General features: G+C 42.0%; 1 protein-coding gene across 1 annotated transcript; it reads left to right on the top strand.

Moving 5' to 3' along the window:
* The first annotated feature begins 88,826 nt into the window (after positions 1-88,826).
* Positions 88,827-143,037, top strand: LOC126094926 (juvenile hormone esterase-like). Its single transcript, XM_049909572.1, has 10 exons — positions 88,827-88,913; positions 92,267-92,401; positions 97,114-97,378; positions 108,839-109,024; positions 111,910-112,109; positions 117,245-117,407; positions 119,458-119,627; positions 131,438-131,561; positions 136,938-137,067; positions 142,794-143,037. Exons 1-10 carry the CDS (start codon positions 88,827-88,829, stop codon positions 142,939-142,941), a joined length of 1,608 nt encoding a protein of 535 aa, XP_049765529.1. The 3' UTR covers positions 142,942-143,037.
* Positions 143,038-144,179: the final 1,142 nt, after the last annotated feature.

Below are 144,179 nucleotides of genomic sequence, written 5' to 3'. Positions count from 1 at the left end.
ATAAATCTTCAACTTTTCACACTGGCCTAAATTAATACCCACTTGCAGCTAATGTCATTAATTCCTTTGTGTTTTGAACGAATTTGTTTCCAATGAGACATGCAGTACATAACGTTACATTGTTGTGCAGATAACTGCAGTACAATACCGATACAAAGAGAGATGTAGGGTAGGAAACCAAACAAAATGCAATTACTCTGCAGTGAGTCATCAGAGGTGATGGGTCACTTGTGTTAATTCACCCTTCGTACAGAACGTAAAAACATTATGTATACAAAATTTAAAGTACTCAGAGGAAATAAAAAAGAAACTTCATTTATGTGACAAAAATGTGATAGGTGCACAGTTCCATCACTAGGGCTCCTTCAACAGTTTGGTGTTGGATTTACTTTATGTACTGGCGTAAGCTGTCGCCAGCACACCAGTCGACAAAGATGTAGCAAGAAGATCGATAATAGGCATTGGATCAAATGCGCCTATCAGGAGAGAGGCCAAAGACTGACTTGCAGGCAACATGCCGCCAACGTCCTCTCGATTTCAAGTATTTAGATCACAGTCTCAGTCTCAGTGTCTCAGTTACTAGCTCAGTCACGAGTTCAGTCACTAGCTCAGTCACTATTGTAGTTGGGTGTCTGTCAGTTCATGTCATTGGCCAGTAGAGTGTATAGCGATCGCTGTCGTGTTTATAGCGGGACTTGTACTTCACCTGCAGTGAGGCTAACATGGACTATTACGGACGAGCTTGTACCACAACACATGGACTCACTTTAGATAAGTTGCTTCCTGTTTATGTAAATAAACTGTTACTACATGTGTGCAGTTGTCTTGTAGAAAGAGGATACTGGACACCAACCAACATCCTCTCCCTCGATTCCTGTGTACAAGACTCTGCACCTTAGACCAGGGGCAAACAAGATCGTGAGCTGTGCCCTGGTATGAAAGCCATAGCCTCGCTGCACACTTCCCCTACCGCCACGCCACACTACCTGTGCGCGAGAAGGGGGGAAGCAGGCGAAACTGCGAACGTGCCGAATTTCAACGGCAGTGCAATCGCACTGCATATGACTTCATTTTATATTTCAAGTTTTCCAACAACATAGATCACAAAACGAATTTTGAGTATAATTTGATTAATTTTGAATCGATGAAGGCGCAATGTATTTATATCTGGTACAAACTGTTGGCATATAGACAGACGCAGGATATTTCACAGATTTTCACACTCACCTAATCGCAACTTATTTAGTCCTATAATCGAAAAAAGTCTTTCAAGCAAATATTACGATCGAAATATTGTAGCACTTCTGCGTGAGAACTCCACCTGAGGAAACCAATGAAGACACCCCAAACAGTTTTAACGTAAAATGATTTTTCATTAAAATGAGAATTCACTTCTAGGTCAATCAGTTACATCTATACATGTACAGGGGCACTTTCAACTGATTCGGCAAACGGTCTCAAAAATAGGCAAAAAAAATATTATTATCAGTGACCTCAAAACATTATGAAACGATGTTTGTAATTCTTTCAAGGATGAAATGAATTCTTCATTCAAACTTAGCGTTTTCTTTAATGGCAGTCAGCTTAGGGAACTGGACTTTGTTTGTCGGAATGTGTCTCTTCTACAAATTGATTTTACTTTTAAATGCATCCACATAAAATCGGAAATAAGTTGTTTCTCACCTTGCAATGTCTTACTGTGGGCAGGGTGCATTCAATTCCACTTAAGGATACAGGGTACTTATAAATGGTGGAAAAATCGATTTTTAATGACTTTATTAAATTCTATAGTCTTTCCTGATTACATTGATATATACATTACAGATTTTCAAATGAATAATGACCTATATATAGCAAATTTTAAAGTTACAGTTGTGAATGCCGCCACGCCCCCTATATTTCTGTTACAGAAACCAGTATTACGTACATTGTATATGGTGGTAACAGTGCAGGTTTCTAGTGTCTGTAAATGTTTAGCTTTGCTAGTATTTACTTTTGTTTCGCTGAAGCAGTTTGTTCACGTGTTACAGAATGTTTGTTGCCCAAGTGCTACATATATTTGTGGAAATACGTATCCTTTAGCGTGCAATAAATACGATCTATCCTATGCACCAAGAAAATCAATAAAAGGAAATTCCGTGGTAACCAGTTCACAAACAAAGCAAGCCACACTGTTGAAAGGAACCTATGTATCAGTTCTTTAGGGAAGAAACTCCCACTGCCTTCAGGTGATTCAAATTTTTGTGTTAACAATGACATTGTTTGTAGTGAATTTGTTTTTGTTGATGTGGGTATAATATCTTCTTTGATAAAGGAAGTGGCGAAATGTAAACAACGTGATGGTGTAGGCTGTCTGGAAACAAATGAGCAACAAAGTAGCAGGAAGGGTTTAGCATCAAAATTAGCTGTTATGTTTAGTTCCTGCAATAAATCTACCTCGAAAATGACTTCGAACATCGTGCATAATTCATGTGAATTTGAAGTTAGTGTATACAATGAGTGCAATAGGAAAGGGAAAAAGGCTGCTCAAACATTTTGTGGTTTGATGGACCTTCCTTATCCTCCCAGTAGGTTCATCAAGTACATAAAAATACTTTTAGGTGCCTTGACGGTTGTGTCTAAAGCATCTATGAAACGTTCACTAGAACAAACTGTAAATATTAGTGGAACCAGGGACATTGCTGTTGCACTTGATGGGCCATGGCAACGTCGAGGACTTCGTTTCTTGAATGGTGTTGTAAGTGCTACTTCTCTGGAGAATGGAAAATTTGTTGATGTTGAGGGCTTATCTAAGTACTGCCACACCTGCCATAGTAACACTGAAGCACGTATTGAACATCAGTGTTCTAAGAATTATGATGGTTACAGTGGAGCTATGGTGTGTGATGGAGCTCTAAAAATATTACAGAGGTCGGTGCCCGTTTATAACGTTAGATATACGAAGTATCTAGGCGATGGGGACTCTAAAGCTTTCAATAAAATTAATGAGTTAAATGTTTATGGTGATACCTTGGTAACAAACCTGGAGTGTTGTATACTTGTGCAAAAGAGGATAGGTGCTAGATTGAAAAAGCTACGAAGAGAAATGAAAGGAAAGTTGCTATCTGATGGAAAATCTCTGTCTGGCCTAGGAGGATTGACAGAAACTGAAACAGACCTTCTTCAGAGTTATTATGGACTGGTCATCAGACGATCTGCACCTCTGAATGATGTTACGACAGTGATAAAAGCTGTATGGGCCACCTACTTTCATAAGTTGTCCACAGATAATCACCCTGTTCACGGACTTTGCCCTAAAGGAGATCATTCTTGGTGTGGTTACCAAAAAGCCAAAGAAAGTGGTCAAATATACCATTATGAGCATTCTGTTCCTGAGCCTATTATGAATGAAATAAAACATATTTTTAGAGACCTGAGTGACCCTGTTTTGCTTAGTAAATGTCTTCATGGGGGCACTCAGAATACAAATGAAAGTTTCAAACATTGCATATGGGACAGATTACCCAAGAATGTTTTTGTAGGACTAATTACATTAAAAGTTGGTGTACTAGATGGAATGATAGGAAGGTTGGAAGTCCTGAGAAATTTAGGCATAAAATGTGGCTCTAATATGGGAGATCAATTGCTTGCGTGTGACAGGCGACGGGTGCATGATGCTGAAAGATTCGCTTTTCAAGTTACCAAAGAAGCAACAAGTGCTCAAAGGAATGCCAAGAGGAAGCTTGAAGATGAAGAAATGCTGCAGGCTGAAGACTATGCTTCAGGAATGTTCTGAGGCACACTTTAATTGGACTCGTGTCTTCATTTGCAATTTTCCGCAAGATGTATATTTCCTAAAGTTTATAAAGCATTGCTCTTTTTCTGTAACTTGCAATAGTCCATACGTAAGTAGTAGACCTAAGCTTTATTGCAGAATCAACTAAATTATAGGAAAAAATCTTTATTAGGAAAAAAATTATAAAAATTAAAATATAAAATGTGATATTCTTTTATACTTGTAATACACATAATAGGTGGATTTAAATAGGTGTAGTACCTCAGCCATCATGTCATGTATATCTGGTAAAAATTTGGTAACTTTCAAATGTATAACATTGGATTAAATGATACCTCAATTTGAGGGAGCGTTTTGGAAAAAAATGCACTAATTTCTTTGTATTTTTTTAATATCCATAAGCAGGTTCAAAAATATTCAAAATACTTCTAATTTGTTTAGAAAGTGTGGTGCATTATCTGATGTTGTTGTGGCCTTCAGTGCTGAGACTGGTTTGATGGAGCTCTCCATGCTACTCTATCCTGTGCAAGCTTCTTCATCTCCCAGTACCTACTGCAACCTACATCCTTCTGAATCTGCTTAGTGTATTCATCTCTTGGTCTCCCTCTACGATTTTTACCCTCCACGCTGCCCTGCAATACTAAATTGGTGATGTCTCAGAATATGTCCTCCCAACCGAACCCTTCTTCTAGTCAAGTTGTGCCCCAAGCTCCTATTCTCCCCAATTCTATTCAATACCTCCTCATTAGTTATGTGATCTACCCATCTAATCTTCAGCATTCTTCTGTAGCACTACATTTCGAAAGCTCCTATTCTCTTCTTGTCTCAACTATTTATCGTCCACTTCCCTAGATAAGCAACCACGTTATTATACTTTATGTTTATACTTTTTATATAGACAAATATTTCTACTGTTGATCAAAACTCTTGAAGGCCGAGTCCACTCTAACCGAATTAGCTGACATGGATTTCATTTATGGGGAAGCTTGACGCAGTATTTGAGGAGCAACGAGTAGAGTGAAGCATGTCACATTTGGAAAACTTGCTGTCCGTCTTCGTGAAAGACTCCTACACATTTCCTTTTTTTTTGGAGGTAGACGAGTGAAGTGTTTGGTGTAGAAGACACCGACAGACGGTCCAAAAGAGCTGTTTTCCCGTTTGGTTGAAGCTACAACTATTATTCGTGAGACTGGAGACATCTGATTGTTTTGAGCACGCTAGACAATCTTTAGCATGTAGACGCCAGTTGCGCATTAATGTAAACTAACGGCGTTTTCAGTTACGTCTGTAAAACAGTATTTATCACCTAGCAATGTGAAAACCGTCTCTAAACATCACTAGCTTCAAAATCTTCATGGACTTATAGTGGGAAACCGGCACACATGCAACATTTTTGTCACATAAAGAAGCGTTTCTTTTTATCTCCTCTGAGACTACAAAATTTTGCGTACATAATTTTTTATGACTTCTACTAGTCGATAAACCTGACATTGGCCAGGTTATCATTTTACCAATTTTTTATTAGAAACGAAAAAATGAACTGTAGTTCTAGTGTAGTATGGGAAAATTTTATTTCTGAGGACTTTCGACATTTCAAGATGTATTTATATAACCATTTGGTAATTGCGGTGAGCTGTAAGTTCTGAGGAGGCTTCCATTTCTGCAAGTTTTACGATTGTTTGCCTCTAGGAGCACTACAGTTCATATAGATGCTATCACTGAAATTGTATTGTAGCAAAAATTCGCTTATAACATTGAATCAAGCTGTGAAACATAGGCAAATACTGCAGTACCTTTGTCTTGGACTATTCTGAGATATGTTTTTTTTCTTCGTCTAGCCATGACTTCAATGTTGAGAACATTCGTGCCTTTACGTTCGTACGCTAACAGGTAAACATTATTTGTTTAGTGCAGCGTGTCTACAATAGAGAAACATGACTGACGTGTGACCAAGAAGAACATCTTCCTTTCGCTTATTCTTACTTTATATGTGCTCCTGCAGTAGACTCTGTGTTGTTGTAGTTTATGCAGATTAACGCAGCTAAATGACAGGTAACGACTATTTAAGGGACAAAATAAACTTATGCTTTATTCGCACAACACATATTAATACATTTGACTGCCAAATTATATTACGTTGTCCTATCAACAAACACGGAACATGTATATTCCACAGAGTCTAATGCACTCTGCACATCATATCATGTGCACCACTATGCACGCTGAAAAATGTTTGTTCGCATATCCCCAACATGTGTGAAATGATCCCGGATAGTTTCTGTACGCTGGGCGCACCTGCCTTCGCCTGTCTGCAAAGCGATTTTGTAAAAGTCTCCATATCAATGCCTTTTCACAGCTCTATAAATGGCTATTGTTTTCGCCTACAGCTGTTTACGCTTCGGTGCTGAAAGCTGCAAAAAGCGCTACCAGGTGTTAGGGATTTCCTTAAGTTGGCTCAATTGTAGAAGTGTCCCAGCAGTAAATAATAATGTATTAACACTTCACGCATTATTCTACATTTTTTCACGCTTCTCACGAGGAGACGTCCCCAGAGCTGGGATCCGCTTTTCAAAACCATCTGTACGGCGATGTAGGTCAAGATCCTAGGTATGGCACCTGGTGGGCCCTCGTTTACAAGTAATCGACGAAAAATATTTCGGAATTTTTACTTGGCGCTCAGTACTACTAAAAAGCATGGTGTAATGAATAGGGTAATGCTTTTACATGCAGAGGGTCATGGGTTCGTAGCTCTACTTGCGTTTTAAACTTTTATAAGTTTTAAAATCTCTATCGAAATGAATTTTAGCATTGTTTTGTTCAGTTAATTTGTTTAAATGTTTTAATTTCTTCTCCTCTGTCACATCATTTTAATCATCGGTAGAACTCTTTCATTGTTTCTCATTTTTTTCTTTATATCATTCATTTTCCACTTGGAACTATTCTGAATGTGAATTCAATTATATTTACCTGCTCTAATATTTAAATATCCTAAAATGCTGACCTGTCAGTTAAAAAATAAAAGACGACATAATCTTTTTATATTGACTGTGCAACGGTGTCAAAAATGTATTTTTCATTACAAGATGTGTATTTTTTACGATAATCATCATACAAACATTTAAAACATAGTCTAAATTCCTGTTGCACAACATAACGCAACTGAAGATTTAAACGAAAGGAGGGTTATAAGTAAAACGAAATCCAAGCAATATGTGGAATAGAAATAATGAATGCAGTAACATGGACAAAAAAATAGGATGATAAACCGAAAGAAATTAAATTGAACACAATACGTAAAATAAATTAAAATCACACAAACAAAGATTTCACATGGAGAAAGAATGATAGGAAGAAAAATGAGAACAAATGAAGAAGTTAATATGATGGTTAAAATGACGTGACCAAGGAACAGAAAAAGACATTTATTTTAAACCAATTAATTGAATAAAATGATGGTAAAGTTATTTTGAAAAAAAAATTAAAAATAAAATAAAAACATTTGAAGTAGCTGATGAGATCCCAACCCACGACATTACCGTATCCATTTCAGGACACAACCACTCAATATAGGCCTAACACTTCTTTTTGTTGGATTGAGGGTCACGCAACAAGTCCCGAATTTTGTCAATAACCCGCAAACCTGGGCCCATCAGGGTGAACGGCTGCAGCGTTTGCTACCAGGTATCTTAGCCTACCCTGTACAGACGGTTTCAAAAAGCCGATCCCAGCTCTGGGGACCTCTCCTTGTCTGTGTTGATGATGGCATATCTCTTAAACTTAGTGTCTTACAATAATATATTGGTGTAGGTACATTCAGCGACTTATGTGGATATCGTCTGCGAAATACGTTGCAAATAGATTTTGCAGCAAAGAAATAATAAATTCAAACATTATACATAATTCAGCAGTTTGAACTCTTCTCACTGTTTATGATGTCGTATCTCCTGAATTATGATAGGTGGTTATTACCTCCACAGCGATTGTTGCCTGACAGTAAGGGATATGTGTACCAAGTTTGGTGGAAATCGGCATATTGGTTTATGAGGAATATAGATACACAGAAACATACAAACATCCATTTTTATAATATGTGTGTATGCATGACATAGTAGATACGTTTTACAGCTCTACGGGGCTTATATAAGACGTCAGACTTTACAGAGAGGCGATGACGTCGGGAAGATGTTATGTAATGAAGAAAGATTTGCAAATATATCTGGTGTATAGATACAAGGTAAAACTAAAAGTAGTACCTGTCAACTAGGAAAGGATACAGTTCTCAGGTCGTCTTTGGTTCCAGAAATAAGCGGAATCTGGCAGGAGTTGAAAGAGGAACTGAGGAATTATGAGTCCACTAGCGAGGACGAATTCATGGAAGCCGCGCGGAAGATGCGACTCACATACATGGCAATTATTACTATTTGTGTCTGTAACCCTAGCAATACAAAGACATTTTTCATAACGTGAAATGCTATGGGAGAATACTCTTACGTATTCCACAAAAAATTTTGAAAACGAATTTGATTAATTGGTGTTAACTTTTATTAACAACATACTTTTCAAATAGGTACTGATCTAAAAGTAGCGTCCAGAACCCGAAAAGATCTTTTAGCAAGATCTTAGCAATCTCAACGCATTTGTCGTAATGTGTACACTATGGAAGCGGTACTCCATGAAATTTTTAAAATACATATTTCATTAGTTGTCGTTGATTTTCAAGCACAACACTCTTTCTAAGGATATTTATATATACAAGAAGGGTCCTCAACCTGAAAATATGAATATGACGTTTATTGCGAGGTTTAATATACAGCAGGCTATAAGATTAAACTATTAGGCACGTATTCATTTAACACAGGTTAAGTCCAGTTTTACAGATACTCGACTGCAAAGGTGCCACCGCAGTCGTCCTTTCACTAGCACCTACTGACGTTAACTCTTTGGACACACAGAGTACAGCAACTCTGTTTCCCTTGCTTACGCTACACAGTTTTTTGCCCTAAAATATGTATACATTTTCAAAACGGATACGTCTCGACATTGTAACTTGTGTTATCTTACCACGAAAAAAGCCAAAACATTTTGACATCCGCGATTATGCTAAATCATGCCATTTCTAAAAATGGAACAGATGAACCTATAATTATGGTAGTACGGTGGGAAAAAAGTAATTTTATCTGCATTAATTTAAAAATATTAAACAGTAATTATGGTACCAATCTACATGAGGAAAAATGAACATGTTGCCACAGTTAAAACTTGTCCTTTCAATCTCTAGAGACAGAATAAAACCACAGAAAAGTCACTTTGTAAATTTGTATGTGGATATTCACTGAATACTTAAGAATTCTTATCTATTCTAGTGTGGTCTTCAAATGTGTTTCTATTCAGAGTTGCATATATTATCTCATAACAGTCATAAAGAGGATTAACGGAAATGTTTTAAAGTATGTTTATGAAACATAAAGCAATTCCCTTTACCGTCTGGATTTGACAAGTGTCATTTATGTAATAAATTCGCTTTGAAATATATTACCTCAGACGGTTTCCTATAAAGTAACATCAGACTGATAAGGTTACATGTCCCGGCTCCATGCTGGAAGTAGTTTTTATTTCTCTGTCGTGGATCTGTCTACTATTTGGAACCAGCCTCTACAGAAATCTGAGGAATGGTACTCTGTCGCTATAGCACTCATTTACCAAGAAACTTTCCTGAATAAGTTTAATTATAAATTTACTCGTAGAGCTGAAAGAGGTAACTGTTTTCAATATTTTTTCCATCAAAGAACATGTCACAGACAAAGAGAAAACAGATCGATTCTGAACTGACAGAATAGAGTCATCTGATTGAATGACCATTATTAAGAAAGCTTTGAGCTTCCTAAAGCGCGAACACAGAGGTTTTTATGACAATTTGTTCATTACAGTTTCCATTAGATAAGTCCTGTACTCTATATACGAAAAACATTAGAAAAGTTTAAATAGTACACTATTTACAAACCTAAAAATTTCACAATAACTGATTCCAAATATGATACGCATTATGCGAATTTCCTGTAATGTATTGTCTTTGAAAAAGATGCCCTCCAAACATCATGTCACATTACATCTTTAGCAGTAGCGAATTTCGAAGTATGAAAGACACCTTTTCATCCAAATATTTGCACAGAGAATCATAACAATTTGTTGAAGAATTTCTCACGACATGTGATATTCTGCATTGACCAGCGTAGCTCGTTTCCGGTCGAGGAGCTGGAAGACTTCCAGGTTTCCACTATAATTGCTGACACGTGCGAGTGCGCGGGATCGATAACGTATGTGTGTGTGTGTGTCTGTATCGTTGCTAGACTCGCGGGTACGTGTTTACCTTCCTTGTCCAGAGAGGTCAACTGGCGTATGCCGACTTAACACGGAACGGTGCTGCTCGCCGGGCCAGCTGTGTGCTGGAGGGAATGCTCATGGACTAGATGTGCTATTTGGTCATCTCACTCCAAGTTGTGGCCCACCGGGAGGCTTCTACTAGAAGCCTTTGTTGCAGGTGCATTTCCTTCAGTCGAAACCTGGTGGTTTACTTCGAGAAGCACCTCAAGAAGGAAATGAGCCTGAGTGGATTAACATCTGCACTCGACACGGACAACTTCCTTCTTCTTCTTCTTCTTTTTTGAGTCATCAGTCTACTGACTGGTTTGATGTGGCCTGCTACGAATTCCTCTCCTGTGCTAATCTCTTCATCTCAGAGTAGCACTTGCAACCTACGTCCTCAATTATTTTATGGATGTATTCCAATGTCTGGCTTCCTCTACAGTTTTTGCCTTCTACAGCTCCCTCTAGTACCATGGAAGTCATTCCCTCCTGTCTTAACAAATGTCCTATCCTCCTATCCCTTCTCCTGGTCACTGTTTTCCACATATTCCTTTTCTCTCCGATTCTGCGCAGAACCTCATTCCTCACCTTATCAGTCCACCCAATTTTCAACATTCGTCTATTCTACCACGTCTGAAATGCTTCAGTTTTCTTCTGTTCCGGTTTTCCCACTGTCCATGTTTCAATACCAGACAATGCTGTGCTCCTGACGTGCATTCACAGAAATTTCTTCCTCAAATTAAGGCCTATGTTTGATACTAGCAGACATCTCTTGGCCAGAAATGCCCATTTTCCCAGTGCTAGCATGTTTTTGAGTTCCCCCTTGTACCGTCCGCCATTGGTTATTTTGCTGCCTAGGTAGCAGAATTCCTTAACTTCATCTACTTCATGACCATCAATCCTGATGTGAAGTTTCTCGCTGTTCTCATTTCTGCTACTCTGCATTACTCATGTCTTTCTTCGATTTACTCTCAGTAGTACAGTATTCTGTACTCATTAGACTGTTTATTCCATTCAGCAGATCATGTAATTATTCTTCAGTTTCACTCAGGATAGCATGTCATCAGGAATCATATCACTGAAATCCATTCACCTTGAATTTTAATTCCACTCTGATCCTTTCTTTTATTTTCATAATTGCTTCTTCGATGTACAGATTGAACAGCATGGGCAAAAGGCTACATCCCTGTCTTCATTCTTTTTAATCTGAGCACTTCGTTCTTGGTAGTTCACTCACACCTACCCTCTTGCCTCTTGTACATATTGTGTATTACCCATCTCTCCCTAGACATTACACCTATTTTTCTCAGAATTTCGAACATCTTGCATGATTTTGCATTATAGAACGCTTTTTCCAGATCAATAAGTTCTGTGAACGTGTCTTGATTTTTCTTTAGTCTTGCTTTCCTTATCAAACGAAATGTCAGAATTGCCTCTCTGCTGCCTTTACTTTTCCTAAAGCCAAACTGATCATCATCTCAGAATTCCTCAATTTTATTTTCCATTCTTCTTTATATTATTCTTGTAAGCAACTTGGGTGCATAAGCTTTTAAGCTGATTGTGTGACAGTTCTCGCACTTGTCGACTCTTGCAGTCTTTGGAATTATTTGGATGATATTTTTCTGAAAGTCAGATGGTATGTCGCCAGATTCATACGTTCTACACACCAACGTGAATAGTCGTGTTGTTGCCATTTCCCCCAATTATTTTAGAAATTCCGATGCAATGTTATCTATTCATACTGCCTTATTATATCTTAAGCCCTCCAAAGCTCTCTTAAATTCTGATTCTAATACCGGATCCCCAGTCTCTTCTAAATAGACTCCTGATTCTTCTTCTATCACATCAGACAAATCTTCCCCCTCATAGAGGCCTTAAAATTACTCTTTCCATCTGCCCGCTCTCTCCTCTGCATTTAGCAGTGGAGGTCCTTTTGGCACTCTTACTGTTAACACCCCTGCCTTTAAGTTCACCGAAGGTTGTTTTGACTTTTCTATTTGCTGAGTCAGTCCTTCCAACAATCATTTCCTTTTTCGATTTCTTCACTTTTTTCATGCAGCCATTTCGTCTTAGCTTCTCTGCACTCCCTATTTATTTCATTCCTCAGCGACTTGTATTTCTGTATTCCTGTAATTCCCTGAACAGTTTTGTACTTTCTTCTTTCATTGATCAACTGAAGTATTTATTCTATTACCCATGGTTTCTTCGCAGTTACCTTCTTTGTACCTGTGTTTTTCTGTCCGTTCCTCTTCAACTATACTAACCACTGGACTCTTCACTATTGCTGTACTTACAGACTCAGAGAACTTCAAGTTTATATCGTCATTCCTTAGTACTTCCGTATTTCATTTCCCTGCATATTTATTCTTCCTCGCTAATCTCTTAAACTTCGCCTACACTTCATCACTACTACATAGTGATCTGAGTCTATATCTGCTCCTGGGTACGCCTTACAATCAAGTATCTGATTTTGGAATCTCTGTTTGACCATGATGTAATATAACTGAAATCTTCCCGTATCAGCCGGCCTTTTCCGAGTATACCACCTACAATTATGATTCTTGAACAGAGTATTCGCTATTACTAGCTGAAATTTGTTACAGACTTCAATTAGTCTTTCTCCTCTCTCATTGTACCAAGTCCATATTCTCCTGCAATCTTTTCTTGTACTCCTTCTTCTACAACTGCATCCAAGGCCCCCATGGCTATTAGATTTTACGTACTGTATTATCCTTTCAATATCCTCATATACTTTCTCTAACTCATCATCTTCAGCTTAAGACATCGGCATGTACACCTGAACTATCGTTGTCGGTATTGGTTTGCTGTCGATTCTAATAAGAACAACTGCATCACTGAACTGTTTACAATAACACACTCTCTGTCCTACCTTCCTATTGATAACCAATCCTAGTTCCGTTATACCATTTTCCACTGCTGTTGACATTACCCTATACTCACCTGACCAGAAATACTTGTCTTCTTTCCATTTTATTTCACTGACCGCTACTGTATCTAGACTGAGCCACGGCATTTCCCTTTTCATGTTTTCTAGCTTTCCTACATTTATAAGCACATCTACATAGATATTCCACTGTAAGATGGGTGGCGGAGGGTACCCAGTGCTATTACTTTTCACTTACAGTCCTGTTCCACTCGCAAATAGAGCGAGGGAGAAACGACTGTCTGTACAACTAAATATGATCTCTAATTTCACATATCTTATCTTCGTGGTCCTTATGGGCGATGTATTTTGCCAGCAGCAGAATCGCATGGCAGTAAGCTTCAATGCTAGTTCTCTAAAATTTCTCAATAGTTTTTCTCGAAAAGAACCCCGCCTTTCCTCCAGGGATTCGCATTTGGGTTCCCGAAGTATCTCCATAACACTTAAGTTTTGTTCGGACCTACCAGTAACAAATCAGGCAACCTGCCTCTGAACTGCTTCGATGTCCTCCTTCAATCTGATCTGGTACGGTTCCCAAACACTCGGACAGTACTCAAGAATAGGTCGCACCAACGTCCTATGTGCTCTCTCCTTTATAGGTGAACCACTCTTTCCCAAAATTCTCCCAATGAACCAAAGTCGACCATTCGCCTTTCCTACCACAGTTCTCACATGCTCGTTCTGCCTCATATCTGTTTGCAACGTTATTCTGATTTAAATGGCTTGTATCCGAACATTACAGATTTGATCTTCCTATTCATCCGCATGAACTTATATTTTTCCACATTTAGGGCAGTAGTAGGGAGTTGGTGGCACGAGGACACTTTTGATATCAAACTGACCACGCTCACCCCCGCCCCTAGATGAAGTCACGTGTTATTCTCAGCCTGCATGTGAGCCCCAACCCCATCCCCGCCCTCTCCCCCTACCATCCTCCCTCTCCCCCAACCTACCCTATTGGGAGGGGAAGGGTGAATTTGAATAGTGGCGAGAATTTCTAATTTTGGTGGGAATTTCTTTGTCCTGGGGCTGTGCTGACGTGCCCATCCTACCCCCCACCCGGGAATTGGCGGAATATTAAAATATGCTGTACCCTTTCTGTGACTCAAACCCTGGTCCTCCTTGACGGAAAGCCAAAGTGCATCCCCCTAACACAATTGTACCACCGGAGGCGATTGGAATTGATGGAAACTAAAAAAGGCGTTGCCCTTTCCGGGACTCTAACCCCGATTCTACTGGATGGAAAGCTCAAGTGCAACCCCCAACACATGGAAACTGTCCAGATGCGGGAGAGGAAGTTTAAGTTAGTGTATTTTATTTATTTTGGTCGGGAAAGTGGCGCAAAGATGGATCCTAATTACGTAATTAATCATAAAGGTCAGGCCCTGTTTACAATCATACGCGTAGCACTACACAAGAAGGGGATAAAATCGCAATACAACTCAAAAACTGACGATGTCATACAGCTGGTGTTACCCTGCTGGGAAAAAATTTCACAATACCACTTGAAACTAGTGACAGACACACTAACTTTACTCTTCACTTAAAGCTAGCGGGGAAAAGGCAGTGGTGTAAGGCACTACCTTTATTCTTTTTGGCAGGGAATGCGTTCAACTGATGAGATGCTGGTCTTGGACAGAGAGGAGTTTAAAAAGTGTATTACCTGTAAGCATACAGTATCTATCGCTGTTTGACGTCAGAGTTCGCTACAGACACCTGCTCGAAAACCACCCTACAGCCCAGCTAATTGCAGCCAATACACGCTGTCACAACTGATGGAAAAAATGCATCACAGTTGTAATTACACTTCGAAAATGTCATGAAAAAAAAACCAGCACTCGTAATCAAAGGGTCATAATGCAAAACGTCTACTGGGGAAACACGTGGTCCTAAAAGACTGCAGAAGAGGTGGTAGTTGAACGTGCATTCTCCTCAATGTACAATCACAAACTGCCAAAAACCGAGGCCCTCTCACCTCGCCTCAAGCCTCACCCCTCCCCCCTACCTCCCTCCATCCTTCTATGGGGAGGACACAGGCTTCTTCAAACGGCCAGCTGCTACCCTGAGCATCTCGCAGTTTTCCTGTGTCCCACTGCCACCCCTCCATGGCCACTGGCCACACTAGACGTTCCGCTACCCTCAGTGGTCGCTCGTGGCATGCGGCCTGCATTGAGGCGGCCGTCTAGACAATGCAAAAGGGAAATTTAGTAGCACGATCCCGCCCATCTGGAGAATGCGCCAGATGCTTTTTCAAAGGTCGGTTGCTTGCGAAACAGGAAGCCACTTCTGCCTAAAGCGAGTGTAGCCTCACACCACAGTGTCTTGAGTACAATGTGGTGCCGGGTGGTCAAGTTATAGTTTTTACATTCAACTGCAGGATAAGATTCACATCTCATTATTTTGCGACATCCAGCGAAGTGCACTGCCACCGATCACAAATGATCAACGGCATGTTGAGTTTCCAGAAACAGCTTCTAATCCTCGGATTAAGTGGACAACAACTGTCAGTGTGTTAAAAACTAGCAATCCTTAGGCACTAATACATCGTATTTAACGTTCTCCACCTAACATTAAAATCTGTTCTCAGTTCTATCCCACAAGCACCTTCGAATCCGCCTAACCGTCTTTTCCCACGCAGTGGTCTCTCCCATCAGCCAAAATCACAGTCAGATGAGACAAGTGTGGCGATGTTTTCACTTTGGGTACAACTATACTGAAACAACCTGAATCACTTCAGACGGGAGGGTCGCTTGGAAAATGCTGGTGCCGAATTCCTGTTTCTACCATCGTCAGTCTGAACTCTGTCTCCGCGTCTACCCATCTCTTCGTCAAGAGAAGTGTACCCGTCATGTTTCTTGTTTTTGCGTTAGTCTTATCCAAGACATTACATTCCTAGCCAGCTGCCACGCTATAGAACAACCAGTGTATTTTTTTTTTAGAGACACAGTTCGATCATCCTGTGGTTACGTTCTGGCTAACAACTGAATGTTATATGGATTTGACAGCAGTTTCTATGTATAAAAATCAGTTATATTTTCGAATATACGCCACGTATTTATTATTCATGACCAAGGACGATCACACTCGATTGACTGCATTATCAATCGTTAACATAGTTGCATTGGACGCTGTGGACGGACATTCGCGAGTACCGTTTGTAACCGAGCAGTCGTCACCGGAATGTTATCGATGACATTTTCCGCCACTCTAACCTGACCCCTGCGGCAGCTGAGGTGATGACACGTTGATAACAGCAATCAGCCCGAGCAGTGGGTTCATACAGTCCTCTGTCATTAAATGTTGTTGGTTCTCATGCACCGAGCAAGTGGATCGATACTGTTCAACTTCCAGATACCCAGAAATACTGCTTATCAGGAAATACGTGCGTGATTACAATCATTTCTTCAGAACTCTCATGAATTAATGTCAAAGCAGAAACCGTTGTTACCTGTAATATTGATAACCTTTAACAATTTCTCATCAGAAGTCTCAATATATCGTCTTGTTACTGTCGCTGAGAGTTGAACACTTGTAGATGCACTTCAGACTGTACTTTTCGCTGAGCTGGTTCCCCTAAGGTCAAAGATCTCCACAAAGTACACTTAAGAAACGTAATGTTTAAAATGGGGACAGCAATCTGTCTGATTGTATTACGCATACTTAGTACTTCTATGAATTATTAATTACTATCAACCTTTTATATGTAGAAAGTGCAATCCAATTTTGTAATATTCAGGTGTTCGGCAGAGGATAAGCACAGGATGGTCGAATTGTCTCTCCAATAGACGTACACTCGTCTGCCTATAGCATGGAGGCTGGTGAGACATGTAATATCTTGTGTAAGAGTAAAGCATCTGACACTCAAATAAAAAAATTTATAATATTCAGATAAACTATATAATATTCAGATAAATTTATGTAATGTTCAGATGTGCGCCAGAAGATGAGCACAGTATGGTTCAATTGTCTCTGTAATACACGTACACTCGTCTGCCTATAGCGTGGAGGCTGGTGAGACACGTAACATCTTACATAAGAGTAGAGCATCCTAGACTCAAATAAAAAATAAGGAAATTAGTGGTACAGTTCTCTTGACAACGAGTTGGCTAGACGCGGAGATAGAATTTAGATAGATAACATAGTAGGTTGGGCAGCCACAGCTATGATATTCATCTTGGGTATTAATAACTACTTCAGCTGTATTTAGTCCTTTATTACTGTACCACTACTGGTTTCGTGTCGCTAAAAGCCACATCTTCAGGTGGCACATGATTAAAACATCAGAGCGAAAAAGCTCGGAATCTTTTTTCCCAACATTCGTTGTCCATCAAAACAATACACCGCTAAAAGGCGGTATGTCATGGATTAAAAACTTCCAGATTCCAATATAGTGGATGGGTCCAAAATAAATCGTATCATAGTTATCGCTTCTCCGATCCATATGGAACCGCGTACACGGGACGCGGCCGCGTGCTACGATTTGTTTCGGACCCATCTACTATACAGGAATCTGGCAATGTTTAATCCATGACATGCCGTCTTTTAGCGGTGTTTTGTTTTGACGGACATCGAATGTTGGGGAAAAAGATTCCGATATTCTCCGCTCTAATGTTTTAATCATATGCCACGTGAAGGTGTGGCTTTTAGCGTCACGGAACCGGTAGTAGTACAGCAATAAAGGACCAAATACAGATGAAGCGGTTATTAATACCCAAGGAGAGTTCAGACAGGCTGTGGAATTCGGCACCGCCATTTTCCAAGCGACCACTCCCACCTTAAGTGATTTAGGTTTTTTTTTTTTTTTCATGAGAGTTGGACTCGTAGTTAAAACGTCGCGACACTCCTCACATCTGACTGCCATGCTGGCTGATGGGCGAGAACGCTGTGTAGGAGAAGATGGGTGGGCGGATTTAACACTGCCTGTGGCCCAGAATGAGGACAATTTTAATTTGCCTGTGGGCTGAGGATGACACGGCGGCCGGTCGGTAACGTTGGGTCTTCATGGTCTGTTCGGAAAGAGTTTAGTTTAGTTTATTAGAGAAAAGGCCTGAATGAGTCTCAGACACGAACAACGAACAAAGCAATCTCTTTCACAGCATTTCAGATGGATGCAGATGTTTCGGTTATTGGCCACGTAGCTAACGTTGGAAACCTGGCACTGCAGCCCCGAAATGTTGGAGAAAGTTTGTCGGACATGTTCACTGTGGGGAAAAATTATCTCATCATCGCTATCAGTGTATTATGCATTTATAACAGCAAGGGACACCATGCCAAGTAGACTACAAAATACGGAAAAATTTTATCAAAGAAGAGTCAAAACTGGCCACGAGTGATGAACAAGTTGGTGCATTTACAGCAGGGATGGCTACGATGTGCTAACTTCCATACTTGCCGCACACGTGACCCGCGTGTGGACAGAGCAGGCTAATGCTCACCTTTGCTCGGTCTTTCTCCGAAGTACCCGGTACAGCACGACATTTCGTTGCGCCTGGCTTTTTCCGGTCGGCCCAACTCTCTTCAGTTCACAGAATCGTGGTGTCCTCCCACATTATCCTTCGGTATTTATTCATGGTATAAAGTACGTTAACAAGTCCAGAGACAATCTAGCTATCTGTTGTCAAAAGCCTTTAAAACTGGATGGGAATGAGAAACGAGAGGGATGAGAATTCTCAGTATCTTTTATGCAGTCACATAATCGACGATTACTGAAAATTTGCTATGAAACGACATTACGCCACCATGCAGAGAGAGTTTAAAGATTTAGTTAAAATTACTGAAAATGTGCTACGAAACGACATTACGGTACGATGCAGAGAGAGTTTAAAGATTTAGTTAACAATGAAAGAGCAGAAAATTACGACGATCGATAGACGTGATTCATTCCTATGTACACCAAGAAGCACAAAAATGCTAAATTTGTTGGCATGAAGCACATGTTGGAATTTGTAATATCAATAAAAAAAATTGTGAATCCTCACACATTATTCCACTGTCAATTGCAAAACTATCAGGCTAAAAGGCTGTAGTCGATGTATAAAACTTTCTCCTGGCCTTTCCTGTACGACTGCTAGAGAAATCGTCAGACGTAAAGTGGCGAACTGCAAGCAGAAGTCGAGGGAGCGCCGAATGTCTGGGCAGTGAAGAGGGCACCACAGTCCGTCACGTGACGTCGTTTACGAGGTCGTCTCTGTTAATGTCAACATTCTCGTTTGAAAGTAATCGATCGTCATTCTTACGCTGCAATGCTAACATTCAAGTTTTATCTAGTTTAACATCTTCCTTTTTTCTGTTAAAATTATTACATTGTTTATAAAGCTCAATAGCCTCTCTATGCACAGGCATATGATAAAGCGATGTTTTCTATATGACACTCCTCTCAGTGAATTTTATTTCATAATCACCATTTCAGTAAGGATTTTCAAATACGGACGATTTATCCGAATGTCCCAGGCGGCAATTCTTCTTGTGTCCAACCAGACGGTTGTCAACACTTCTTTTTGTGATAGCAATATCAAGCAGTCCATAACTACAACGAATTTTATATATACCAGGTCTAGCCAAAGGATGTCGTGTATCTTATGCCGATCTTTAACATTGTTTTATCCTCCTGGTGTGCCTCAAGGTACGTTCCAAACGATACTTGCTCAACACTTTCCCATGCGGCCTATTAGCACGTAAGCTTTAAGGGAAGAGTCCAATTGATTTGAACGAAGAGTATGGAGACTTAATACATATCTGCAAAGTATGTCGGTTAAGTCAAAGGCAAGCCTCGGACGATGTTTCGATCTAAAACCCGCTATTGTTGAATTTATGAAAGAAATTGAGTGCAGGAACGAAAATTTGAACATCCGGAATGGATTGTAAAATTGACATTTAAGTGTGACTCAACTGCTTACTGCTCACAGTAAGACATTACAAGGTGAGAAACAACTTCTTTCTGATTTGATGGGTATGCGTTTAAGAAGAAAGTCGCTTTGTGGAAGGGACAAGTTCTCACAAACACAATCCAGGTCCCACAGACCACTGGCGTCAAAGAATCTGTGAGATATAGAGAATTTATTGTGACCTTGAAATAATTACAAAAATAGTTTTCTGCTATCCAGACAATTCGTCATTTCAGTCGAAAAACTGTGCAAACTGATTTATTTGAAACGTAATTCCCATTTTGAAAACAGATCAGTTTTACGTTAAAATCGCGCAATCACCCACATAAATCCCTCATAGAGTTTCCACATCTCCATAATGGGGTTGCAAATTTGCTAAAATACTTCGATCAACATGTGTGAAAGACCTTTTTCCAGTTATGAGGCTAAATAATTCATCATTATGGGACAGGTACGAAATTCTATGAAATCGTCTGCGTCTGTTAGTATGCCGACGGTTTGTACCAGATAATAATTAAATCAGCTCACCAGGTATATTAAATAATACTGAGTAATTGTTTTCATTTGCTTGTGATGTATGTTGTTGAGAAATGGGAAATATGAAACCAAGTTATATATAGTATGACTGCATTACCATTTAAGTGCCGCCCATTTGCAGTTCCCCTACTCTCCTTCCTCACACTCAGACAGCGTGGGGGATGTGGGGATGTGTGCAGCTAGGCTGAGCCCTATGGCAGCTGTGTAGGGTCATGGCCCACAGGCCGAATTGTTTTTTTTTTCCTTTATTGAATTCCAATTCCCCCCAGAGGGGGTGGGGGGAGGGAGGCTGGCAGCAGCTTAGTACGCTGCTCTTCAACCTACAGAATTTTTAAAACACAAGAAGATAAGAAACAATAAAAGCAGGCGACAAAACAGTGACGCAAATTGTAAAACGGCGGAAAATTGTGGAAAGTTAAAACATAAAACAAATGGTGGGCCATGATAATAAAATACCCAGGAAGCAGACAGGGGAAATAGTAGACAGACAATTAAAAAAACACTACAATAGTCTAGTTTCTGTTCACAAGAGATATAAAAATCACACCCAGAGATAGTATGATGTCCGTTTGAAACACTTCAGAAAAAACGCACAACACTAAACAATCACTGAAAACACTGCACTAAAAAGTCGGCACGAAGATGACATACCACAGGCAAGGGCAGATGGGGGGAGACCTAGACAGATGAGGGGGAAAAAGGGGGGAGGAGAGGAATAACGAAGGGGGGGGAACTGATGAAGGGGGGGGGGCAGGGCAGACACGACAAGGAATGGGGAAAGGCGGAGGAAGGAAATGCAAAAGGACTCGGGGGAGAGAAGGGAGGCACGGAGAGGGTAGGTGGGGAAAAAACAGGATGGAAGGGGGGGAACAGGGAGCCTAGGAAAAGGACAGAGGAAAGGAGGGGGAGGTGAGGTTCAGAGTTGTTAGAAGGGATAAATGGAGGGAGAGAGGGCATCGTCTGGGAGGGGGAGTTGACGGAAGCCACCTTGAGAAAGGAGATGAAGGGCGTAGAGATGGAGGGTACGGGGGACACAACAGTGAAGGCGCAGCAGAGGGCGGGTGTTGGAGAGGAGAGGAGCAACCAGGGGATGAGAGGGATCAAGTCGGCGGGAGGTGTAGAGTGTGCAGATATGTTCGAGGAATAGGAGCAGATGGGGGAAAGGAATCAGGTCGTAAAGGACCTGCATGGGGGATGGGAGGCATATACGGAAGGCAAGGTGGAGTGCATGGTGCTCGAGGATCTGGAGGAAGCGCAACCCTAGGTCAGTCACAATCTCTGTCACTATTCGAGTTGGCGTCTGTCAGTTCAAATCATTGGCAAATAGAGTGTATAGCGATCGGTGTCATTTTTATAGCAGGACTTGTACTTCATCTGCAGTGAGGCTAACATGGACTATTACGGAAGATCTTGTACCACAACACATGGACTCTCTTAAGATAAGTAGCTTCCTGTTTATGTATATAAAGAACCCAGTTACTACATGTGTGCAGTTGTGTTGTAGAAAGAGGATCCCGGCCACCGAACAACCTCCTCTCCCTCGATTCCTATGTACAAGACTCTACACCTGAGACCAAGGGCAGCCAAGAATTCGGATCGCGAGCTGTGCCCTGGTATGAGAGCCATAGCGCTTAGCCTCGCTGCACAATTACCCCACCACCACGTCACAGCCTGAGCACGAGGGGAGAGAAAGCAGGGGAAACAGCGAACGTGCCGAATTTCAACGGCAGTGCAATCGCACTGCTTATGACTAGGTTTTATATTTCACATTTTTCGACAACACATATCACAAAACTAATTTTGAATATAACTTAATTAATTCTATGGCGTTTAAGGCATAATATAATTTTTATCTGGTACAAAATGTCGGCATACGGACAGGTGCAAAAAATTTGACAGATTTTCACATTCACGTAATCGAAACTTATTTAGCTTTGTAATCGAAAAAAGTTTCTCATGCAAATACACTCCTGGAAATTGAAATAAGAACACCGTGAATTTATTGTCCCAGGAAGGGGAAACTTTATTGACACATTCCTGGGGTCAGATACATCACATGATCACACTGACAGAACCACAGGCACATAGACACAGGCAACAGAGCATGCACAATGTCGGCACTAGTACAGTGTATATCCACCTTTCGCAGCAATGCAGGCTGCTATTCTCCCATGGAGACGATCGTAGAGATGCTGGATGTAGTCCTGTGGAACGGCTTGCCATGCCATTTCCACCTGGCGCCTCAGTTGGACCAGCGTTCGTGCTGGACGTGCAGAGCGCGTGAGACGACGCTTCATCGAGTCCCAAACATGCTCAATGGGGGACAGATCCGGAGATCTTGCTGGCCAGGGTAGTTGACTTACACCTTCTAGAGCACGTTGGGTGGCACGGGATACATGCGGACGTGCATTGTCCTGTTGGAACAGCAAGTTCCCTTGCCGGTCTAGGAATGGTAGAACGATGGGTTCGATGACGGTTTGGATGTACTGTGCACTATTCAGTGTCCCCTCGACGATCACCAGTGGTGTACGGCCAGTGTAGGAGATCGCTCCCCACACCATGATGCCGGGTGTTGGCCCTGTGTGCCTCGGTCGTATGCAGTCCTGATTGTGGCGCTCACCTGCACGGTGCCAAACACGCATACGACCATCATTGGCACCAAGGCAGAAGCGACTCTCATCGCTGAAGACGACACGTCTCCATTCGTCCCTCCATTCACGCCTGTCGCGACACCACTGGAGGCGGGCTGCACGATGTTGGGGCGTGAGCGGAAGACGGCCTAACGGTGTGCGGGACCGTAGCCCAGCTTCATGGAGACGGTTGCGAATGGTCCTCGCCGATACCCCAGGAGCAACAGTGTCCCTAATTTGCTGGGAAGTGGCGGTGCGGTCCCCTACGGCACTGCGTAGGATCCTACGGTCTTGGCGTGCATCCGTGCGTCGCTGCGGTCCGGTCCCAGGTCGACGGGCACGTGCACCTTCCGCCGACCACTGGCGACAACATCGATGTACTGTGGAGACCTCACGCCCCACGTGTTGAGCAATTCGGCGGTACGTCCACCCGGCCTCCCACATGCCCACTATACGCCCTCGCTCAAAGTCCGTCAACTGCACATACGGTTCACGTCCACGCTGTCGCGGCAAGCTACCAGTGTTAAAGACTGCGATGGAGCTCCGTATGCCACGGCAAACTGGCTGACACTGACGGCGGCGGTGCACAAGTGCTGCGCAGCTAGCGCCATTCGACGGCCAACACCGCGGTTCCTGGTGTGTCCGCTGTGCGGTGCGTGTGATCATTGCTTGTACAGCCCTCTCGCAGTGTCCGGAGCAAGTATGGTGGGTCTGACACACCGGTGTCAATGTGTTCTTTTTTCCATTTCCAGGAGTGTATTACTATCGACATATTGTAGCACTTGTATGTGGAAACTCTACCTGAGGAAAGCAATGAAGACATCCCAAACAGTTTAAACGTAAAAAGATTTGTCATTAAAATGGTAATTCCCTTGCGGGTCAATCAATTACATCTATACATGCACAGGGGCACTTTCAACTGAAACGGCAAACAGTCTCAAAAATAGGACAAAAAATATGATATTGTAAGTGAGCACAAAACATCTTTGTAATTCTTTCAAGGACGCAACGAATTCTTCAAAATTCGCGTTTTCTTTAATGGCAGTCAGCTTACGGAACTGGACTTTGTCGGTATGTGTCTCTTCTACAACGTGGTTCTATTTTTAAATTCATCCACATAAAATCAGAAATAAGTTGTTTCTCACCTTGCAATGTCTTGCTGGGGCAGAATGCATTCAAGTCCACTGAAAATGCATGATCTGCCAGCCGTTCTGGATGTTCTAATTTTCGTCCCTGCTCTCCCTTTTCCTTCAGAAATTCAACAATAGCTAGTATTAAATCGAAAAATCGTTCCAGGCATGCCCCTGACATAAACAACTTATTGTGCAGCAGTATGTAAAGTCTCCGTATTGTTTGTTCAGTTCCATAGTAACTGTTGCAGGTAACAGTGGAGCAAATTGTGCAACTTGAGAGATTTTACTATTCATGGCCACAATTTCTTCACTTGCTGCATGCCTAGAAATGTAGCACAAAGTGCTGCTTGATCTGCGGAACAATACATCCCGTCTGTCGATTGCTGTAATTTTTTGCTCTTACAGTGTCATATAAAACTTTATGATATTTCTGCAGAGTAGTGTAATATCGTTTCGTAGCAAATTTGGAGTACTCATCGCTTACGCGACTGCATAACAGATATTGAGAATTCTCATCCCTCTCTTCTGTTATTCCCATTCAGTTTTAAAGGATTGTGATGATAAATCGCTAGACTGCTTCTTTTTGTACAAAAAGTCACTGGACCTGTGAACGTTCTTCGTATCATGAAAGAGCAGTGAATGATACACAACCCTGATACTACGATTCTGAAGTGAAGAGAGGTGTGCCGACCGAAAAATCCCACGTCGCAGTGCTGAATGTAATGTCGCGCTGCGCCGAATACTTCCGGAAAGGAACGAGCAAAGTCGTTTTGGTTGGTTCATATGCAACACGTTGATACTGGAATCTGATTTACAATGGAATTGCGTCCTACTGCTAGGAAGGGTAAGCTTTCATTAGTGCTAACATTGTACACTTGTACATTCTAGGCGCTTCAGTCTAGAACCGCGTACCGCTACGGTCGCAGGTTCGAATCCTGCCTCGGGCATGAATGTGTGTGATGTCCTTGGGTTAGTTAGGTTTAAGTAGTTCTAAGTTCTAGGGGACTGATGACCTCAGATGTTAAGTCCCATAGTGCTCAGAGCCTGTTACTTTTTATATAGACAAGTATTTCTACTGATGATCAAAACTCTTGAAGGCCGATTACACTCCAACCGAATTAGCTGACATGGATTTCGTTTATGGAGAAGCAGAACGCAGTAGTTGAGGAGCAACGAGTATAGTGAAGCATGTCACATTTGGAAGACTTGCTGGCCGTCTTAGTGAAACACTCCTATACATTTCCTGTTTTGGAGGGAGACGAGTGAAGTGTTTGGTGTAGAAGACACCGACAGTTGCTCCAGAATAGCTGTTTTGCCCGTTTGGTTGAAGCTACAACTATGATTCGTGAGACGGGAGACACCTGACTGTTTTGAGCACATTAGACAACCTTTAGCACGTAGATGCCAGTTGCGCAGTAATGTAAACATACGGCGTTTTCATTTACGTCTCTAAAACAGTATTTATCACCAAGTAGTGTGTAAACCGTCTCTAAAAATTATTCGGTCAAAATCTTAGTGGACGCATAGCCGGAAAACGGCGCACATGCCACATTTTTGTCACATAAAGAAGCGATTCTTTTTATCTCCTCTGAGACTACAAAATTTTGCATACATAGTTTTTTTATGCCTTATACTAGTTGATAAAACTGGCATTGGCCGGGTATTCATTTTGCGAATTTTCTGTTACAAACGAAATAATGAAGAGTATTTGTAGTGCAGTATCGAAAAATTTCATTTCCATTAACTTTCGACATTTCCAGATATATTTATGTTGCTATTTGGTAGTCGCGGAGACCTGTAAGTCCTGAGGAGGCTTCCAGTTCTGTAAGTCTTACGATTATTTGCCTATAGGAGTACCACAACTCCTATAGATGCTATCACTGAAATTATACTGTAGCAAAAATTCGCAAATAACAGTGAAACAGGCTGTGAAACACAGGGAAATACTGCAGTACCATTGTCTTGGACTGTTCTGAGATATGATTCTTTTTTTCGTCCACGAGCCTCGATCTAGCCATTGTTTCAACTGTTAAAGACATTTGTGCCCATCGCCAACACTGCATGTCTTAGATCGAAAGGTTACCTTTATATCCTTAATCTAACACATAAATACCAGTTGTTTAGTGCAGCGTGTCTACAATAGAGAAACATGTTTGCTCTGTGACCAAGAAGAACATCTTCCTTTCGTTTATTCTTGCCTTATATGTACACCTGCAGTAGGCTCTGTGTTGTTGCAGTTTATGCAGATTAACGCAGCTAAATGACAGGTAACAACTATTTAAGGGATAAAATAAACTTATACTTTGTGGTGTCACCGCCAGACACCACACTTGCTAGGTGGTAGCTTTAAATCGGCCGCGGTCCTTTAGTACATGTCGGACCCGCGTGTCGCCACTGTCAGTAATTGCAGACCGAGCGCCACCACACGGCAGGTCTAGAGAGACGTACTAGCACTCGTCCCCAGTTGTACGACGACTTTGCTAGCGACTACACTGACGAAGCCTTTCTCTCATTTGCCGAGAGACAGTTAGAATAGCCTTCAGCTAAGTCCATGGCTACGACCTAGCAAGGCGCCATTAGCCTTACAGTGCTTGATTTAAAGACTCTCAATTGTATCGTCAAGAGCGATGTACCACAATGATGGAATAAAGTTAAGTATTCGAGGAGCTACGTACTTTTCTTTATAGCATTCATTAAGTATCCTGTTTCCGACCTCACGCCAGCCGGCGTGTGTGTACGCGTGCCTTTCGGTTACCCGTCACTGTGGACTGGCTGTCTTGTCAGTCCACAACAGTTTGGCGACGAGTCTTAAAAGAGGCTTTCGCGTTCGTATTGCTCTGATTTATTTGTGTCATGGCTTCGCCACAATCTCCAGATGTACTGTCCGAATTTTATCGCTTGCAGAATCAGCAGACGCAGGCGTTATTGGATGCCCTTGGACAGCTCGTCCAGGGTCAACGTGCGCTGCAAAACGATGCGGCCGCCGCCGCTTCATCGCTACCGCAGCCACAACATGCAGTTGTACCCCAGTTTCGTCCATTTCACGCGGACGTGGAAAGCTGGACGGAGTGGTCACGCCAATTTGGATTCCATCTCGCCGCCTACGGAATTCAAGGTAATGAGTGGCAGCCCTTTTTGCTTTCATGTGTAGGTGTGTCCACCTACCGTGTGATAGTGAAATTGTTTCCCCGACGCGACGTAGCAACTCTGTCATATGAAGAAATTTTGTCTGCTTTAGATGCCTATTTCAAAGAAACAGTCAATGTCGTTGCAAAAAGGTATACGTTCTTTCGTACAAAACGTACGGCCGGTCAAACTAATCGGGAATGGGTTGCAACTTTGCAAGGCCTTACAAGGGATTGTGCTTTTGAATGTGAATGTGGACTCCCTTATTCAGATACTATGGTGCGTGATGCAATTGCACAGAACGTTTCTGATGTTCGTATACGGGAACAGATTTTGAAACTAGTCAATCCCTCCCTTCAACAAGTGATAGACATATTGGATAGGCAAGACACACTTGACTTTGCTCAGGAATCATTTGAAACTTCGCCAGCTGTGTGTCGCATTAACCGGCCCGCCGGGCGCGCTGCACAGAACTGTAAACAGCCTTCGCGCATGTCCGCACCGCCACGTGTTCTGCGCAAGCAAGCCAAGGCAGTGCTGAAATCATGCCCGCGGTGTGCAACTAGACATTCGCGTGAAAATTGCCCGTCACGCCAAGCTATTTACTTTTTCTGTAATAAGAAAGGACATGTTCAAAGTGTTTGCCAGAAAAAGCTCCGATCGGACAATCGCAACCATACCAGGCCCTTTGCTTCGTGCCGGAATCGAATCAAGGACACTCAGGCTCAGGAACCTTCGCCCATGGACATTCATGTCGTTAATGCCACTCCGCCCAGTGTTTCTCTCTCTAACAGTGACTGTGTTCGTCCCACACAAAGTGTGCGTCGACGTCGACGGAAATCCCGTCACGTCGCAAGTGATTTTGTACCAGTGTCTGTTCAAGTTGCACACAACAGTCGCTCTTGTCGTCAGCTGGACAATAAACTTTTTGTAGATTTGGACTTTGCCGGACAAGAGATACCATTCCAGCTCGATACCGGAGCTGCAGTTTCCTTGCTCAATAAAGACACATACAAACAACTGGGCACACCTCCGTTGCGTGCCGCAAATGTTCAGTTATGTAGTTATTCAGGACGGCTTATCCCTGTGTTAGAACAGTGCAGCCTTCTTGCAACATACAAGGGACAAACAAAACTTGTGTCTTTTTACGTACTTTGTGCTTCTTCGGTGGTGAACTTGTTTGGTTTAGATTTATTTCAGTTGTTTAACTTTTCTATCGTAAATCAGGTCCTATCAGTGAACCAGACTGTGCCTTCAGCCAGTGTTTCTCATCTATGTGAAGAATTTGCAGACATTTTTGCACCGGGCCTTGGTTGCGCTACGAACTATGAAGCACATTTGGAACTGAAAGTAAACGCGCAACCGAAATTTTTCAGAGCGCGCAATGTTCCCCACGCATTGCGTGACGAGGTCGCAAGAACATTAAACGATTTAGAATCACAAGGTGTCATTGAACGTGTGCAGGCTTCTCTCTGGGCCTCACCCTTAGTAATTTTGCAAAAACCTTCCGGAAAACTGAGACTTTGTGTGGACTTCAAGGCAACAGTGAATCCACAATTAGTGACTGCAACTTTTCCTTTGCCCCGCCCGGAAGATCTTTTTGACAAACCGTGCCCGGGAAAATATTTTTCAAAGATGGACCTAGCAGATGCGTACTTGCAAATACCGGTGGACGACGAATCCCAGCGCGTCTTGTTGGTTAACACGCATCTTGGTTTGTACAGATTCAAACGACTGCCATTCGGGTGTGCGTCCGCCCCTGCATTGTTTCAGCAATATTTACAAACTGTTTGTGCGTCGGTCCCTACTGCAGCAAACTATCTGGACGATATTGTGATCTCCGGAAAGACAGCAGAAGACCATTTACGCAATCTACGGACATTATTTCAGGTCTTGCGACAGAATGGTCTTCGCTTGAGGAAGGACAAATGTGTGTTTTTTGCTCGTGACTTACCATATCTGGGACATGTAATCAATGCTCAAGGCATACATCAGAGTCCAGAGCACCTCCGTGCCATACAGGACTTGCCTTCGCCGCAGAATCTGAAGCAGCTACAGAGTGTGTTGGGAAAAATTAACTATTATCATAACTTTCTTCCGCATGCCTCTTCCATTTCAGCTCCGCTTCATCGCTTACGCCATAAAGGTGTTCCGTTCGTCTGGTCGACGGAATGCGAACGCGCCTTTCGCCAATTGAAATCGGCGTTGCTTTCCAATACTTGCCTTACGCCATTCGATCCCCAGAAACCCCTTTTGTTGATGTTAGATGCATCGGATTTCGGGATCGGTGCTGTGCTTGCGCACAAAGATGGTTCGCATGATCGCCCTATTGCCTTGGCGTCCAAATTGCTCTCGTCAGCGCAAAGAAATTATTCCCAGATCGAGAACGAAGCTTTGGCTCTCGTATTTGGTGTTACCAAGTTTCATGATTTCTTGTATGGTCGTCACTTTACCATCATCACAGACCACAAGCCTTTGACATCGCTTTTTCATCCGAACAAGCCTGTACCTCCACGTACAGCGCAGAAATTCATTCGCTGGTCTATTTTCCTCTCGCAGTACCACTACGATATCTTGTATCGGTCCACTGCTAAGCACGGAAACGCCGATGCGTTTCCCGTTTGCCTGTTGCTGAGGATAAAGCATTCGATTCTTCTGAACTTGCTTGCATGTTCATTGATGCGGAAACTGATGACGTGGTCGAATCGTTTCCGATTGATTTTCGTCGTGTAGCTGCAGCCACAGCAGCTGACCCTGTCCTTGCTACCGTTTTGCGTTTTGTTGCTACGCAATGGCCCTTGTCCACGTCTCGGATCGAGGATCCGTTGGTTCGCCAATTTTTTGCTCACAAGGAGGGACTTTTTGTACGACGTGGTGTTTTGCTGTTGCGTTCTGATACTGAACAGTCTAGGGTCGTGGTCCCACGTTCGTTACAGTCCTCTGTCTTAAAGCTTCTCCACCATGGACATGGGGGTATAGTGCGTACGAAACAACTTGCTCGTCAGCACTGTACTTGGTTCGGAATCGATGCTGCGATTACGAATATGTGCTCTTCTTGCATGGCATGTGCCGAACAACAATCTGCACCGCCGCGGAACTTCTTTGCATGGCCAAAAGCCACTTCCCCTTGGCAACGCTTACACATCGAATTTGCTGGTCCATTCTGGAATGCTCGATGGTTGGTTGTTGTCGATTCCTTCAGTAATTTTCCATTTGTTGTCCGGATGTCTTCCACGACGTCGTCTGCCACCATCCAAGCGTTGTCTGCTATCTTTTGCATTGAAGGTCTTCCACAGACTATTGTTTCCGACAATGGCCCACAATTCATGTCCGCAGAATTTCAGTCATTCTGCAAGGCCAATGGTATTCAACATCTGACGTCCGCGCCGTTTTCGCCTCAGTCAAACGGTGCCGCTGAACGATTGGTCCGGACTTTCAAGTCACAGATGTTGAAGTTGAAAGAGTCGCATTCTCGGGAGGACGCGTTGTTGCTCTTTTTGTCTTCGTATCGCTCTCAGCCCCGCGATGGTCGCTCGCCGGCTGAGTTTCTTCATGGTCGTCCTCATCGAACCTTGATGTCTTTGCTGCATCCGCCGCATCAGGTTCCTGTGCAGCGGCAGACTCCTGCTTTTGCTCCAGGCGACGTTGTATTCTATCGCAACTATCGCGGTTCACGGCGTTGGCTCGCAGGGCGCATTCTCCGCTGCCTCGGCCGCGCGATGTATTTGGTTTTGGGGGCCTCTGGTGAGGTGCGTCGGCATCTCAATCAGCTGCGCCTATGTCGTCGCACGGGTTCTGTGGCTCCTCGTCTGCTTTCAGCGACGGTGCCGTCCGGTCAGCGCCCTGGGGACCCATCTACTGGCTCGCCTCATCCACAGGTGTTACCGACGATGCCTTCCATTTTGTCCCATGGGGACGCGCCGCCGCCGCCGCCTGTTCTCCCGCCGGCGCCGCCCGCAGTGGACGCTTCGCTGCCGCCGCCAAGCGCCTCCCTGGGTCAAGCGCCGCCGATCGCTTCCCGTGACCAGCTGTCCTCCGCCATGGAACTCTTGCCCGCTCCGGACCACATGGCGTCATCGCGCGTCGGATACCCGGACGCAATGGAGGTCGACCCTTCGGCCCCCCCTGTCTCTTTACGGGCGCATACACCGCATGTTGACGTGCACCCTGGACTAGGTTTTCAGGCGTTTCCTAGCTCCCCTCGGACCGAATGGCCGGGTGCGGGTGGCACAGCCTCGCCTGTTGTTAGGCTCCCCACCTCATCGCATACGTCAACATGGGGCCCTCCCCACGGCGGGCGGAAGCCTTATAACACGACCGTTCGCCGATTTGCGGGGGAGGAATGTGGTGTCACCGCCAGACACCACACTTGCTAGGTGGTAGCTTTAAATCGGCCGCGGTCCTTTAGTACATGTCGGACCCGCGTGTCGCCACTGTCAGTAATTGCAGACCGAGCGCCACCACACGGCAGGTCTAGAGAGACGTACTAGCACTCATCCCCAGTTGTACGACGACTTTGCTAGCGACTACACTGACGAAGCCTTTCTCTCATTTGCCAAGAGACAGTTAGAATAGCCTTCAGATAAGTCCATGGCTACGACCTAGGAAGGCGCCATTAGCCTTACAGTCCTTGTATTTAAAGACTCTCAATTGTATCGTCAAGAGCGATGTACCACAATGATGGAATAAAGTTAAGTATTCGAGGAGCTACGTACTTTTCTTTATAGCATTCATTAAGTATCCTGTTTCAGACCTCACGCCAGCCGGCGTGTGTGTACGCGTGCCTTTCGGTTACCCGTCACTGTGGACTGGCTGTCTTGTCAGTCCACAACATACTTTATTCGCACAACACCTATTAATACATTTGACTACCAAATTATACTACGTTGCACCATCAACAAACACGGAACATGTATATTCCTCAGAGTCTAATGCACTCTGCACATCATATCCTGTGCGCCACTACGCACGCTGGAAAATGTTTGTTCGCATATCCCCAACATGTGTGAGATGACCCCGCAACGCCTTTTCACAGCTCTATAAATGGCAATTCTTTTAGGATACAGCTGTTTACGCTTCGGTGCTGAAAGCTGTAAAAAGCGCTACCAGGTGTAAAGGGTTTCCCTAAGTTGGCTCAACTGTAGGAGTGTCCTAGTAGTAAAGAATAATGTATTAACACTTCACGCATTATTCTACACTTTTTTCACGCTTCTCACAAGCAGACGTCCCCAGCGCTGGGATCCGCTTTTCGAAACCATCTGTACGGCGATGTAGGTCAAGATGTAGGTATGACACCCAGCAACTATTTATGGTGGTGGGCTCTCGATTATAAGTAATCGTCAAACAAAATCGTAATTTTTCCTTGACGCTCAATACCACAAAAAAAAAAAGGATGGTGTAATGAATAGGGTAACGCTTTCACATGCAGAGGGCCATGGGTTCGTAGCTCTACTTGCGTTTTAAACTTTTTTAATTTTTAAAATCTCTATCGAAATGAATTTTATCATTGTTATTATTCAGTTAATTAGTTTAAATGTTTTTCTATTTCTATTCCTCTGTAACGTCATTTTAATCATAGTACGAATTTTTTCACTGTTTCTCATTTTCTTCTTTATATCATTCTTTTTCCAGTCGGAACTTTGGTGAATGTGAATTCAATTATATTTATATACTACAATATTTGAATATTTGAAAATGTTGACCTATTGGTTAAAAACAAAAGACGAAATAATCTATTTATATTGACTGTAATCATGTGAAAAATGTATTTTTCGTTACAACATGTGCATTTTTAGGATGATAATCATCATACAAAAATTAAAAAGTAGTCTAAATTCCTATTGCACAACATAACGCAACCGAAAATCTAAACGAAAGGAGGTTTACAAGTAAAACGAAATCCAGTAAAAATGAGGAATAGAAGTAAATAATGCAATAACATGGACGGAACAGCAGGATGAAAAAAGGAAAGAAATTAAAACGAAAACAATACGTAAAATTGATTAAAATCACACAAACAAAAATTTCACGTGGAAAAAGAATGACAGGAAGAAAAATGAAAGCAAATGAAGAAGTTAATATGATGGTTAAAATGACGTGACCAAGGAATAGAAAAAGGTATTAATTTTAAACCAATTAACTGAATTAAAATAATGATAAAGTAATTTTGATAAAAATTTAAAAATAAAATAAAAACATTTGAAGTAGCTGATGAGATTCCAGCCCAAGACCTTGTGTACGTCGATGCCTTACCGTAGCCATTTCAGAACGCAACCACTCAATATAATACTTCTTTTTTGTGGTATTGAGAGTCAAACAAAATGTCTGAAATTTTTTTCTTCAATTACTCGCAAACCTGGGTGAATGGCTGCTGTGTGTGATACCTGGCATGTTAACCTACCTCGCTATACAGATGGTTTCCAAAACCCGATCCCAGCGCTGGGGAGCTCTCCTTGTCAGTGTCGATGATGGCATGTCTCTTGGACTGTCGTACAATCATATATTGGTGTAGGCACATTCAGCGACATACATGGATACCGTATGGGAAATACGTTGCGACTAGAGTTTGTCGCAAAGAAATAGTAGATTCAGACATCATGCATAATTCAGCAGTTTTCACTCCTCTCACTGTTTATGATATCGTATCTCCAGACACTGACAGGTAGGTAGTTATTACCTCCACAGCGATTACTTGCTAACAGTAAGGGACATGTGTACCAAGTTTGGTTGAAATCGGTTCTTTAGTTTATGAGGAATATACATACACAGAAACGTAAAAACATCCATTTTTATAATATGTATGTATACGTGACATGGTAGTACCTTTTACAGCTCCACGAGGCTTATATCAGACGTTAGACTTCACAGAGAAGCGATGTCGTCGAAAAAATGTTATGTACTGCAGAAAGATTTTACGATTTACATAAACCATCTGGTTGATGGTATTGATAGCGGCCTGATTCTGTTTGCCGATGATGCTGTAGTCAACAGAAAACTAGTATCACACGAAATTTGTGAACAAATCAATGAGGATTAGCAGAAAATAAATGCGTGGTGTAATGACTGGCAGTTATCTCTCAATATTAGTAAGTGTAACCTACTGTGTATAACAAGGCGAAAATCCCCAATAATGTACGGGTTCAAAATAAATGGCCAGTCTTTGAAAGCGGTAAAGTCCGTCAAGTATCTGGGTGTGACTATTCGAAATGATCTCAAATGGAATGATCAGATTTCACTAGTAACGGGTAAGGCGAACTCTAGACTGCGGTTTATTGGTTGAATCCTGAAGCGATGCAGTCCTTCAACAAAGGAAATAGTTTACAAATCGTTAGTTCGTCCAGTCTTGGAGTATTGTTCGTCTGTATGGGTCTAATTCAAGAGATTGAGAAGGTCCAAAGAAGAGCGGCAAAATTCGTGACTGGTACATTTAGCCATCGCGAGAACGTTACAAATCTCATAGAAAGTTTGAAGTGGGACTCACTTGCAGATAGACGGCGCGCTAAACAGAAGGGGCTGTTCACTAAATTCCGAAATCCGATCTTCACTGAGGATGTAGAGCATATATTATTACCACCAACTTTCAAATCGCGCAATGATCACCATTCAAAGATAAGGGAAATAAGAGCTCGTACTGAAGCGTTCAGACAGTCGTTTTTCCCTCACGCGATCCGCGAGTGGAACAGAGGGGGGGAAATATGATTTTGGCGCGAATTGTGCCCTCCGCCACACACCGCTTGGTGGCTAGCGGAGTATATATGTAAATATGTATATGAAGAAAGATTTGCAAATATGTCTAGTGTATTGATACAAATTCAAATTAAAAGTTGTAGTTGTCAACGAGGAAAGGATGCAGTCAACCGGCTCCAGAAATCAGTGGAGTTTGGTAGCAATACAAACGCACTTTCCATAACGTGAAATGCCGGGGGAGGGGGGGTACTTTACGCCCTCCACAAAAAGTTAATGAAAACGCATTTGATTAATTGCTAACTTTAAATAACAATGTACTTTTCAAATAGGTATTGATCTAAAAGTAGCGTCCATAACCTGAAAAGCACACTCTTAGCAATATCAAAGCTTTTCCTTAATGTATACTCGAGGGTAGCGATACTTTATGAAATTTTTAAAACAATTTCATTAACTGTCGATTTTCAATCAAAACGTTGTTTTTAAGGATATGTACATATTTAAGAAGGGTCCTCAAACTGAAAATATGAATATGACATTTGTTGCGAGAGTTAGTATACAATGAGTAACCTCCCCACAAAAATTTTGTATGATAATAATTAAATGTAGATGGAGCCAAGTGTTACCTCCCCGTGAAATTAAAAATATGAAAATGAAAAGAATTGAATAGAATTGCGAATAGTGCCAAATGTTAGCTTCCCACAGTAATAAAACTCAATGATAATAAAAATGTACAAAAATGTTAAGTCCCCACAAAATTAAAGTTAAGGTGAACCTGATAAATTTTATAAGGCCAGCTGCGCTGACCTTAGGCCCTGTGCAATAATTAATTTGATAAATTGATTCTGGGAGGAAAAGCATAGGAAATATTGTTTCAATTGGTTTTCAGAAATTACTGCAACCAGTCGCCTTTTATGTAGATGTATTTTATTTAACCATGACCGGTTTCGAGCTGCCTAGCAACTCATCATCAGATGGTATATACATTTAGTGCTTTTTTGTACCCATTGTGTGGGTGGTTGAGTATCTGTGGAGATAAATCTTTCTGCAGGTATATATATCTCTTTTAGGACGTATTTTTGAAACCATTGTGTCTTGTTTTTCACAATTACACAAGTTAAAACTTTCACTAGATGTATATTACTTTTATGAGGCACTGTTGGAAACATATATCTTGTTTTTCGTAAACATCGCTGAACACACTTAGCCACAGATACGAATACAGGATTTACACATATTCGTATCTGTGGCTAAGTGTGTTCAGCGATGTTTACGAAAAACAAGATATATGTTTCCAACAGTGCCTCATAAAAGTAATATACATCTAGTGAAAGTTTTAACTTGTGTAATTGTGAAAAACAAGACACAATGGTTTCAAAAATACGTCCTAAAAGAGATATATATACCTGCAGAAAGATTTATCTCCACAGATACTCAACCACCCACACAATGGGTACAAAAAAGCACTAAATGTATATACCATCTGATGATGAGTTGCTAGGCAGCTCGAAACCGGTCATGGTTAAATAAAATACATCTACATAAAAGGCGACTGGTTGCAGTAATTTCTGAAAACCTTTTCACACCACAGTCGCAGTGTTCCACATCCACAATGGATAAAAGTCTTATTGTTTCAATTGTAATGATTTTTTTTAAAAAAACGATTGCTTTGAAAACAAAATTATTATTGGGGCAATTCTTGAACAAATTAATTACAATTAACATACATTACATTATCAGATGTGCGCAATGCTGCTTCATTACCTTATTTAACAATATACCTCGTCCCGAACCTTGACCAGAGACCCATGTCGACGCCGGCCGACTCCTCACACACGACTCCGACTCGCAACTGCTAACTCGCAACTGAACTACATGCTCTCGCGACTCGCTACGTACAACTACTGCGTCCAACTCGGAACTGCACACTCGCGCGGTTAAGCGCAGACTAGCAACGATAGATAAATAACTCTCTGGTCAGAGATTCTGTCATGCCTCGCCATCGCTGGTTGAAACGTACGCGTTTCATAACCCTCCACTGGGGGGGGGGGGGGGGGGCAAAAATTTGGCAGCGATGGTGAGTCATTTGGACTTGCCATGAGCAACAAATTTTTACAATTACAGCATATATACAGATATAGAACATGAAGTAAATATGGTGCACATGCACCAAGTACAAAACATATTAGGCAATGACAAAATGTGAGTACAAAACATATTAACAAATGACATAAGTGCAGACGCACTGAAAAACTCTTTAGCATTTTCACAACAAATAAACATAATGGCAAAAAATCATGTTGACAAGTGACATAAGTGCACATGCACTGCAGTTCAGAACATATCAGCAAATCAAAATGTACATACAATGAGTAGTAATCATGTTATGAAATGACTAAAGTGCACACGCACTGAAAAACTCTTTAGCATTTTCACAACAAATAAACACAATGGCAAAAAAAAATCATGTTGACAAGTAACATAAGTGCACATGCACTGCAGTTCGAAAGAAAATGTATAGGCCATGAATACAAATGATGTTAGCAAAAAATGATTTTCACTATGTTACAAGAATTAGGATAGGAAAAGGAAGGATTGCATCATGGTTGTAGCACTTTAGGTTGCACGCAGCTGCACTGAAAGTCCATATATTTCCACAGAAGTACAACACCAAGTAAGACAATCTGAAGTTCTTTTCCCAGAAGTATTTATCAGCGTACCCAAGACACTGAAATGTCGTAGTAATATTCCATGTTATCATTTTGGCAGTACATCAGGTACACCAAACAGTGCGACCATAATAACGTTTCCATCGCTCACGGTGGTGGACAGCATGTCGTGTCAACACCACGCTCTTACAAGGCACACCAACGTAGAATTAGTGCAAAAACCAAATATAGTGCTCCATGATCAAGAGGATATACAGGACAAATGGATAGTACAGTAATTCAGGGTAGTTAGGTCAGAAAGTGAACGACATTAAGTCATATACTAGTCTTCATTGGAAATTACATTAGTAGTTTGCGGCATTCATAGCCCAGTTATTGAACATTTCTGTACCATGTATGTAGTATTACAGAAAAATGTTCATTAATTGATTTACAGACAACATTGTCATTGGTCATTTCAATACCATAATCAGTAGCGTTCATTTCCCAGTTACAAAGCATAACCAGTATCATTCATTTCCTTGTTACAAAGCATAATTAGTAGCATTCATTTCCTAATTACAAAGCATTATTAATCATTGGTCATTTAAATACAGTAATCATCTCAATACAGTAATCAGTAGCATTCTTTTCCCAGTTACAAAGCATAATTAGTAGCATTCATTTCCTTGTTACAAAGCACAATTAGTAGCATTCATTTCCTAGTTACAAGGCATTATTAATCATTGGTCATTTAAATTCAGTAATCATCTCAATACAGTAATCAGTAGCATTCTTTTCCCAGTTACAAAGCATAATCAGTAGCATTCATTTCCTTGTTACAAAGCATAATTAGTGGCATTCATTTCCTAGTTACAAAGCATTATTAATCATTGGTCATTTAAATACCATAATCAGTAGCATTCATTATTCAAGTGACATATTATTCATAGCTGATCAGCATTACTCAGAACTCTCTTAAACTGGTATCATTATTTGGGACTGGTAATACATTTTTTTTGTCAGCAATGCATTGCTTTGGGTAATTATAGGGGAAAGCAAGAAAAAAATTGCTTCTGGGTTGTTGCTGTACATGAAAATGTGTAACGTCATTCATCATGAGTCCGCTGTTGCAAGATTATGAAACAAGTAGAGTATATGTAATCACATTCATAAATGATATAGATTTAATGAACAACTGCTTATAGCACATTAATCTCATAAATAATTTCTCCTGTGAATATATATAAAAATGAATTATTAAACTGAAAGAAGAAACGCATATTATGCTGAAAAGTAGTGAACTTCGAATTAACAGGTAGTGAAATGTGTATAAAATGTGTTCCATAGCTGTCCTTTCCAAAACCTTCTGTCATTATACTATGCAATATAACACCTGCTGTCAAAGCAAACTGCAACAAATACTTAAATAACTACATAGCATAAATACATAACTTCAACAATATCCTCATCTGTAAAGAAAAAACTTCATTATCCATCACTTCATTATCAGAACTCCATTATTATCATCACCTGTAAAGAAAAACTTCATTATCCATAGTAGCATATTCTTCATCATTATTCATCAGCATTCATTATCATCTGCAAAAAAATCACTTCATTACTCATTACATGACTATTCCTTCTCTCTAGCATATTTCATCACTAAAACTAAGATGTGTAGTTCTGTCTGACAGCTTGCATCAATCGCCTTGTATTCTGAAAGTAAAAATTAGTTAAGACTGCTATTCTACAATGTGTATAGTATATTCTTCTTAATGCTTGTCAATTCTGATCCATTTACTCTTCCTCATAAGGTTTTTGCATCTTCTTTTGTTTATTCCGTAGGTGAAATTCCCATTTCTGTTTAATTTATTTCCTTTACACGTTATTTCTTTCTGAAATTGATGAACAAAGATTAATGTCTTGCATTTACATCATATACTCACTAAATAATGACTGGTTTATGGTAACATAATTAAGCGTACAGCATACCATGACAGAAAACGTAATATGAAAAAAGAGAAAAAAAATAGACAGTGTTCAAATGCAAAAATGTACACAGAATATCACAATGCAGCAGCAAAAAATGTAAAACAGTCACGATCTTGAGATTTCATAGGGCAAAAATGTCAAAGTCAACTGGTGTGTGTTATATCTTAATTATTTCACAGTGCATATGAAAACAATCGTACATACATAAAAAAAAATGATGACAAGAAATGTGACCTTCTTTGAGTTCACCTTGTATGTTGTGTAGTTAGTAGAGGCGAGAAAAGATTTTAATGGAGAGAGAATTTAATAAAATTAATATGCCACTAGTTAAAATTGCATAATTATTCATAAGATACGTAAGTTTCTCTGAAAAAAAAAAATGTGTACAGTCTGATATGCAACGACAAGAAGAGCGACCTGCTAACCTTACCTTGCCGGGCACTTGCCAAGAAGAAATACGATAATCATCAGTAAGTAGTCACATAAATATAATTGTAGAAATAGTCATAAAATGTGTAAATTCATCTGGAAAAATATGCACGGTCTGATGTGTAACGACAAGAAAAGCGACCTGCTAACCTTACCTTGCCAGGCACTTGCCAAGAAAAAATACGATAATCATCAATAAGTAGTCACATAAATATAATTGCATAAGTGGTCATAAAATGTGTAAGTTCGTCTGGAAAAATATGCACGGTCTGATGTGTGACGCCAAGAAGAGCGACCTGCTAGCCTTACCTTGCTGGGCACTTGCCAAGAAAAAAATGCGATAATCATCAGTAGGTGTTCATGTGACTATAATTGCACAAGCGGTCATAAAAAAAATTAGGAAATGGCATTACACTGTGATAAATCATAAAGTATCTTCACTCAATAAAGGGTTTGATGTTGGAGACGTGGTGGTTTCCTTTGGATTTTCTGGTTCTCAAAGTTTCGACGTGTACAACATTGGGGTGAGGAATGCTGCGAATCCGATATGGACCTGCGTATAGAAGTTCAAATTTACTGCACCTAACTTTAATTTTGTTGGATAAATAGTGTGTACGTACTAATATCTTTTGCCCAATGTGAAAGTCACGGTGTATACAAACCTGTTTTTGTTGTCTTCTCCGGCGCTCTGCGGCACGTTTCATGTTCTTCAGCGCAATGTCAATTATTTCGTGGTGTCGTCATCGACGAGATGTAGGAAAGTTTACTAATTCTGTAATTTTGTTAGGTGGTTCAACATTTTTCAGTATAACAGACGGAGATAGCATAGTGGATTCGTTTGGTATGGAATTAATTACATCCTGGAATGAGAGTATGTATGTGTCCCAATCAATATTTTTTTTATGGCAGTAAGTTCTACACAGTTTACCAATTTCTTTCATTAATCGTTCACAAGGGTTCGAAGAAGCATGGTACCTGGATATATACACTCCTGGAAATGGAAAAAAGAACACATTGACACCGGTGTGTCAGACCCACCATACTTGCTCCGGACACTGCGAGAGGGCTGTACAAGCAATGATCACACGCACGGCACAGCGGACACACTAGGCACCGCGGTGTTGGCCGTCGAATGGCGCTAGCTGCGCAGCACTTGTGCACCGCCGCCGTCAGTGTCAGCCAGTTTGCCGTGGCATACGGAGCTCCATCGCAGTCTTTAACACTGGTAGCATGCCGCGACAGCGTGGACGTGAACCGTATGTGCAGTTGACGGACTTTGAGCGAGGGCGTATAGTGGGCATGTAGTGGGCATGCGGGAGGCCGGGTGGACGTACCGCCGAATTGCTCAACACGTGGGGCGTGAGGTCTCCACAGTACATCGATGTTGTCGCCAGTGGTCGGCGGAAGGTGCACGTGCCCGTCGACCTGGGACCGGACCGCAGCGACGCACGGATGCACGCCAAGACCGTAGGATCCTACGCAGTGCCGTAGGCGACCGCACCGCCACTTCCCAGCAAATTAGGGACACTGTTGCTCCTGGGGTATCGGCGAGGACCATTCGCAACCGTCTCCATGAAGCGGGGCTACGGTCCCGCACACCGTTAGGCCGTCTTCCGCTCACGCCCCAACATCGTGCAGCCCGCCTCCAGTGGTGTCGCGACAGGCGTGAATGGAGGGACGAATGGAGACGTGTCGTCTTCAGCGATGAGAGTCGCTTCTGCCTTGGTGCCAATGATGGTCGTATGCGTGTTTGGCGCCGTGCAGGTGAGCGCCACAATCAGGACTGCATACGACCGAGGCACAAAGAGCCAACACCCGGCATCATGGTGTGGGGAGCGATCTCCTACACTGGCCGTACACCACTGGTACATCCAAACCGTCATCGAACCCATCGTTCTACCATTCCTAGACCGGCAAGGGAACTTGCTGTTCCAACAGGACAATGCACGTCCGCATGTATCCCGTGCCACCCAACATGCTCTAGTAGGTGTAAGTCAACTACCCTGGCCAGCAAGATCTCCGGATCTGTCCCCCATTGAGCATGTTTGGGACTGGATGAAGCGTCGTCTCACGCGGTCTGCACGTCCAGCACGAACGCTGGTCCAACAGAGGCGCCAGGTGGAAATGGCATGGCAAGCCATTCCACAGGACTACATCCAGCATCTCTACGATCGTCTCCATGGGAGAATAGCAGCCTGCATTGCTGCGAAAGGTGGATATACACTGTACTAGTGCCGACATTGTGCATGCTCTGTTGCCTGTGTCTATGTGCCTGTGGTTCTGTCAGTGTGATCATGTGATGTATCTGACCCCAGGAATGTGTCAATAAAGTTTCCCCTTCCTGGGACAATGAATTCACGGTGTTCTTATTTCAATTTCCAGGAGTGTAGATCGGAGTAATGTTTCTAGCTCGTAACATACGTGTCCATACAGCAGATCGAAATTGTGGTCCATTGTCAGAAATTACTTTCAACACATGCCCTACATGAAATAGAAAATGTTTCACAAATGCTTTCGAAACAGTTTTAGCAGTAGATTTGCGTAACGGAGTGAAGGTAACAAATTTTGAAGTGAGTTCAACAGCGACAAAGATGCAACAAAAACCTCTATTAGTTCTAGGAATCGGACCAAAAATGTCTACAGCGGCCATATGTCTCAATTTCACAGGTACAATGGGATATAATGGAGGAATATGTGAAGTTGTGTCTGACTTAGCTTTCTGGCAAATTTTACATGACGCTAAAACTTGTCGAATACGTTTCTCCATGTTCGTAAAATAACAGTTCTGTCTCAGTATAAGAAAACATTTTCTGGCTCCGTAATGTGCGTAACTTAAATGAGTGTACCAGATTAATTTGTTAACAAGTTCGTCAGGAATACATAATAACCAGTTGTTGCTGTCAGGATGAGAGCGGCGAAACAGAATGTCATTGCGTACAGTGTAATGGTTCCTAATCGTAACATTATTCCTATCTTGCCAGAGGTGTTTAATCTCTTTCCACACGTTGTCTTTACTTTGCTCTTGTGCTATGTCCTGTAATGACGACGAAATGAAGTTTTCAAATGCAACTTGTTGAATGTACATGACGCTGAAATTTGCTTTGCAGAATTTGGTTGCGATGTCTTGCTGATTGTTGCTGAGAGAACGAGATTGTGCGTCTGCTACAACATTTTGTGTGCCGGGAATATGAACTATTGTAAAATTAAATTCCTGTAAATAAAGCTTCCATCTGCTTAATCTATCGTGAGTAAATTTAGCTGAAAGTAAAAATTGTATCGCTCTGTGGTCTGTGTATACGGTGGTATGTCTGCCATAAAGAAAGTGCCTAAATCTCGTAAAAGCCCATACAACACATAATGTTTCAAGTTCTGTAACGGAATAATTTCGTTCAGCAGGTGACAGAATGCGACTTGCAAATGCGATGTTTTTAATTACTGTAGAACCATCTTCTTCAATTTCCTGAAAAATGTGTACGCCTAAGGCGGTGTTAGAACTGTCGGTGGCAATGGAAAAATTTCTTGTAAGATCTGGGTGCGATAAAAGTGGTGCATTCAACAAAGCATGTTTCAGGTTCACAAATTCAGAATGTGCTTGCTTATCCCAGGACCAAATAGTGTTTTTTCCTGTCAATTGACATAATCTGGGTGTGTCCAAGGCAGAGTAATGAATAAATTTGCGAAAAAAGTTAATTAAACCCAAAAAGCTGCGTAGTTGTTTCTTTGTCGTAGGAACAGTAATGTCACGTAGAGCTTGAAGTTTTTCCGGGTCAGGCGCAATGCCTTCTGCTGAAATTACGTGTCCAAGAAATTTTATAGAAGTTTTACCAAAGTGCGATTTACTGAGATTAACTGTGAGTCCTTGTGCACGAAAAATTTGGAACAGTCGTTCAAGAATCATATTGTGTTCAGACCAATTAGCTTCTGCGATAAGAATGTCGTCTACGTACGTCGTGATTCTGTCTTTAAGTTCTGTCGAAAGTATTGTGTTCAAACCGCGAATAAAAGCTGCTGAGGAAATTGTTAAGCCGAACGGTAATTTACAAAATTGATAAGTCACCAAAACAGAGAAAAGCTGTATACATTCTGCAGTTCGGATGGAGCTGAATTTTCCAAAATCCCGATTTCAGATCTAATGTAGAATAAACAGCAGTACCGTGAAATTTCTGTAGTAGTTCTTCTAGTGTCTGTGGTCGATCTGTTTCATTAATAATTATGTCATTGATATGACGTGAATCAAGCACGAGGCGAAGTGAGCCATCTTTTTTCTTAACAATATGCAGCGGATTTATGTACGTTTCAATAATTCCTTGGTCAAGCATATCCTGCAACTCTTTTTTAACTTGTTCTCTGTGGATATATGGAATGGGATAATGCTTGGCTTTAAATGTATCATGCTGTTTGACTTGAAATTCATACATAAAACCGGACATAGTACCAGGAATGTTGTCGAAAACTGGAGCTTGCTGTAAAAGAATTTTGTGTAGTTGCGTGCATTCGTCGTCTATATTTGCACTGCTTTGTTTAACTTTATCAGAAATCATCTGCATTACGTCGTAGTCAGCTTCGTCTGGAGTGTTATAGTTATGTACGTACGTATCCGTGAACAATGTGGAGTTAAGTCTATGCCACGTGATACGGAAATGACCTCTGTGCGGTTAATTGTTTGTTCTTCCGCAGATAGTGAGTGCTGAAATTCTAAAGCCAATTGTACATTTTCATCCTTTAGCATTAAATAGGAATTTTGAAAATCAATAACTGCGTCGTGTTGTACCAGAAAATTCGTACCTAAAATAATGTCTGTTGTCAATAAAGGAATAATCCAAAAATTTGAGTGAAATGTGTGACCTGCAATGCAAAATGATAAATATGTCTGTAATTTAACGTCTACTCCTTTACTCGATACTGCTCCTTTTACTTTCGTTTTGCCTAATGGTAATGTAGGATAGGTATTCTCTTTGTTACACTCGTTAAAAGTTTCTTCATTTATTACTGACATAGGTGATCCGGAGTCGATTACTGCTGAAAATTTCGATGAACCAATTTTAATTTCGATGACAGGATGTGAAATAGTTTTTTGTACAACTGGTCTTTCCTGCAAAAGAGTGTCTCTGATATCGTCAAAAGTAATAACATTTTCGTGAACAAGATTCTGCGTGTCAAAATTATTGCTTGCGTTACTGGAAGATGCGACCTGTACAGTATCTAGTCAGATTCTATCTGACGTGTTATTATTTTCAGGAGGATGCTGTGGCATTTCCACTATTTGTACTGTTCTACCACTTCTTCCAGACGTATTACGCTCTGGATGATACTTACTGTCGGGTTCATTCATGAGAATATGTTGTTGCTGATCATTTTGCTGCTGGTAAGACCGACTGTTATTATACGTACGCTGATAATTGTGCTCATTGTTTTTACGTCTGTCGTGATAGTCATTCCTATACGGTGCATTGTGATAGGAATTGAAGTACTGTGTTTTCTGCACGTAGTTATTTCCTTGCTGCCGTGCGTTACTATTTGTTGTACCAGGGACTATACGTTCACGCGGCGAAACATTAAAGTTAGTTTGACCTTGTGCATTATATTGTTGGTTAGGTATTCTAACCAGCTGGTTTTGTTGCAGTTGTTGTGAAAAACCTCTATTGTTACTAAAATGTGGTTCCTGTTCCTGATAATTTTACACATACTGATGATTAAAATTTTCTCTGATATTAAAATTCTTGTGGTTGTCATTTCTTGAGCGTCCAATGAAAAATTGTCACTTTCGGTATATACTTATCTTATCCGGTTTTCTTTAGTCATTTTTCTTAATTCTAGATAGAGCAATAGTTGAAGAGCTGTTTAGATAGATATAAAGGATAGTAGAAGAGAAGCCAGCAGTGCAGAAAACTAAAGATGAAACAGCACTACTACAGCTCGGGGCCCTATGCAAGCTACGGCACATATTCATTAAAGCGTAATGAATCCCCTGAGGTGAATTACGCGCTGCAAATAAACTTCAGCTTTTGTGTTACAGGCAATGGCGGTAAAAATTCAGAAATAAATTGCTGTATCCATACTAATGCCAGTTTCTGCATTATAGGCATTGCTATTGTAAACACAAAAACAAATTGTCGTATACGGTTCAATGCGTATACCTGTGCTCTGTCGTTATTAAATTCCTTAGATTTTCTTACGGATAAAAATTGCTCGTAATCTACGTTCTCGTCACTGAATTTGAGAACACGTTCAGGTTTGTGTGAGAATCTGTTTGTCTGTGTCATTTCGGATTTCAAGTTGCGTAGCTTTTCAGATTTTAAGTCGCGTAGCTTTTCGGATTTTAAGTCGCGTAGTCTTTGTAGATTACCCAAATTATACGCGCTGCGTGAATCTGACAAATGTTCGAAAAGTGGCGTCTGCTGTGATGTGTTACTAACTGAAATATTTTTTATCTTTGTTACCTCTTGCTGTAAACATGACAATTTTCTATGTAAGGTGTTATTAGATGAATCGATCTCATTGATTGTCTGTTGTAGATTTTGAAATTCAGGTGTTTGATTAAATGAAACCGGTGAGGTATCGTCTGACTTGCTGTCATTATTACTTTCAATAACGTCAATACGACTGGCCAATTCATAATATTTTTCAGTCAGTATTTTTACCTGATCATCGGTTTTAGTGTCAGAGGCATTAATCTGTTTTTGTAATTTACGTGTGGTCTCGTTCAATTTTTTAACGTCAGCTTTGATGTCATCGGAATCCTGTGTTAGTTCTAATTGTTCGAGTCTGTCTGTCACTGTCTGAATATCTGCTGTGTGTGTATCCGTTTTTGATTTAAGATCAGAAATTTCATCACGTAATTCGCTATTCAACTGTTCGATGGTATTAATCTTGTCCGATACTGTAGCAATATTGTTGTCTACGTATGTTTTTGCTTTCGCGAACAATTTACGTTTGTCTTCTTGTCTCTGTGCTGTGATTGTTTCCATTACTTGTCGTTTTACTTTATTCTGATCCTGTATAAATTTGCGGAAACGCGTATTACTGTTTTGTAGGTGAAGATTAAAACGTTCGTCAATTTGAGTGTTCTGTTGCTCGAATTTCGCGTCAATCTTTTCATCCATTGTGCGCGAAAGTTCTGCTGTCATTGCTTTAAACTCGTCGCGTAATTGTGTAGCTTTTTCAGAGTATTGTTTACCGACTGTACTAATTTCCTCTCTAAGTGTTTCTGTTGTAGCTGTTTGCATATCCTTTAATTCTTGAGCAACAGATCTAATTTCTTCGCTACTTTTCCTAGCACAAGCCTCAATTTCCTCGCGTAATTGTTCCTTAGTATCATGACATTGTGCGGCAACGGCTCTAATCTGATCACTAAGCTGCCTGGAATTGTTGTCTAATTTTTCATTAAAGTGTTGTTTGAGATTTTCGTTATCTTGTTTGTTCTGTTCTCTAAGTTGTCTGAAATCTTCACTCTGTTGTTTGGAATTGTTATCAAATTTTTCATTAAACTGCTTAGTCATTTGTAGCAACAATGCCATAATGGGATTCGACCCAAAATCAGCATTCCTATTCTCTGTGCTTTTTGATGGTGTACCTGCAATTGTCACGCTTTGTGTGACCATTAGGTCATTCTGTGATTTACAAAAAGGTTTGCTAGTCGAATGTACACTGCCAGTCACTATTTCGGAATTAAATGAATCCGTCGTACTTTCAGTACACTGTCCGTTTTCATTAGAAAAATTTGTCTGTACGTTACTTGAATTTTCCAAACCAGGTGTGTTAAGCTGGGCAGCGCTCATTACAATAGAGCGCCCCGCGTCATCAATTGTCGTCAAATTCACAGAGGAGACAATTGAGTTCGTTTGTTCATCATTAAGATAAAAATCATCCTTAGTGGTTGGAACGCACTGATTGTCAGTGCACGCAGGATTGTCATCATTACACTGCGTGTCACAAGTACTATCGGTGAAGTTGTTTAATTCGGTAATTTCATTCATTATACCTCGCGATACACTATTAATAGTCTTTCGCGGCATTTTTACACCAATCACAATTATTCACAAATGAAATAAGCACAATGCAAAAAGCAACAAACACAAATACAACAGAGCAACGAATTGCCGATGATCTGAGGAAAGAAAGTCACAAAATTAGTAAAAGCGTTGCGCCAAATGCTAATTATATTTTAGTAAATAAGAGCAGATATCTGGCTACTTTTCAGAAGATTCTCAAAGAAATACGATCCTGGTCCGCATGTCGCCAAGTGTAACCTCCCCACAAAAATGATAAAGGAAAATATTTAAATGTGAATGGGAATAGAGCCAAATGTTAGCTTCCCACAGTAATAAAACTCAATGATAATAAAAATGTGCAAAAATGTTAAGTCCCCACAGAATTAACGTTAAGGTGAACCTGATAAATTTTATAAGGCCAGCTGCGCTGACCTTAGGCCCTGTGCAATAATTAATTTGATAAATTGATTCTGGGAGGAAAAGCATAGGAAATATTGTTTCAATTGTAATGATTTTTTTTAAAAAAACGATTGCTTTGAAAACAAAATTATTATTGGGGCAATTCTTGAACAAATTAATTACAATTAACATACATTACATTATCAGATGTGCGCAATGCTGCTTCATTACCTTGACCAGAGACCCATGTCGACGCCGGCCGATTCCTCACACACGACTCGGACTCGCAACTGCTAACTCGCAACTGAACTACATGCTCTCGCGACTCGCTACATACAACTACTGCGCCCAACTCGGAACTGCACACTCGCGCGGTTAAGCGCAGACTAGCAACGATAGATAAATAACTCTCTGGTCAGAGATTCTGTCATGCCTCGCCATCGCTGGTTGAAACGTACGCGTTTCAAACGGCCTATAAAATTAAACTGTTCGGCACGTATTCGTTTAATAAAGGTGAAGTCTAGTTTTAGAGAGACTCGACTGCATAGGTGCCACGGGAGGCGTCCGTTCTCTAGCAGTTCACCCTCTCCGCTACTGACGTTAACCCCTTGGACACCCAGGGTACAACAATTCTGTTTCCCTTCCTTAAGTTACGCATTTTTTGCCCTCAAATATGCATGCACTTTCAAAACGGATAAGTCTCGATATTGTGACTTGAGTTATCTTACCACAGAAAAAGCTAGGACATTTTGAAAGCTGTGATTATGCTAGATCTTGTCATTTCTAAAACTGGAATAGATGAACCGTTAATTAAGCCAGTATGATGGGAAATAAAGTAATTTTATCTGCATTAATTTATAAATGTTAAGCAGTAATTATGGCACCAATCTAAATGAGGAAAAACGAACATGTCGCGACAGTTGAAACTTATCTTTTCAATCAGTAGAAACAGAATAAAACCACAGTAAATGTCACAGTTATAAATTTATATGTGCAAGTCCATTAAATAATTACGAATTCTTATCTATTCTAATGTGGCGTCATATATGTTTCTATTCAGAATTCCTTATATTTTCTAATAACAATCATAAATAGGATTAACAGCAATGGTTTAAAGTATGTATATAAAGCACTTCCCTTTACAGTCTTGATATGGCAAGTCTCATGTATGTAATCAATCCGCTTTGCAATATTTAAGCTTAGTTATATTTTTAGAACTGAAAGACGTGACAATTTTTAATTTCGTTTCCATCAAAGAACATCTCATAGACAAACACCAAACACATCGATTCCGTATTGACAGAATAGAATAATCTGATTGAAAGCACGTTATTAAAAAGGCTTTAATCTTCCTAAAGCGCGAAAAAAGAGGTTTTTGTTTCAAGTTGTTCATTATAGTATTCATTAAATACGTCATTTATTCTCTACACGGAAAATTTAAAAAACCTTAAATAGTACACTATTTACAAACCAAAAAATTTCACCAATACCTGTTTCCAAATATGATATGCATTATGTGACTTTCCTGTATTGTATTGGCTTTGGGAAAGATACACTACAAACAACATGTCACATTACACCTTTAGCAGTAGTGAATTTCAACGTATGAAAGACATATTTTCATCCAAAAATTTCCATGAGAAATCGTAGAAATTTGTTGAAGAATTTCTCACAATAGCTGACATTCTGAACTGACCAACGTAGCTCGTTTCCGGCCGAGGTCCTGGAAGACTCTCTTGTCAGGTTTCCACTGTAATTGCTGACACGTGCGAGTCCTTGGGATCGATAACTTAGGTGTGTGTGTTTGTATCGTTGCTAGACTCGCTGGTACGTGTTTACCTTCCTTGTCCAGAGAGGGTAACCAGTGTACGCCGACTTAAGCGGAGCGGTAGTGCTCACTGAGCCAGCTGTGTGCTGGAGGGATTGCTCGTGGACTAGAAGTCGTACTTGATCATCTCATTTCAAGTGGTGGCTGAGCGGGAGGCTTCTACCAGAGGCCTTTGTTTATGGTGTGTTTCCAGCAGTTTAAGCCTGGTTGTTTACTTTGAGGAGTGCCTGAGGAAGGAAATGAGCCCCAGTGGATTAACATCTGGACGCGACACGGACTGTTTTTTATTTTATTTTATTTATTTATTTATTTTATTTTATTTTTTGAGTCATCAGTCTTCTGACTGGTTTGATGTGGCCCACCAGGGATTCCTCTCCTATGCCAACCACTTCACTGCAGAGTAGCACTTGCAACCTACATCCTCAATTATTTGCTGGATGTATTCCAATCTCTGTCTTCCTCTACTGTTTTTGCCTTCTATAGCTCCCATAATGCCATATAATTTATTCCCTCATGGCCTATCAGATGTCCTATCATCCTATTCCTTCCCCTGGTCCGTGTTTTCCATATATTCATTTCCTCTCCGATTCTGAGAGGAATCTTCTCATTCCTCGCCTTATCAGTCCACCCAATTTCCAAAATTCCTCTATAGTACCACATCTGAAAAGCTTCAATTCTCTTCTGTTCCTTTTTGCCCACAGTCCATGTTTCACTACGATACAATGCTGTGCTCCAAACGTACATTCTCAGAAATTTCTTCCTCAAATTAAGGCTTGTGTTTGATACTAGTAGACTTCTCTTGGCCAGCAATGCCCTATTTGCCAGTACTAATCTGCCTTTGATGTCCATCTTGCTCCATCCGTTATGGCTATTTTGTTGCCTAGGTAGTAGAATTTCTGAACTTCATCTACTCCGTTACCGTCAGTCCTGATATTAAGTATCTCGCTGCTCTCATTTCTACTACTTCTCATTACTTTCTTCTTTCTTCACTTTCAGCAGATCATGTAATTCTTCTTCAGTTGCACTCATGACGACAATATCATCAGCGAATCTTATCATCGATATCCTTTCACCTCGAATTTTAATTCCACTTGTAACCTCCCCCTCACTTATCGACCTTAATGACAGTGAAAAATTAAACCACATGCACCTAATGGAAATTTGGGAAAAGCAATCGTCACCGAACTTAATTTGTCGGTAAAGAGGGAGGAAACGGTCACATCTAAATGAATGGAAAAATGCATATGAAATCGGTGAAAATTAATTTTGAGAAAAGCGTAAAATTAATGAAGAAAGTAAATGCGCGGTTGTTACGTTAACATTTAACTGGCTTTAGTGAGATATTTGAGATTTGGGGAAAATTACGGTCGCCAGTCCTATTGACAAGTACTATAATAACTGAAAATGAAATATTAATGCACATATAATTAGCACTAAAGGCGTGGCAACTGAAGGTTGACATGTTCTGTGTGAAAACTGAATGTTTGTCAGAAGTAATAAATTTCGCTACACTCTGACTTAATTTAGCAAAAGAATGAATAAAACCGGAAAATTGAATGTTAATTTAGTGACTGAGATTAATAGTGAACTTTGTTCCTGAAGCACTACGAAATTCAATAAAATAAGGTTAGTCTTGGGCTACCTCAACAATCATGTCAGAAGCTGCTTGAATCTACGCAATTTAGAAATAAGAGAACTTGAATTAAATGATTATGAACAATCAACAATAGTAAAATTTCGTATGTACCAAACTGAGCTGCAGTCACAGGTAAGCTAAAATATGGTAACAAAATTCGCACTCTTAATTTCTACTTGTGTAATCTAAATATTGCAGCCAGCTATGAATACTTTAACTGAACTTTGAAATTAAAGCAGTGAAATCGAATGATATTACTTTAATGCTGGTGTATGAATTTCAACAGCACTCAGGTTCATTCCAGAAAAGTTAGGGACCCTGCTTGGTAATGCAATTGGGACAATGAGCAACAAAGGTTCATGCTAAGTTTCTGTATTTTTGTGATGCAACAGTTTGAAAAGCTGAGGTCTGCCATACAGTTCTAAAACTTTACGTACCTTTAGTCTTCCTTGTTGGTTGATTGAACGTTTGCAGTCGTCGATTGGGGAGGCGGCGACAGTCACTCATTGTCGGCCGTCGCCGTTGCAGAAGCTGGATGTTGGCGCGCCTTCTTCTCGACACAGCCACCAGGCGAAACGGGCTCTTGATGTGCGCCAGCTAATGCTTCCCGTCCACGACACCGTGTCAGAAACTATCATAGCAAGTCGAGCGCAATTACATGCTGCCAAACCCAGAAAGCGCGGCAACTCGCGGGAGCGTCACACAACACACCTGCTCCACCGCCCTACTCCAGCCAGACTCCCTCTGCCCGCGCTCCATGCGGCAGAGTTAACAAACACTACCAAAGATCCTAAACACTTTGGTTCTCCACACGTCCTATCGATGTAATCGTTCGATAGCATAGTTTTCCCTAGGCAAGGCCCAGCGTAAAAGTACAAATAGTATTTACAAAACAAAACAATTATACATCAACATAAATGCATAAATGTATATACATATATACAAATAGTAAAACAGTTACAATATATAAAGACACAGATGCGTCATATCTTCAGGTTACAAAATGAGGAAAAAATTTATAGTACAATAGATGGAAATAGGAGGACATGAAATTCCGGCGTTACACACTTCTGCACCTTTCTTTTATTTCCATCATTGTTTCTTCTATATACTGATTGAACAGTAGGGACGAAAGACTACATCCCTGTCTTACACCTTGTTTAATTCGAACACTTCGTTATTGGCCGTCCACTCTTATTATTATTTCTTCTTGGCTCTTGTACATATTGTTTATTACCCGTTTCTCCCTATAGCGTACCCCTATCTTGCGCCATTTACCATTGTCGAACGTTTTTTCCAGGTCGGAAAATCGTATTAACGTGTCTTGGTTCTTCTTTAGTTTTGCTTTCACTACCACCAGTGTGAGAATTGCCACTCTGATGCCTATACCTTTCCTAAAGTCAAATTAATCACCATCTGTCACATCCTCAATTCTCTTTTCCATTCTTCTATATATTATTCTTGTAAGCAATTTGGATGCATGAGCTGTTAAGCTGATTGCACGATATTTCACACACTTGTTGGCTCTTGTCTTCGGAATTTTGTTGATGATAGTTTTTAGATAGTCAGATGGTATATCGCCAGATTTATACACTCTACACACCAACATAGTTTTGTAGCCATTTCCCCCAATGATTTTGGAAATTCTGATGGAATGTTATCTATTCCCTCTAGCTTATTTTATCTTAAGTCTCCCAAAGCTCTCTTAAATTCTGATCCTAATGCTGCATCTCCTATCTCTTCTATATCGACTCCTGTTTCATCTTCTAACACATGAGACAAATCTACTACGTCATAGAGGCCTTCACTGTGCTCTTTCCACATGTTCGCTCTCTCCTCTGCATTTAACACTGAAATTCCCGTTGCACTCTTACTGTTATCACCCTTGCTTTTAAGTTCACCGAAGGTTGTTTTGGCTTTCCTACATTCTGAATCAGTCCTTCCAGCTATCATTTCCATTTTCGATTTCTTCACATTTTTCATGTAGCCACATCGTCTTAGCTTCCCTGTAATTCCTATTTATTTCATTCCTCAGTGGCTAGTATTTCTGTATTGCAGAAATTTCCTGAACATTATCGCATTTTTTTCTTTCATTGATCAAGTGAAGTATTTCTTCTATTTCCATGGCTTGTTCGCAGATTTCTTCTTTTTATCTCTGTTTTTCTTTCCAACTTCTTGTTTGCCATTTTGAGTGATGTCTTCAACTGTACTACCTACTGGGCTCTTCTTTATTGCTGTATCTACAGCCTTAGAGAACTTCAATCGTGTCTCGTCATTCCTTAATGCTTCTCTGCGTATTGTTTCTTTCTGACTAATCTTTTAAACTTCAGCCTACTCTTCATGACTACTACATTGTGGTCTGAACCTATATCTGGTCGTAGGTATGCCTTACAATCAAGTATCTGATTTTGGAATCTCTGTCTGACCATGATGTAATCTAACTGAAATCTTCACAGATCACCCGGACTTTTCTAAGGATACCACCTCCTCTTGTGATTCTTGACCAGAGTAAACGGGCTCTTGATGTGCGCCAGCTAAGGCTTCCCGTCCACGACACCGTGTCAGAAACTATCATAGCAAGTCAAGCGCAATTACATGCTGCCAAACCCAGAAAGCGCGGCAACTCGCGGGAGCATCACATAACACACCTGCTCCACCGCCCTACTCCAGCCAGACTCCCTCTGCCCGCACTCCATGTGGCAGAGTTAACAAACACTACCAAAGATCCTAAACACTTTGGTTCTCCACACGACCTATCGATGTAATCGTTCGATAGCATAGTTTTCCCTAGGCAAGGCCCACGTAAAAATACCAATAGTATTTACAAAACAAAACAATTATACATCAACATAAATGCATAAATATATATACATATATACAAATAGTGAAACAGTTACAATATATAAAGACACAGAAGTGTCATATCTTCAGGTAACAAAATGAGGAAAAAATTTATAGTACAATAGATGGAAATAGGAGGATATGAATTTCCGGCATTACACGTGCCCCATATTGTCTGAGGATGTTTGTGTAACCTAAACAGACTCAGAAAATGTCCCAAAAAGAAAAGAAAAACAGCGGAAATGCACATGCTGGAAACTTCCAGAAAATTTAGCATTAGTCTAATTAACCATAAACCAATTTTTAGACCATAAAAATTGAGTGGAGACACTCCTAACCTTATTCCATTCTGTCATCTTACATAAAAGAAAACAGGTTAACAACATATTAAAATTAATAGAAAACATAGAAAATGGTTTAGCAAAATTCCTAACAGTATCAAGAAATGGAATACTATTTACAAAATTAATCAGAGTACGTGGTCTTAAAAATAGGTAGATCAGAATACGCAAATTAATAATTAAATACACAGAATAAACATTTTATATAACCTTTTCGTAATTAATATTCTCGTCGTGAGAGTCTACTTAACGCTAAATAAGAAAATAATATAGACCAGATCGAAAAAAAATATTGACAGCAGAATTCTTTTACATCAGCTGTCCGGGAAGAAAACAACTCCGCCTTCCGTACCCGCAAGTACCAAGAATGCCGAGAGCGGCACAAGAGCCGACAGTGGCTCCGCCTCGCCAGTATTGTTGCGCCCGCCTGTGCGGCGCGCTTGATCTCACTCGCCTGTGTAACGGCATTTCCAGAACGTCCGTTTTACTGAATTCTTTCGGAAAAGCTCACTCCCGAGTAATCTCAAGGAGTCCATTAACACTATCACAGTGGATAACTCAACACTGTCCATCATCACGCACATGTACTAGCCTGAAACTTAAAACAGCATGTAAGTACATTGGCAATGACTAGTAAATCACATATTTATGAGATCTTACAGCTAGTTACAAAATCATATTTACATTCCTTAATCTACTGTGACTCAGCTGAAAACTTAAACTAGCAGCTTGGATTTTTTAATAACTCTTAAATCATTTAGTCAAAATTAATTACTTATTAATTATAACTTCTTTAATGTCCTCTTGGTCAGGCAAAAGCATGGCAATCTAGCAAATCGTTAAATCTTACACTCTATATTTACATACTGTACAAATTACCCATTCTGTGGTATTAATCAATCCTAGGTTGGTACAATTTCAAGTCTACAATGTTCCGTATACCTAATAGTTATTCAGAGCTTGGATACTCTAAGCAATAAGCATTTGTCGACGTATACCAATGACTTTACATGGTCCATTATAAACATACTTAAATTTAGAGATTTCATTGTCTATCTCGCTTGATTTCTCATGAGCTTTTACAAGTACTAAGTCTCCGATTGCAAACTTAGCAAAACGCGCTTTAGTGTCATGACGACGTATGCGAGCATCAGCTTTTAGCTTCATTATTTCTCACAAACGATCTTTTTTCACACCAATACTAATGTCAATCCGAGGAGGTAATTTGATTATCTCTTCCTCTAAACTTTTACTTTTGTCGTCTAACAGGATGTCCTCTGGAGAAAATCCCATAGACTCATGTCTCAAGGTGTTCATAATTCTCTCAAATTCTGCTACATATTTGCCCCATGCCCTGTGGTTGTGGTGGCAATAGGTACGGCAAAGTCGGCCTAGCTCGCGCATATACCTCTCAGCGGGATTTCCAGCCAGACAGTAAGCTGAAATATGGATCACTTCGACCCCCATTACTTGCCATGCCTTCATTCCACAACTTAGAAGTAAATTGTGACCCATTGTCTGATAGTATCGCCTTGGGCTTACCAATATGAACAAAATAATCGTTCACAAGCTTGCTATATACCGCTTTGACTGTAGCTTTCCCGTTCGGGTATAGTTTGATGAACTTGGAAAAAGCTTTTAGCATTACTAAAATGTAGGCAAAGTTTCCTGATGACTTGGGCAAAGGTCCGTACAAGTCCACGCACAGTATTTCAAAGGAGTCGTTAGGCCTTATACTTTGCATAGGGCCACGACTCGTACAGTTGGTAACCTTCACCAGCTGACATAAATCGCAAGTTTTCACTCTGTCAGTAACGCGTTTTAAAATGTTGTTAAAATGCACTACTTCACTCAGATTTTCCGTACATTCCTTTGGTAGTAGTATATTATTTCCGTGACGTATTTGGTGGGCCAGCATACCCGCTAAATATTACTATCTTCACCCTTACGTATGTACAAGATATGATCGTATATCTTGTAATACTTCCTTAAATTCTCTCCTTCTGGACTCCTTTCGTCATATCGGGTTCTCACCATATTTAAACAACCGTCCTCGTTCTGATGACGACGTAGATTCTTACAGATGTTCACTATTAATTTACGTCCCTCAACTTCTTTAAAATAGTATAGTTTGACCACTCCATCTGACTCATCTTTCAATACATCTTGATTAGACTCGGGCAACCAGGATAGCGCATCCGCTACGCAATTGTCGGTCCCTTTTACGTAACAGATGTCATAGTTAAATTGTTGTAAATACAGCGACCACCTAGTCAGTCTTTCGTGAAGTAGTTTACAATCCTTCAGATAAGTGAATAATCACCTTATGGTCCCACAGGTAACCCTTGAACTTCTTGAATCCCCACACGATAGCGAGACACCACTCCTCAGAAATCGTGTAGTTTCGCTCACTTTTTGATAAAGTCCGACTCGCGAACGCTATCGTCCGGTGTTCCTTATCCTCTCCTTCACCAACTTCTTGGAACAGTTCTACCCCCACCCCGTAATTCGACGAATCCGTCCCCAGATGGAAGGATAGCGATAAATCAGGATGAAATAGTATGTTAGATCTTAACAATTCGTCTTTTAATCTCTCGAAAGCGGCCTGACACCCGTCAGTCCACATAAACGGAACATTTTTGCGTAAGAGGTTATTCAAATTTTCATCATTAAACACCTGTCCTTTTAGAAATTTACGGTAAAATCCTGTGAGCCGTAGAAAACTTTTTAATTGTTTCCTAGACTTGGGTGGAGGACGATTCCTTATTGCCTCTAGTTTCTCTGGGTCTTTCGTAATACCAGCAGTGTTAATTACATGCCCTAAAAATTTGAGTTCCTGCTTCACAAATTCGCATTTCTTTATCTTTAGAGTCATTCCGCCACGGCGCAGTGCTCTAAAAACTTCATCTAACAGGTCACAATGATCATGCCAAGTGGCATTGGCCAACAATAGGTCGTCAACACATACAGTTAATCTTGAACTCAAAACCTGGCCTAGCATTTTATCTAGGGCCCTGATGAATACGGACACAGATATATTAAGTCCAAACGGCAGTACTCTATACTGATAACACCTGCCCGCAAACAAGAAGGCGGTGTATGGCCTAGATTCTTCTTCGAGTTCTATTTGCCAGTAACTACACGTCAGATTGAGGCTAGTCGTGAACTTAACGTCATGAAACCGTTGCAAAATCTCCTCCATACTCTCTGGTCTGTCTGTTTCGCGTTGAACGACCCTATTCAACGTGCGTGCGTCAATCACAATACGCACACTACCATCCCGTTTTGCTACAATGAACAAACCGTTATTGTATGGACTCGTACTTCTTTCAATCACTCCCCATTCGATCATCTTATCTATTTCCCTTTGCACTGCTTCCTTTTTGGACAGCAGTATAGCATACGGTCTCACGAAGAATGGTTCGTGCGGAATTACATGTAACTTACATTTATATCCTTCCACAAGTCCCGGTATGTCTGAAAACACACTCTTATTCCTCATTATTACTTCATACAGGCCTCGTCTTTGTTCGTGTGTTACGTTTGACACACCGTCTACAATGCTTTCCAGTTCACTTTCTACTCTATTGTCAATGCCGAGATTCCTCACGTTACAGTAGTTCAAATTCATACCTACGTCAATGGCATCCGGCCAGTTAACAATGTGTATAGGCTGGTATTGCCTATGCACACCATCTCCTGCCTCATCAAAACTAACTACTATTGTTTTATCTTGTGACGTACATGTCAAAGTTTTGCTTTCGCAATTAATCACTGCACGGTACTTTAATAGCCAATCTAACCCGATAATTACTTCCGTAGTTAAGTCTGGCACGACGACAAACTCTTGTTCAAATCGTGCCCCACCTATCTCGAAGTTGACAAAAATATGTTTTGTGACCGGTTTACTGGCCTTCCCAGTAGCATCGATAATTTTCACTCCTGTTACTGGCGTAACAACGATACATCTACATCTACATCTACATTTATACTCCGCAAGCCACCCAACGGTGTGTGGCGGAGGGCACTTTACGTGCCACTCTCATTACCTCCCTTTCCTGTTCCAGTCGCGTATGGTTCGCGGGAAGAACGACTGTCTGAAAGCCTCTGTGCGCGCTCTAATCTCTCTAATTTTACATTCGTGATCTCCTCGGGAGGTAGAAGTAGGGGGAAGCAATATATTCGATACCTCATCCAGAAATGCACCCTCTCGAAACCTGGCGAGCAACCTACACCGCGATGCAGAGCGCCTCTCTTGCAGAGTCTGCCACTTGAGTTTGTTAAACATCTCCGTAACGCTATCACGGTTACCAAATAACTCTGTGACGAAACGCGCCGCTCTTCTTTGGATCTTCTCTATCTCCTCCGTCAACCCGATCTGGTACGGATCCCACACTGATGAGCAATACTCAAGTATAGGTCGAACGAGTGTTTTGTAAGCCACCTCCTTTGTTGATGGACTACGTTTTCTAAGGACTCTCCCAATGAATCTCAACCTGGTACCCGCCTTACCCACAATTAATTTTATATGATCATTCCACTTCAAATCGTTCCGCACGCATACTCCCAGATATTTTACAGAAGTAACTGCTACCAGTGTTTGTTCCGCTATCATATAATCATACAATAAAGGATCCTTCTTTCTATGTATTCGCAATACATAGATACCAGTCTGTCTTTCAGGAACTGAAATATTTTCCCAGATACAGCACTCAGTTCTGCACCGGTGTCATCAACACGTTTAGTTGTAGGCCATGCATATTAACAGACACTACTATCTGTCTACACTTATCTTCGACTGTTTCTTTATTTTCTCGCAATAAATCCTCGTCTATATCCAGGTCATTCCAGAAAAAACTATCCGGCTTTGATCCTAAATCCGGCTTATCTGGCGGCTTTTTCAGCCTCTGTTCACATACAGTTTTAATTTCAACACGTTTACCCTGAGGCTTAGTCTGTAGCTTCGCCTCCAATACCGAAACCTTTTCCTGTAACTCTTCAGCTAGTGAGTGTTGCTTTGCTATCAATTCACTGTCACCTTCGTTAATTCCTCTTTGGTCAGATTGATCTCATCTGCCAATCTACCTGGAGGAATGTGCCCAGTAGTATCTGCAATTACTTCCTCTGGATCTGCGCAACCCACACTGCTACCGTCCGCCCGTATAACGTCAGCTCTAACCTCATACACGCTGTAATCTACGTGCTTTTCTACCAATCGTCTCCGGCTATCACTAAAATTCTCGTAATCTTTCTCCTTAATACTTTCGCAATGTTTAAACTGGAGTTTTGCGTCGGATGGGTCGGCCACTTCAACCACTATAACTTTCGATAAAGTCTGCCGGTCAGGGCCAGAACTTTCCGTTACTACTTCAACATCCAATTCCTGCGGGACGAAACACGGCGAATCTTGCTCGTGCTCCCAATTAACATCAACTATTTCTGGTAAAGTCTGCCAGTTAGGGCCAGAACTTTCTATCACTTCACAAACACTATCTTCCTGCGGGACGAGACGCGGCAAATCCTGCCCGCGCTACCCATAAACACTTCTCCCGTACAGGCCCTATAATCTCTTAGTTCGTCGTATAAGCGACCGAACTGCCTTAACCAGACCTCATCCCTCTCTGCATCCCCTCGCTCGATGAATGACGTGTTGTCCGACATCTGATCTTCTCTCAACAATTGCGAATCATTCTTAAACTCAATCTCCAGTTTCGCTGTGGGTGTTACAGCTGCCACTTTATAATCGATTTCCGGAACACTACTTAAATTGTTCTCACTGACAGTGAATGTATTTTCTACTGCCGTGTCTACAGCTGATCTACTACTTGTGGGCGCACTCCTTTCCCTTAACACTGGCACACTCTCCCACCGTTGATTATTCCATACGGAATTTTCATAACAACGGTACCTGGGTTTTCTCCTGTTATTGGGCCGCCAAAATTTCTCCAAGCCCGGTCGGCCCCTCACCAGCGCGGCTAATGGTTTCCCTGTCTCGTCCCAGCAGATACGTTCCCCGGATGCTGCTGAGGCGGCTGATCACACCCTCTGGCGTTATTACTATTCTGTGACGCCCGTATCACGTTAGTATGATACTGGTTTCCGTCATTCCTGTTATTATTTGCATTGTACCGATTGTTATTATGGTCCAAACCACTATTGTTATTGCTGCCATGGTTGCGGTATGCATTATTCCCATCGTTATCATTGTTGTGGTTGTTGTGGTACCCGTTGTTGTTACCACGGCCTCTACTATCATCGCGATTATTGCGCCAATTGTCCTCGTCCTCAACTTTTTCCAGGAAATCATTGATTGTCTTGTAATTGCTTCCTACGTAGCGTTTTGTATCATCTGGAAGCTTCTTGTAGAGTTCCAGGACTATTTCGGATTCCGTGCGGCGATCACGCAAATATTCCAACTTGCGGATCCAGCCCTCACAAAACTCCTTCATCGAGCCACGCGAATTCGCATCGATTGGCCTCGATACGACAAATTCGCGCCAGACACTTTGTTGTTTTTGCTCTGACCAGTATTCAGCCAGAAACAAATTTTTAAACTCGTCAAATGTCAGGTTCGTAATGTTGAGGTTTAAGGCCCAACGCTTGGCGTCACCAGCCAACACGTCAATAACCACACTAATTTTTCTCTCATTAGTCCATGATCTGGGTAAAACTCTTTCACAATTTTTAATGAAATCCGTCGCATGTATACCGCCTTTTTTCAAGGGGTCGAACCGCTCCTCTTTCGCCAACAGTTCCAAACTATGTGCACAGATGGGCATATAGCTCTATTTTTGGTCAAGTTTCTTTTCTAATTCCGACACTCTCGTAATTACTTGGCAAGGGGTTGTCGCAAGCGTTTCCACTTCCTTCTTTTTCTCTTCGCAGGCATTAGCCTGCTTCCTCACTTTAGTACCTACTTCGGATACTAAAGCGTTTAAAGTTTCCACCTTCTGTTGATCCTCTTTTTTCACTAACTGAATTTGTTCCGTCACCTTATTGTCGATGATCGGAGCAACTGCTTCTCCTACACTATTCTCGATTCTGCTAATTTCTGAATCAAAACGAGTATTTATGCTCGCAATTTCCGCCTGAACGCCTATCATTTCCTGTTTAAGATTACCGATTTCGGTATTAATTACAACAATATCTTCTTTGATTTTATCAACTTTTGTGTTAACAACTCCAACATTGTTGTTACCACGGCCTCTACTACCATTCAGATTTGATTTTCACTTCCGATTCCGAAACATTTTCTAAAGTTTGGAATTCCATTTCTGCTCTTTGTTGCGTTTCGGCGGGCGCGCCTTCATGCTAGCCACCTGCCCCTGAACAATTGGTTCCGCGGTGCGCGTTTCCCACTGTTCGACCGATTGTTCCGTATCCAAGTCTATCAAATATTTGTAATTGTTGCCTTCACTCATTTTAATAATTTTCAATATAAATGCCAAATCTCAAATCTAATTAGGATTCCTCCCACTACTTATTCTCGCTGACGTAACTACCTGTTTGTAACCAGTACTTTGTTACGAGATTTGCACAATGCAAAATTCGTGTCCAGAACAACCTCAAATCCGAAGATTGTCCTGCAACCAGGTCGCCACGTGTAACCTCCCCCTCACTTATCGACCTTAATGACAGTGAAAATTTGAACATCGCGCATCTTAATGGAAATTTGGGAAAAGCAATCGTCACCGAAGTTAATTTGTCGGTAAAGAGGGAGGAATCGGTAACATCAAAATGAAAGGAAAAATGCAAATGAAATTGGTGAAAATTAATTTTGAGAAAAGGGTAAAATGAATAAAGAAAGTAAGTGTGCGGTCTTTACGTTAACAATTAATTGGCGTTAATAAGATGTTTGAGATTTGGGGAAAATTACGGTCGCCAGTCATATGGACAACTACTATAATAACTGAAAATGAAAGATTAATGCCCATATAATTAGCACTAAAAGCGTGGCAACTGAAGGTTGACATGTGCTGTGTGAAAACTGAATGTTTGTCAGAAGTAATAAATTTCGCTACACTCTGATTTAATTTAGCAAAAGAATTAATAAAACCGGAAAACTGAAAGTTAATTTAGTGACTGAGATTAATAGTGAACTTTGTTTCTGAAGCACTCATTTCAAAAGCTGCTTGAATCTACACAATTTAGAAGTAAGAAATATAACTTTGAACTTGAATTAAAAGACTCTGAACAATTAACAATAGTAAAATTTAGTACGTACCAAGCTGAGCTGCAGTCACAGGTAATCTAAACTATGGAAACAAACCTCGCACTCTTAATTTCTGCTTGTGTAATCTAAATATTGCAGCCAGCTATGAATACTTAAATTGAACTTTGAAATTAAAGCAGTGAAATCGAATGATATTACTTTAATGCTGGCGTATGAATTTCAACGGCACTCGGGTTCATTCCAGAAAAGTTAGTGACCCTGCTTGGTAATGCAATTGGGACAATGAGCAACAAAGGTTCATGCTAAGTTGCTGTATTTTTGTGATGCAACAGTTTGAAAAGCTGAGGTCTGCCATACAGTTCTAAAACTTTACGTGCCTTTAGTCTTCCTTGTTGGTTGATTGAACGTTTGCAGTCGTCGATTGGGGAGGCGGCGACAGTCACTCATTGTCGGCCGTCGCTGTTGCAGAAGCTGGATGTTAGCGCGCCTTCTTCTCGACACAGTCACCAGGCGAAACGGGCTCTTGATGTGCGCCAGCTAATGCTTCCCGTCCACGACACCGTGTCAGAAACTATCATAGCAAGTCGAGCGCAATTACATGCTGCCAAACCCAGAAAGCGCGGCAACTCGCGGGAGCGTCACACAACACACCTGCTCCACCGCCCTACTCCAGCCAGACTCCCTCTGCCCGCGCTCCATGCGGCAGAGTTAACAAACACTACCAAAGATCCTAAACACTTTGGTTCTCCACACGTCCTATCGATGTAATCGTTCGATAGCATAGTTTTCCCTAGGCAAGGCCCAGCGTAAAAGTACAAATAGTATTTACAAAACAAAACAATTATACATCAACATAAATGCATAAATGTATATACATATATACAAATAGTAAAACAGTTACAATATATAAAGACACAGATGCGTCATATCTTCAGGTTACAAAATGAGGAAAAAATTTATAGTACAATAGATGGAAATAGGAGGACATGAAATTCCGGCGTTACACACTTCTGCACCTTTCTTTTATTTCCATCATTGTTTCTTCTATATACTGATTGAACAGTAGGGACGAAAGACTACATCCCTGTCTTACACCTTGTTTAATTCGAACACTTCGTTATTGGCCGTCCACTCTTATTATTATTTCTTCTTGGCTCTTGTACATATTGTTTATTACCCGTTTCTCCCTATAGCGTACCCCTATCTTGCGCCATTTACCATTGTCGAACGTTTTTTCCAGGTCGGAAAATCGTATTAACGTGTCTTGGTTCTTCTTTAGTTTTGCTTTCACTACCACCAGTGTGAGAATTGCCACTCTGATGCCTATACCTTTCCTAAAGTCAAATTAATCACCATCTGTCACATCCTCAATTCTCTTTTCCATTCTTCTATATATTATTCTTGTAAGCAATTTGGATGCATGAGCTGTTAAGCTGATTGCACGATATTTCACACACTTGTTGGCTCTTGTCTTCGGAATTTTGTTGATGATAGTTTTTAGATAGTCAGATGGTATATCGCCAGATTTATACACTCTACACACCAACATAGTTTTGTAGCCATTTCCCCCAATGATTTTGGAAATTCTGATGGAATGTTATCTATTCCCTCTAGCTTATTTTATCTTAAGTCTCCCAAAGCTCTCTTAAATTCTGATCCTAATGCTGCATCTCCTATCTCTTCTATATCGACTCCTGTTTCATCTTCTAACACATGAGACAAATCTACTACGTCATAGAGGCCTTCACTGTGCTCTTTCCACATGTTCGCTCTCTCCTCTGCATTTAACACTGAAATTCCCGTTGCACTCTTACTGTTATCACCCTTGCTTTTAAGTTCACCGAAGGTTGTTTTGGCTTTCCTACATTCTGAATCAGTCCTTCCAGCTATCATTTCCATTTTCGATTTCTTCACATTTTTCATGTAGCCACATCGTCTTAGCTTCCCTGTAATTCCTATTTATTTCATTCCTCAGTGGCTAGTATTTCTGTATTGCAGAAATTTCCTGAACATTATCGCATTTTTTTCTTTCATTGATCAAGTGAAGTATTTCTTCTATTTCCATGGCTTGTTCGCAGATTTCTTCTTTTTATCTCTGTTTTTCTTTCCAACTTCTTGTTTGCCATTTTGAGTGATGTCTTCAACTGTACTACCTACTGGGCTCTTCTTTATTGCTGTATCTACAGCCTTAGAGAACTTCAATCGTGTCTCGTCATTCCTTAATGCTTCTCTGCGTATTGTTTCTTTCTGACTAATCTTTTAAACTTCAGCCTACTCTTCATGACTACTACATTGTGGTCTGAACCTATATCTGGTCGTAGGTACGCCTTACAATCAAGTATCTGATTTTGGAATCTCTGTCTGACCATGATGTAATCTAACTGAAATCTTCACAGATCACCCGGACTTTTCTAAGGATACCACCTCCTCTTGTGATTCTTGACCAGAGTATCCGCTATCACTAGCTGAAATTTATTACACAATTCAGTTACTCCTCTCTCTTTCCGTGTCCCAAGTCCATATTCTGCTGTAACCATTTCCTCTACACCTTATCTTACTACTGGTTATCAGATTTTCATCTCCCTTTACGTACTGTTTTATCCTTTCAATGTCCTCATATACGTTCTCTATCTCATCAACTTCCGCATGCGACATCGGCATGTATAGCGGAACTATCGTTATCGTTGTTGGTTTGCTGTCGATTCTGATAAGAACAACCCTATCACTGAACTCTTTACAATAGCACTCTCTCAGTCCTATCTTCCTATTCATAACGAATCCTACTCCCGTTTCACAATTTTCAACTGCTGTTGATATTACCCTATACTAACTTGACCAGAGCCGGCCTGCTGGTCGAGCGGTTCTAGGCGCTACAGTCTGGAACCGCGCGACCAGTACGGTTGCAGGTTCGAATCCTGCCTCGGGCATGGGTGTGTGTGATGTCCTTAGGTTAGTTACATTTAAGTAGTTCTAAGTTCTAGGGGACTGATGACCTCAAAAGTTAAGTCCCATAGTGCTCAGAGCCATTTGAACCATTTTTCACCTGACCAGAAATTCTTGTCTTCTTCCCATTTCACGTCACTGACCCCTACTACATGTAGACTGAGCCTTTGCATTTCCCTGTTCAGGTTTCTAGATTCCCTACTTCTACATCTACAGCTATATAGATTGTCTGGAAGCCACCGTATCGTGCGTGGAGAAGCGAACCCTGTACCACCACGTGTCATTTCCTTTATTGTTCCACTCGCAAATATAGCGAGGGAAAAACGACTGCCTATATGCCTTCGTATGAGCCCTGATTTCTCGTTTCTTATCTTCGTGGTCCTTACACGCAATGTATGTTGGTGGGAGAAAATCGTTGGCAGTTAGCTTCAAATGCCAGTTCTCTAAATTTTATCAGTAGTGTTTCTTCAAATAACATACGGGTTTTCTGTCGGGTGACGTTGTCGACCACGGCCGATATTTCGACAGGAGTACACCCTGCCATTCTCAAGGCAGCAAACGCGTAAGTTATTTGAAAATTCAATTCGCCGGGAAAAGTTAAGGTCTCAATAGTGTTTCTCTAAAAGAACGTCACGTTCCTCCAGGGATTCCCATTCGAGTTTCTGAAGAATCTCCGTAACACTTGCGTGCTACTCGAACCTCCGCTACAGGTGAACCACTCTTTCCTAAAATTCTCGCAATAAACCTAATTCGACAATTCGCCTTCCCTACCACATTTCTCACATGCTCGTTCCACCTCATATCGCTTTGCAACGTTACACTAATTTAAATTACTTGACACTGCCAAGCAGGACACTAGGATTACTATATCCGAACATTACACGTCTGATCTTCCTACTCATCAGCATTAACTTATATTTTTCACGTTTAGTGCTAGCTGACATTCAGCTCACCAAATGGAAATTTTGTCTAAGTCGTCTTGTATCTTCCTATAGTCACTCAACTTCTACACCTTACCGTACACCAGTGCATCATCTGCAAACAATTGCAAATTGCTGTCCACCCTGTCCGCCAAATCAGTCATGTATATAGAGAACAACACTGCTTCTATTACACTTCTCGGGGGCACTTCTGACAATTCCCTTGTATCTGACGGACACTCGCTGTCGAGGACAGTATACTGGGTTCTATTACTTAAGAAGTCTTCGAGCCACTCACATATCTGTGAACTTATTCCGTATGCTCGTATTTCGTTAACAACCTGCACTGAGGCTCTGTGCCAAATGCTTTCCTGAAGTCTAGAAATATGGAATCGGCCGGTTGCCCTTTATCCATAGTTTTCAGTATGTCGTTGAGGAAAGGACAAACTGAGTTTCGCCCGAGCGATGCTTTCTAAAACCATGCAGATTCGTGAAAATAAGGTTCTCAGTGTCAAGAAAGTCTATTATAATGAAACTGCGAATATGTTCAAGGATTCCGCAACAGACCGAAGTGATGAATATTGGTCTTTAATTTTGAAGGTCAGTTCTTTTACTCTTCTTGTATAGTGGAGTCACCTGCGTTTTTGCCAGTCGCTTGGGAGTTTGTGCTGGGCGAGGGATTCACGATAAATGCAAGCTAGGTATGGAGACAAAGCCGTAGAGTACTGTTTGTAAAACCGAACTGGGATTCCATCCGGATCTTTTAGTTTATTTGTTTTCAAATCTTTAAGTTGCTTCCCTACCACGTTCGAGCTTCTTCTGATCCGCAAATATGAGAGGTACGTGATAGAGGTCAAGTTTTTTTAAATGGAATCATGAACATTTTATTCAAGTATACACTCTCAAAGACCTATTAAAAATGTATCACACTGTACCATTTTATCCACGAAACTAGCAGCTATAGTAATGATAAATAATACATAACTTCTCTAATTTAAATATAACTGCATTGCATTTCTCTAACTCAATCATTTACCCTTGTCAGGGCGCGTTTGAAAATTTTACAATTTACCAATAAACATTACATGCAGCAGTACTGCACTCCACTGTACAGTAATTGGCTCTTGTTATTGTGCAGTGTCGTATATAGTATTCATGACAATGCGAAAGTAATGTGGTCATTTGCAGTTACTTTTACTGCATGAAGAACAGAGCGTTTACATCACCTGCTCAAAATGGTGACCATTGGCATTCATACATAGAATCGCTCTGTGGACGAAGGAAGGCCTTTATCGTGCTACTACTTCCTCTGTGATCGCTAAACATCAATAATGCGTTGCTGCATGTCCTCTGATATTGTTGGAAAAGTTTGTCGACGATATACTTGACCGTTCTCCACAGAAAAAAACCAGTGCTGTAACGTCCAGAGATCGGGCAGGCCAACTAACCGGCCCATCACATTCAGTCCGCCTACCAGAGTATCTACAGTCCAGAATTCGTCGTGCTCGTAAGGCGTTATGCGCAGGGCATCCATCGTGCTGATACCACATGACCATCCTCTGATTCAGAGTGACTGTGTCCGAGAGAACAGCGAGAGCGTATCTTAAAAACCGGGCCTATTGTCTGCCATTTTGATTGCCGTTTACAAAGAAAGGTCCGATAATGGTATCTCCAATAATTCAGCAGCAAACATTAACGTTCCAGGACGTTGATGCTCTACCTGTAGGGACATCGTTGATTGTTGGTGGACCAATAGTTCCTTTGTTAGAGAATGACTCGTTGTCGGTAAAAAGAACATTTGAGAAGAACTTAGGAACATATTCTCATTTCGAATATAATAAACTTTCTTGAGACTGAGAAGCTTATGCCCACGAATCAGCATGGTTTTAGAAAGCATCGCACGTGTGAAATTCAGCTTGCCCTTTTCTCAATAATACACTGAGAACTATGGATGAAGGGCAACAGGCAGATTCCACATTTCGAGATTTACGGAAAGCATTCGACACGGTGCCCCATTGCAGGTTGATAACAAAGTACGAGTATATGTTATAAGCTCTCAGATATGAGTGGCTAGAAGTCTTTTTAAGTAATGCAACCCAGTATGTTCTCCTCGGCGGCGAGTGTTCATCAGAAACAAGGGTATCGTCAGGAGTGCCCCCCGGGAAGTGTGAATGGACCGCTGTTGTTCTCCATATACATGAAGGATTTCGCAAACACGGTGGGCAGCAATCTACATCTACATCTACATCTACATTGATACTCCGCAAGCCACCCAACGGTGTGTGGCGGAGGGCACTTTACGTGCCACTCTCATTACCTCCCTTTCCTGTTCCAGCCGCTTATGGTGTGCGGGGAGAACGACTGTCGGAAAGCCTCCGTACGCGCTCGAATCTCTCTAATTTTACATTCGTGATCTCCTCTGGAGGTATAAGTAGGGGGAAGCAATATATTCGATATATCATTCAGAAACGCACCCTCTCGAAACCTGGGCAGCAAGCTAGACCGCGATGCAAAGCGCCGCTCTTGCAGAGTCTGCCACTTCAGTTTGCTAAACATCTCCGTAACGCTATCACGCTTACCAAATAACCCTGTGACGAAACGAGCCGCTCTTCTTTGGATCTTCTCTATCTCCTCTGTCATCCCGACCTGGTACGGATCCCACACTATACTCTAGTATAGGTCGAACGAGTGTTTTGTAAGCTACCTCCTTTGTTGATGGACTACATGAATCTCAACCTGGCACCCGCCTTACCAACAATTAATTTTATATGATCATTCCACTTCAAATCGTTCCGTATGCATACTCCCAGATATTTTACAGAAGTAACTGCTACCAGTGCCTGTTCCACTATCATATAATCATACAATAAAGGATCCTTCTTTCTATGTATTCGCAATACATTACATTTGTCTATGTTACCGGTCAGTTGCCACTCCCTGCACCAAGTGCCTATCCGCTGCATATCTTCTTGCATTTCGCTGCAATTTTATAATGCTGCAACTTCTCTGCATACTACAGCTTCATCCGCGAAAAGCCGCATGGAACTCTCGACGCTATCTGCAATGTCATTTATATATATTGTGAAAAGCAATGTCCCATAACACTCCCCTGTGGCACGCCAGAGGTTACTTTAATGTCTGTAGACGTCTCTCCATTGAGAACAACATGCTGTGTTCTGTTTGCTAAAAATTCTTCAATCCAGCCCCACAGGTGGTCTGATATTCCGTAGACTCTTACTTTGTTTATCAGGTGACAGTGCGGCACTGTATCGAACGCCTTCCGGAAGTCAAGGAAAATGGCATCTACATGGAAGCCTGTATCTAATATTTTCTGGGTCTCAAGAACAAATAAAGCCAGTTGGGTCTCACACGATCGCTGTTTCCGGAATCCACGTTGATTCCTACAGAGTAGATTCTGGGTTTCCAGAAATGACATGATACGCGAGCAAAAAACATGTTCTAAAATTCTACAACAGATCGATGTCAGAGATACAGGCCTATAGTTTTGCGAATCTGCTCGAAGACCCTTCTTGTAAACTGGAACTACCTGTGCTCCAATCATTTGAAACCTTCCGTTCCTCTAGAGTCATGCGGTACACGGCTGTTAGAAGGGGGGCAAGTTCTTTCGCGTACTCTGTGTAGAATCGAATTGGTATCCCGTCAGGTCCAGTGGACTTTCCTCTGTTGAGTGATTTCAGTTGCTTTTCTATTCATTGGACACTTATTTTGATGTCAGCCATTTTATCGTTCGTGCGAGGATTTAGAGAACGAACTGCAGTGCGGTCTTCCTCTGTGAAACAGCTTTGGAAAAAAGGTGTTTAGTATTTCAGCTTTACGCGTGTCATCCTGTTTCAATGCCATTATCATCCCAGAGTGTCTGGATATGCTGTTTAGATCCACTTATTGATTTAACGTAAGACCAGAACTTCCTCGGATTTTGCTAGGGTTGTTTGCAGACTATGACGTGGTGTACGGTAAGCGTCGAAGATGAGTGACTGTAGGAAAATACAAGACGACTTAGACAAAATTTCCAGTTGGTGTGTTGAATGGCAGGTAGCTCTGAAAGTGGAAAAATGTAAATTTCTGCGGATGAGTAGGAAGATCAAACATGTAATGTTCGGATACAGCATTACTAGAGTCGTGCTTGAAGCGTCAAGTCATTTAAATCGACGTAACGTAGGAAAGTAATATGAGGTGGAACGAGCATGTGAGAACTGTCGTGAAAGAGTGGTTCACCTGGAAACGAGACCGCCTACAGAACGTTGGTGCGACCTATTCTTGAGTGCTGCTCGAATGTTTGGCATCCGCACCAAATCGGATTGAAGGAAGGCATCGAAGCAATTTAGAGGCAGGCTGCGATAGGTTCGAACAACACGTAAGTACTACGGAAATGTTTCGGGAACTCAAATGTGATTCCCTGGAGGAAAGGAGACGTTCTTTTCCAGAAACACTATTGAGAAAATTTAGAGAACCTGCATTTGAAGCTGCCTGCCGAACGATTCTACTGCTGCCAAAATACACTGCGCAGCCACGAAGATAAGATACGAGAAATTAGGGACCATTTTTATTGCGTCATCAGTCTTCTGTCTGGTTTAATGCAGCCCGACACGAATTCCTCTCCTGTGCTATCCTGTTCATCTCAGAGTAGCACTTGTAGCCTACGTTCTCAGTTATTTGATGGATGTATTCCAACCTCTGTGTCCCTCTACAGTTTTCCCTCTTCAACTCCTTGTACCATGGAAGTCATTCCCTGATCTCTTGACAGATTCCCTATCATCCTGTACCTTCCCCTTGTCAGTGTTTTCCACATCCTTTCCTCAACGATAATGCGCAGAACCTCCTCATTCCTTTCTCATCAGTCTACCTAATCTTCAACATTCGTCTGTAGCACTTCTCTAATGTTCTGGTTTTCCCACAGTCCATGTTTCACCATCATACAATGCTGTACTCCAAACGAACATTCTCAGAAATTTCTTCCTCAAACTAAGGTGTATTTTTGATACAAGTAGACTTCTCTTGGACGGTAATGCCAGTTTTGCCAGTGCTAATCTGCTTCTGATGTTCTCCTTGCTCCGTCTGTCATTGGTTATTTTGTTGCCTATTTAGTAGAATTCCTTAATTTTCTCTACTACATGACCATGAATCCTGATGTCAAATTCTCGCTTTTCTCATTTCTGCTACTTTTCATTACTTTCGTCTTTCTTCACTTTATTCTCAATCCATATACTGAATTCATTAGACTATTCATTCCATTCAGCAGATCATGTAATTCTTCTCCACTTTCACTCAGAATAGCAATGTCGTCAGCGAATCCAATTATTGATATCCTTTCACTTTGAAGTTTAGTTCCATTCCTGAACCTTTCTTTTATTTCCATCAATTCTTGTTCGATTTGCAGGTTAAACAGAACGGGCGAAAGACTGCATCCCTGTCTTACACCTTGTATAATCCGAGCAATTCGTTCTTAGTCGTCCACTCTTATCATTTTCTCTTTGGTCCTGTACATACTTTATATTACTCGTCTCTTCCTACAGCTTAGCCCTATTTTTCTCAGAATTTCGGATACCTTGCACCATTTTACATTGTCGAACTATTTTTCCAGATCGACAAAACCAATGAACGTGTCTTGATTTTTTTTTAGTCTTGCTTCCATTATCAACCGCAACGGAAAAATTCCCCTCTGCTGCCTTTACCTTTTCTAAAGCCAAACTGATTATCATCTAGCACATTCTCAATTTTCTTTTCAATTCTTCTGTATATTATTCTTGTTAGCAACTAGGATGCATGAGTTGTTAAGCTGATTGTGCGATGATTCTTGTCTGCTCTTGCAGTCTTCGAAATTGTGTGGATAATATTTTTCCTGAAGTCAGATAGCATTTCGTCAGATTCATATATTCTACACACCAATGTGATTAGTCTTTTTGTTGCCAGTTCTCCCAATGATTTTAGAAATTCTGATGTAATATTATCTAACCCTTCTGCCTTATTTGATTTTCACTCCTCCAAAGCTATCTTAAATACTGACTCTAATATTGGATCCCCTATCTCTTCTACATCAACTCCTGTTTCTTCTTCTGTCACATTGGACAAGTATCCCCCTCATAGAGGCCTTCAATGTACTCTTTCCACCTGTCGGCTCTCTCCTCTTCATTCAACAGTGTAATTCCTCTTGCATTCTTAATGTTAACACCCTTGCGTTTTTTAAGTCACCGAAGTTTGTTTCGACTGCTGTATACTGAGTCAGTCATTCCAAAAAGCATTTCTTTTTCGGTTTCTTCATATTTTCCATGCACCCATTTCGTCTTAGCTTCCCTGCCCTTCGTATTTATTTCATTTCTCAATGACTTGTACTTCTGTATTCGTGAACATCACTGAACATTTTTGTACTTCCTTCTTTCATCTATCAACTGGAGTATTTCTTCTCTTACCCATGGTTTCTTTGCAGTTATTGTCTTTGTATCTATGTTTTTCTTTCCAATTTCTGTGATAGCCCTTTTTAGAGATATCCAGTCCTCTTCAACTGTACTGCCTACTGAACTATTCCTTACTGCTTCATCTATAGCCATAAAGAACTTAAACCGTGTATCGTCATCTCTTAGTACTTCTGTATCCCAATTCTTTGCATATACAATCTTCCTGACTAATCTCTTGAACTTCAGCCTACTCTTCATCAGTACTACATTGTGATCTGACTGTATCTGCTCCTGGGTACGCTTACAATCCAGCATATGAGTTCGGAATCTCTATCTGACCATGATGTAATCTAACTGTAGTCTTCTGGCCTTTTACAAGTATATCTCCTCCTCTAGTGATTTTTGAACAGATTATTCGCTACTACTAGCTGAAATTTATTGAAGAAATCAATTAGTCTTTCTCCTCTCTCATTCCTTGCTCCAAGCCCATATTCTACTGCAACCTTTTCTTCTACTCCTTCCCCTAGAACTACAGTCCAGTCCCTCCTGACTATTAGATTTTCATTTCCCTTTATATACTATATTACCCTCATATACTTTCTCTAGCTTTTTATCTTCAGTTTGCGACGTTTGCATGTATACCTGAACTGTCACTGTCGGTGTTGGTTTGCTGTCGATCCTGACAAGAACAACTCTATCAGTTTATATTACCCTAAGCTCATCTGGCCAGAAATCCTTGTATTCGTTCCATTTCACTTCACTGTACCCTACTATATCTAGATTGAGCCTTTGCATTTCCCCTTTCAGATTTTCTAGTTTCCATACCACGTTCAAGCTTCTGACACTCCAAGCCCCGATTTCGCTGGTTGTTGAATCTTTTTCTCGTGGTCACCTCCCCCTTAGCAGTTCTCTCCCGGAGATCCAAAGCGGGGACTATTGTCTCAATTGACTGAATTATCAATCGTAAACATGGTTACATTCGACACTGTGGACGGATATTTAAAAGTACTAACCAGTCTTCAGCGGAATATTATCGAAGACATTTTCTGCCACTCAAGCCTGACCCCTGCGGCAAATGATAACACATTGATAACCGTAATCAGCCTCACCAGTGAGTTCGTATTGTCCTCTGTTATTAAATGTCTTTGGTTTTCATGCACCGAACAAGTGGGTCGATACCGTTCAACTTCCAGTTAAACTGCTACGAAGAAATATTGCGTATCAGGAAATAGGTGCGTGATTACAATCATATCTTCAGACCTCTCATGAGTTAATGTCAAAGTATGAAGCGTTGTTACCTGTAATGTAGATAACATCTAACAATTTGTCATCAGAACTCTCAACATATCATCTTGTTATTGTCGCTGAGAGTTGAACACTTGTAGATGCACTTCAGACTGTATTTTTCGCTGAAGCGGTTCCCCTGAGGTCAAAAATCTCTACAAAGTACGCTTCAGAAATGTAATATTAAATATGGGGGCAGCAAGCAGTTTGATTGTATAGTACATTTATGAAATACTATCCACAGACTTGAGATTTGCATACGTATAGATTACAAACATTTATACATAGAAAGTGCAGTCAAATTTATATAATATTCAGATGTTCGCCAGAACATCTATATCTACATCTACGTGAGAACTCTGCTATTGACAATAAAGTGCCTGGCAGAGGGAACAACGAACCACCCTCAAACATTCTCTCTACCGTTCCACTCTCGAATGGCGCGCGGCAAAAACGAGCCCGGATTTCTCTTATTTTACCGTCATGATCATTTCTCCCCACGTAGATGGGTGTCACAGAATGTTTTCCCAATCGGAGGAGAAAACTGGTGAGTGAAATTTCATGAGAAGAACCCGTTGCAACCAAAAACCTCTTTGTTTTAATGATTACCACTCCAATTCACGTATCGTATCTGTGCCACTGTCTCCCCTATTTCGCGATAATACAAAATGAGCTGCCTTCTTTGAACTTTTTTGACGTCATCCGTCAGTCCCATCTGATGCGGAACCCACACTGCACAGCAGTACTTCAGGATAGGGTGGACAAGCGTGGTGTAAGTAGTCTCCTTAGTAGACCTGTTGCACCTTCTAAGTGGTCAGCCCATGAAACGCAGTCTTTGGTTTGCTCTACCACAACATATCTATGTGGTCGTTTCAATTTAGTTTATTTGTACTTGTAATCCCTAAGTATTTAGTTGAATTACACCCTTCAGATTTGTGTGACATCGCGTAATCGAAATTTAGTGGATTTCTTTCAGCACTCATGTCAATAACTTCACACTTTTCTTTATTCAGGATCTATTGCCACTTTTCGCACCATACCGATATCTTATCTAAATCATTTTGCAATTCGTTTTGACCATCTCATGATTTTACAAGACGGTAAATGACAGCATCATTTGCGAACAATCTGAGAGGGTTACAGAGATTGTCTCCTATGTCGTTAATATGGATCAGGAACAATAAAGGACCTGTAACACTTCCTTAGGGAACGCTGGATATTACTTCTGTTTTACTCGATGACTTTCCTCTATTACTATAAACTGTGACCTTTCTGACAGGAAATCACGAATCCAGTCACACAACTGAGGCGATATTCCATAGACACGCAGCTTGGCTAGGAAACGCTTATGAGGAACGATGTCGAAAGCTTTCTGAAAGTCTAAAAACGTGGAATCAATTTGACATCCCCTGTCGATAGAACTCATTACTTCATGAGTATAAAGAGCTAGTAGTGTTTCACAATAATGATATTTTCTGAATCCGTGCCAACTAAGTGTCCATAAATCGCTTTCTTTGAGGTAATTCATAATGTTCGAACACAGTACCTGTTCCAAAACCCTACTGCAAATCAACGTTAGTGATATGGGCTTGTAATTCAGCGGATTACTCCTATTTTCCTTTTTGGGTGTTGGTGTGACTTGAGCAACTTTCCAGTCTTTAGGTACGGATCTTTCTGTGAGCGAGCGGTTGTACATAATTGCTAAATATGGAGCTATTTTATCAGCATACTCTGAGAGGGATCTGACTTGCCTTTATTAAGTGATTTAAGCTGCTGTGCGACACCGAGGACATCTACTTCTGTGATTCTCATGTTGGCAGTTGTTCTTGATTGGAATTCAGGAAGATTTACTTCGTCTTCTTTGGTGAAGGAGTTTCGGAAAATCGTGTTTAATAACTCTGCTTTGGTGGCACTGTCATCAGTAACCTCACCGTCGTTTTCGCGCAGTGAAGATATTGACTGCGTCCTTACCACTGGTGTGCTTTATGTATGACCAGAATCTCTTTGTGTTTTCTGTCAGATGCCGAGACAGATCTTCGTTTTGGAAATTATTAAAAGCATCTCGCATTGAAGCACACTTTATATTTCGAACTTCTACAAAACTTTGCCAATCTTGGGGATTTTACATTATTTTAAATTTGGCATGCTTTCTTCGTCGCTTCTGCAACAGCAATCCGACCTTTTTCGTGTACCATGGGGGATCAGTAACATCAATTATTAATTTATGTGGTATATATCTCTCAATTGCCGTCGATACTATCTCTCTGAAATGATTCCACATCTTTTCTACGCTTACATGATCAGATCGGAAGGAGACTGTCTCTTAAAAAGGTGTTAAGAGCATTTTTATCAGTTTCTCTTAAGTAGATTTACTTTGCGTTTCTTTTTGATGGTTGTGGGTGTTACGGTATTCAGCCTAGCAGCAACTTCCTTGTGGTCGTTAATCCCTGTGTCCATCATGGTACTCCCTATTTGTCCAGGACTATTTGTTGCTAAGAGGTTAGGTATGCTTTCGCAAGCATCTACGCTTCGAGTGGGCTCATGAATTAATTGTTCAAAATAATTTTCTGAGAAAGCATTTAGTACAATTTCGGATCACGTTTTATGCCTGCCGCCGGCTTTAAATGTATAATTTTTTCAGCGTATCGAGGGTAGATTGAAGTCCCCATGACTATAATTGTATGAGTGCCCCGTACCTATTTGAAATCAGACTGAAGTTTTCTTCGAACTGTTCAGCAGCTATATATACTGAGTCGGGGATCGGTAAAACGGTCCAATTAATAGTTCAGCCCGATTGTCAAGTATAACCTCTGCCCACATTATTTCGCAGGAACTATCGACTTCAATTTCACTACAAGGTAAACTACTTCCGACAGCAGTAAATACTCCACCACCAACAGTATGTAACCTATCCTTTCTGAACACTGCTAGGTCGCTTGAAAAACATAAGCACAGGACAGTAGAATTGTCTCTCTAATAGACATACACTGGTCTGCCTATAGTGTTGAGGCTGGTGCGACATTTAATGTCTTATATAAGAGTAAAGCGTCTGACACTCAAATAAAAAATAAGGAAGATTAGTGGTACAGTTCTCTTGGCAACGAGTTGGTTAGACGGTTAGACGCGGAGATAGAGTTCAGATAGACAAGCTCATATGGGGGGGGGGGGGCAACCACAGCTATGAGTATTCATCTTGGGTATTAATAACCACTTCAGCTGTATTTGGTCTTTATTACTGTACCACTACTGGTTTCGTGACGCTAAAAGCCACATCTTCAGGTGGCATATGATTAAAACATTAGAGCGGAAAAGCTCAGAATCTTTTTTCCCAATATTAGTTGCCCGTCAAAACAACACACCTTTGAAAGACAGTATGTCATGGATTAAAAACTGCCAGATTCCACTATATTGGATGGGTCCAAAACAAACCGTATCATAGTATCGCTTCTCCGATCCATATGTAACAGTGTACAGGGGACGCGGCCGCATGTTGCGATACCGAGCTTTTCCGTTCTAAGGTTTTAATTACATGCAGAGCGAAGATGTGGTTTTTAGCCACCGACCAAATACAGCTGAAGCGGTTATTAATACTCAAGAAGAGTTCGGGTAGGCTGTGGAAGAGACTGGAATTCGGCACTACCATTTTCCATGCGACTAATCCCGCCTTAAGTGATTTAGTTAGTTTTTTTTTTTTTTTCATTAAAGTTGGACTCGTAGTAAAAACGTCGCGACACTCCTCACATCTGACTGCCATGCCGGCTGATGGGAGAGGAGGATGTGTAGGAAAAGATGAGTGGGCAAGTTTAACACTGTCCGTGGTCCATAATGAGAACAGATTTTGATGTAAGTTGGAGGACGTTATATCAGATGTATTACTGACTAACGAGTGTTAGCTTTTAACACACTGACATACACTCCCGGAAATGGAAAAAAGAACACATTGACACCGGTGTGTCAGACCCACCATACTTGCTCCGGACACTGCGAGAGGGCTGTACAAGCAATGATCACATGCACGGCACAGCGGACACACCAGGAACCGCGGTGTTGGCCGTCGAATGGCGCTAGCTGCGCAGCATTTGTGCACCGCCGCCGTCAGTGTCAGCCAGTTTGCCGTGGCATACGGAGCTCCATCGCAGTCTTTAACACTGGTAGCATGCCGCGACAGCGTGGACGTGAACCGTATGTGCAGTTGACGGACTTTGAGCGAGGGCGTATAGTGGGCATGCGGGAGGCCGGGTGGACGTACCGCCGAATTGCTCAACACGTGGGGCGTGAGGTCTCCACAGTACATCGATGTTGTCGCCAGTGGTCGGCGGAAGGTGCACGTGCCCGTCGACCTGGGACCGGACCGCAGCGACGCACGGATGCACGCCAAGACCGTAGGATCCTACGCAGTGCCGTAGGGGACCGCACCGCCACTTCCCAGCAAATTAGGGACACTGTTGCTCCTGGGGTATCGGCGAGGACCATTCGCAACCGTCTCCATGAAGCTGGGCTACGGTCCCGCACACCGTTAGGCCGTCTTCCGCTCACGCCCCAACATCGTGCAGCCCGCCTCCAGTGGTGTCGCGACAGGCGTGAATGGAGGGACGAATGGAGACGTGTCGTCTTCAGCGATGAGAGTCGCTTCTGCCTTGGTGCCAATGATGGTCGTATGCGTGTTTGGCGCCGTGCAGGTGAGCGCCACAATCAGGACTGCATACGACCGAGGCACACAGGGCCAACACCCGGCATCATGGTGTGGGGAGCGATCTCCTACACTGGCCGTACACCACTGGTGATCGTCGAGGGGACACTGAATAGTGCACGGTACATCCAAACCGTCATCGAACCCATCGTTCTACCATTCCTAGACCGGCAAGGGAACTTGCTGTTCCAACAGGACAATGCACGTCCGCATGTATCCCGTGCCACCCAACGTGCTCTAGAAGGTGTAAGTCAACTACCCTGGCCAGCAAGATCTCCGGATCGGTCCCCCATTGAGCATGTTTGGGACTGGATGAAGCGTCGTCTCACGCGGTCTGCACGTCCAGCACGAACGCTGGTCCAACTGAGGCGCCAGGTGGAAATGGCATGGCAAGCCGTTCCACAGGACTACATCCAGCATCTCTACGATCGTCTCCATGGGAGAATAGCAGCCTGCATTGCTGCGAAAGGTGGATATACACTGTACTAGTGCCGACATTGTGCATGCTCTGTTGCCTGTGTCTATGTGCCTTTGGTTCTGTCAGTGTGATCATGTGATGTATCTGACCCCAGGAATGTGTCAATAAAGTTTCCCCTTCCTGGGACAATGAATTCACGGTGTTCTTATTTCAATTTCCAGGAGTGTACTTGACACGAGGATTAGGAGTTGCATCGGGAAGCTCGTTGTTTGACGTCTGATTTGTGTGACTCTGTCAAAATGTACTATTCCACCAGTTAAATTATTTAGGAAAATCACGTAAAATGTAGATCTACTTTGACGGACGCTTATTTGGATTGTATTCGTTACAAATACCAGTCGAAGGCCTTAAATAGTGTGCACTCCTTGATCGGAACACACGGTGAGTATCTTGTGTTGTTACCGCTAAATCACTGTACAATATTACAGCATGTAATCCAGCGGTCCTGTAATCCGCATGAACTAAACGCGCTTAATAACGAATTACGTGTTTCACGTTAGGACATCGACTTTGTTACAGTGAAGAAAGAAGTGATGCTTTAGTCAACTTTGCAACGAGGTGTCGAGGCATCATCTCTAGGAAAAAGAATGCAAAGGCAGCAGCAACAAGGCGTTATTCCACCACTACTCAACTCCTAGGCAACTGTTTCGAATAAAAGTGATAATAGTGTAACATAAATCGGAGACCTGAACCATGTGAGTTACCTTTCTGCAGGCAGGACGACAGTCACAAAGAAAAGCTATTGAACCATTTAATAAAATCTGCGCAACAGCTACCAACTACTTCAGACTATCTGCAGTCCTTGAACGACAGAAGAGAGTATAAAATACCAGCTGAATTATTCTTTCAGTATTTACTTGAACTAAATTACAATATAATAATGAAAATAAAAATCTTATAATATATTCGTATGAAGAAACGTTGTAATACTTTAGATAGCTGTACCTTCACTATTACCAAATCCTAAAATAACTAAATACGAAATAAGTGGGCACTATTTTCTGGACGATGTCTCACGTAAAGCGACAGAAATATTGGAGGGAGACAAAATAAGAGAGTTACAGGTTCTTCCTTTTGTTGTTCATCGACGACTTTTACCAACAATATGGAACCGCACGACAGCTACGGTCGCAGGTTCGAATCCTGCCTCGGGCATGGATGTGTGTGATGTCCTTAGGTTAGTTAGGTTTAAGTAGTTCTAAGTTCTAGGGGACTTACGACCACAGCAGTTGAGTCCCATAGTGCTCAGAGCCATTTGAACCATTTTTTACCAACAATAGAGCGGCAAGAAGTTTTGCATACAACACGCCAGAAGTAAGATACACACATCTGACTAACTTTTGCTGCTAGGACTGTAGCAAACACAAAGGCACCGCTTCACTTAAAACTTCCGGGCTGATAGGCCGTGGTCGAAATATAAAACACTCTACTGACGTTTCGTCTCCAACTGCGGGAGACATCCACGGCCTATCAGCCCGGAAGTTTTAAGTGAAGACAATACCGGCCGTGAAAGCTTACATTGTATGATCAAAGGCACCGCTGTCCCAACTGTCGTCTACAGCTTTTGCCACTCCTCCTCGCCATCGTTGCCATTGCTCTACTGTTGCCACTGCTCTCTTCAGGATGCAAGGAGCGCTTGCATCTACAGTGTACCTTAAGTCAATGGACAGCTGTGCCCTTTACAAATGTTTCTTAACGTACGAAAAGAATATTGATTTTTAACCAAAATGTTAATTTCAGTCAGTGATCAAAAAATTGTTTAATGGTGTCAACGGTTTCAACTGGCTAATACACTCCTGGAAATGGAAAAAAGAACACATTGACACCGGTGTGTCAGACCCACCATACTTGCTCCGGACACTGCGAGAGGGCTGTACAAGCAATGATCACACGCACGGCACAGCGGACAAACCAGGAACCGCGGTGTTGGACGTCGAATGGCGCTAGCTGCGCAGCATTTGTGCACTGCCGCCGTCAGTGTCAGCCAGTTTGCCGTGGCATACGGAGCTCCATCGCAGTCTTTAACACTGGTAGCATGCCGCGACAGCGTGGACGTGAACCGTATGTGCAGTTGACGGACTTTGAGCGAGGGCGTATAGTGGGCATGCGGGAGGCCGGGTGGACGTACCGCCGAATTGCTCAACACGTGGGGCGTGAGGTCTCCACAGTACATCGATGTTGTCGCCAGTGGTCGGCGGAAGGTGCACGTGCCCGTCGACCTGGGACCGGACCGCAGCGACGCACGGATGCACGCCAAGACCGTAGGATCCTACGCAGTGCCGTAGGGGACCGCACCGCCACTTCCCAGCAAATTAGGGACACTGTTGCTCCTGGGGTATCGGCGAGGACCATTCGCAACCGTCTCCATGAAGCTGGGCTACGGTCCCGCACACCGTTAGGCCGTCTTCCGCTCACGCCCCAACATCGTGCAGCCCGCCTCCAGTGGTGTCGCGACAGGCGTGAATGGAGGGACGAATGGAGACGTGTCGTCTTCAGCGATGAGAGTCGCTTCTGCCTTGGTGCCAATGATGGTCGTATGCGTGTTTGGCGCCGTGCAGGTGAGCGCCACAATCAGGACTGCATACGACCGAGGCACACAGGGCCAACACCCGGCATCATGGTGTGGGGAGCGATCTCCTACACTGGCCGTACACCACTAGTGATCGTCGAGGGGACACTGAATAGTGCACGGTACATCCAAACCGTCATCGAACCCATCGTTCTACCATTCCTAGACCGGCAAGGGAACTTGCTGTTCCAACAGGACAATTCACGTCCGCATGTATCCCGTGCCACCCAACGTGCTCTAGAAGGTGTAAGTCAACTACCCTGACCAGCAAGATCTCCGGATCTGTCCCCCATTGAGCATGTTTGGGACTGGATGAAGCGTCGTCTCACGCGGTCTGCACGTCCAGCACGAACGCTGGTCCAACTGAGGCGCCAGGTGGAAATGGCATGGCAAGCCGTTCCACAGGACTACATCCAGCATCTCTACGATCGTCTCCATGGGAGAATAGCAGCCTGCATTGCTGCGAAAGGTGGATATACACTGTACTAGTGCCGACATTGTGCATGATCTGTTGCCTGTGTCTATGTGCCTGTGGTTCTGTCAGTGTGATCATGTGATGTATCTGACCCCAGGAATGTGTCAATAAAGTTTCCCCTTCCTGGGACAATGAATTCACGGTGTTCTTATTTCAATTTCCAGGAGTGTAGTTATCAACAGCTCATAAGCACTTCTTAGCCATTAAACAGTTAATGTGAGAACAGATTGAAGAAATTTAATAATTAAAATAATCATCACACTGGTGCTCTTTGCCAATAACATGGTTAACATGAAGGAATTTGATTTGGTGAGATCCTGTAACATACTGAAAGGCATGCCACCGGACGTATCATTGTACCCTTATTATATACTGTTCTGTCACATTAATGTGGAAAGACCGCTCACAGAAGGCAGGTATCAGCTCTAGCAGTGCAGGGTATCCAAACTGTGTCGGGGGGACGCGGAAAACACTCAAGTCGTCGTAATGCAGAAATGAAGTGATTTATCTGATGATCAAAAGGACATGATCATTTGCTTTCGGGCCAAGAATGGAAGCATTTCCGAAACGGCTAAGTGTGTAAAGTGTTCACATGCCGCCATGGTTAAAATATACTGTGCACGGCAAAGTGGCCCCATCCATAGGCCATTGTGAAAAGGGGTGAACAGTGGCTGCAGGAATGTGAATACGCAAATAGACGTAAATAGACGTGAAACTTTTGAGCAACTGACTGTCTAGATGAACCAAGGGGCTACGAACATTGTCTACACAATGGACTTCAGCGAACGTTGCTGCGCATGAACCTCTGCACCGGGCACCTGATTTATACACCCATCCTGACTGCTGTTCATCGGCGACGTATGCTGGAATCTTCATAACATAACCACAACTGGTCGTCTACTGAGTGGCAACAAGTGGTATTTTCAGATGAATCACGTTTCATTCTCCATCGAACAGATAGTCGTTGGTGTGTGCGGCGTGAAACGTTTGATAGCAAACACCACGCAAAATCGTCGGAAGGGTACAAGCCGGAAGATGAAGCGTTATGGTCTGGAGAATGTTTTCGTGTCATTCTCTGTGTGAACTCGTCATTTTGGAAGGCACGTTTGATCAACACAAGTATTCACGTATCCACACCTACATGCAGATTGTTTTTCCTCTGCACGACGACGAAACGTGCCACAATGCTCGCCGTATAAGTTCGTAGTTCTCAGACCACCACAGAAGGTTTACAGCACTCCGCTGTCCCCCCAAACTCCCCGGATTAAACCCAATCGAGAATCTGTGGGACCATCTCGACCGGGATGTACGCGCCGTCGATACCGTATAGAGAAACCTAGCTTGGCTGACCACGGTTCTGGATTGTCATGGCTCCACATCTGTGTCTGATCGTCGAGATCGAAGTGTAGTAGCGTTCCGCACTGCAAAACGTGGCTTTCCAGGCTTTTGACAAGCTTTGGACAGTGTCTATTATGTGGTATATCTTCAGATGGACTCGTAGATCTCCAGCTTTTCCATTTAAAACGTTATTTATGCGGGTACTAAAGATGACATAATTGATAATTACGTACGCTCTGAAGTAATTCCTTGTGATGGGGTTAGCGATCATTTGCAGGATCAACTTATACAATTAGCATTGTAAGGAAGAACATAAGTTTAGGGTTTCACGTTTCGTCGGCAACGTGGTCATTAGTGACGGAGTACAAGTGCGGATTGTTTCATGGATGGAGCCTGGAGCGATTTAGGGACATCATGGAAAATCTAAATCTTAATGGCTGGAAGGGATTTTGAATGGTGGTCTTTCCGAATGCGAGTTCAATGTGCTAATCACTGCACCACCTCGCTCGGTAATTAGCTTTAGTGAAGAATTTCAATGCACTTTTACCGAAGTTCTATCGAAATAGTAACAAAATGGTGTCATGATGCATTTATAATGTAAGATCAGTTATCGATCAACTGATGGTGAACAATGAAAGCGCTGCTATGAACAGTATCAAACAGAAGCGATGAATGAGGTTCAAGTTCATCTTATGAAAGCGAGACGAAAGTGAAGCATTCCAGATGGTGGCGTGGAAGAGATACACTGATCAGCCAGAACATTATGACCATTGACTGCTATCGATATAAAACCGTCCAGGGGATAGCAGCATCTCCTGACGAGGAATGGCTGCAAGTCTCGCACATGCACGGTTCTTGTAGTATCAGTGAGCGCGCTGTCCGTGTGTGGAACAGGGAAGGCGGGCGATCTAACTGAGTTTGGCCGAGGGCGGGCTTTGATGTCACGGAGGCTTGGCACGAGCATTTCGGAAACTGGACGACTTGTCGGGTGTTCGTGGAGTGCTATGGTGAGTGGCTTCAAGACATAGCGAAACCAAGGTGAAACAACGTCCAGATGTCGTGGGGTTGGATGACTACCCCTCATTACAGATGTCGGACTTCATAGGCCGTGCAGACTGGTAAAACACGACAGGTGGCGAACTGTGGCGGAACTGACATCAGACTTGAATGCTGGGCAGCGTGCAAGTGTGTCTGAACACACAGAGCACCGAACAGTCCTAACGATGGGCCTCCGCAGCCGACGACCCGTGCATGAGACAATGTTAACACCACGACATCGGCAACTACGACTGAAATGTACACGTGACCATCAGCACTGGACGTTGGGGCAGTGGGAGAGCGCTGAATGAGCTGATGAGTCCCGATAACCTGTTCATCATGCCGATGGGAGGGCGCGAATCAGTGGTCTTCCAGTGGAACAGTTCCTGTACTGCGGGACGGAGACAAGGTGGCGGCGGCTCCAGTATGCTCTGGGGAACATTCACGTGGGAAATCACGGGTCCATTGGCATCATGATGGCCAACGAGTATCGCACACTGGTTACAGACCACTTATACCCCTTAATGATGATCATGGTCCCCGACGGCAGCTCTATTTTTCAACAAGGTAAAGCGCCAAGGACAGGAATGTGATGGGGTGTCTAGAGGAACAAATTGGCAAGATCCGATTGATGTGCTGACCCCCCAGCCCGCCAGATCTGAACCAGATCGTATACATCTGGAATGTGATTGAATGTGGCGTTAGTGCTCGTCGCCCGCTTCCCGGAATTTACGGTAATTAGTTTCCTTATGTGTGTAGATGTGGTGCCAATTCCCTCCAGCGACCTACCAAGGCTTCATTGCTTCCGTACCACGACGTGTCACGATGTTATCCGGACCAAATTTGATCATACCGGCTATTAGGTAGGCGTTCAGAATGTTCTGGTTGATCACTGTAAATAAGGCAGGGGAGGGGGGAAGGAGTTACAAAGGTAAAGGTTATAAACCTCTTAGCTCTAGGGGAATAGCTGTGAAGGTCATTATCGTATAGATTATCTGCAGTGTCACTAAATCGCATTATTTACTAGATGGCTTACACTTGCTCACAGAACGAAAGATCAGACCTTGTGACTACAAAGTAATTTGCATTGAATCTACTACCAAATACGCTACATATTCAAACGAAATACAACTCACATTAACTGTCGTAAAGAAGTCATACAACTTGGGCTGTAGGGCATGACCGCTATGTTTATTCTTATTTATCTTGTATTTCTTATATATGTCAGTCAGTGAAATTAGCGCCCGTGGTCTGTGGCTAGCTTCTTCGAGTAATATTCAAAACGTCATTGGTCCCTGGTTCAAAGCCCGCTATTCCTTAAATTTTGAATAAAAACTATCAGCAATAGCGGCGACGACTGTTGGGATAAGTCGCCCTCGTTCTGCCAACGGCTTTGTCAAAGAGGTCGGAAGAATGAACAGTGGTTCAGAGCAGTCTCTTGTCTTTGAGAAACTGCCTCTGAAAGGCGGAAGAATCAACAGAGAGCAACGGCATGAGGATCTAGAAAGCAATGGAAATCACTGCATTAAATACAATGTGTCTCCACAGGCCATGTGGCCCGTAATTGAAAAAGTGTCATAATGATCTCTCCACCGCTAAAATATTCCGGACTGGTCCACCATTAGGATCTGCGGAGGGGACTGCCAATGGGGAGGTCACAATGAGAAAAAGATTAAACAACGGATATAAAGATAACGTTCTACTAGTTGGGGCGTGCAATATCAGAAGATTGATCGCGATAGGGAAGCTAGAAAATCTGAAAAGGGAAATCCTAAGGCTCAATCTAGATATAGTGGGGGGGGGGGGGGTCAGTGAAGTGAAGTAGAAATAAGACAAGGACTGCTGGTCACATGTTTGTAAAGTGATATCAACAGCAGCAGAAAATGGTATAAGGGGAGTAGGTTTCGTTAGGACGGGAATGTAGGGTGGAGAATTTGTTGCTGTGAACTTTTCAGTGATAGGAATTTTCTCATCAGCACTGAGAGCAAGCGAACACCGGCAACAATAGTTCAGATGTACATGTCGACTTCACACGAACAAAACTGAGATTGAATCGAGTACAGGAAAATAAAACTTACACAAGAATACGAAGACTGGAAATTTGGGAATAAAAATCGAAATGACAAAGCACTTGAAGACTGAAGGTACACCTCATGAGTTGACACGAGGTATATGAAAAATTAGGAAAGCTGAAAAATTTAAATATGGCGGAAAGTGTACCTAAACGTGCGAAAAACGAAAAAAATAGTGTGCACGTCATAATCAACACTTTTTGGTAGCTAATATCCAGAGTCCTTCTTTTGTTAAAGCTTTTTTTTTAATTACTCGTTTCGGATAAGGCAGAAGTGGTTTCTATCGTAATTTTAATAGGAACCAGATGACGCGACACTCTCTTCATAATTTACTTTATTTCAGTCCCTTTTTACTTTCAGCGCCGCCACTCGGCGCTTCACTAACAACGAGTTTCGTTCTCACGTCAATCTACTGTGCTGCCCACTCGTATCAGCGTATGCATTGTTTAGAGTGGTGTTTGTTTACCACTAATCTATTTTCGCACCACATATTACCATGGTTTGTGGATGTATTTTTGTCGGTCGTAATCCTGAACTCTCTGTAATTCTACGCTTTTAACAGAGATTTTCACTTGTCATTTCAGACTTTCCTATGTTAATATCTTTGCCATCATATCAACGATCTTAAATATCGACATAAAAGTTTTCTGGGTTTGGTACCACGTCATAATGTAAAAACTACTGTTGCTATAGAAAAACCAACGTTTCGGCCACGATTGCAGCGGCCTTCTTCTGGGTTTTTCTATAGCAGCAGTAGTTTTTACGTTATGACGCACTACCAAACCCAGAAAACTTTTATGTCGACTGACTCTGGCCGCGGAAGCCTACGCAATGATCTTAAATATGACTAATGCGGTATCCGCTGTTCAAGACAAGCGAATCACTTTACTTCTCTCACTTCTAGCTTATCTATCTTATTGATAGGTGCCCGACAGGTTCGGAAATAAACTGTTTTGTAACAAGATCGTTATTATTAATTACAGATAATCTGGAGATTCACTAACCACGCGAAAAGCGTCGTTTTTAATAAAGCACTTGCAACAGAGGCTGTTTTTTATTTTCAGAATTATCAGTTTCACTGGAAATCATATACTCAGAAACACACATATGCGGGATCTTTATCAAGATGACGGACACGCTATGGTCATTCATGTGATGTCGCAATTTGTCTGCCTCTAATCAGACACTGTGCATGTTTCATTTACGTATATATACAGGCAGCAGCGCCCCGTCCTGGCTCAGTGGTGAAGATGCGTCCAACCTCGCTGCTAGTGCTGGCCGTCATCCTGTGTGCGAGTGCCGTTTCGGCCTCAGTGATCCGGCCCCAGACTCGGCAGGTACAGGCCGCAGTGCGTTCTCTTCACTCTGTACATTAGCCTGTCTGGGACCTGCTCTCTGTTTTTGGTAGCTTTTTCTAATTAAATATTTATATCTACATCTGTTTTCATGCAGCCAACATCCACATACCTTTGGTATAGTGCTCCTTTGTCGCAAAGGGATCTATTTAGAGTCAAAGAAATTTGACTAGTCAAATTGAAGTACGCGATATATTTTGAAGAATACTTTTTTGTTCCCAACTGTCTTGTTCGAACAGTTCGAACAGTTTACCAGTTTCGATTCTTGTGAGGCATCATCAGACATTAAGTGACACAAATGGACGTTAGGTGACTAGGCGCCGTGTTACTTTTTTAACAAAGTACTTGTTCTGATGATTACAGACGAGTCGAAACAATGAAATGTTGTTAGTACACATTCCCACCCCATAACACAAAACAAATCTGAATAAAAACTTCTTTTCACTCTCAATAATATTAGCGTAACATGAGTAGTCGTCCACCAATTTGCTTTTTATATGATTTTTTGAAACATATATTTTCAGTGTAAATAATCAAAAGACTACCGAAGGCTACTATTGTTGTGACTCCTAGGGATGAATAGTAACATTTCTGTATGTTTAGTGCAGTTAGTAACAGCCTTAGTTATTTAATAAATGTATTTTATAACCAACTAACTTAAGCTGCTTACACATAATTTATTGATAATAGATTACATATTGTCTTGAGACATGCTGCAGCTACATAATTTTCAAAATTTATTGGTTCTGTCACAGTTACAATTTGTCACACATGGTAACTAGTTTGTATTAGTTCAATCAGAAGTGAAGATGGTCATTAACTGATCGAAAGTAATTATCGTCCATAACAAATTGTAACTGAGCCTGTCACAATAAATATCTTAAAAATTATTTGCTACTAGCGAACCCGGTAATGCTTCGTAATTGGTAAAAAATGTATGAGAATTGCATATACGTCCTTAATTTCTTGCCCCCCCCCCCCCCTCACTCTGCCTACCTTTTCTTTCCTCCTCTAAATCCCTACTCCCCATCTTACCACCCTCCCACACTCCATGTATTCATCCTTTTCCGTCTGAACGTTCAGTAGCTCCGTACATCTCCTCCTGCCTCCCTCCCATCCCCCCACCTTCCCCATAACCTCTAGCCCCGCCTCTCTTCCTCGCCACTCTCTGTGTCCATTTCCATCTGAATGTTCAGTAGATCTTTTTGAGATTATTGGTAACAATGTTTTCCCTTTATATATTGTACATACACTTATAAATGTAATTTGTTACAAAAATATATAGAGTCTCTGCCTATGTCCGTCCGAGTGATAGAGTATCGCGTATAAAATTGAAATAAATCGGTCAAGAACTTTTCTAGGTTTGTTGTAACTGCTTTTCGTTTATATATTACATGTACAGGTCTACATTACATATATTAAAAGTATAGCATATGTCCGTCCGAGCGTTCATTAGGGTATCGGGTAAAAATTTGAAATAAATCGGTCAAGAGCTTTACGTGGATTCTGGTAACTGTGCTTCCATTATTATTACATACATATGTATATATTACAAAAATGTATAGCCTATGTCGTTCCGAACGCTCAGTAAAGTGTTGTGTAAAAATTTGTAGCAAATCGGTCAAAATTTATCGAGATCTTCGGTAGCAACGTTTCCTCTTTATATATTTATACACTGAAGAGCCAAAGGGAGTGGTACACCTCCCTGCCTCTTCTGAAAAGTACGTTGCAAGACATCCCAGATATACATAATAATGTTTATGTCGGGGGAGTTGCGTGGCCATCGGAAGTGCTTAAACTCAGAAGAAAGTTTCTGGAGCCACTCTGTAGCAATTCTAGATGTGTGCAGTGTTGCATTGTCCTGCAGGAATTGCCCAAGTACGTCGGAATGCGCAATGGACATGATTGGATGCAGGTGATCAGACAGGATACTTCTTACGTGTTACCTGTGTCAGAGTCGTATCTAGGTGTATCAGGGTCCCACACCATTGCAGAGCCTTCACCAGCTTGAACAGTCCCCTACTGACATGCAGGGTACATGGATTCATGAGGTTGTCTCCATACCCGTACACGTCCATCCCCCGGATACAATTTGAAACGAGACTTGTCCGACCAGGCAACATGTTTCCAGTCATCAACAGTCTAATGTGGTGTTGACAGGTCTGGGCCAGGCGTAAAACTTTGTGTCGTGCAGTCATCAAGATACACGAGTGGGCCTTCGGCTCCGAAAGCCTATATGGATGACATTTCGTTGAATGGTTCGTACGCTGACACTTGGTGATGTCCCAGCATTGAAATCTGCAGCAATTTGCGGAAGGGTTACACTTCTGTTGAACGGTTTTCTTCAGTCGTCGTTGGTCCCGTTATTGGAGGATCTTTTCCCGGCCGCAGCAATATTGGAGATTGGATGTTTTACCGGATTCGTGATATTCACGGTACACTCGTGAAATGGTCGTATGAGAAAATCCCCCCTTATCGCTACCTCGGAGATGCTGTGCCCCATCACTTGTACGACGACTATAACACGACGTTCAAACACACTTAAATCTTGACAACCAGCGATTGTAGCAGCAACAGCCGATCAAACAACTGCGCCAGATACTAGTTGTCATTAACCATTGCCGACCGCTGCGCCATCTTCTGCATGTTTACATATCTCTGTATTAGAATACGCATGCCTATACCAGTTTCTTTTGCGCTTCAGTGTAGATGGAGTACGAGAAAAGTCTGGGATGTTGGTTTTTTTTTACATCTTCTGGTTCGTATTGCAAGTGTATTTAGTGGAGGATCCAATCTCTTGCCGTAAACATACAGCTCCAGTCAACTCTAGAATTTGAGTCTTACGAACAAAACGAACATGGAAATATACAAGATTCATTGTTCTACAGAAAAATGAACACGTAAAAAACAAGATAGGCAGAATGTAAGACATGTGTTCCATGCTACGTTGTTTAGAAGCTCCATTGGTACTCATTTATTTATGTTGTGATATACCTAATCTGTAGCGGAAGTGTATTTCCATAATACATCTTCTTCTCAGTGCCGCAGTTCTACTGTGTATGCAGTACCATTTCAGTGTAGTGATGCTGTATTCACGTTGGAGGTGTAGATGAAGCTGCTCTCTGCCATCTTAGGTTCTTCTTCATGCTTCTGAAAGAGTTTGCTGTCAATTACAGTCTGGTTTTGGGGCCTGTTTCATTATTTTCCTGTTTGGTTTACCACGTAAGCGTCGAGTAGTGTGATCACCATAATTCTTCCAGATTTTTGAATAGCCCCCACTGTTTTACTCTTCGTACATTTTAGTTCCAAGGTGCTGATTGTAACTCTTGTTACAGTTAGAGTATGCGGTCGCTACAACTGAGAATGGAGTCGTGCGGGGTGAGGTACTGACCTCGCTCAACGGGACGCCCTACAAGCGATTCCTCGGCATCCCATACGCCACACCGCCGACTGGGGACCTCCGCTTCAAGGTGAGTGCCGCGGTTCGGTCTTGTAGCGGACATCAGTGGATAGATCCATAGCGCTTAATTACTTTTATCGTGTTTCAGTGCTTACCAGATTATTTATCCTTTGGCCACTTATATATTACTCGAAATCTCTAATTTTTGATGCACTTTCTTCTGTGGGTTCAAATGGTTCAAATGGCTCTGAGCACTATGGGACGTAACTTCTGAGGTCATCAGTCCCCTAGAACTTAGAACTACTTAAACCTAACTAACCTAAGGACATCACACACATCCATGCCCGAGGCAGGATTCGAACCTGCGACCGTAGCAGTCGCGCGGTTCCAGACTGAAGCGCCTAGAACCGCTCAGTTTCTTCAGTGGGACTTGCAGCAAATGATTATGAAGTGAATGATTAAATACGGTATTTGGTCACATGCAACGGTTGTACAAAGATTCTCCCCTACTCAGGAATTTAAATTAAAACGTATAAACATATCTCCTACTGCTAAAAATGTTCAGTTGGAATTAAGACCGTCCACAGGAGATTCCTTCTTCCTTTCGTTAGCTCCAACGATGAAAAAGGTAACTCATAAAATTTCTACCTGAAAATTACCATGAATACGTAAATATTTCGTTGAAAGAGTCATTCAGATAATACAAAACAGGTCAAAATGACATATAACTGTCATAATGATGACGAATCCTGATTCACAAGTACTGTAATACATACAAGAAGCTCCTAATGCGCTCTATGGCTGATTCAGTATTCCCTGCTTATTCTACTAATCATCGAGTAGATACTATAGACGCTTGACATGTTTCAATATACACTCACACTGAAGCATGGGAGAGTATACACATACATATAAGGGAAGACAGAGATATCAAGAAGCTGAATGTTATGCTAATACTACAAGAAATTTTCAGGAAGTAAATGGCGTACGAAAGAGAGTATGACACTAAATGTAATCATTTCTCTTATTTACCGTTAGTGTCAAAAATAGTTTTATTACATGCGTAGTTTCTACGGCTGAGAATTTGTTTCAAGTGTTTTAAAGGGTCGTAGAACAAACTACACGTGAATTATGATATAAAAATGGGAAGTCATACAATTGCGGAAAAAGGACAATGCGTGAAAGAAATTTGTATCCTAACAAATTAAGTTAGGGAGAGAGAGGGAGAGAGAAGAGACAATCATGTTATAAGTGAGGTTTTAAAAAATAACTGCAACCAGTCGCCTATTGCGTTGGTTAAATTTTTATCGCTCTCCCGGCCCTTGTTACCTTTCGAGACGGTAGGAGCTACTTCTCAATAAAGTGGCTCCTCAGTTGGCTTCACAAGGGCCGAGTGCAGCCTGCTTGCCAGTAGAGCTCTGCAGACCCGGACGGCTACTCATCCAAATGCTAGCCAAGCTCGACAGCATAGGGCTTAGCTTGGTTATCTGACAGGAAGCGATGTTACCACTGCTACAAGGCCGCTGGCCTACCAGTCACAGTGAAATGAAAACTGAATACCTCAAAAGGCGACTGGTCGCGGTTATTTCTGAAAACTATTATTCATCGCACTCACCGTGTTCTACATCCATAACGGATAAAATTCATCTTATAACCATTGTCGCGAGAACATCTTTTAGTACCCATGGTTTTCAATGTATGTCACGTAACAGTCGTAGTCGCTGTGGCATTGTCCTAACTAAGCCAACGGCATCCAGTGGATACCTTTTCACTGTGTACTGTACACGTAGCTATCTTCTTCAAAGTTGTAATTTGAAGACGCGGAAATAATGTTTCCAAATTTGGGGTAGGTTACAGATCTCACTCTTTACGGTGAGGAACTAATGTGTTCGGTGCGATTAAAAACTGTTTACAAATACCACCTAAAGCTCATTGGCACCGTTAAACTTCAATTACTCAGTTTGCTGACTGTGTATCATTCGAAAACGAAAACACTTCACATAAGAAGGCGTTTATTTTGCAAGTGGCATGTGTTTTTTTTTATACCAAAAATGAGTTTAGCTGCCAGTAGATAATTTGTAAACAGCGCGTAATAGACACCATGATAAATAGTTAACTTGAAAACCTGTTCTGGTTTGTAATAGGAACCAACATGTAAAACGCCTACATGAGTCCGATTCATACTTCGTTGCACCGCAGGACAATTCATACGGAGAAAATAAAACATTCTTAGAACATCTTGAGTGCCGTACGTGGCTCTTCTTACGTTAATTCAGCGGACGCTTATAATAAGAGGGCAAATAATAAGTAAACGCTCGAACACCATAGTTCATTGCCCCACGGTGAACCGTGCTTGATTTCACAGTTTGTTCATAGAATTTCACGTAATAATTAAAAAAAGATATGTTTATGATAGAACATACTAAAGTGACTGTCCCCTTTTCATTCCATGTTTCGTGTACAACTAACAAGACATTCATTACACGGTTACGATTCCTGAGCTTTGCTGTGTTTATTCCCGACAACACTGCAGTACCCAGACTGTTTCGAACCACCTCAGATAGCGGCCTATCGATGTGTTACAAAGCTGACTATTACGTAAATTATAACTACTTCAATTTTTAACACAGATGTACAGTTTTATGGTCATATAAATATTTTGCTCAAAAGTACCATCATGTCATACTCCGCTGCAGAGTGAAAATGTCATTCTGGAAACATACCCCAGGCTGTGGCTAAGCCATATCTCCGCAATATCCTTTCTTTCAGGAGTGCTACTTCTGCAAGTTTTGCAGGAGAGCTTCTGTAAAGTTTGGAAGGTAGGAGACGAGGTACTGGCAGTAGTAAAGCTGTGAAGACAGGGCATGAGTCGTGCGTGGGTAGCTCAGTTGGTAGAGCACTTGCCCGCGAAAGGCAAAGGTCCCGAGATCGAGTCTCGGTCCGGCACACAGTTTTAATCTGCCAGGAAGTTTCATGTCATACGAAGCACACTGCAGCACAAAATGAAAAATAATAATTCCACAAATGGCAGTTAAAACATATCGAAGTCACACGTAAATGAGTGTGAAACGAAACGAAAAAAGAAATAAAAATAAAGAAATTTAAATCGTATTTCGGCACCCGAAAAAGCACTGCCTTCAGTTATTACAAAAATATCGCCAGATCAAATTGCCTTCAGTTGGTACAAAAATATCGCCAGATCAAGAAAATGTGCAAGTCAGCATACGGGTTTTCGAGTTCAAATTTATCTTAATAAGAAACAGGAATTTATTCGAGTGGTTTAGAAATGCAGACAGTACTGATTAACATACCAGAGGAAGAGGTGATGTGCACTTAGGCCTCTGTATTTGTATCGATAAATTTTGTTTCACTTTTCAGTTTTTTTTCTCTAAACCGTAAGTGGCGTAATGAAATGAATATAACGTTTTTTAAAAATGTTTTCGTCGTTTTTACGACAGTTTATGACGATGGCAGTCTGCCAGAACTCATTGCAACAGTCAATGAGGAAAAATAAAGAGTAATGTAGAGAAATCGTTCATTACACAATGATTCCCCGATTCATTCAGTCACAACAACGATAATAACTCAGTCAGACGCTTGTGGAAGAGCCGGGCAAAGTGCCCATGACGTGCAAAGGTACCATTGAGGTCCTGGAGGCTATAAGTTGCTGGCACGGCGCGGGAAATACTTCAGTGTTTTCTACCTGTAGCGACAAGTCACCCAGTGAAGTATAACGTGTCTTCTGTGCTGCTCCTCAGAATTGCAATAATTTCCGTGGATTTCAGTTATCCTGATATAAGGGTAAGTGGTCAGTTAATTTATCTATTATGGAGGGGGAATATTGTTTTCGTCTTGTTACGTGTCATACGTTGACTACGTAATCCTTCTCTAGTTATTGAAAGTTCGGTCATGCTATTAGAAGGTCTACATCTTTTGTACAATGGCGTTACTGCTGCAAATCGGCCATCCGGGCGGCGGCTACTGGCCACTTTGTGTGGGAGCAAAAAGCAAAAGCAGCGGCCGAAAGAAGGACTCGGCGGCGTCACAGTAACTTCTTATAAAGAGTACCCAGAAGCGGGAAATATGGAAAGGCAGGAAAAAGGAAAAACCGAAAGCAGGCGAAGGAAGGAAAGGCAGTAAACAGAAAATGCGGACGTCCCGAATCCCAAACCTAAAAGAGCTCTTTTTGATGACAATGATGAATTCAGACAATGCCGTGATGAAATATTTTCAAATTCAAGACCAGAAGAGCAGTGGATTTACTGCTAATTGTGCTCACTCTGGGCCCACGAACTCTGTACAGGAGGAGTATAATTTGACTGTTATTTGTGAAAAATGTGAATAATTTAATTCGAATAATGTTTTACAATAAAAGACATTTAGTTCTCTGTTAAAATAGGTTTTAATTCCTTATTTCCGAGTTTCAAATTAAGGGCCACTTTATCCACTCAAGTCGATCCTTAGGTAATCATCCTTCTATAGTTGCAGATTATAATTAATGATTTCTATGCGTACCGTCTATCGCTCCTCGCCTTAAAAATAGGAATACCTTAGACTACACAGTTTTCCTGAGTTTCCCCAAGAGACAGTCACGCGTATGGGTCTTTCTACTGAAATGCCCTATTTTGTGGAAATAAAAAAAAAAGCTGTATGTAGCTTGCAGAGGGCAGCTATCAGTGTTAAAATGTTTCTTAAACTGCAAGTAGTCACGCGACTATGTTTAGCTATTTGTGTAACACGCCCCCGTCACCCCCGTTTGCTGCAAACCGCCGGTGTGTGCAGGCTCCGCTGCCGGCAACCAACTGGACTGGAGTCAGGGACGCCCTCACCTTCGGCCCCAGCTGCTCACAGTCTGGCCAGGGCTCTGAGGACTGCCTCCACATCAACGTTTTCGTACCCCAGACGGACGACGTCTCTCCACTGCCTGTAATGTTCTACATCTACGGCGGAGGCTTCACTGCTGGCACGTCCAACGGAAAGGCACCAGACTATTTCGTGGAGAACGGTGTCCTCCTAGTGACTTTCAACTACCGCCTGGGTCCTCAGGGTGAGTACCTAATCACGGCATCGCCCCCATTCTCAATCCCAAACCTCACAAAAACAAAAAAAAAATGATCTCTTAAAATTAAAAAATAATAATTTCTTAATAATTATTTAGGTCCTGTACATTAAAATGTGGTAAATAGTTTCAGTTAACTAAGCAACCATATTTAGATCTGAGAACAAGTAAACAAGAGAAAATTGCCTGAAGTTTAGTTTTAACAGCTCAACCTTGACCTTACAAAAATTTTTGAAATTGAGGAAATAAATCAGATTTATAGCACTCATGATAAAATTGTTTGTTTTCAGGTCTGAAGATGTTTGCTTAGTCAACCAGAACTAGTCATCACACTTGAATATTTTACATCGTACGTGATCTAGGCAATATTATAGACGGTCCACCCACATTAATGTGATCACCGCCTATTTTAGACATCAACGTGCAACAACCACTGACACACCTCAGGTGACAGCACTCATAGTGAAGGGTATACAAAGCGTGTCGGGGTGGTGGGGGGTGGAGGGAGGGGGTCGCAGAGAACAGTAAAGGCCTGGGGGTAGCGCAGAAAGGGAGAGATTTGTCTGACGTCCTAAAGGGCATGATGATTTGTTTCCTTTCAAGAACGGAACTATTTTCAAAAAGGCTCTGTTTGTAAACTGTTCATGTGCAGTGATCTGCGGTACAAAAGGTTCAGGCATCGGACAGGGGTGCCATTAATGTGACTGCTAATGTATAAAGATGTTACACCAGTTACAGATGTGTAATAACCCGAAAAGTGTCTTGGCTGGTTGCTGTATTTCTTTAAGTTATAAGAAATTTAGTGAATCCGTAGAGAAATCACGCGTCGTTCCACCAACAAATCAGCCAACTTCGTGTTGTGTTCATGAGCAAGTCCAAACGTAATAGCTCCTTTTTTACAGTTCATCACATCCCCACATCAAGTCGCCTTACTGAACCTATTAATATTACATTTTTGCGAGCCATCAATTAGTCTTTTGACTGGTCTGATGCCGCCCGCCACCAATTTCTCTCCTGCGTCAACCTCTTCATCTGCGAGTAGCTCTTGCACACTGCGTCGTCAATTATTAGGTGGATGTATTCAGATCTCTGTCTTACCCTACAGTTTTTACTCTCCACAGCTCCCTCTAGTATCATATCCTATTTTGCTGCCCGTTCTTCTTGTCCATGTTTTCCCTATGTTCCTTTCTTCGCCGATTCTGAGGAAAACCTCCATACTGCTTATCTTACCAGCCCACCACAATACTATCAGCCAAAAGTACATTCACAGAAATTTCTTCCTCAAAATTAATACTTATTTTTGGTACCAGTAGACTTCTCTTGGCCAGGAATGCTCTCTTTTTCTATGCTAGTCTGATTTTTATATCCTCCTTGGTTCGTCCATCATGGGTTATTTGGCTGACTAGGTACCAGAAGTCCTCAACTTCGTTTACTTTGTGTTCAACTTACACGTTAAGTTAAACGTTATTCTCATTTCTGCTACATCCCGTTACCTTTGATTTGATCTCAATTCATATTCTGTGCTCATTATATTGTCCATGCCATTCAACAGATTACTGTGATACTCCACACTCAACGGGGAAAGCCATATTATTAGGGAATCTTATCACTGATATTCTTTCACTTTTAATTTTAATCCCACTCTTGAACCTCTCTTAAATTTCCATCATCGCTTCCTCGGTGTACAAATTGAACGGTAGGGGCAAAAGACTACATCTCTCTTTTAAACTATTTTAATCCGAGGCCTTTGTTCTGGACTTCCAATCTTATTGCTCCCTCTTGGTTCTAGCACATATTGTACCCGTCTTTGCTTAGAGCTTACTCCTATTTTTCTTAGATTTTCGAATGTCTTGCACCATTTTTCACTTTTGAACGCTCTTCGAAGTCGACGAATCCTATGAGCATGTAATGATTTTCTTCAACCTTGCTTCTATTATCAAGCGCAACATGAGAACTACCTGTCTGGCGCCTTTAAATTTCTTAAAGCAACCCTGATTGTTACCTAACGGAACCTCAGTAATGTTTTCCTTTCTTCTGTATTTTATTCTTGTCAGCAGCTTGGGTGAAAGTGTTATTAAACTGATTGTGCGTCAGTTTACGCACCTACCTGCCCTTACTATCTTCGGAATTGTGTGGACGACAGTTTTCCGAAAGTCTGGTGGTACGTCGCCAGTCTTATCGATTCTACACACTAACTTGAATAGTCCTTTGGCTGTCACTTCACCCAAAGAATTTAGAAATCTCGATAGAATGTTAGCTATCCCTTCTTTCTTACTTGATCTCAAGTTTTCCATATCGACTTGAATTTCGTTTTCTATCACGTTGTCAGACAAGTCCTAGACGTCATAGAGCTTCTTATCAATTGAATAATGAAACTCTCATACACAAAAAACGGAGATATACTTATTGACTTTTCATAACTTGTTGCTGTTGTTGTGGTGTAAGTTCAGAGATTGGTTTGATGCAGCTCTCTATGTTGCTCTATCCTGTCCAAGCTTTCACATTTCCAAGTAACTACTGCATCCTACATCCTTCTCAATCAGCTTAGTGTATTCATCTCTTGGTCTGCCTCTACGATTTTTTCCCTCCTGGCTGCTCTCCAATACTAAAGTGGTGATCCCTTAATACCTCACAACATGTCCTACCAATCGATCCCTTCTTCTAGTCAAGTTGTGCCACAAATTCCTCTTCTATTCAGTACCTCCTCATTACCCTCGTGATCTACCCATCTAATTTTCAGCATTCTTCTTTAGCAGCACATTTTGAAAGCATCTACTCTCTTCTTATCTAAACCATTTATTGCCCACATTTCACATCGATACATAGCTACACTCCATACAAATACTTCGAGAAAAGACTTCCTGAACTTAAATTTATAGTCGAAGTAAACAAATTTCTCTTCTTCAGAAACGCTTTTCTTGCCATTGCCAGTCTATATTTTATATCCTCCCTACTTCGACCATCATCAGCTATTTTGCTCCCCAAATAGCAAAACTCTTCTACTACTTTAAGTGTCTCATTTCCTAAACTAATTCCCTCAGCATCAACCGATTTAATTAGACTACATTCGGTTATCCTCGTTTTCCTTTTGTTGATTTTCATCATATAGTCTCCTTTCTAAACACTGCCCATTCCGTTCAACTGCTCTTCCAGCTTCTTCGCTGTCTCTTACAGAATTACAATGTCATTGGCAAACCTCAAAGTTTTTATTTCTTCTCCATGAATTTTAATGCCGACTCCAATTTTTTTCTTTGGTTTCGTTTACTTCTTGCTCTATTTTTAGATTGAATAACGTTGGGGATAGGTTACAACCCTGTCTCACTCCCATTCCAACGACTGCTTCTCTTTCATGCTCCTTGACTCTTATAACTGCCATATAGTTTCTGTACAAATTGTAAATAGCCTTTAGCTCCCTGTTTTTGACCCCTGACACCGTCAGAATTTGAAGGAGATTATTCCAGTCAACATTGTCAAAAGCTTTCTGTAACTTTACAAATGCTACAAACGTAGGTTTGCCATTTCTTAATCTATCTTCTAACTCGTAGGGTCACTATTGCTTCACGGGTTTCAACATTTCCACGGAGTCCAAACTGATCTTCCACAAGATCGGCTTCTACTAGTTTCTCTATTCGTCTGTAAAGAATTGGTATCAGTATTTTGCAGCCATGACTTATGAAACCGATAGTTCGGTAATTTTCACACGTGTCATCACCTGCTTTCTTTGGGATTTGAATTATTACATTGTTCTTGAAGTCTGAGGGTATTTCGCCTGTCTCATACATCTTGCTCATCAGATGATAGATTTCTATCAGGGCTGGATCAACCAAGGCTACCAGTAGTTGTAAAGGAGTGTTGTCTGCTCCTGGGTCTTTGTTTCGTTTTACGTCTTCCAGTGCTCTGTCAAATTCTTCACGCAATGCCGTATCTCCCATTTCATCTTCACTTACTTCCTCTTCCATTTCCATATTATTGCCCTCAAGTACATCGCACATACTCCTTCCACCTTTCTGCCTTTCCTTCTTTGCTTAGAACTGGATTTCCATCTGAGCTCTTGATGTTCATGCAAGTGGTTCTCTTTTCTTCAAAGGTGTCTTCAATTTTCCTGTAGACAGTATCGAACTTAAGCCTAGTGATATACATCCTTACATTTGCCCTTTACACGTCCCTGCTTAGCCATTTTGCGCTTCGTGACGATCTCATTTATGAGACGTTTGTATTCCTTTTTCCCTGCTTCATTTACTGCATTCTTATATTTTCTCCTTTCATCAATTAAATTGAGTATCTCTTTTGTTACAAAAGGATTTCTACGAGTCCTCGTCTTGTTACCTACTTGATCCTCTGCTGCCTTCACTATTTCGTCTCTCAAAACTACCCATTCTTCTTCTACTGTATTTCTTTCCCCCGTTGTTAGCAGTCGTTCCCTAATGCTCTCTCTGAAACTCTCTACAACCTCTGGTTCTTTCAGTTTATCCAGGTCCCATCTCCTTAAATTGCCACCTTTTTGCAGTTTCTTCAGTTTTAATCTACAGTTCGCAATCAATAAATTGTGGTCAGAAACCACATCTTCCCCTGGAAATGTGTTACAATTTAAAACCTGGTTCCGAAATCTCTTTCTTACCATTATATAATCTATTTGAAACCTTCCAGTGTGTCCAGGCCTCTTCCACATACACAACCTTCTTTCATGATTCTTAAACCAGGTGTTAGCTATGATTAAGTTATGCTCTGTGCAAAATTCTACCAGGCGGCTTCCTCTTTCATTCCTTATCCCCATTCCATACTCATCTACTACTGTTCCTTCTCTTCCTTTTCCTACTATCGAATTCCAGTCCCCGATGATTACTAAATTTCGTCTCCCTTCACTCTCTAAATAATTTCTTATCTCATCATACATTTCTTCAATCTCTTCCTTGTCTTCATAATTTAAACACGGTTCTTCATGCTCCAGGATAGTCGTAGGCATCTGAGGCGAAGTACAGGTTATTATTCGGAGCTGAATACACCTTCGCAACTGCAGTTCTGGATTGGAGTCAGTGATCCAGATACTTCATGAACACCTTCGAATAAGTGTGTCTCTTGATGTTCGAATATCTGGCTTTACAGCATGAGGTCCCAGGAAAGTCGAATATTTAGCTTTGCACAATGATGTGCAAAGGCGGTGCAGCGGCGCGGTTCTTTCTGTCCCTTTACGACGAACCTGCACCTAGCTGTGAACATTGTCTCAGCATATCATCAGTAGGGAAGCCGAGCGAAACCTACTGTACTTCTACGTGAAACTGGCTGCAATTAAAGTCACTAATCTACGTTTCGGGAGAAAGTTTTCACACGAAATGAAAGGTTGGAAATTTTGTCCTCAATTAATATATTCTGAAACTTAGGTGAACAAGTATCACTGCCAAGTCCGTGCTGGTCTTAACACAGTCACTCACAATCCCTTTCATTCACCTTAGCAAGTTTATTGTGTTACCTTTCCCAAAAACGTAATAGCTGCAAAAATACTTATTGTTTTTGATTGAGAATGCCTGTCAAATATTAAGTTTGTCGGTACCAAATGCAGTCACGCTTTTTTTTAGCCACCGACCTGCTCAATACGCCACGCGGAATATATGTATTTTCTCGTCACAAAATTCACTTAAAAATTCCGAAATTTCTACACGCCCATCGGAATAATTATGCCGTCACTTTACCACACTATTGATGTATGATACACTGCTAGATCCGGCAACTTATCATTTCAATCGGAACTACTAGTATACACGTCCGAACTGTTTCATGGCTAGGCTCCGACTCCTCTCTAGAATACTTTAAGTCTTCTCTACCAGCAGAGAAAGGTGCGTGAAGAATATTGCTTTATCATTGGTCAGATAACTCAACAGCCAATAGCAAAACAACATTCTCCCGCGTCAATCCGCGCTTTTCATCAATAACCAATCGCAACATAGTAAACCTAACGAGTGCACTTTTTACCGACGTATTATCTAATATGCTGAAGTTTTGCTTATGCATAAAGTTATTTACTATTGTTATTTATACCTGAATTAACTTTCCCTTTACCATAAACTTACTTTACAAATCTATTCTTCAAAAATCCCTTTGTCCATACCCATACTTCTTCGAAAAGTTCCCACACTAAATCCTACTACATAACTCGTTAAACAATTATCTTCATAGTAACCTTAAACCACACTCACGCATCATTCATACTGCTAAAACACATTTATAACATTTTTTCATACACAAAAAGACATAAACACATTATGAAAATACTAGAACAGTTTATGGAAAACATTCTATTACTTTAGTGCACTCTAGTGGACACAATCGGAACTAAAATCACAGTCCCCCTGTCCAATATTGTCCTCTATCGGCTGATACATAAACTACGCGCGCGTCCAGCCTCGCGTCACCATCAGTTGAGCGCGCGATGCCGATGAGTGCGGACAACGGAACGCGCGCGTCCGAGTCAGCCGGCTCGGTCGCGCCGGGGCCGGCCGCTGGCCGGTCGGTGGGGCCTGCCTCGCCGGCCGTCCCGGCGGCCGCTCCCAACAGGACGGATACAACGACGACGACCCCTGCAACGACAACGGATTCTGACAGGCAACATAATGAGGACGGGATCACGACGAGCGATACGCGAATGCAGAGCGGAGGACAACATACGTCAAACCCCTCTGACGAGAGACTTCAGCTAACACAGAACGATCGGCAACAACGGGAACTGAGACGTGAAATACAACACATGATTCTGCAAAGTCAGCAAGTATACGACAACCGAACTAGTACAGTTCCTCCTTCACAGCATGAAGACCAAGTAGACGACGTGGAACAAATTTCTCCACCAGACGACGACGACGACGACGAAATGGAGGGAGTCTCCTCTGAAGAAGTTTGGACCATGCAGCCCACCGACGGAGAGGGCGATTTTACACTAGTTCGCCAAAGAAAACGACTCAACGCTTCTCCTAAGCAGAACAACTCTCGGAAGCGACAACGTCCAGAAGAACTGAAAACTTCCAACCGTTATGCGGCTATTGCGGCGGAAGATACTACAGATGCTCCAGAACGTATGGACCAGACGAGTGATGTCAATCCCGAAGCAGATAAAGAGGGGACAGATGGCTCTGGCCGGAACTTACTACGCAAAGTCCCGCCCGTTACTATTTACCATACCAAGAACTACATGGAACTCAACAAGACGCTGAAAGCGAATATTGACGGCAGTCTTAAGGCCATCTACCAACGAGACAGGATCAAATATCACTTTGACTCCTATGAAGATCAACGGCGGGCTATCAATTTCCTTGTGTCGAATGACATCCACTTTTTTACACATCAGGCCGCGGAGGACAAGGACCTCAAAGTGGTTGTCAAACGTCTACCTGCCGAAGTTACGGAGGAAGAACTGAAAGACGCACTGATAGAGAAGGGTTTCCCTGTCATCAACGTCCACCAGTTTAAAAATCGAGACGACAAGACGAAGGAATTACGACCTCAAGATGCTTACTGTGTCACGTTGCCAGCCCAAAAGGAAAACTACAAGATTTACGACATCAAATACCTTCTATATACTAAAGTTGTTATTGAAACCTACAACAGACCAGAAGGACCTGTTCAATGTCGCCACTGCCAGCGATTCGAACATACAGCTAATTATTGCAGCTTGCCTGCTCGCTGCGTTCGATGTGGAGGGCAACACCGATCTTCAGCATGTACTCATCCCCGAGGGGCTCCGCCGAAATGTGCTAACTGTGAAAAGGACCATCCTGCCACGTGGCGTGGCTGCCAGAAGCACCAGGAACTTCTCAGGAAATACACACAGCGGTCTTCCCCGCAGCCCTCTCAACGGAGGACTCGTGTAATACGGAACTCCAAGCTGACGCCACACCCTCCGCCCCACCGTCAGCCAACGCCACAAGAACAGCCGGCGGCGACACGGCAGCCAGTAACACAGCCTCCTCCTGAAGCACTTCCACCTCGACAGCACCGCCAGCATTATTCATACGCCCACGCAGCATCCCCACGCCGACCGGAACCGGAAACCTACGTCTCACCAGCTCATTTGATGCAATCTCTAGCTCCAGCGCTCTCTGATGTCGCGAAACTTCTCACCGCCGTGCAGCAACAACTAGTGGGGATACTTTCTTTAATCGAAAGTGTATTGAAGGCCTTTGGAACACCTTAAGATGGATCGCCCTGGGACCACGAGAAACCTGAAAATCTGTATATGGAACGCCAACGGAATGAAACACAAGAAAACAGAATTCACTGAATTTTTACAACGTCACAAAATCGACATCGCACTTGTATCGGAGACGCACCTTCGTCCAACAACTGAGCTCAGATTTCGTAACATGTACGTCTATAGAACGGACAGACAAGGCCAACGAGGTGGAGGGACCGCAGTTCTGCTTAAAAGGGAACTGCGGCACCATCATGAAACACTACCACACCTCCAACATCTGGAGGCAACAGCAGTAACGGTTCGATCGGCGGCAGGCAACATCACTTTCATTGCGGCGTACAACAGCCCCGGAAAAACCCTGGAGCCAGACGACCTACGGAGTATCTTCACCAATTTTGACAAAATCTTCCTAGGAGGTGACCTTAATAGCAAGCACGTCGCGTGGAATTCCCGGCGTACGAACCCTCGTGGACGAACTTTGATTGCGATGGAAGAAGAACTGGGCATCACAGTCCATGGCCCACGAGAGCCCACACGGATTCCTTACGTCGATCGGCAAGAAGCAGACGTCCTAGATATTGCTGTCATCAAAAATATTGAGACGAACCTCCAGCTCCGCACCGTCGACGATCTTTCGTCTGACCACCGACCTGTTATCAGTATAGTGGAAAACGCAACGGCCAACCTTCCACCCCCAACCTCACAAACTCTGAACTGGGGTCAATTTCGGACGTATCTTGACAACAATATCTGCCCGACGCAGGACGTTTCAACACCGGAAGCCATCGACATCGCGGTACAAACTTTGACGCAGAAGATAAAGGTAGCCAAACGGAGGGCAACTACTCACACGGTCTACCCTGTAGTAGCTTTCGACGAGTTCCCGCCTCTACTCCAAGAACTGAAGACACAGAGAAACAGGAGCAGGCGACGTTGGCTCCGCTATAGAAACCCGATCGATCGACGGGAAACACACGTCTTAACACGAGAACTGCACAGGAGAGTGGCCGAGTGGCGACAGCAGGTCTGGGAAGATAAGATGGATGAATTCTTACTTCGAACCAAGAACGAATGGCAGGTAGTCAAGAACATACGACACCAGCGGCCACCTAAACGAGCCATCAGAGGACCAGATGGCCTCCTCTATGACGAACTCGCCCAGGCAGAGCTGTATGCTACGACTTACCAAGAACAGATGTCTACACCAGCGACCCCCGTGAACGACGTCCGCCTGCAAGAACAGGACGCCGTCGTTACAGCAGAATGGACTGCTCTTCGTGCTGCGCCTGTGCAGAGCCGCCCACAACTCACCACACCAGCAGAGATCCGTAAAATTATCCGGAAGACTCGGAATAATGCGCCGGGCAACGACTCCATAAGCAACACCGATTTGAAACAGTTGCCCAGGAAGCCAACTGTGCTCCTTACCCGAATTCTCAACAGCTGCCTTCTGCAAGGATATTTTCCTACGGCATGGAAGACGGCTCGAGTAGTTCCAATACCCAAGCCAGGTAAAGACCCAGCAGAACCCAAGAGTTACCGGCCCATTAGCCTCTTGCCGACCCTTGGCAAGGTGCTCGAGAGAGTGCTGTTGCAGAGGCTCCATGACACGCTTACAGCGCATGATGTTATACGACCCGAACAATTCGGTTTCAAGGACAAGTTATCTGCCGAACTTCAACTTCTACGGATCACCGAACGGATACAAGAAGGATACAACAAGCAGCACTTCACGATTGGTGTCTTCCTTGACATCGAAAAAGCTTACGATAAGGTGTGGCGGCCCAACCTTATCGTCAAACTGCATCGCACTACCCCTATTGCGGATTGTTACATTAGACTCATAGACAGCTAACTGCAGGACAGAAAACTATATGTCCGAGTCGACGATAAAAACTCCGAAATGAAACTGATCTCCGCAGGAATTCCGCAGGGCTCTGTCATTTCGCCTCTACTTTTCAACTTATATATAAATGACATCCCAACGGTCCCCCTTGTTACGGCGAGTTTTTATGCGGACGATACGGCCTTTCTGACAACTGGACGACACTTGGACCAGCTAATCGCTAGGATGCAACGGCAACTTGCTGTAATGGAACGCTGGGCGCTGCAAAATAAGATAACGATCAACCCGATGAAGACGGCAGCAGTTCTGTTCACACGGAGGAAACCAGTTCTGAACGACAGACTCCAAATAGCTGACCAATTTATCCCATGGTCACCGGGAGTGAAGTATCTCGGTGTCTACCTTGACAGAAAATTACTCTTTACGCAGCATATTGACGACAAGAAGACGGCAGCCCAGAAGATGGCCAGGTCGTTGATTCCGTTCCTGAAGAGTAAGGATCTCAACCCTAAGACTGAACTCCAATTGCATAAGGCAACGGTGGAACCCACAATGTTGTATGGCTCCACCTCGTGGGGAACTACGTGCGTCTCCAACTACAACAAACTCCAAGCGCTGCAAAACATTTGCTATCGGTGGATCACAGGAGCTCCATGGTGGACAAGAAACGTCGACATCCGCACCGCACTCCACGAGACCACTATACAAGAGAAGGTCCATGACAAGGCTCTACGAGTTTTTGACAAGATCGATGCCCTTAGGGACGAAGTTCGACAGTTACAATCGGTAGGAACGGTAAACCCTGCAAGATGGCACAAGTATCGCGTACCGAAGTCAATAACGTTTCACCCCCCATAGACAATCTGTCATAACACGAGGAAGCAGTCCCACATAACAGCCTTGACACATTTCACCCTCCACAGGAGATAGACATCACCAAAGACAGTAGGCTAAAGGACCCATTGCGTGCCCAAGCCTAACTGAATGCGTAATTAATAAAGTGTTTTCCTTTTATCCTTACATCCCATCCTAGAAGAATAAGTCATCAAGGCTGATCTCTTCAGTCCACACTACACACACATTAATAAAAAAAAAAAAAAAAGCGTCACCATCTGTCACTATCCAGTTCTGAGACACATCTCCCACTTAACAGCCTCAAAGGCAGGATCGGTGTACGGCGCTACGCCTCAGTTGGTGGATGTTCAGCACTTGTATTGCACCCGGAATTTACTTTAAACGTCTCTAATGGAGGGATCTGAACCGCCTTCCGTATTGAATGAGTGCATAGTATTCAGTTTTGCCACACCAAGCCTTTGTCTGGTAGGCTCATTGTGGACACACTGGAAAACATCTGGAGGGATGAGGTTAAAGTTCATCCACGCTTTGAACGACAGGAGATCATCTTGTCCACCTGTCGCAGGGTTCCTGAGCCTGCAGAACGACGACATCCCGGGGAACGCGGGCCTCAAGGACCAGCTGCTGGCGCTGCAGTGGGTACAGAGGAACATCGCGGCCTTTGGTGGTGACCCCACCAAGGTCACCATCTTCGGGGAGAGCGCTGGTGGTGCCTCATCGTCATTCCTGTTCCTCTCGCCAAAAGCCGAAGGTAAGAGTGTTAAAATGTACAGTTATTTAGGGCTTGGAAAGACGTCTCTCCTCTTACTAAACTGCATCGCAAGTGAGAGAATAGCGTAGATAGGCGATACTTTGAGTATCGCTGTGCTAGAATATCAGTTTTATAGTGTTAGATCAAGGGGAAGATTAGAGGGGTGATAGAAATAACCAACAGAAATGAGGGGGCGTGTACCGACTTGGCTGCCAGCAGTAACAGCACTACGGACCTCCAGCTCACGCGAGCAACACACGCACATACAAACAAACACACACACACACACACACATACACACACACACACACACACACACACACACACACACACACACACACACAAAAGCAGGACAGACAGACCCAGACACACACACAGTCGCAGGAAATCACAGCGGCCCCGGATATACTGGCACGCCTCAGCCGAACACTAGGCAGCAAGCAAACAGCGCTGACACGTAAACCTTCAGATGTCAGACACTGAGATGGGTTCCGAACGTTGCATCTCGATAGAATACAGTTCGTGCAATGTGCTGCCGTACAGGAGGGTGTGAGTAAGCGGTAAGTAATAAGCACCACATGACCTACGGAGCACAAATAAAGCACAGTTGTGAGCGTTTGCTGTGTGGAGCTCATGCGGGGAAGTCGTAAGAGAGTTATTTCGTCGTAAAAAGGATCCCTCGCTAGTTTTTGTTCTGTAGTAAGCGTAAAACTATTATGTGGCACAATATGTTCCTGACATGTAAAAGGACTGTTCGGAATTTATAGCTTTTGCTTCGTTTACTTGAAAGTATCAAACCTATAGGGCACATTTCTAGTTTCACAGAATAAACACAAAGAATCGTAACAGAAGAATGAAGGAACAATTGCATCACACTCGTGAAAGTATTGATAGTAATAATAATAACAAAAACAACAAGAAGAACAGTAATTGAATGCTAGATGGCAGCACCGCTGTACATCTATAAATTCCGTACAGTCCTTTAACAAGTGAGGAAAATGTTGTGCCATGTATCAGTTTTACATGTACTACAGTTCAAAGGCTGGCAGACCAGTGGTCGATCCCAGTACCCTTGGAACGATGAACTAACGCTCTACCGACTTCCCCACTCTAGCTCTCCGCGACAGACACTCAGAGATATTTTTTCCTGTGCTCTGTAGGTCATGTAGTACTTATTACTTCCATTTTACGCAGCTTCTCCCGGACGACAGCATATACCGCAAACTATATCGGTGTTTTGATTGATACTCTATCGATATACAACGTCTGGTACCGATATGACTGTCTGACGTCTAGAGGTTGGGTGTGACTCACTGCTGCCGCCCGTTTCCCATTCGCTTATTTCCACCAGTCGCTAGCACTAAAGTAAACTCCAATCAGGAGCGTCTATTTCCACCATGACAAGAAACAATGAAAACACCAGTAAAGAGAATGCATTAAATGAATTCTTAGTTGTGAATGAGGACAACCGTCAGCTGCAGAATGATATGACAACAATGAAAATTAGTGCCGGACGGGGACTCGAACCCGGATTTCCCGCTCGTCGCGAGTGGTCGCCTTACCATTTTTTTAAAACGTATGTCAAGATGGTTTATTTGTCACCGTAGAATACAAAATAAAGCCACGTGTTACAAAACTTTCAATACTGTATCGTGGTGAGAAATAATGAAATACAGTTCTAATATTCAATCATTCACATACTACTCATTTTAACTCTTCGAGTAATCATAATCGTGTCATGGCACGTCAAGCCTCCTTACGATGATGACCGTCGCCCAGGTGAAGATTCAGTCCGTTGAAGGGCTACCGTCAGCTCATATGTCAATTGTCCTTCCGAGCTACAGCTATAAAAAAGTTTCCTCCGGGTCGGGTTCGAACCGGCGACCTACGGATTTCTGCTTACAGAACCTCTGCCCGCATCTCGTGGTCGTGCGGTAGCGTTCTCGCTTCCCACACCCGGGTTCCCGGGTTTGATTCCCGGCGGGGTCAGGGATTTTCTCTGCCTCGTGATGGCTGTGTGTTGTGTGCTGTCCTTAGGTTAGTTAGGTTTAAGTAGTTCTAAGTTCTAGGGGACTTATGACCACAGCAGTTGAGTCCCATAGTGCTCAGAGCCATTTGAACCATTTGAACAGAACCTCTACGGTGCACCAAAATTCTTCTAATTCGAGTTTTAATTTCTCTTTCAGTAGTTTGTCAGTATCGTTAGGGATTTCTTGCAGTAAGGTAAATGAAAAGGTAAGGCGACCGCTCCCGATGAGCGGGAAATCCGAGCTCTAGTCCCAGTCCGGCACAAATTTTCACTGTCGTCATTCCACTCTACAGCTGACGGTTGTCTTTATCCGAAATTGCGAATTCAGTTTATTTATTTCGTAACGACTGTAGTCGCCGCACTGCCTTTGCATCGTAATCAGAATAACACAGGCACTGCAATATCGTATCGCATCGTATAATAAAAATAATGTCTGATACACCATCGCCTCATTCTCAATTGCCTATCAGAATTCGATGATAGCTTCTTCCGCCAGTATACGAGTATAAGAACCAGACTTTTCTCATTCAGCAGTTAGAGAAAAAAAAACACCCTGAGGAAGGCAAGCTGCAATAGTGACCGAAAATTTGGAAGTTTTACACGCTGACAATGGGGTCACAGACTCAGAAGAATTTTATTGATTATATCAAGGCGGTCATGGTAGAGCAGTAGCCACTAGCGTGATTAAATTGGCAAGCAACCATTTAGAAAGGAAAGGAAGAAAATCCTTCATATTTTTTCTAGACGTAGATAAGGTTGCATCGTTTACCCTTAGTGTCTGTTCTCCTCCCGTGTGTAAACGGCCTGGTGGTGTTGAGACTGGGGTGACGACCAGCGGACGCGTCCGTGCCCGCAGGCCTGTTCCGGGCAGCGGTGATGGAGAGCGGCGTCGCCTCCACCCCGTGGGCGGTGCAGCCCAGCCCTCGCGACGTCGCCTACCGGCTGGGCGCCGCCCTGGGCTTCCAGCAGCAGGGGGACAACGCCACACTGGACGACGAACGCCTCGCCGCCTTCCTGAGGGCGGCCGACCCAGAGGACCTGTCGACGGCCCAGATCGTAAGTCTCTGCTCAGAAACAACCTTGCAGCCGTAACGCAGCCCTAGCTCTCTCAAAATTATTTCGAGCAATTAGTTCACGAGCCCACTCGAATACTAAACGGTTGTGGAAACACACTTATACTCTTAGCAGCAATAATCCTGAGCTAATAACGAGCGTCAGAACGGATACAGGGGTTTGTGAAGACACGACTCTCGTAGCGAGGCTAAATACCGTAACTCCCGCGTACTCCAAAAATAAATGAAAAATGTATCTATAAAAAAAAACAGATAAAAATTCGCTTCACGCCTTCCTCAGAGACAGTCTGCTCTCCTTCCAAAATAACAATATAAGTATAGACCAGATGTGCCTTGAATTCAAAGCAACAGTATCGACAGCAACTGGGAGATTTATGCCAAATAAATTAACAAACGACAGATTTGATCCCCCAAGGTACAAAAACAGATCAGAAAACTGTTGCAGAAACAATGAAAAAAGCATTTCAAATTTTAACCAACGCAAAATCCACAACTTCGGCGGTCCCTTACAGAAACTCCAATTTTAGCGCGGACTTCAATGCGAGACGCTTATAATAGTTTTCACGATGAAAGTTTTTCTCGAAACGTGGCACAAAATCCAAGCAGATTCTGGTCGTATGTAGTCTGCTAGCGGCAAGACAGAACCAAAGACTTCTCTTTTTGATAACAATAGAAAAACTGTCCATGACAGTGCTGTTAAAGCAGAGCTACTAAACACAGCCTTCAGAAATTCCTTCACCAAAGAAGATGAAGTAAATATTTCATAATTCGCATCAATAACAGCTGTCAATATGAATAACTAAGAACTAGATATCCTCAGAGTAGTGAAGCAACTTAAATAGCTTAATAAAAGTAAGTCTTCCAGTCCACGCTGTATACAACTAAGGTCCCTTTCAGAGTATGGCGATGCAATAGCTCCATACTTAACAATCATATACATCCGCGCGCTCGACGAAAGATTCGTACATTAAAGACTGGGAAGTTGCACAGCTCACACCATTATTCAAGAAAGGCAATAGAAGTAATCCACTAAATTACAGGCCCATATCATTAACGTCGATATGCAGCAAGATTTTGCAACATACTGTATATTGTGTTCGAAAATTGGGACTTACTTCGAAGAGGTTTCTTAAAAATTTTCAACCCCCTTCTTTACCTTCTAAGGGGTTGAATTTCCAGAAACAGTGAAACACGTATTTCTTTCATTCCTAATCGTGAAGCCAAATACAGATTTTCGTAGAGCTAGCTTTAAAAATGCTTCCACAGTGAAATGTTTTAATAAAAAATTTCACTGCCTGTTTCACTCCATTAGGAACTGAGTTTCCAAACATAGTGGAATGCATATTTTTCTATTTCTAACAAAGTAGGCAAATAGAAATTTTCTTAGATTTCGCTTTAAAAATACCTGCATAATGAAATATTTCCTCGGAGATTTTCATCTCTTATGTACCCCATAAGGGATGAATTTCCAAACACAGTGACACACGTATTTATTGTTTCTAACCGAGAAGCCAAATGCAAATTTTCATAGATTTAGCTTTGAAAGTGTGTTCGTAATGAAATATTTCGTAAAACGTTTCACCTCTTTTTCATATTCTTAGGAATTCCATTTACAAAAACACTGAAACACAGACTTTTTAATTGGTGACCGAGAAATAAACTCTAATTTTCACTGATGTAGCTTTAAAATACTATAATAGGCTTCAGCAATGATTTATTTTTTTTAAAAAAAGTTTCATGCTCTGTTTCACCCCCAGTTGGAGTTAAATTTGCAAAAATACTGGAAAACATATTTCTTTATTTCTGACAGTAAACCAAATACCATTTTTCGTAGGTCAGACTTCAAAATTCCCTCATTAGCAACATATTTTCAAAAAACATTTCATCCCCTGTTTCACCCCCTTAGGAGCGGACTTTCGAAAAATTCCTTCTTAAACCATGGCTACAGTATAAGATCAACTTCCTCGCAAAATTTCAACTTTCTGTCCTGTGTGGTTTCGGCTGGCCGATGATGGGTCAGTGATTCGGGACATTGCCTTTTATACACAGAGATCAAACGATACGACATATCATTTATTGTTCAGCGAGTCAAAGCCCTATCAGTATGCTATTTGTTTGCGACTACCTCATGAAACCTACTGGAAAAGAATATAACAAAAAACACTGAACTTTGACAAATATCCTCCTCTTTTTCGGACGTTCACACACACAAATCTAATGAAACATAACTGGTTATTAGAACAACTTTAAAAAAGCGTAGTACAGCTACAAATTAATCTTATAAGCACCATCTTTACAGGCGTTAAAACACATATGTTATTTATATAACAGGCTATAATGGGATTAAAGCTGACATATATTCATATAAATTAAACATGCAATTCAGACATTGTGTTATGATTCCTCTTACATCTAGTAGAGTGATATACAGGGTGTTCCATTTATCTTGACCACCCTAAATAACTGTTTGTCCAGAAGCAAATTACAAAATTTTTCAAGGAAATATTCTTTAGCCGTCAGGGGGACATCAATCAGCATGATTGACTTCGTTGTAGCTTTGTTTTTTACAAAGATATGAACAGCGGTATGACTTTTTTAAATGACACCCTGTATTTTTTATTCGGTAATTTATTTCCTCTCTTAAAGACCTATTCAAAAATGCATCACAGTGTACCATTCACTGAAACACAATGTTATTAATTACATAACACAACAGTGACTTTGAGCCTGGGATCATAAACTCGTCCACTTGCTGGAGTTGTCAGAAAACAAATGAAAACCAACTAAAAACATAACACAAAATTGACTTTGACTCTCCAGTACCATTGCCCAAAAGCAATACCGACACACTGGTGCACTCGTTGACCAATCCATCTGGCAGGATACTTTCGGTTCAGAACACGACGTGCTCGCAAGGCATCCTGTGTCGGACATCCATCGTGTTGATACCACATAAGCATTCTGGTTCTTAGCGGCACTACATCCAGAAGAGGAAGAAGAATTCTTCTGATGGAGTTGGCATACGCTGTGCCGTTTAGACTACCACTGATGAAATAAGAACCAATAATTTTAACACCAAGCATCCCACAGCAGACGTTAACTCTTCATTGACGCTGGTGTTCCACCTGTCCAAGTCGTCGTGGGTTGTCGCTGGACCAATAATGCATGTTCCTTGTATTTACCTGTCCTTTGTTTGAGAAGGAACATTCATCGGTAAATAGAACACTGGAAAAGAACTTCGGGTTGGCGAGGATTTGCTGCTGCGCCCACTGACGGAACTGTACACGACCCTGGAAATCATTCCCATGCAATTCTTGATGTAGGTGTACATGGTAAGGATGGAACCAGTGCCGTATAAGAATACGATGTACACTGGTTTTAGGAATGCAAATTTCGTGTTAAAGCTGTCGTGCGCTCACATGTGGATTCATAGCAACAGAAGCGAGAACAGTAACTTTGGCACTTTCGCCTGTGCGAGTGCTACGACGATTGCGTTGGCGGGGGGTGAAACTTCCCGTGTCCAGAAGGGCCGCAACAAGACGAGACAACATCCGTCGGGAAGGCTGGTTCTTGTCAGGATATCGCTATGTGTACAATTCCGCTGCCCGTGTAGCATTTCGCCTACCTTCAACAACAATAAAAGAAACGTTATGTCGATGCAGTTTATAGGAAGGACACCCTTTACTGTGTGCCTACTCTACACAAGATTATTTAAAGGGACTATACTACTGTACTAAATATACCCGTACGTAAGGGAGCAGTATTGCAATTACTGCTCTGCTAACTTACATTCCCTACAGATGAGTAGCAAAAAATAAATAAATAATTAAAAATAAATAAATTCAAATGTGTGTGAATTCCTAAGGGACCAAACTGATAAGGTCATCGGTTCCTAAACTTACACACTACTTAAACTAACTTACACTGAGAACAACACACACACACCCATGCCCGAGGGAGGACTCGAACCTCCGTGAGTAGCATTTCTACCTTTTCTTTGGTGGTGTACATTCTACTGACACAACCCTTCATCTGACGATAATTGACGCAATGACAGGTGTGCATTCTACTTGTTTACATTTGTCCTCTGTCAACGCCAGCGCATGGGTGTGTTCCATTACCCCTAGTACCTGCACTAAGCGCTGGGAGCGTCAACGTCAATGTTGTGTTATGTAATTAAAAACGTTGTGTTTCAGTGAATGCTATACTGTGATACATTTTTGAATAGGTCTTTAGAAGAGGAATTGAATTACCGAATAAAAAATACAGGGTGCCGTTTAAAAAAGTCATACCGCTGTACATATCTTTGTAAAAAACAAAGCTACAACGAAAGCAATTATGCTGATTTATGTCACCCTGACGGCTAAAGAACAGTTCCTTGAAAAATTTTGTAATTTGCTTCTGGACAAACAGTTATTTAGGGTGGTCAAGATAAATGAGACACCCTGTACGGTGAGAGGAGGGCATTCACAACATACATATTTATTTGCAACGCACATATTTTCTACATATATCTATTTGCGTATACTCACGAAAGTAACAAATTTCAAATTTCATGGAATTTTCGTATTTAAACTAGACGGAAACCAAGCAGATCATTCAAACTGACTCTGCTGACGTCATGAACAGGGTAAAGAGTCACCACTGTCACGATTTTCAGTACATTTTTGAAATTCGTAACTGGTTATAAATACCTTTGAATTGAACATAAAAAAATTAAAATTGCTGTTTTTTCAGACGTTGACATACGTATGTCGTATTTGTAGATGCTCATTATAATCGTTAGTAACCACCTGAAACTAAATGTGTACAACTGCATAAGTCTCGTTTAAATGGAGCCCACAGCTGCACTTTAATTATAACCACACGGCTTAACTAACACAATTTACAACGCCATTGGTTGGCATTTTGTTATTTTGTGCTGCTGTGATATTGCAGGTATATAATCAATCTACGTCTCAATTACTTTATGTTTTCTCGATTTATCGGTTTTTTTTGTGGTTCATCCAGAATTTGTAGACAGCTTGGTAGATTCTTCACACGCACTAATAGCTCAGTAACATCCTGAAAAGTAAAAATTTCGGATTGCTAATGGTGCATACTTCGGATCTTCCGCAGGATGGGTCTCCAGGTATGATAGCCTTCGCTCCAGTGGTAGAGGCACCGTCCGACTCTGCGGTCATCACCGAACTTCCCGAAGTCAGCCTGAGTGAGGGCCGCTACAACAGGGTGCCCTTCATGGTCGGCGTCACATCGGGGGAAGCCAGTTTGTTCGCCTTTCGTAAGTATTTCTTGTCCTTTTATTTTCCAGATCTTCCGATATAGAGCTGTTCCAGCCACAACTCCAAGTTTGATGTGTAAGAAGTTCTCAAGTGGGTCTCAGTCCTAAAGAGCAAGTAAATAACCTTCATGACTGTATAAATCAAGGAATATTTTTTATCTCAATGTCAACTTGTAACGTCCCCATTTTGCGAAAATATATTTGACAGTGTTCACGTGTGACTAACAGAAAGTAAAATTTGTAAAGCCTGTCCGTTCCGAGGGAAAATGTGAAAATGTAACGCCGATTAGAGAGGGAGAGGTTTACAACAAGTTATCTCTGAGAACGAATTGTTGTGACTACTCTAATTCCAGTTAAACGTAGTTCAGTTGTCAAAAACTGTGCAGTCATTCACGTATTGTTCCAACGAAAAGGCGCGCCGTGGTACTCGGGACATAAAACAATAAACTTTACTAATACTTTTCGAATAAATGAAGAAAACGGTCGCCAGCCTAATTGGAGCTTGTCTGTTGACTAAATAATTAAAATTGCGGACAGTAATGAGTAAGGAATTCTTCGGATGCATGCGGCAACGGAAGAATACACACGCGTTTGCAGTACCAAAAGTCACGAAATAATAAGGAGAAAAATTTCAGTTATTACTACACTCTTTATTAAACACACAATGAAATGAATCAGGAATAAATAACTCTCATACTGACTAACTGAAGGCTGTTGCGCAACCTCACAGCAGCGTTCACTCACGTTTTCTGACTTGGGAAATGGCGATGAAACACGAAAGGAAATTTCAATTGACTTTAGAATTATTTAAATAAAGGAGCTACCACTGAGTACCAACACAACAGCAACGCCGAAATACGAACCAGGCCAACCCACAAAACAACATCACATGTTTACGTAAAATTAGCAAGTATGAATAATTGCTTTCTTAAATAACATCTTCAGTTTGAAGTGAATGGGATTAATTTACTTTCACATAAATGAATGTACTTTTCATCTGCAAGAACAAATTTGCTTTTAACAGTATTTATCTCAAGAGTGAAGCGCACTGAAAAACACTTTTACTCCTGTTTTCAAAATTAATTCTGATAGATTTGCTTCTTTTCGCGAACAATCGACGCTCGGGTTGTTTCAATAACAGGAATGTACATGTGACCTAATTGGTGACAATGACTTGGGACGTTGGTAAGGTGGGGGGGGGGGGGGGGGAGGCAGGATCTTGATGTGAATGGAGCTGAATGCCGCTGATTAAAACTTCTCATCACACTGACTTAGCACGCAACTCGCGCTTCTGATGACGTCAGAGTCCGCAGACAATTGCTTGTGCAGCTCACGGGTTCTGACGTCACATCACTCGCGTCAAGAAACGCCGCTGCACAGTGCGTTTTTATACTTCGATGGGTATCCCTAACATTTCCATAACCAGCACTGACATAGTATAAATTGTAGTTATTTGCATTATTATCTACGCAGACAATAAGCTTTCTTTGCACACATGAATATTTTTTTAAGGTTTACGAGAAAATCGAAATAAAGTATTTATAGTACATGAAGGAAATAATTTAAATACATATATCTCTATTATAATGTTACAACGTACAGAAATTTCGACTGGGAATTAAAGTGCTTGCTTTCGAATACCCCGCTTCACGGTACACGCACTACGGAGACGAAGACTGAACCATGAGCTCTACAACAGCGCATGTCACAGGCGATGTTTAGGATAGTTGCGGATTCCCTTCCATATGACACAGTATGCCTTCTTCAAAGTCATCACCGCATCCTTGGAAAACCACAGTAAGCCGTCTCGTTGTGAACCTGGCAGTTTCTCGCAGCCGTTGTCGTGGCCGGAAGAAAGTGGTATGTGATGTCGTAATTACAGTCCCGACTGACCGCGACAACATCTTCTCAGTTCGGCCGCGTACCATAGAAGCAGAATATTTGAAAGTAATCATACTTTATAATAAACACCAGTACGTGTTATAAAAATGGCGCTGAATACAAAGAGTCTTATTTCCACTCGATTTGTTTGTTGTTGCATTTGTTACAGTTGCGATATTTACGAACGGGTCAGAAGCTGCTGAGAATTTCCTGCAGTCGGTGGCCGACCAAATTCCTTTTCCCACAGAGGAGGAACGAATTGAGGCTGCCAAACGGGTCGAGGAGTTTTACTTCGGATCCGAAGGGTTCAGTGTGAACAAGTCACAAGCAATCAGTGACGTAAGTGATCCCTGCTATAATCACATTTTTTTCATAAAACATACTTATATTATATGCGTCCTTTAGAATGGTATTTTTTAAAATTAAGGCAGAGCTACGAATATTGGTGTTTGGTTTCTTGGTCGGAAATAAAAAAATATGTGTTTCAGGATTTTTGCAAATTTAACCTATGGGGGTGAAATAATGGGTAAAAGCTTTTTTTTTAAAAAAATATCGTTATTAATGAATTATAAAAGTATTTTTAAAGCTACATTTATGAAAGTTAGTATTTTGCTTCTTGCTTACAAACAAAAACTTCGGCTACCAGAATTGCTTTTTCGTCAGAAGTACATTTGGAAAAGACCATGTTTATATGGCCTTAATTAGCGTGAAAAGCTTAGAAGGTGCTGCAATTTGTGGACATCATAAAAATTCGCTTAAATAAAAACAAAAAAATAATCTCTGCAGGCCGTACAGTATACCCGAGCGGCCGATATCCTGTATATCACATTTTGTCTCACTTCTCAGTTATGTTTAACTTTTGGGCGGTAGTAAGAAAGAAAGGACAACTTGGTCATTAGAGACGGAGCTCAAGCTAGTAGCCGCGCGGGATTAGCCGAGCGGTCTTGGGCGCTGCAGTCAAGGACTGTGCGGCTGGTCCCGGCGGAGGTTCGAGTCCTCCCTCGGGCAGGGTGTGTGTGTTTGTCCTTAGAATAATTTAGGTTAAGTAGTGTGTAAGCTTAGGGTCTGATGACCTTAAGAGTTAAGTCCCATAAGATTTCACACATTTCAAGCTAGTACTGCGAGGGAGAGGGAAGGTGATTGGTCGTCTCTTTTGTGTAGGCACTTACCCAGCATTTGCCTTTAGCGATTAAATTAAATCGTCATTCTCCAGTATATCAGTCCGGTTCCACTCCACTACAACACCCCGCCCTGTTTGCATCCCGCCGCACGAGGTGGCCGCGCGGCTAGAGGCGCCATGTTATGGATTGCGCGGCTCCTCCCGCCGAAGGTCAGACTTTCCTGGGCGTTGTTCTTAGCATTAGTTAGTTCAAGTAGTGTGTAAGTCTTGGGACTGATGACATCAGCAGTTTGGTCCCTTAGGAATTCAAACACATTTGAACATTTGAGTTTGGATCCCATACGGACCATCGTAGCTGTAGAATTCTTCTGCTGAGCACCGATGCACGGTGTGCGTCAGACTTGCATGATGGAATTGGATGAAAGTTCACGGCATCTTGTCTGAATATTAAGGGAGAGAAAGTGTACCTTCTTATTCTTCTGTCTGGTTTGATGCGGGCCACCACAAATTTGCTTCTGTGCCGGCATCTTCATATCAGAGTAGCGCTTGCAGCCATCGTCCTTAATTATTTGTTTGATATATTGCAGTCTCTGTTTTTCCTTATATCTACAAACCTACATATCTCTCTCTCTGGTGTCATGGAAGGTATTCCGTGATGTCTCAACACCTGTCCCATTATCTCTTTCTTTCTTCTATATCCCTTTCCTTGCCGATTCTGCGGAGAAGCTCCTCTTTCCTTATCTCTATAGCACCAAATCTCAAACGCTTCGATTATCTTTTATCTGGTTTTTCCACAATGCAAGAGTCACTTTCATACAATGCATTGCTCCAGATGGATATTCTCTCCTCCTCAAATTAAACCGTTGTTTGATACTCATAGAATTTCTTACGTCAAAAATGCTCTCTTTGCCTGAGCTAGTATGCCTTTGGTCTACTCCTTGCTCTGTCTGTCTGAATTTGCTTCCTAGGTTGCAGAAATCCTTTTCTTGATCTACTTATATGTCACCAATTTCGATATGTAAATTACCATGCATCCTATTTCCAAAACTACTCATTAGTTTCGTCTATCTTCCGTTTACTCGCAGTCCATATTTTGTGCCCATTATACCATTCCTCTGAACCGGTCCCGAAAATTCGTCCTCATTTTCAGTGAGGATAGCAAAGTATTATCGAATCTTAACACTCACATCCCTTGACCTAAAATTTTAATTCCTACTCTTGGACCTTTCTTGTACAAGGGAAGTTCAATAAGTAATTCAACCCATTTTTTCTCGGGAAACATCGGTTGAAAAGTGTTGAATTTACTGTTGGACGTCCTAGAATATTCCCGCTTCAGCCTCTAGAGTTTCCGATATGTGGCGTCGCTATATGTAGACTTCAAAATACTTTCCGTAACGCAGGTGCGTTCCAAGCAGAGAGCTGTTACTGTGTTTCTGTTGGTGGAAAACCAGAGCATCGCTAATATTAAGAGGCCCGTGCGGAATGTCTACGGAGACCTGGCGGTGAACAACATCACGATGAATCGCTGGACGATGTGTCTGTCATCGCCGCAGCAGGGTCGCTCAAGCCTGTGCGATCTCCTGCACGCAGGCCGGCCACACACACCTGTGACTGCTTCAACGTTGGAACGTGCGGACACTCTCATACGACGTGATGGACGGATCACAGCGAAACACCTCGCTGCTCAACTGGACCTCTCTGTTGGCTCCGAGGTTGACGGGTAGAGTGTTACCATGAGGGAATACAGGCCCTCCCACTTAAGTGGCGTAAAGGCAACGCAGTGATCGGAAATTTCATTCTGTTCAAAAATAGCGGTCCGTAGCCAGTAGAGCGGGGAATAATGAGGTGTATAGAAATCAAGAATAAAACCAAAATACTTTCAGAAAAAAAGTATTGCATCACTTACTGAGTGCCACGTATTTCGATCATTGATTCTTCGATGTATAGACTGTACATAATTTCTAACTCTATAGTTACTATTAGTTCCCCTGGGTTTTATTGTATTTTCACCACTCTTATTATTATCTCAGCAGACTGGCTCTTGAAATGAGGAAATTTCCTCATACTACATCCAATTCATTATATTCAACGAGAAGAGTGTGGATCAGGAATTCCTTATCTTTCAAACTTAGTATCTTCAGTTCTTTCTGTTCTGTTCTCCTTTAGTATCATCCATTCATTCTCGTCTCTTTCGACACCACTCCTGCCCCTTTACAGTTTCCTCAAGGCAGTTGTTGTTCTTGTGGTCTTCAGTCCTGAGACTGGTTTGATGCAGCTCTCCATGCTACTCTATCCTGTGCAAGCTTCTTCATCTCCCAGTACCTACTGCAACCTACATCCTTCTGAATCTGCTTAGTGTATTCATCTCTTGGTCTCCCCCTACGATTTTTATCCTCCACGCTGCCCTCCAATACTAAATTGGTGATCCCTTGATGCCTCAGAACATGTCCTACCAACCGATCCCTTCTTCTGGTCAAGTTGTGCCATAAACTTCTCTTCTCCCCAATCCTATTCAATACTTCCTCATTAGTTATGTGATCTACCCATCTAATCTTCAGCATTCTTCTGTAGCACCACATTTCGAAAGCTTCTATTCTCTTCTTGTCCAAACTATTTACTGTCCATGTTTCACTTCCATACATGGCTACACTCCATACAAATACTTTCAGAAATGACTTCCTCACACTTAAATCTATACTCGATGTTAACAAATTTCTCTTCTTCAGAAACGCTTTCCTTGCCATTGCCAGTCTACATTTTATATCCTCTCTACTTCGACCATCATCAGTTATTTTGCTCCCCAAATAGCAAAACTCCTTTACTACTTTAAGTGTCTCATTTCCTAATCTAATACCCTCAACATCACCCGACTTAATTTGGCTACATTCCATTATCCTTGTTTTGCTTTTGTTGATGTTCATCTTATATCCTCCCTTCAAGCCACTGAACATTCCGTTCAACTGCTCTTCCAAGTCCTCTGCTGTCTCTGACAGAATTACAATGTCATCGGCGAACCTCAAAGTTTTTATTTCTTCTCCATGGATTTTAATACCTACTCCGAATTTTTCTTTTGTTTCCTTTACTGCTTGCTCAATATACAGATTGAATAACATCGGGGAGAGGCTACAACCCTGTCTTACTCCCTTCCCAACCACTGCTTCCCTTTCATGTCCCTCGACTCTTATAACTGCCATCTGGTTTCTGTACAAATTGTAAATAGCCTTTCGCTCCCTGTATTTTACCCCTGCCACCTTTAGTATTTGAAAGAGAGTATTCCAGTCAACATTGTCAAAAGCTTTCTCTAAGTCTACAAATGCTAGAAACGTAGGTTTGCCTTTCCTTAATCTAGCTTCTAAGATAAGTCTTAAGGTCAGTATTGCCTCACGTGTTCCAACATTTCTACGGAATCCAAACTGATCTTCCCCGAGGTCGGCTTCTACTAGTTTTTCCATTCGTCTGTAAAGAATTCGTGTTAGTATTTTGCAGCTGTGGCTTATTAAACTGATTGTTCGGTAATTTTCACATCTGTCAACACCTGCTTTCTTTGGGATTGGAATTATTATATTTTTCTTGAAGTCTGAGGGTATTTCGCCTGTTTCATACATCTTGCTCACCAGATGGTAGAGTTTTGTCAGGACTGGCTCTCCCAAGGCCGTCAGTAGTTCCAATGGAATGTTGTCTACTCCAGGGGCCTTGTTTCGACTCAGGTCTTTCAGTGCTCTGTCAAACTCTTCACGCAGTATCGTATCTCCCATTTCATCTTCATCTACATCCTCTTCCATTTCCATAATATTGTCCTCAAGTACATCGCCCTTGTACTCCTTCCACCTTTCTGCTTTCCCTTCTTTGCTTAGAACTGGGTTTCCATCTGAGCTCTTGATGTTCATACAAGTGGTTCTCTTATCTCCAAAGGTCTCTTTAATTTTCCTGTAGGCAGTATCTATCTTACCCCTAGTGAGATAAGCCTCCACATCCTTACATTTGTCCTCTAGCCATCCCAGCTTAGCCATTTTGCATTTCCTGTCGATCTCATTTTTGATACGTTTGTATTCCTTTTTGCCTGCTTCATTTACTGCATTTTTATATTTTCTCCTTTCATCAATTAAATTCAATATTTCTTCTGTTACCCAGGGATTTCTACTAGCCCTCGTCTTTTTACCTACTTGATTCTCTGCTGCCTTCACTATTTCATCCCTCAAAGCTACCCATTCTTCTTCTACTGTATTTCTTTCCCCCATTCCTGTCAATTGTTCCCTTATGCTGTCCCTGAAACTCTGTACAACCTCTGGTTCTTTCAGTTTATCCAGGTCCCATCTCCTTAAATTCCCACCTTTTTGCAGTTTCTTCAGTTTTAATCTACAGGTCATAACCAATAGATTGTGGTCAGAGTCCACATCTGCCCCTGGAAATGTCTTACAATTTAAAACTTGGTTCCTAAATCTCTGTCTTACCATTATATAATCTATCTGATACCTTTTAGTATCTCCAGGGTTCTTCCATGTATACAACCTTCTATCATGATTCTTAAACCAAGTGTTAGCTATGATTAAGTTGTGCTCTGTGCAAAATTCTACCAGGCGGCTTCCTCTTTCATTTCTTAGCCCCAATCCATATTCACCTACTACGTTTCCTTCTCTCCCTTTTCCTACACTCGAATTCCAGTCACCCATGACTATTAAATTTTCGTATCCCTTCACTATCTGAATAATTTCTTTTATTTCATCATACATTTCTTCAATTTCTTCGTCATCTGGAGAGCTAGTTGGCATATAAACTTGTACTACTGTAGTAGGTGTGGGCTTCGTATCTATCTTGGCCACAATAATGCGTTCACTATGCTGTTTGTAGTAGCTTACCCGCATTCCTATTTTCCTATTCATTATTAAACCTACTCCTGCATTACCCCTATTTGACTTTGTGTTTATAACCCTGTAGTCACCTGACCAGAAGTCTTGTTCCTCCTGCCACCGTACTTCACTAATTCCCACTATATCTAACTTTAACCTATCCATTTCCCTTTTTAAATTTTCTAACCTACCTGCCCGATTAAGGGATCTGACATTCCACGCTCCGATTCATAGAACGCCAGTTTTCTTTCTCCTGATAACGACATCCTCTTGAGTAGTCCCCGCCCGGAGATCCGAATAGGGGACTATTTTACCTCCGGAATATTTTACCCAAGAGGACGCCATCATCATTTAATCATACAGTAAAGCTGCATGCCACCGGGAAAAATTACGGCCGTAGTTTCCCCTTGCTTTCAGCCGTTCGCAGTACCAGCACAGCAAGGCCGTTTTGGTTATTGTTACAAGGCCAGATCAGTCAATCATCCAGACTGTTGCCCTTGCAACTACTGAAAAGGCTGCTGCCCCTCTTCAGGAACCACACGTTTGTCTGGCCTCTCAACAGATACCCCTCCGTTGTGGTTGTACCTACGGTACGGCTATCTGTATCGCTGAGGCACGCAAGCCTCCCCACCAACGGCAAGGTCCATGGTTCATGGGGGGGTCCTCAAGGCAGATGAAGCAATAATGCTTGTGTATTACGCAGCTGCTTGTTGTCATTCGCTTTCCAGCTTCATTTTGTTATGTTCTCATTTCCACACTATGTGGTTCTTTATTGAATACAGGAGCGAGGAACAGATGCCGTGCGTGAACAGAGTTTTTAGATATTAAATTAGTCTGCATACAATATCAAGCAGTAAAAATAATACATAAGTTGGTTGCTGTAATAGCAGCGTCAGTTGCTAGCAGTAGCTTTGAATGTTGAAACATATACAGATCCAAAAAAAATTATAAATCTGTGACTGTCCAAAACAATGCCTATTCGGATGTAAAGCCCTCGCCACTAGGAAAGTACGTAAATGTTATTCAACTTGCAAACACACAAAATGGGGTATGTGAACGAGAGTTCACTGGAGCTGGAGCTCCGGAGAGGAGATGCTTGCATCTAATTGGCAGCGGTGTCATCGTTTGTGGCGGCCCCCACGTACCGCGTTGGCGGCTGTAGGAAACGCAGAGGCATAACTGGCTGCTCGCGAATTTGAAGGTGAGGCCGACTGGATGGCGGCCGATACCGCACATTTTAAGTACCCCCTTGTAGGCAGTTCTTTTTCCCATGATAATTTCTCCTCCCGCTTGGCTTTTCTGGGGGAAGCGATTAAGCAACAATCTTCAGCACCCAATCTTCGTAGCCCTCACCACGGCAGTTGTCTACCAACGTCCTTCGAGCACAGTCACGTATGTTTACCAGGATATTCCACGGTGTCAGTAGATACATCCCTGATTTCGTCTGCAGTGCTGCTGCGCAACGCCGAGAGGCAGGTACTTTTGTCAGAAATGTCGTCAACACACTGGCAAGTTGACGAGACAAAAAGAAAGAAAATTAATTGGATTGTCACCCCTTGAGAATCTTTATTTGCACGTCCTACTTCATTAACTTCCTAGAATCAATTGTCTTCCAAAACTTCTCTTACTGAAAGTACGTTACGTCTCACGTGGTACTTTGGATACGGTAAATTTCAAAAAAACCTTTTCCTAATCCCACCTGTCCTATTAATAACATCGAGGACTAGTTGAAATTAGGAGTAACTGCTTCATACCTTTCCAACTGAGCAATTAGACATCGTGGTTTTCCTATATTATATTACATGTGTTGAATTTAAAGACCAACTCATAGATACTTTAGAAAACTTACTGAAAACCACTGAAAAGTGTCTGAAATAACCGTAAAGGGCTTTGACTAAATATACGAAATTTAGGAAAATAAAATACTATTTGTAGGTGATAATAGCACATGCAGACATATGACACATATTTATACCAAATCAACTAATAACAGAAACCTAAATAAAAGTCAGCTGTCGAGAGAAAAAAAGAGCAAACTACCTTCTTTAGCAGCTTGAAAAAAGCTTGTACTATTATCCCGTAAGTTTCTTTTTACTTGGTGGTAGTTTCCTCGATTCGATCACCATTACTTGTCGAGATATCCTCAGAATTATTGTCTTATTTCTTAGAATCATCGAAGTCTTCCAGCTTCTTCTGAGGTAACTTCTCAATAAGACATTGTCTTCCACTATCCTCCTGCTAGTTCGTATAAATGTCATTAATATCACCTCTTCCAGATATTAGGCGCATGGCGGTGGGCAGTATCATACACATCGCTCAGTTGCTGTAATCACCACAAAAATTTTAATTGAAAGAAACATAGATTTTTTCCGAAATATTACACGGATGTGTGATGTGTGATTTCACTACCTCAGCAAAGAGGCGTCAAAAGAAGGGTTGAAATGTGGGTAAGAGGGTGTGTGATGACGTTTACATCGTGTGTCGCGTTCACGATGGCTTTGGCCAGAACTGCAGTGAAGTTAGATTTGGTAACAATGTGGACAATGTGACATCATTAAGCCTATATATATATATATATACAGGGTGTTACAAAAAGGTACGGCCAAACTTTCAGGAAACGTTCCTCACACACAAATAAAGAAAAGATGTTATGAGGACGTGTGTCCGGAAACGCTTAATTTCCATGCCAGAGCTGATTTTAGTTTCGTCAGTATGTACTCCAACGTGACCAAATTGTAATTTTTAACAATCAACATGTGTGGGCTGACGAGAATCCGTACGCAATTGTGCAATCACGTCATCAACACCGATTTTCTGTGAACGTTTGGGCAGGCATTGTTGGTGATGACTTGATTGGGCCCCATGTTCTTCCACCTACGCTCAATGGAGCACGTTATCATGATTTCATACGGGATACTCTACCTGTGCTGCTACAACATGTGCCTTTACAAGTACGACACAACATGTGGTTCATGCACGATGGAGCTCCTCCACATTTCAGTCGAACTGTTCGTACGCTTCTCAACAACAGATTCGGTGACCGATGGATTGGTAGAGGCGGACCAATTCCATGGCCCCCACGCTCTCTTGACCTCAAACCTCTTGACTTTCATTTATGAGGGCATTTGAAAGCTTTTGTCTACGCAACTCCGGTACCAAATGTAGAGACTCTTCGTGCTCGTATTGTGGACGGCATCAGGGATTCCATGCGACGGAGGGTGGATGCATGTATCCTCGCTAACGGAGGACATTTTGAACATTTCCTGTAACAAAGTGTTTGAAGTCACGCTGGTACGTTATGTTGCTGTGTGTTTCCATTCCATGATTAATGTGATTTGAAGAGAAGTAATAAAATGAGCTCTAACATGGAAATTAAGTGTTTCCGGACACATGTCCACATAACATATTTTCTTTCTTTGTGTGTGAGGAATGTTTCCTGAACGTTTGGCCGTACCTTTTTGTAACACCCTGTATATATTGTGTGTTATCTTTTGGTTCGGACATGTCCGAAAAAACATTTTGATCCAGCAGTGACCATGAATTAAGACACAAGGGAATTAAAGACAGTGGCTCGGAGAGGGAATTTAATTAAATCAAGAAGGAAAGTTGAAAATTTGTGCTGGGGCATGATTCGAACCTCGGTCTCCTCCTTACCAGGCAGACGCTCTGACCACTAAGCCACTCGGACATAGTGGTCATCGCCGCTGCACGAACTACCCTACCACGCCTCCCATCGAAACCAAATTCTCAACTTATCCACGCCCTACATTATTCTCATTACTCGTGCCATTTAGCCGATTCTTACAGGAATCGGCGAAATGCCGTGAATGATGAGAATAATGGTCAGGGATACTACATTAGCAGTGTGTGGATGAATTGAGAATTTGAGTCTGACGGAGGCATGCTTGGACAGTCCGTGCAGTTTGCGATGACGACTGTGACCGGATGCTTTAGGGGCAGCCGGCACGTAGCGCAGCGTGTTCGGTCAGAGGGATGGTTACCCTCTGTAATAATAAAAAAAAAAAAACTGAGTGAAGGAATCAATAATCGACTTGAAAAGATGTCGTGTGACGCCAGCACCGACCAATCGCAACGAATAATACCGAACAATATGAAGATAAAAACCTCACGTGAACTTCTAGCTGCGGCCTCTTTCACATGCAACGACACCTTGCTGTTTGAAACGTCTCCCAGCCGAGGTTTCGGGTCGCAGGGCGGCATGCCTTTATCCTATTACAGATGAATACTTCAGGCATCTTTAAACGAAATTTCAAACTGATGCGTCACAATGGGTGACAATTACAGGCCTCGAAAAAGTTATACTTTCTTGCGCAGAGTAATTTCAGCAAGCACCACACTCTAGAAATCAGATGAGAACTCTAAGAGACAGATAAATACGTCAAAGAGACTACATGATATCATTATGATGAGACGAAATGAGAGATACAGAAATGAATTCTGATCGTTGCCTACTACTGACGCACAGTAAGCCAAAATTGAAAAGATCGTGAGAGTCTTTGAAAAATTCAGAAAACATTGGGACAGGGAAATTCTCCAAGAGCGGTTCGTGATAGGAAGGTAGAGTAATATGGAAGTAAATAAGAATAAAAAGTCAATCATAAGTGCGGCAACGATAGAAGAAAAATAGCCCTAGCCAATAAATAACCATAAACGCCAACCTGCTGTTCCTATAACGGTGTGTAGAAATAGACAGCATCCAGTGGTTTTGAATTTCGTAGTTAAGTACGCATTTCGTCGCACTGTATCTTCTAGAGAGAGAGATTTTGTGATGTCACCGCCAGACACTACACTTGCTAGGTGGTAGCCTTTTAAATCGGCCGCGGTCCGCTAGTATACGTTGGTCCCGCGTGTCGCCACTGTCAGTGATAGCAGACCGAGCGCCGCCACACGGCAGGTCTAGAGAGACGTCCTAGCACTCGCCCCAGTTGTCCAGCCGACTTGGCTAGCGATGCTACCCTGACAAATACGCTCTCATTTGCCGAGACGATAGTTAGCATAGCCTTCAGCTACGTCAGTTGCTACGACCTAGAAAAGCGCCATTACCAATTGATAGTGAGATATTAAAAGCATGTACATTCAAGAGCGATGTTCTCCAATTGTGGAATAAAGTTAAGTATTACTTCAACTACGTACTTTATTTGCTACTACAATTTCCCTTAACTGTTCCAGACCTCACGCCAATCTGCGTGAGCTTGCACGCGTGCATTTCGGCCTCCTCTAGCTACAAGGTGTTGGCTCTTCTGCCAACACTTCAGATTTTATATCTGAAAGCGGGAGTAACGTAGAAGACAGCGGAATTAAAGGGCAGGAATTTACTGTAAAATGAAGATATATATTATAAAGGAAGATAACGGCTTGCTAATCTCAAAATGTTGTCGTACACAGTAAAAATGAAGTAACCCTACTGCCTTCCTAGAACTAATTATCCGCATCTAGAAGGCACCAACAGTATAAGATAGCTGGTCACGAAAAAGATGTTTGAAATGAACTTTACTTATCTCAGCTATGATACAAGATCGTGGCGTGGCTTTGTGTTGAACAGATATGTTGATGGTGGAAAAAAATAAATAAAAATATAAGCGAGAGAGAGAGAGAGAGAACGAAGAATCTGGTATATATTAACAACGGGCAACATGAGTGAAATGTGGAGTAGTGAGATATTGTTTCTATCTCTGTCAAAATTCAGAACTTGTGGAAAATATTTACGTGTTACGTGTAAGTGGTATTTCGGTCTTGAAATACGTTTTAGCGCAGTCGACGAAGAAGTGGAGGATGACACCGAATCAGTCGAAATCTGTAGGAATTCATTGAGACTGAAATTCATGGCTTTGGAGCCTAACTTTTAAAGTAAACCCTTTCCATCTTCATTTATAAGTGATAATGATACATTGTACAGCTGTTTCACTGTACCTTTTTCCGTGTCATACGTATTAAAGTCAACATGCGAAACATTTGTGTAAATACCACCCAATTTTCTGCGAGAAACCACACGCGTCTGTACGTAGTTTCTTCGATATCCATCCCACAGCTTGCGGAACAACAATAATTTTCATTGCTTCTCTCTTGCTTTGTTAATATTTGTTAAATATTTTGGTAAGTTTCTGTTTCTCCTTTACTTTCCGGGTATTTTGATAAGCGCTCGTTTCTTCTGTAATTTTCAGGTATACTCGGACATCTTGTTTATACAGCCTGCATATGCGTTTGCTAGATCAGCGGTGAACACAAGCAGCTTGCCCGTCTATTTCTACTACTTTGACTATGATGGATGGGGCTCATCAGAATATGGTAAGCAACAAAAGTATTTCCAGCTATATGACGTTCTGCCGGCCGTTGGTGGCCGAGCGGTTCTAGGCGCTTCAGTCTGGAAACGCGCGACCGCTACGGTCGCAGGTTCGAATCCTACCTTGGGCATGGATGTGTGTGATGTCCTTAGGTTAGTTAGGTTTAAGTAATTCTAAGTTCTAGGAAACTGATGACCTGAGATGTAAAGTGCCATAGTGCTCAGAGCCATTTATATGACGTTCTCATGTTGCGATGTTTGCTACTGGCACTTGTAACACTGGCTGAAACGTTGGTCAATACTTCAAGATGAAGTCACGGTTACATACTTTTTTTTTCTTTTGTGTGTGTGTGTGTGTGTGTGTGTGTGTGTGTGTGTGTGTGTGTGTGTGGTGCTGAAGTCTGAGGAACTTCGTTGATTTTTACTTCTATAGAGAATGGAAAGGGTAAAAATTTTCACTTTATTTATTTATTCTTCTATCAGCTTTAGTTTGGGCACACAGAGGGGTCCTTTAACTCGCCGCTTTTAGTGTGTGTTTGAAAACAGTGTGTGGAAGTGCTAAAGGACTTTATGTCCGTAAATTATGTAGAATTACGTAGGGATAACATTTACGGGGGCTCAAATATTATCACCTTTGGTACTTTATATTTTTGGTTGCGTGAGGGTTCTACCGTACCTACTGTGGTGAGTTGTGGTGTACTGTCGCGTATCGTGTCCAACGTCCAAAATAAGGTTCGTGCCTTCTCCTTGACCTTATCTGAGAGGTAAGATTCGCTTAAGGCTCGATGAATATCATGATTCCGGATCCATCATTGGGCTCCAGTGATCCGTCGTAGGCATCTGCTTTGTGTAACCTGTAACTTCTCGTAATTAGTGGCACGCGTAGTATCCCAGGAGGTCGATCCATATAAAATAGATGGTTCGATTGTGACGTGGTACAGCTGGAGTTTCGTGCGTTGTCTAGGGTACAAGCTCGTCTGAAATGGGAGGATAGCTCTCAGCATTTTGAGGCCAGATGTCTTCTTCTCCATAATGTGATTACTACACAGCAATTTGGCGTCCAGATGCACTCCAAGGTATTTTACTGTTGTTGCCCACGGGAGTGGCTGGTCTGATATCCGTAGGCGTTCATTGACAATGGGTCTCCGACGTGTGAAGACAATATCTTTGCTTTTCTCTGCGTTGACCGTTGCCGGCAGGAGTGGCCGAGCGGTTCTGGGCGCTACGGTCTGGGACCGCGCGATCGCTACGGTCGCAGGTTCGAATCCTGCCTCGGCATGGATGTGTGTGATGTCCTTAGGTTAGTTAGGTTTAAGTGGTTCTAAGATCTAGGGGACTGATGACCTCAGAAGTTAAGTCCCATAGTGCTCAGAGCCATTTGAACCATTTGAATTAGAACACCCTGTATAGGGAGAGGAAGGTATTTACAGGTGTCGCTAGCGTAACATTTAGGTCTCACTTAAAATAATTTATGTGATTACATTACAATCTGCTGAATAAAGGTGAACGAAAATATATCTAAAAATGTTTACAAATATATTGCCAATTAATAATTAATGCAGATTCCAAAAAGTTATCCTTATAGCGTTAATTACGAAATGTACCTATGTAGACGCAGAATTTATATTTGGTACCGTTAGTGTAAATTGATATACAATAGACTGCTTAACAAACGATGTAAAAATTAACAAATACCACAGATACACGCACAAAGCCATTAAAATATTTTTTTAAACTTATTAAAAATCATTGATTACCGAAACCGGTTATCGAGAATAAAGGTTATTATTAGCGATCATGCGGAAGAAGTTCTGTGATATGCTTTCGCAGATCGGCCCTTGCTTCTCAAAATGAGTAAACCAGATGTTAAGAAGATACATAGAAGATTACTATAAGTCTGACGTATGCAAAGAAGCAAACTATAAACAATAGTAAATGACTGTGTGATACAGGGTAGACGGATATATTTTACTACAAAAATAAAAACTAACGTAATCAAGCGTCTTCTAACCAAATTGCGTGCCTACGGACTATCGCCTCAGTTGTGCGACTGGATACGTGATTTCCTGTCAGAAAGGTCACAGTTCGTAGTAATAGACGGAAAGTCGTCGAGTAAAACAGAAGTAATATATGGCGTTCCCCAAGGAAGTGTTATAGTCCCTCTGTTGTTCCTGATCTATATTAACAACATAGGAGACAATCTGAGCAGCCGTCTTAGATTGTTTGCAGATGATGCTGTCATTTATCGTCTTGTAAAGTCATCAAATGATCAAAACGACTTGCAAAATGATTTATATAAAATATCTGTATGGTGCGAAAATTGGCAATTGACCCTGAATAAGAAGAAGTGCGAAGTTATTCACATGGGTGCTAAAAGAAATCAGCTAAATTTCGATTACGCGATAAGTCACACAAATCTGAAGGCTGTAAATTCAACTAAATACTTAGGGATTACAATTGCAAATAACCTAAATTGGAACGATCACATAGATAATATTGTGGGTAGAGCAAACCAAGGACTGCGATTCATTGGCAGAACACTTAGAACGTGCATCAGGTCTACTAAAGAGACTGCTTACACCACGCTTGTCCGCCCTATTCTGGAGTATTTGCTGTGCAGTGTGGGATCCGCACCATGTGGGACTCACGGATGACATCGAAAAAGTACAAAGAAGGGCAGCTCACTTTGTAGTATCGCGAAATAGGGGAGATAGTGTCACACACATGGTACGTGAATTGGAGTAGCAATCATTAAAACAAAAGCGTTTTTCGTCGCGACGGGATCTTCTCATGAAATTTCAATCACCAGGTTTCTCCTCCGATTTCGAAAACATTCTGTTGGCACCCACCTACATAGGGAGAAATGATCATCACGATAAAATAAGAGAAATCAGGGATAGCACAGAAAAATTGAAGTGCTCGTTTTCCCCGCGTGCCGTTCGAGAGTGGAACGGTAGAGACAGCTTGAAGGTGGTTCATTGAACCCTCTGCCAGGCACTTTATTGTGAATAGCAGAGTAATCACGTAGATGTAGATGAACCAAAAAATTTAAAGATTTTTATTTACAATGCGTTTCTGACGCCTTGTTCTACCATCAGATGGGATTCCGGTGTTAAAGCTCAGGTACATTGCTCCGGAGAAAACAACGTCTTCGAAATATCTGCAGTCCTCCATCTCTTCCATCTGCACTTTCCTTCAGAGCACGGCATTTGGCCTCAACACGCGGTTGGTGCTCCCAACGCTGGTTTGTATTTTTGCCTATATTTACTTATTCACCAAAAGGCATCTGTGCCAATAACGCTGCCTCGAATGATTCCTCGTTATGCTCTACGCCGTGGACGTTGCTTCCGAAGAGGCGAGAGCATGATATCACTTCACAGACAGGAGCAACATCTTCATTGAAAGAAAACGTGAATGATTCTTTGCATTCGTTACTCAGAACTTCTGCAGCTCGACAATCTATGATGTATACGACTGACTGACCTTATTAGGGTATTGACTGTAGTGCAACTCAACAGTCACAACGAGAATTTGTCGATCATGATGCAGCTTCAACACATCACAAACATCACCGAATTCCGTGCTACTAGTGTCAGAGAGAGGCCATTATTTCCTCGTCCCTTCATATAACTAACTACAATAAGATACTAATAAAGCACCCCCATCACCGAGTCAACGACCTTACTATCTTCACAGTAAACTACGAGACTGCGTAAATACGATTCCTCTATATTCTTTTAGACTTATAAACTGACGAACGATGTCGTCGTGCTGAACATTTTGCTCATGCAGTAACTGCTATTGTCACTGGCGCTTCTGCTCTTGTTGCAGTGTGATCTGCTGCTGCCATATTTCGAAAATGTTTGTTCATATTTTTTAAATGTGTACATACTTATTGCTAACTAATCTGACGAGCCAACAATGTATGAAGGGGAACGATAGAGAAACAAATCGCTCCGATCCGACTTGACCATAATGAGGGCCGCGGTTTAACAACCAATGGCTCCCATAGCTTAACACGTGGCTCGCGATCGCACCGGAAGCTGCGGTCCGGGCGTAAAATGTGATCCTCCCAAGTCATGTAGCCATACAGTGGTGGTCTGTGCGTTCACTTCTTCGTCATTGTTGCTGTCCAGTAGGGAAACAATCGTTAATAGTCTCAAATAAAGCAGAAATTAAGTGATTTTTATTTGTAAAGTGGTTACTTGCGAAGCCCACACCACTCCCATACGTATCACTGAAATCAGTAGGCATTGAGTGCTCCACAGACACAGTCAACCTAAAATCTGATTCATTTTCCGTTTAAGAGTAGATAAACTCTTATTAAATGTTTGTGGAGTCGGATGGGCACAAAATTTAATAAGATTACCCATATCAGCTTTTTACTTTCAGTATTTCGAACACAATACGATTACCATATGGCAACAAGTGCAGCAAGTGGACCTCTATGAATCCACTCAGTCGCAGTATATAAGAGTCCAATTTAACCTAAAAAGCTGATAACATTCACATAATGATAAAAATTGTTGTGTCAGTAACTTCAGACTGCTGTGTGTGGCGACAATTCTCTTAAATAGACCGATGGCCTTCGTTCCGCTTGAATTAATTTTCAGAACTAACAGATGATGACAAAATAGTCAAAACTGGCTGAAACAAATTAAAGTTTTGTAGCAGGTCTTTGATGATACACATAAAAATTAATTCTAGAGTGTTGTCCCCGTGTTTGGAGTCTATAACCATTAGTCACGTAAACAGTCATTGAACGTATTCAGAGCCGGCCGCTGTGGCCTGAACCGGGCTGCTGCTACGGTCGTAGGTTCGAATCCTGCCTCGGCATGGATGTCTGTGATGTCCTTAGGTCAGTTAGGTTTCAGTAGTTCTAAGTCTAGGGGACTGATGACCTCAGAAGTTAAGTCCCATAGTGCCCAGAGCCATTTGAACCATTTGAACCTTCTGGTAAGAAGCTTATGATGTCTCATGTATTAGACAATCTAGCACGAAGATAATAATCTTCAAACACTTTGGAGGTGAGCATTCTTGCACGTGTAGCTTTTACCTGTTACATCACGATTTCTGCCTAACAATGTATCGGGTGTGGTCAGGGAGGTCATAAAAGTAATCAAGAATTTTACTGGCAAGTAGTGTGTAAGGTTCATGCAACTTCTAAACGTGGATATAAGAACTAATAAGATACAGATGTATGAAAGAGTCAGATGAACGCCATTGCGTCCGCTGTTAGTATTTAGTGCACGTACTTGCACCTAGATATAGTCTTCTGGATATGTTTCACGCTATAAAAGGAATGTGACTGATGCGGTTATTTTAGACGCCGTAGAGCCTGAATTTATGAATCACACATTACTTCTATTTTATTTTCACAGGTATGAACCACGCAATGGAAGTAGCGTATTTGTTTCCTGGTATATTTGGACCGGATAAAGATCCAGCTTCCAACGATGGGAAAGTGATCCAACAGCTGACAACATTGTGGACAAACTTTGGCAAATACGGGTGAGTACTTTGGGTTCGTCACTGAAAACGTACACATACTACTGTCTGAAAATGCAGAAAAAATAGTAGAACTCAGTTCGAAAACTATAGGACAAAAGGAAACAAATAACCAGGTCTCATGGTAACGTAAGGGACTTTTCGTAAGTAAGCAGCTCTGCTTTGAAAAATTATAATTCTGCACCATTCAGAAAGTTTTTACTTCTTTCACTACGCGTTTCGAGCGTTTCATATCATCAGTTGGAAAGGATCGTTGTGAGCGTGTGGGTGTTATTCTGTCATTCTGCGCAACGAATTAACCTGAGATGTACCCTTTACCCTGTGGCTCCTGCAAGATGCAATTCCCACCCCCACACTACTACAGAAGTCAGACAGACGATCCTAACGTTCTAAAGAGAAATGCCGAAAAACTTTCAGCAACAAATATCTTCTGGAGTCGTCCACTGTAAGGAAATGACACAAAAATTCACAAAATTTCTTACGTAACTAGCGGTATACTTGGGTACTGGAGTAGTGCTAGTTAGTGTAAGAAAAACATGAAACTAACGAAAATTATTATTTATTTTGCAAAAATTCTGAGAAATCACAATGGCACTTTTAATTATGAACTGAACAAATTATTTCCAGGTTCTTTGTGGAATGTGAAGTTACCTCTTAAGGATAGGATTCGCTAATGAAATTTCTATACAAAGTTTAAGATTGTTATTGACTTGGCAGAATGGCTCAGAGCCGCGCCTACTCAACTTGAATAATTATCTGTTAGGATGTTGGTAGGTACAGTCGACGCTGTCACGTGTGACATGCAGTGAAGTGTATTATTGTGGAGGAAATATGGGGCTCGCAAGAGCTGTAGCGCAAAATACCATAAGCTGTGATGACTGCTGTGTGCGCCGTTCACTGCTGACACAGTAAGTGTGGCGGACAACACAGTGAACAATGCTTAATCGCAAGGACTCAATGTAGAGTCGCACTGCGATTCGCTCTCGACAGAGGTGTTCTCCCAGTGAAGTACTGAGGAGAGACTTGTTCCTCGCTCTTTGAGTACACGTATGAGCGCATACACTCTCGTTACGCGTTATCGCTCCAAGAGCGACAACGGAACAGCCCCTCTCCATGCCAGACGTGAAGGGGTATATCTTTCGGTCTCTTCCATTACTCCTTCAGCTCAAGGCGTCAGGAATATCGTCTGCCAATCAGCATTGCTCTTCTAAAATGGGAGAATGACGTTTCGTTTAAGGCGACCAATCTGGAAATCTGTAGCATCGGCGTTTGGCGTTTGCTGTCTCCCTGTGAAAACCTCTGAAACTGCGTGCTATGTTTGTAAAGACCCCGAACACGGGGTCATTCTCCCCTTTCACTCAGGCAAACACTGTCCGCTCCACGGGCGGTCGCCATCCGACGTAGATAGGCTGAGTTGTCTTCTGCAGGGACCGGCCTCTCGGCGTGCGGTCCGCCTTTCCGAAACTAAAAGCTCTTGTGACCGTCGTGTGTTGAATGTGTGTGTGTGTACACCAGCCTCGTGTATCTCAACCCCGGTGCGCACTTGCTATTTGCGTATTGTTTACATGAATTCATACAACATTGACTTTATCTTATCGAGTTTGGGTTCGAATGAAGCGTCTTGATGTGCGGAATATGATTGTGAGGGCGGAATATGTAAGCAATGAATGTCAGGAGACCACAACATCTTACATCGTTTATACAGCTGTTCTCCGTAGAAAGAGTGGACGATTTCTTGCAGCAGCTCTCGGGGCCCCAAGAGACCAACTTGCAGCCTATATTGTTCATTAGCCACAGCACCTACGATGCGGCGTAGCAAACTGCTTAAAGTCGTAAAAGTCATTTAGAGTGAGACAAGAACAGTATGAGAGCTGCATTCTTAAGAGGATAATCCCACATTCTAATGCAGTAGGAATACATGTGAAGAGAGCGTAACATACTGTTCATGTCACCAACTTCTGAAACAGACAGGTGACGCTGCTGTTTACATTTTGGGATGAGACAGAAATTTTAGTATTACACGTACACTCTAAGACGAGAAAACGGCGCAGCAAGAAGGCGTTAGCATAATGGGATGAAAAACGTGTAGGTGTGATGTACATGAAAAGACAACACATTATCAGAATTTCATAAAACTCAATGATTTGTTTAAGAGAAAGAGTCCGCAAGTGAGCCAGCCAGTAACGTGTTGGTGCACATCTGGCCCTTATGCGAGCAGTTGTTCGGCTTGGCACTGATTGACAGAGATATTAGACGTCCTCTTGAGGGATGTCGTGCAAAATTACGTGCAGTTGTCATGTTAGATCCTTTAAATCGCAAGATGGTTAGAGGATCCTGCCCATACTGCTCCAGACGTTCTCAGTTGGGGAAAGATTCTCCAGTGTAACGGCTTAATTATGGTATAGAAGGCTGAGGATTATCAGCTGTTTGCCAAAACTGATATTATTAATGAACTTTTGACATAATTACTCAATTTTTTTTTAAAAGTGAGTCATCGCCTCCTCAAAATAATGATCACGATTAGTACAACACCTGTGAAACAAGGAAGCACCAAGATGGGGCGGAGGAAACGAAATGAAACATCACGGAGTGAGATGATGTATAATCTAATTTCAGTGGTTACATACTCGAGTCAAGTTTACAAACAACTTGGCTGTGGGAACTCACTTAACAGTATCAAATCTGCAACCTCAGTGGTCTGGATGCATACACTGATACGGATAGAAGGAAGGTCGTAAAGCCGTTGCATCCTCGACTAACTCACACTGATCCACAACTGTTATAGCTGGTCGTTGATATCCTGGATACTGCGACGGGGATGAGGTCGACGTTCGTGATCTGGGGATCTCACTGTTCACAGGAGTAACCCATCATGCAGACAATTGATAGAGGCGCACGCAATGTCTAGAAGATCATTGTCCTGCTGAAAAGTGACACTGTAATACTATCGCATGAGAGGTAACATACGAGGCCGCAGGATATCCGTGACGTAGACGTACCGTTGCGCCGACAGAAACCACTCAATTACTATCAGCCGTGATCAGAAGGCGTCCCCTATAGCTACTGAGGCCACGACGCAATGAGAAACTCCGCCATGTATCTACAAAACAATGGAAGAATGTGACATCTCCCCACGTCGGCGTCTTGCCTATAGTCGACGACAATTATTCTTGATTCATCGCTGAACGTAATGTGAAGCTATTCGTCAGCAGCCCGAGCTTCGCTTTCACGGCACACGTAAAAAACGCAGCTCTTTTGTTTTGTAGTGTTAGCGCAGTATGTGCGTGAGACGGTAGTCCCCTAGTCAACCTAAAGCTAGTTTTCCACAAAAGGCGCAAGATGACACGGTGTGTTACGTGGAGTCCATGATTTGTTCTCGGATGGCAGGCACAGATGTGGAGATGTTGCGATGGACTTTGTCCTCAATATGACTATCCTCCCTCGTGGTAATCAGACGTGGGCGACCCAAAGTAGGACAAGTACTCTTGCCCTCACGTACCCATGCGCTCCAGTATCGGGCCACTGCCGCATCCGACTGCCGCACAGTGGGGAGACTGCACGATCTCACCAGCTGGAGACCCACAATGAGAACGCCTTCAAACTCTGCCAGATGCTGATAACCGTCTCAAACGAGTTCACGCCGTTTCTTCACAGCGATCACTCAACATCTGATGCTGTTCACGCCAATTATGTACCCTACCAGGCCTGGTAACAACACTAAAAACGAGTAACACTAAAGCACTTTGATGGACATTCTATCTGTTGTGACGTTATTTATAAAAATTCAACATTCAAGGGTCAGCACTGTAAAATTCAGCAAAATCCTCATTGCGTTGCTGCACACTTAAAATTAAATATACAGAATTTCATTACCTTTCAAATTTGTTCCAGTTGGCTCCCCTTTGAGTTACAGTATCAATTCATTACTCGTCTCTAATTGCTACGGACAATGGTCAATATCTATTAACGATCAGTATCACTTTCAATTCTTGACAATCTTATAGCCTTACAAATTAACACTTTTATAGAAATAACTACGACCTAACATTAACTGGTTCTATGTGACCACAAACAATATTATTTATCACTTCATTTTACAAAAATTGTATTATGCTGCATTCATAGGTCAGCAACTAAACTCTCACATCTAGCCACTAGCTTTAAGTCTTACATGCTACCTATAACAAAGTGCAACCGCAACTGGTACTGCGCTCCTTGTTACAACAGATTTTGCCACTCAGGCAACAACTTTGGTTCAGTGGTGTCAAAATACCACCTCTTCTACATAAGATAACAGTTTCGTGTCATTTTTCACGGAATATATAACACAATCTGGCTGCACATACAAGTGCACTCCTCACACAGTCACAAGTAATTGTAACCGTGCTCATTTACACACTCGCAGATGGTGTATACGTGTACGTAGTTACTCTAAGATCCGACTAGGTCATTCGAGTAACACAGTTTTTCTTATGTATATCCAACCACTATCATTTTACGTATTCAGAATGTTCAGAAACTGATTTTCCGAAACGTATATTCAATACGCATTCACCGCACATTAAATGGTAATGCTAAGACAGTCTCCTAAAAATAATTTCTTCGAACTCGCAGGTACAAAGGGTACTGAAAACACCGTATGGAGTGACATATGACGATCTGGTGCAATTTATTTGAATCTATGTGCGAGCATTTGTATGCAGTTTCATGTATGTTAGCTATTAGACTCGTTTCGATTAGTTCTCTTGCGTGTTCCGTGGACCTAATTCGTGACACTCGCCATGTCGTGAATCATGTCAAAAGGGTACACTTCCTCTCTGGAAATATGTCCACATGGTAGCCATTATACATCAAGATTTTTTCAAAAAATATGTACATAAAAATTTGACAAATGTAACCCAAACACATACATAATATCGATTTAGAGGGTGATGTATAGACTGGATGCAGCTGCCACGTAGAAATGATTTGAACTTGTTTTTGAAACCATTATCTGCCAGTACCTTTAATTCACGAGGGAGTCGATCAAGTACTTTTATGGCTGTCTTCTTCTTTTCTTAATGTACAGCAGTAGGTTTAACTTGGGAATAGGGGAGGTTATTTTTCCTGGTGTTACACCTATGAATGTTAGTATTATTTTCAAATTGTACCTGATTTTTTCACAACAAACACCAAAGGAAAGTAAATGTGTCATGAGTCTGTTGTGTGTGTGTGTGTGTGTGTGTGTGTGACTGCATTTTTTTTACATTTTGAGAGTGACGGGGGGCAGGGGGGAGGCAGTGAAACAGAATTGTTAACAATAATTGATTCTACGTGAAGACTATACAATATCTGGAAATTACTAATGAGTTTTCGTATGGTATTCGTAAAAGTAGCGATGTTGTCTAGCCTTCATTGATAGAACACAAAATAATTACAGGTCAATACAAATTAACAAAATTATTATTTTACCTTTAATCTATGAGAATAACATTTTACAAACTAATGGAGACAAATTAAACGGAACATTACTAACACATTGCCTTTAGTAAGGTGCTGGGGACTGTGATTCCATCATATCATACACTTAGCCTGTGTCCGTAAGCAATATTTGGAACGCATTCTGCTCCAAAGTCCATGAATAATACTTAGTACAGAGAAAACTTCATCTATATATGGAAACTGAACTAAGAAGCAGACGTACGCATACGACGAGAAGGATTCACTGTGTTCCTGGTTTATTTTCGCAGAGAGCCAACGCCGGAGGGAAGCACGATGACGTGGGACAGGTTCACAGCGGACACGGACAGCTACATGGACATGAAACTCGAATTCGTGTCGCGTCAGCACTTCCTCCAGGAGCGAATGGCGTTTTGGAGAGATCTACTGCACTTGTAGCACGTTGCATTCAGTCAACTGTTGGTCTCCTACAGTGAAACAGAAAACGTTCTACAAACATTGTATATAGCCACACGTAGAAATTTCTCCCGTATATCTGTATTAAAATATTCGTTTATTAATAAATTTATTTTTACCTTATAGCTTATTTGTCCCATGTTCTTCTTTTGGTACCCACCGTACTCCAGTATTCCAGCGAAAATGAACATGAAACTGACGTTCTTTCTGTAGTCTATAATTATAACACCCGTAAATTTATCGCGAGATATGTCCCCTTAATGTGATTTATATTGTTCTCCAATGACATTTGTGTAGAGTATTTTTAACTGTGGTTGTGATGGGTAAACTATGGAGAAGAAAGGCAAAAAATTAGAAAGTAATTGAGATGTGGATGTGGAGAAAAGTCACAAAAACATCCTGGACCAAAAGTTAGTTCCTCTGTGCTGAGTTTCACAGTCTTCAAAAATCTTGTGAAACATAAATCCCTTGCTTCTTTCGACTACACTGCTTTTCTCTTGAGCAAATTGAAAAGAAGAAAAAAGAATTACTAGAATGAATTCGTTTTACCTGATGTAACGTAAAAAGATTTGGTTTTATTTTACTTGGATTTAGAGCTTTCGTCTCTACTGCAGACCTGTTTGGGAGTGGGACGATTTCCTCGGGGACACTATAATACTGGACGCACAGAAATATTGAAAGGCCTACTTCTCATCCCACGACATCATATGGCGACCGGCCGATGGTGGTTGAAATATCATGTACCATGCCACGTAAAGAAAGAGAGCGTCATCAAAAATTTAAGCAGAATGAAAGCCTTGCTGAAGAGAAATGCTGAACGAGGTTAAACCGGGCTGCTCGAGAGCAATGTTAGAAGCATCTAATGAACTGGAAAGTACACTTTTGCTCAATGGCCAGATAAAAGATCAAAAGACGTTCTGGTCTTATGTAAGGTAAGCTTAGGGAGCATACCAGCACGGGAATGGGAGATGACAGAAGGCCAGGACAGTGAATTTGTCGTTACACAAATATTTCTCTTTGGAAGACTGTAATACGTTTCAAAAATGGCTCTGAGCACTATGGGACTTAACTTCAGAGGTCATCAGTCCCCTAGAACTTAGAAATACTTAAACCTAACTAACCTAAGGACGTCACACACATCCATGCCCGAGACAGGATTCGAACCTGCGACCGTAGCGCTAGCGCGGTTCCAGACTGTAGCGCCTAGAACCGCTCGGCCA

The sequence above is a fragment of the Schistocerca cancellata genome, chromosome 8, assembly GCF_023864275.1.
Source record: "Schistocerca cancellata isolate TAMUIC-IGC-003103 chromosome 8, iqSchCanc2.1, whole genome shotgun sequence".
In the NCBI taxonomy this organism is placed as follows: domain Eukaryota; kingdom Metazoa; phylum Arthropoda; class Insecta; order Orthoptera; family Acrididae; genus Schistocerca; species Schistocerca cancellata.
This window is presented reverse-complemented; position numbering and strand designations above follow the sequence as displayed.

What these genes read in the sequence shown, in the direction of transcription:
- LOC126094926 (XM_049909572.1), top strand. Translation starts at nt 88,827, where the DNA reads ATGCGTCCAACCTCGCTGCTAGTGCTGGCCGTCATCCTGTGTGCGAGT. An exon ending in TCCGGCCCCAGACTCGGCAG is followed by an intron (nt 88,914 to 92,266) that starts GTACAGGCCGCA and finishes CTCTTGTTACAG; the next exon opens with TTAGAGTATGCGGTCGCTAC. An exon ending in ACAAACTTTGGCAAATACGG is followed by an intron (nt 137,068 to 142,793) that starts GTGAGTACTTTG and finishes TTATTTTCGCAG; the next exon opens with AGAGCCAACGCCGGAGGGAA.